The 139285-nt window shown below is 42.4% G+C and overlaps 2 protein-coding genes across 4 annotated transcripts; one reads left to right on the top strand and one right to left on the bottom strand.

Annotated features, from left to right (window-relative positions):
• Positions 1-8864: 8864 nt before the first annotated feature.
• Positions 8865-22726, top strand: CPO (carboxypeptidase O). The gene is given in 11 exon segments (XM_014880255.2): positions 8865-9024; positions 12200-12275; positions 12694-12818; positions 15314-15428; positions 16457-16558; positions 17419-17523; positions 18015-18125; positions 19258-19348; positions 19930-20132; positions 21076-21160; positions 22330-22726. Coding segments are annotated over 11 exon segments (1362 nt in total). The 5' UTR covers positions 8865-8944; the 3' UTR covers positions 22599-22726.
• A 30107-nt stretch (positions 22727-52833) lies between these two features.
• Positions 52834-118589, bottom strand: KLF7 (KLF transcription factor 7). 3 transcript variants are annotated; one of them, XM_088167866.1, is made up of 5 exons: positions 118566-118589; positions 118036-118289; positions 87724-88336; positions 67412-67535; positions 52834-61302 (listed from the first exon to the last, which is right to left on the bottom strand). In XM_088167866.1, exons 2-5 carry the CDS (start codon positions 118135-118137, stop codon positions 61251-61253), a joined length of 891 nt encoding a protein of 296 aa, XP_088023992.1. In that variant the 5' UTR covers positions 118138-118289; positions 118566-118589; the 3' UTR covers positions 52834-61250. The 3 variants fall into 3 exon arrangements, with proteins under 3 accessions (XP_088023992.1, XP_088023993.1, XP_088023994.1); XM_088167867.1 differs by lacking the exons at positions 52834-61302; positions 67412-67535; positions 118566-118589 and adding an exon at positions 77704-79931 and having other exon boundaries at positions 118036-118408; XM_088167868.1 differs by lacking the exons at positions 52834-61302; positions 67412-67535; positions 118566-118589 and adding an exon at positions 77704-79928 and having other exon boundaries at positions 118036-118408.
• Positions 118590-139285: the final 20696 nt, after the last annotated feature.

The following is a 139285-nucleotide window of genomic DNA, read 5'->3' as shown; positions in this document are numbered from 1 at the left end:
ATAATGCATGTACTGTTCATCCTGTGAAATCTCCACGTCATCAGAAGGTGATACATACAAAAGGGTGACAAGGTTAGATCATTGTCATATATCGCAGAATCAAAACATTGAGAGAAGCATTTACAAATATAAGTTATATAGCAAATTTCACAGGCCAGAGAAACCGTGTTAAGCATTGCAGGATGTGTGAACAGGTCTAAAATGAAAGCAAGAAACAGTCAGAAGATGTGGGCTGCAAAAATCAGGAAGGTTCTTGCATTAATAAAAAATAAACTGAGCAAAATGAAACAAATTCTGTGAAGTAGGGCAAAATGAGAACAGTGAGTCTTTGGAAAAACAAATTTTCTCCATAAACAGCTGGATTTGCAGACCCTGGTGATACATAGTTCTCTTCAGTTTGGATTCCTCATGTTTAAAACCACTTTTGAACCCTAACTCCAGCCTTCTCAGGGTATGAAGTATTCTGGCCACTTACTTCACAAGAAACATACAGGAACTCTTTAAAATTTCCATCTTGGTCTCAAAATGATAGTGATATTCGTAAGTGACTGGGAAAGACAGACTAAAAGTTCATTGCAAGAGTGTAATTTTTGTTAAGAAATCATAATCTAAATAAACTGGATCTTGATTTAAGGGCTGTTTCTCAGGTACTGTAACAGTTTCTGCATGGACAAGAGGTTGAGTGATGCTTTGTATGCAGAGACCTAGAGACGTGGCTCTGGTTAATTGGTAAAGTGAAGAAAATACTAAGACTTCCCTCTAACTGGCTTCACCCCCCCTCAGCCCCTCTGGTCATTGCAGTAAGTATTGTTGTATATTGCCATTTGTTATTATTGAGCTATTCTCTTGGCACACATATCAGTGCATGTAAACTTGCATGAACAAGGTTCCAGTTTCAATATCTCATTACTGACACTAGAACACTGGAATTAAAATAAAACTGCAGGTGTTTTGCAGAGCTCAAAAAAGGTGGAACATTCACTCCTAGGTGAAATATGCTGAATTTAATTATTTCAGAACAAAACCAGAGCCACAGTTATCTGATGGTTGTGATATGCATAATTTTAAAGGGACTGTGGTACTTAAGCATAGGTTTTACTGAACATGTAAATCTTGTGGTATGGGGGTTTTTTGCTATAGTAACCACAGTGGTTTTAATAGTTCTTCATCTCTTTTAACTGATGTGAATATAATGGAATTCTGAACTGTTTAAAAGCAGTCCTTCCAGTTGTAGCATGTTTCCCCCCTTTTTTCAGTATTTCTGGGCAACAACAGTATAAAGTGAAAATATATTAATGTGGTGGCAATTGTAAAGAGCCACCCAGAAATAATAAGAAAGAGAATTTGTATTTGCAGCAAAAGTACTTGTGTCTACAGATAACCAGTGAGCTTTTGGTTTCATCCTATTTCCTCTCTCCAAAAATGCTCCTATGAGTACTCTAGTAATATTGTTGCCATGGCACCTATTAAAACCTAGATAAACTCTTACTTTATGAAGCAAGATGAAGGTTTTTTATAAACAGGAGAATTTATTTTCCTTTTCATTGCTATAGGTAAGGGACTCTATTCATGCCTACACACAAGGTCATTTTTTACTGAACATTCCTGATCCTTGCCATAGTTTATTCTTACCAGTTCAATCCACAAAGGGCACTTCCGAAATCTCCTCTATTTCCCCATTTAATTTTCACGGTACAGATTCTGTTGCATATAAGATGTCACTTGTACTCGATCAGGGTTTAGAAAGGTGGGGAAGTATGTGGGGACTGGGGAAAGGGGGAGTGGCTCCTCAGCTGGTTTAGATTAAAGTCAGGGCACTACAGCAAATATACACCAGCTGAGGTAGTGGCTCTACAACTTCAAAGCAAAAAACTTCAAGTGTTAAGTGAGCAGAGTTTTCTCCTTCCTCAGTAGGGAGCAGCTGGTGAATTGGCCTCTGACTGCACAGAGGTTGGTGTAAATAGCAACAATTGTCACTGAAGTCTTGATTTGTGCTGACACAAATGAGATACGATTCAGGAAATATACAATGGCCTGTGGTGGAGGGGCCCACATTTGAAATGTCATTCATATAGTAAAAGACTATTTAATCTTTAAAAATATATATTGAAGACCAATACTGGATGGTCATTTGCCCTTTGTGATTGCTCAGCAGTTAGATACTTTAGCAGCTTTATCAGAACAGCAGTTCCTTGACACACAGAACTCTCCAGAAAAGACAAATGAAACCTACACCCCTTGCACATTGCATTGTATGGGGCAGAAAGAGGGCAAACATGATGCATTTGTATTTCTTGGTTTAGAATATGCTTCATTTTTCCAATTAATTATTTGTCCCAGGGACATGCTAACTTCTAAACGAATCTTCACTCTGGATCACTTCTGCATAAATGTAAGGAACATGATGGAGATCTGAAAAGTAAACCGGACAAAAAAAAAAAGGGTGTTTGGAGATTTGCTCTGTATCAGCCTGTGCTCAAGTAGCAGTATAAAATGGTGAATGCCTCACTGAAGTCAGCAAGAAGACCTTCTCAGAAGGCAGTTATCCCCCCAAAAGGTAGTACTGAGGAGGATGAAGGTGGGTTTGATTTCTGCTGATGCAGAATAAAAAAAGAACTTTCCAAAATTTCTGCTGAACCGAATAACTCAGTATTTGAAGGGGGAAAGGAGAACAATGAAGGTATCAAAACCACTCTCTCTGAACAGAGATAAAATGATTTGGCATTAGGTAGTAGTCAGAGACATGGGGAATCTGACTTCAGCTCCCTGCTTGCCGTTGCTGATCTGTCTTCTCACCGGCAAGGCACTGAGAAGGTCTTGGGGCACACCCAGATTCCTGCTGTTCTGCACCTATCTCGTTAGTGCATGACTCCAAGGAATGTCTTGTTTGGCAGCAGAGGCACAGTTCCAGCATAGCCAGGTGCCTGTGTTCTGTGTCTGTATATTGGAGATGACCCCACGTCGAGTTGCTTGGATTTATAAGCTCTCCCAGGCAGAGTTGGCTGGTGTTTCAGATCCACTCCTCATACAAAGACTAGGAACAGTTCAGACATGAGAGTGGAAAAAGCCTTGGCTGCCTCTGCTGAGGAACCCCAAAGCTTGTGACCAATGCCAACAGTCTTGCTGCAAACCTACCCAGCCATGTCACACAACATGCACTTCAAAGCTACACTACCCAGTCCCTTACTCAGATACTATTAGCAGCAATTATTTTTAACAAAATCACACACTAAAATGCAAGCTGTTTCTACTGCACGTCACACCCATACATACACATCACACTTCAAACTCGGCTTACAAATTCTTTAAGGCTCATTTGCAAAAATACACTGAAATTCTACTGATTGTAAGTTATGCAGAATGGACTTGTTTGACTCAGGCAAGATCCACTTTGAGATCTTCTGTCAGGTACTATTGACCTCATTAATGATCTCTGAGATTCTTCAAGGACATCATAAGCATTTTTAACAGTTCCTCATGGGGGCTGAGGGGGCTGGAGCATTACTCCCTTGCATGGCCACACATATGTAACTACATGCATGCAAACAATACATTTACACTCGGTGGTGCTGGCATTGCACAGAAAGCTGTGTCTGTCATTGTTGACAGAGTGAAGGACAAAGGTTAATATGAACATGTTTTATAGCTGCAAATGCTAATTACTTTCTACACAGTGTGTATTGTTTGTGTTTAAGAAATCATATGCAAGCATATTCACATCTAATCATAAAGTATTATAGCGCTTGTAACAGAACTCATTAAAAATAATCTTGGCTATTCTAGGATACAGTGCAGTAAGCTTGTTTTTTAACCATTAAGCAATAATGGAGACTTATGTGCTGTCCTTTACAGTTCTGCTAGGAGGAATAATATAATACTAATTTATTTACCAACAAAGGTAATTGTTTTATTTAAAAATACAAGCCAGATTTTTAATGTTACATGACATCTTCTGTAAAAAGGCCTAATTAAAACAAACAGTGCATTACTTTGACAGCTAAAGCTTTACAAGAAGTTTTGTTTCTTCACAAAATTGAGGATTTTTGCCTCATTCTTGCCCACTCAAAACAACAACACAGGATCAAACACTTCTGCAAATTCTTTCCCCCTAGAGCAATACCTTTGACATAATGAGTCTTAATTATGTAATCAGAAGGTATTCTTATAAAGGAAAGTTTTTAGGACTGGAGAAGGTGGGCTAAAAAAACCCAAACTTATATTTCTGATAGTTGATTTAAGCACATTAAAACCTTTGAGCAGATTGAATCTTTGATCAAACTGGAAGAACAATATTCTGCAGCCAGCCTCGTATGTGTTGACTTGGGGTTAAGCAATTTACCACTGCACCTGAAAAACACTGCTAGTACTTTTTAAAGTTTAATTGCACAATCCTTATGCAGAATAATTTCCCACAGGAATTGTTTACATAAGGAATGTAGGATTTTGTGCACAACTCCTTGTAAACATGATCACCCTTAACCCCTAGAACAGAACCAAAAGAGTTTGTTACCTTTGAGTAACACATGGTAAATACAATCTTGAATTCAGACTTTACATTAAAGCTCAACATCCTTAAGCAGTGATATTTTGCCGTCTAAAGGATGAAGTACAAATAACCATTCAGGCCACCTGTTGCTAAGGAAAGACAATTCAGTACTAACATTTCTCTTTCCTAGTTAAAGAAAATGGTGTCTGAGGAAGCTGGTCTGCCAGGCTAATTAGACCAATACAGGTTTTGTCAGCTTGATTTCATCCACTTCCATAAGGAGCTGCTTGCTGAATCATTACTTGAAGCTCCTCTCTGATAAGAAAGCTGTCTAAAAGCTGCATCACAGGATTTGTGGAGAAAAGGCAGGTGTTATTTCCCACACTGACACAACACACTGGTTTTTATGGTTGTGCTCAAATATGTGAGTATCTATGTACATAAATGCTGTAAAATCTATTGAGACATCCTTGAAAGTGTCTGTAAATGTGTATTTCTAGAAACTGCTAGATCATGTGCCAGTAGTCAAATTAGTTCCACTAAGATAAAGCTGATGCATCCTGCGGCGCTTGATGATCTGCAGGACATTTAAGGTTGGCTTAATGGAACCAATTTTTAGGTTTGCTAGTAATGTCATTCTAATCTAGTGTATGTTGGCTGGAATTCTTCCTGGTTTATGATTATTTTAAAGTCCCAAATGTAAGGTTAATGGAGTGTTTTCACTGTAATAGCAGAGATAGAGGGAGAGCAAGAAAACATCAGCAAGATTACTCTAGAACAAAGTTGTTGTAACTCAGTGTAGTTTCCAGTATATTCCCATTTATCCTAAGATTGTTGCTGGAACAATGAAGTTTGAGAATACTTAGCACTGTCAAATCACAATGGAAAGAGACTTTCAGTAAAACCTTTCTATAACAGAGTTGTGGAAGCTGAAGGCTTGGAATACTGAGGGGAACAATGATTCACACTGCAGACCACACAACATATTGCTGAATACACAAATGCTACAGAATTACAGAGATACAGATATAGATTTAATCTTGTAGAATGAATTGGAGTGTTTTGAACATTGCTCACATAAAACCAGAAATCTTTTGGTACTCACAGAAAAAAACAATACCTATAGAATGTTCTATCTCCGCTGACAAGACAAAGGGAAACAGAACTGTCAATTCATTGTGTGCTTCCTCCAAGTAAAATTACAGTGATAACCAGAGGACATTTTAGTAAAACAGCTGAATTATCTACCCCTCTCTTCAGTGGAGTGCAAGCCTAGGATTTAAGGCACATTAGTCTGCTACAGTTTTGACCCCACTGAGTGATGATTCTGTTTTGGACAGATATAGTGAGTTTTCTGCAGCTATGAGAGAGAGAAGAAAATGTAATGGTGGATGATTTTCTCTGAATCCAAATGATGATTTAAGAAATGTTGATTGTGTTGAATTCCATCTAGTTTAGTCAGGTTTTTAGTTTCAGTATGGGATTTAGCTGTGAAGTGGGAAACCTTAACATGATGAACTGATGTTTGTGGAGACACACAAGTGTGTACATTTTGTTGTCTTTTTACAAGCTCTTTGTCCTTGAAAGTAACATGCAGCTCAGAAGGGAATCTGGGTGCAGGCAGCTACCAAGATCAACCTCACTGCTATATGATAGTTGTTTAAAACATGTGGTATGCTTCAGTATGCAATCTTTAAACAAAACAGTTCTAGCTTGTGGCTGTTGCTACACAGACTGTATGCAGATAAGTCACAAATAGCTGAGCATATGTGTGGTGCAAGGTTAAAACAATAACAAGCAGGTTGAATCATTCAAACACTGGAAATCACTTTGACTCCGGGCCAAAAGCTTAGCTGGAGATGATATCAGTATAGGATAAAAAGAGGATAAACTAACAGGCTTAGCAGCCAGCTTGTTGGAGTCAGCATATAGTATCTATACTTCCAGCAGTAGACCAGATGGTCATATATTTAAGGAAGCATCAGACAGGGAGTCAGGAGATCTGAATTCTATTCCTGGCTCTGCAGCAATGTTCCTATGTCACCTTGGGGAGTCACTTTTTTCCTCTTTTTTCTTAATCTTGTAAAGTAGTGGAAATAATATTTGCTTGTTTAACAGGACAGTTGAGAGGCTAAACTGATGCTGAAAAAAAATGCTCTGAAGCTCTCAGAAGAATGTATGGAAGATGTGCAAAGTAAAGTTGTTTGGAAAAAAGGACACCACATGGCTTCACGTGGCATGTTTATGCCACATATTTACGACCGTTCCTCTCCCCGGGAAGTCCCATGCCTTTCTGCCCACTGTTTTCAAGGAGGGAATAAATGGATTAAGCTGCCCTCCACATTTGCTAGAAAGATAAGCAGCTGCCAGTAAGAACCTGACCAAAGAACAGATTTTATTACTGAGAAACACCTTATTTATGCCCAAGAGGGCAATAGGCTTGTTGAAGTTAACTGCTCATCCCAAGATATTTTTTTGCATTAGTGGCAGAATGATGTCTCCAATGGCTTTTATTCTGAATCCAGAAGTGTTGCTTGCAAGCTGAGTGCAAGTAGAAAATGAAGTATTGTCTTTCATGAACAAATTTTCTGATGAAATCCCCCAAATAAGTTCATTTCTTAAATCATAGAAATGTCCATAATTATTTGCACAGAACTTTCATCTAAAGCCCATTAAAATCAACTAGACTTGAAAAGAATCAGAATCAAAGCAACTGTCATTACTTCTGAATTCTATACTCATTAAGCAAAATTACTCTATCTATCTATCTGTCTGTCTGTCTGTCTATCTATCTTCATAACTATTTGGCATCATAAGAGTGATGTTTTCACCACGGAATAAACAGCTTCTGCTGTCAATACAAAGGTGAAAGCTTTGGGCTGGAGTTGAATTTTAGCACTTATCATTTGCTCCATTTCTCTTTATGCCTCTGTTTTCAAATTTTATTTATTTTTTTTTATTTTTATTTTTTTTTTTTGTTCCTAGATTCTGAGTCCTTGTCAAGGGACTGAACCACAATTCAAAGCCAAATCTGTTAAAAGGGCACAGACAACACTGCAGAAGTCTTAAAAACATTAATCTGCCTCATAGCAGTGGTAGAGACAAAGGAAACAAAAGCAAAGGTTATCTGAGCAGATGTCCTGAGTGTTAATATGAACTTCCGAAAGGAATTTGTTTTGCTGATTCCTCACAAATGAAGATGCATCTAATCCTGTAAACTTGACTTCTTTTAGCTCTTCTGGAAGTCACTGTGGGTTGGATATCTACACAGAGAGAAATACTCAGCATTTTAAGGCCCAGGCTGTTGAGAAGATTGTAATAAAACAGAAAGGTTCTGGTGTGATTTATGAAGAAGAGCACATTCTCTTGCCTGCAGCCTGGTTTCTTGAGAACACATTTTTGAGCTAAGCTGTTCCTCTTTTATGCTGGGACAGTTCTGCTGCCTGTTTCCTTCATAACAGCCTTCATAAAAATGTAAGAGGACCTTGCACTTCGATAAGAAGAACCTATAAATACCTCACAGTTGCAGCATGGTATCATGTCCATTACACATGTGCACAAACTGACATATTGGAGTTTCTGCACCCCAAATCCATGCAGTTTTCTTCTTCAAATCACCACAAAATAGCTTTAATCCAAGAGAGAGGATGAGAGAAACAATTTCTTTCTGAAGAACTGTGTCTAACTACAGTCTACAAATGTTTACTCTTGCTATGTGAACTAAACAAGAAATTAAATATCTCAGATAGTAACCAGCCCACTTTTAAAAAATATATAACAAAAACACTCTTTATGACAGTGTAGAGCTGTAAGTCTGTGGCCAGAGACTGATCTGGACCAACTGAGAGTGGTTTAGATGAGACTGTGATGTTCCAATATTTCCCTTTTACAGGAGCATTGGTTGTTCTTTCATGTCCTCTTTTAAGTTAGGTAAGTGACAGAATTGCACTTAAGAGGTCACCGAAGTGTTCCATAAAGACACAAACACAAAAAGAAAGACAGTAAGGATGGAGCTTGTTTTACAACTGTTTTTCTGGTCTTCCCTATCTCTATGATTTTTATAAGCTAACCATCATGATTTGCCATAGATCTTGCAGATAACACTTTGTCTAAATATACCAATTTTGTTACAAAACATTTTCAAAGGTAGAAAGGTGACAAGAAGAAAAATGTTCTTAGTTCTTAGAAAAAGCGTTTCACTATGAATGTTACTAATTGTGTTTGTGTTTTGGGATGTGGAAGAGACCCTTAAGAATTAAAAAAAAGTAGAACTATTTACAAACTATGTTAATGATTCATCTAAAATTATATTTTACAAGTCAAGTTAATGATTTGTCAAGGGCAGGTTGCCTTCCAGGATAGGTTGTATGTTATAATTGTATAAATCATGTGTTCAGTCCAGATCTATCCCCCTCCTCTTTAGTTCTGCACTGTCAGTGCTGGGTTCTTTGCACAAAGATGTGGCTTTCTCTTGGGATCATCTTTTCTCTGGGGATACTAATTCCTGGAAAATTCAGCTTGACAGTACAATATGACAGGTGAGTGTGAACAGGGTTTCATGAAGAATTGTGCATGCAGTGAAAGTCCCAGAAAATTTGTAAGAATAATAATAACTATTATGAGCTGAAAAACTGGACACAGGGTTACTAAGCTGTAAGCTTTGTAAGAATGGGAAAGAAAACAAGAAGATGGGAAATTAAGAATTAGATAATCAAATCCAAGCCAAAAAAGACATAGCTAGAGCTGTAGGAGCCACAGAATAGCCCTCAAATGCTTCTCAGGATGCTCTGTTTCCATTAGTTGAAATTCATTTGGCTTAGTCTCTTTCATAATGAACTTTGAAAGCAGATGCTGCAGGAGTAAAATGCCTTTTCTGAGTATAAAGCAAGGGGTATGACTGAGCAAAATTACATCTATTAATAAAAGACAGATTAGGTTATGTGAAAAAGATATCGAAGACCTGGTGGAAATCTGTAAGAATTACAAAAAAAAGCAAAGGGAATTATTCCAGAAAATCTTCACTCCAAGGTGTTCAGAGAATGAAGCTATCACATTTTTTTTATTACTGATTAATGTTTTGAAAAGTATGAAATCTCTAGTTATGCTTTATTTTCCATCCTCAGTTCCACTTCAGAAAATGAGTGATGTAAAATTATTCTGTTTCCCTATCTAAACTACTTTTATTTCATTCACCCTCGACTTTCAAGGTAGCTGCCATTTTGCAGGGTGGGAATGAGCATAGTGTGGAGGCCACCTATCTGTTGTAGTACACATATAAGTTTATGCATGGAATTTTCTAAACTAAATGGAGAAATTAGTCTGGTGCTGAATGCCTCTAGACGAATTATATCCCTAGAATATAGTCATAAAAAGAACAGAAAACCAAGCAATACCTACAGCAAGTAAGTTCCCTCATACCCTTTCAGCAGCTCTCCTGGAAAATCTCCTAGCAGAGCACAGAATCACTACTTCAAATGTGTTATTTCCTTGGATAGTATTTAGTCTTTAGATTTGTATCAGAGATGCAGTTAGAGCCTGATTTCAGTGAATAGAATTCAGAAGATCCCCGCTAATGTATTTTTCATTTTTGTTTCTAATTATTGTCCAGAACTGAACCTGTTGAGTACTTGCATGGAATTTAAAAACAGATATTGAATGGTCAATGTGATTTTGGGTGGGCAGCACCTGCACAAAGACCAAATTATTAGGAAAGTCCATTTCCATTGTCCTCTGCTCTGTTTAACAATGAAATGAAATATCCAATCTATGAGCATCCAAGAACACACAGTTTGTGCTGAGAACAGTCCTTTAATTTGTTAAGAAAGCTTAACTATAGAATTTGAAAAACTGTAGTTCTCATGGGGCACATGGGCTGACTTTGCACTTCTCCACTGAGTAACTTAGTCCATAATCATAAACAAATGTATGCTTTCTAATCTTAGTTTACTATTAAATATGGTTTGTCTCCACACTGGCTATTGTGAAAGGTTTATCAGCAAATAAGAGCTGGCCATCTGGCAGCAATCTGACTGTCTGGAATTTCTCTGATTTGTTGTAATTAAGACATAATGTCAATGAGGATAGAAAGATATTACAGGATATTGTTTCCCTTCCTGATAGTCAAAGAACAAAGCAAGCCTAGGCATTTAGAGAGAATAAACTCTAAACTGCAGCTGAGATGTTTATTCTGCCAGCAAAGATGTTTATCCTGCATCTACAAGGTTTATTACAAAGACATCATGACTGTTGTACCAATCTGTACAACATGACTGTTGCATCACTGCTGTGAGCAATACAAATGTAATCATTTTGCCCCACAGATATGGGGCTATCAGCATCTCATAAGTCAGTGGTAAACTGCCTGTTTTAACTATCAAGTTCTCACTCAAGCAAAGGTGATATTTTCAAGAGAGATGTAAAAAACCTGCAAATCCTCTTATTTCTCTGGGGATAAAGTGAATGAATAGTGAATTCTATTTGTATGTATATTAAGCTGATAATTGTACATTCCTGTATGGAAGCACAAAAGATGGCAGTTCAGATGATGAGAATATATTATGTTGATGACTATAATGACCATGGCTTGCTTTTGCAACAAGAATTTCTGTTACAAAAGCTTTAAAATGTAAAATGTTCATTTTTTATACTTGGCCAGTAAAGAGTCCATTGAAGTTACTAAAAGAGACTGTGAAGCAGTTTTTGGTTGCTAGAAAATAGGAAAGTTTCTAGCATTTCCCCATTCTATTCTGCTCTCTTCAGTAGTGGATAACTGATCTCCCACCTTTGAGTAATGCAATGTAGTCATCAACATCCACTCCTCACTCTGAAACCCTTTCACTAGAAACATCACATTTGCTGTCAATCCTGGAAAGCTGATCTGAATAAACACTGAAAAAAATACAAAAAAACCTACAAAGGGCCTTTTTAACTGAACATACTGATTTGCTTTTTCTGCATTTTCATCCATTTTAATTTGTTTTTTGTAAACATTAAATATTTTCATCAGATTAAGCATGTAGTAGATGAAAGCTTAGTGGGATCTCATTAAAGCATACTAAGACACAGGATTCTGTGTGTCTTTTCTAGAAATATAAAATGATAGATTCTGTACTAGTAATTTTTATTTCTTGTGAGTTGAGTAAGAATGTGCAGTTCTGGAGACCACAATATTTACTATTTTGGAATAAATCGGCTATTCTCATGACAAGAAGTTTGTGGACATCTCAAATTCTTAGCAATGTTCAATTATCATGACTATCAAAAGTTACTGCATGCTGAAATAGACCAGCTAAGCACAAACTTAACCTGGAATAAATCCCAAACGTGAGGAAAAAAAGTGACATTTAATCAAATAAACAGTTTATCATGTATTAGCAATGCCCTCATTTTGGCCCTGGTCCTGCAAAGGCAGAAACACACATCAGGGCTCATGCAAGCAGTTGGCTTCTGTGAAGCTGGTATGGTGAATAAAGCACTGCCACTGGCAAGTAAGCAGAGTGGCTAATGCTTTAACAACAGAAAAGTCACATCACTTAGTCCTATTTGCCGCCAAAACATTCCACAAATTCATAAATCTGAGGTGTTTTTGTTGGAACAGCACTGTTATGTGCTCTGTCTTCCTTCTACATAACGAAATACGTCCTTTTGACTTGTTAAATCATGGATACTTTAACAGATGTTAAAACTGATCTTGCTTCTCTACTGAATTTCCAGAGATCAGGTTTTGCATATTATGCCAGAAACACTTCAGCAAGTCCAGCATCTTCAGCTTCTTTGCAGTACTTTAATGGTGAGTAAAAATAACCACATGTGCCCAAAGAGAAGAGTGGGGTCTTGGGCTGTAAAACAGATATGCATGGAGCTTATGACAGGACTGAAGGGTAAAGAGTAAGCTAGAAAAATATTTATTTAACTTTTTCCTTTTTTGTCTTAGTGTAGTGTGGAATTGCTCTTCTACTACCTGAAGGAATTTATGTGACAATGTTAGTTTCTTTTTGTGGCTCTGTGAAAATGCTGCTCCTTATCAGTGGTGCCCGAGTCAATAAAAGCACTGAGCCTGTGCTGTGTGCTCTATGAACAGATGGCTGGAGAGTTACTGGGACAATTTGAAGGAAGACTTCTTTCATTTCTTGATATGCAACTACTCTAATATATTTCTCTTTCTGAAAACAGAGCTTCATTTGTGCATTTCTTTCTTCTCTGAACAGCTGGATTTGTGGAAGCCCCTGCTGCCTGAAGACATCAGGGCTGGGGAAGACCTCCACATAAGGGTCCCAGCCCCTCTGGTGCAGGAGGTGAAAGACAGCTTAGATAAGCTTATGATCTCTTATAGGTACGATCTCTAATACCTTGATGGGAAAGGCTGGCTCTAATAATCTTCCTTGCTGTCAGAACCAAGCCCTATCTGATAAATAGTTAGCTAGTACTGGCAATAGGATCCGACCTTTGTTCCAAATGCCTCCAATTTACCTTGACCAGCCATACCCAGAGATGCTGTATGAACCTTTAAAAGCCCATTCCCCTGTGCCCTATGTATTTACCTTCCACGTATCCTGGACTGTGATTTTGGTGATGGAACCTGAGACAGCCCAGTCTGTCTTGTTTCCTGCTCTGGCCTTCTCAGTGGCCACTGAGAGGATGGCACTTGGATATATGACTCAAGTGTTTAGTCTAAACTCAAGAGGCCAAACTTGGTGTAACCACTACTTACAGGAGCATGCTTTGCTCTTGGAAAGCATGGATATGTGAAAGGAGGGTCCTTCCAGTTCTGGAGGGGCCAATGGTTTAATTGGTGTCACAACAGGAAAGCAGACTTTAGCCCTCCTTTTCCCTTCCCTGTCTCTTGTTAGTCCTCTGGTTTGGAGAAGAGACCTTTCAAAGCAAATATTCAGCCACTTTCTTCAAAAGCTTCATTTTTCTACCCCTAACCCATTCACCAGGCTGGTGAGAATTTCTTGGTGCCATCCAGCCAAAGAGAGACATCCCAGCTTGGGACAAAAATCCCAGTGGCAGGTGGGCACTGTGCACACAACTGGGAGCCACGACCTGCAAATGTCCCACAATGTTTTATCACATCTACGCAGCCATGTCTCCTCTAATTTATAACCAAAAGATCTAATCCAGAGACAAAGAATGTTTATAAAGGCAAGTGGGATTAAATAAGATCTATTCCTCACACAGTCCTATTCCCATTTGGAATTGACTTTTTCAGGTAACCAGTAGCTAATTTAGTTTAGCTGTATTTAATATAAATAACCCTGTAGTCATTCAGGGCTGACGACAAATGGCCTATGGACATACACTGACATTTACCAAAGATGAGTTTAAGGAGGATTGGTGCCACTTCAAAGCTGTTTTGAGTTAAAACTGATCTTGACATCCTGCATCTTGCCTGACAAGTTCCTTTAGTAAGTGTCATGCCCTGACAACCTGAGATGAAGAGATACAAGGTTGGAGCCAGCACAAATTATCTAGCATGAGGTTTAGATATTCAGTACTTAGACAACATTCCAGAAGATATTTAACCTCCTTTTTATGTCAAGACTCTTCATTTTCTAATGGTTTCAACTGATTTTAGTGGAAATTTAAATACTAAACTGAAATTAGCAGCTTGACTTTGTTTTCCCTTGGCCTGAACTGGATCTACCTTACATAGGGTTCCAAAGAAAGAGAGGAGTAATTATTAGCCAAGACAAAAATTTGGGGTTTCTATTCCAAAGAGGCTGAGATGAGTACAACAATAATAGAGTCAAAGTTCCTATAATAGATTCAAAGCAGGAATAACCCTTTAGAAGGCAGCTGACATGCAGGGAAGGTAACATGACAGTTAGGTATATAATGATAGAGACATAAATGACAAATTATAATAAGGACATCAATATTCCAGCTGTGTCAGATGCTGTGGTTTCAATTCTCCAGAGCCCTGATAAGGTATTTTGTGTGTGTGGTTTCACTTCATGGGAATTTTCACTGCCTGAATTTTAGTTTGAAGTTTAGATGTGAATAAACATCAAAGCTCAGAGTGAAAGTCAGCTGTAACTACTATTAAAAGTTTCTTATGTGCAGTTTCCAGAAATGCTGATAAGTGCCACTGTCAGCAGAAAAGCCTGTTACCACCTCCAGCACTTGAGATCAACAGTGTTGGAGCTACCTTTGCAATTGTCTTATCACAAAAAGAAAAATAAAAAGAGAAAGAAAAACCTCTGATCCAAAGTCCACTGAAGCCAAGGAAAAGGTTTTATTGACTCCCTGGATCATGGAATCATGCTTGTGTTACACAAAATTTATAGTATAAATTTTGAGCTGTTTTTGTAGCTAAAAAGCAAAAAGAGCTATTTGAAGCAAATAAAGAGTTTTTTCTGATTTTTGGAAATTGCAATGAGTATTTCTGTGAATTTTCAATTTGAAAATTGAAAATGTCTTAATAAAATGCAATGAAACCCTAATATTAAATTTTTCACTTCCTTTTCCCAAAGGTGGTATTTTCAGAGTTTTGCTCAAAAATAGAAGTGGTGAAGAAAAGAAAATCTTGAACTTTTTTCTTATAGAAAATTGACAACTAAAATAATCTGGTAAAAATGATTGTTGTTAAAACCCTGTGAAAATCTCAGTACTTTGAACTTTGTTTTACATGGAAGTAACAGTAATGCTTATGGTGAAGATTTTGCCAGGCAAATCACAACAGAAGAGGTTAAATCCTTTCATTTACTGATGTAAGCAATGTGCCCACCACATGAATGGTGAGTTTCACCACATGAAAGAATGGCAGTTCTGCAGTAACTCTTTGGTAATGTTTGCTCTTCTATCTTCCCTTTCCCTATCCTTCAGAGTCCTAATACCTGATGTGCAGAAACTTGTGGATCAGAGCATGCCAAGAGAGAGGAGCAGCCACAGACAGGTGTCAGGAGGTTATGTCTACACTGAATACCATGAAATGGAAGAGGTAAAGAAGAACCTAAGTCTGCTTGTGTGCTTTGTTGTTTTCTGTTCTGTAAATGCCACAGCAGGCAACTCTGTGCTTACAGAAGGCTCAGCTGAAGTCAGCAGACCTCTTTCTGACTTTCTTCTTTAAAGAACCAGTCCTTACTCTTTGACTAGAATCCTAGCCTTGTTGAATTGAATATGGATTTGCCATTGATTTTGATTAAATCCTCAGTTCTTCACTGAACAAAATAGAAATGCTCCGTGCAAAGCAGCTGCATTGTTTTGCAGATAATAATCTCTGTTGCATTTGTTTGTTACCTTTCTACCCTTTCATTCTTTATCTATGGTATTTCTTAATTTAAGTCCCAGTTTGTTTGGTGCTGAGCCAAATGTGAAGTGCAATGACTATTGTGGTGTCTGGAATCCCAGTGGGGAAGAAGAGGTGAACAGTGGGAGATCTGTAGAAAGAAGTCTTTTAAGGGCAGGGTTTTGACACTTTAGGAGAAAACAGTGTCATAGGGGTGAGCAGTGATGGCTTCTTGGTGTCATGCACCAGTCAGCAAACCTGGACAAACGCAGTGTATGGTGGTAATTCTTTCTCCTAGCTGAATAATAAAAATGAGAGAACAAAGTCAACCCTCATGTAGGTTTTGCTTGAGCTACCCATTGAGGATGACTGCTGCTGACTCAGATGTGGAAGATCTGTGCTGATAGGGAAGAGACTGTGATAATGGTTTGAAGAGTTGATGGTGTGGCTTCGTGTCTGGTGAACTCAATTGGAAGATGGCCAATAAGATGGGCATGTTGAATAAGATCCAGAATGGAATATCTGTATTGCATTACAGAGATCTGTTTTAACACCAGTGAGATATTACCATGTCTTTGCACAGAGGCATGTGAAACACCTTCTATGCCTGTGCCATCACAGACTGAAATAAACTCTGAGGAAAATGTTGTCTAAACAAAAGAAAATGCTTTAATCTGGGAATGGAAGTGGGAAAGAGGAAACTCCCACTTTGGACCAAGAATTCTTTGCAACTATTTCAGATTTATCAATGGATGACTCAGATCCAGCAGAACAACAGTGAGCTGGTGACTCAGCACTTCCTGGGGAAGACATTTGAGAATCGAACAATGTATTATCTACAGGTAAGGGAGGAAATTTCCTTTAATAATAAAACATACCTTAACAAAAAAAGAAAAGTACTTAAGAGAAGACAGGATTCAGATGTTTCCTAAGATAGCATTCATCCCAATTCACTGAAACAACAGGAGATGGTTTTACTCCTCTACAGTACAGTAAAATCTGCCAGCTTTCACAGACACTATCATTATGAGCTTGCTATTGCTATTATGTACTGAAAACAACAAATTTAACTGAAACAATAAATACAAATCAAGCTGAAACTAGCTTGGCAACAGCTGTGTGTGAGAATAAAGACTTTTGGGTTGTTATTTTTATTACATTTTACACAGAGAGCCTGTCTGCTAGCAGTATTCCATGACTTTTTTTGTTGGACATACTAGCAAAAAGCCATAGTCTTAATATTTGGGTTAGTCATTGCCTAATCTGTTCCTATCACCGAGTAGTATTAGATACTCTGTCTTTTTGTTACTCCCCTTCTAAAAACAAAAAATTTAAATATTTTCAACTAAGAACAACCACTCCTGTGAATGATGAACACAAATGAAAAAGGGGAAAAAAAACCCTATTCTATTAACCTGTTCTATTAACTGTTCTATTGACACTTCTGCTCAACAGACACTTTAAAACTCATGCCTTGTAATAGTATAAAGATGGGGTTGTTAGGAAAAAGAGCTTGTCATAAAGATGTCCATAATAATAGTAATAATAATAACAATAATAATAGTAGTAGTAATAACAATAATCTCAGATGGCTCAATGGCACAACAGCATAACAAGGCACATCTTTTATTTTCTTGTACTACATTAAGCTATTTTATTGCAATGTAACAGTTTTTAAATTATCATATTTACATTCTCTCAGATTAGCCAACCATCTAATAAACCGAAAAAGATCATTTGGATGGACTGTGGAATTCATGCCAGAGAATGGATCTCTCCAGCCTTCTGTCAGTGGTTTGTAAAAGAAGTGAGTCCTTATTCTTCCATTTAGATAATAAGCAAACCGTATCACTTTGGACACTTTGGTTATCTTTTCTATTTTGGTACCAAATATTATGCTTTTCTGTTAAAATATGATTTGCAAAATTAGTGTATAGTACAGATATCTGTGGAGACCAAAGTCCAAATCACAGTTTGAGATATGGGACAATATTAGCTAGTGCACCAGTTCCTACACCTTTCCAAAGCCTTCCAAAACTCTCCCTTTTTCACAGTGGCTGTTGGATCAAGACTCTCTGTATCAAAAAGTCACAATCCTTCTGAAATAAAGAAACCTTAATCTATGATATAGCAATGTTCCATGTGTATAGAAGAAGTACCCGGCACATTGGGGACCAAGTAGATGTTACCATGGTGATATCCAGGAGTGAGTGATCACCTGATGATAGTTCTAAACTTGCTCTTTGCAGTGATTACCACCAAATTCTCTGCTCAGGGCTCTGTGTTTTTTCTTTTCAGATTCTTCAAAATTAAAAAACTGACCCAAACATAAGCAGATTTCTGCAGAACTTGGATTTCTATGTCTTGCCAGTCCTCAATATTGATGGCTACATCTATTCTTGGGAAAAAGTAAGTAGTGAAAATCCAGGAACTAGACTGAAAGTTAGATGTGCCTAGCATGTTTTGTTACTTTTAGACAGAGTCATAGCAATTATAATTAAACAGAAAACAGTGATACTCACATAAATCTTCTCATGGCAGAGAGATTTTTTTCTTCTGGCAATATCAGTGATCACTTGAGATTGCAGAGCTAAATATTCCTAGCAAATGTCATGAGACTTGGGAAGACAAAACCACAAGATCAATTGGTTTTGGGTTTCTGGTGATGGGCATATTTCTTTGATAACAGCTCAAGGCCTGGTTGATAGACTTCAGTATGTCTGGAAGAGTAATTCATTCTTCATAAAAGAGGTCAAGTAGCAGATGTGTCTTAGCACCTTTGCACGGGACAGGAGAATTGGTCAAATATCAAGATATTTGGTTATGAAATCAGTGTGCCTTCCCAAATCATCTTCCTTTTCTGATATGAACAACGATGCAAAATGTTGTTTTTCAGCCACTCTCACCATGCTTCTAGGCCCCTGTGCCCAGTTGAAGCATCACTGAATGCAGGACCTTTGGATGGCCCATGGCTACCACCATGTGGATCGAGCTGTCTCCCAGCTTGCTCCCTGGGAGGTGTGGGCCGTACCAAACACTGCACTTGGATGCACAGTTAATTCAGCTGGGAAGCTCATACAGGCAGCGCAGCGAGGTCTGCACAGAACCAAGTATAGCTGTGAGTATAGCAGGGAACCAAGGAGCAGTAGCAAAATTAGCTGACAAAAAAGAATTAACTTCCTGAATCTGAAACATATTATCATCTCTTACCCCTCAAAATGCCAAGTCTTGCTTAGGAGTGCCACACTGCACAGAAGCAGTTGAGTACTACAGAAAAAAGCACACTTAAAAAAAAAAAAAAAAAGGTCAGGAGGCTTATTTCAGGGTACATACAGGTTTGTGGCAGATGACAGCCTGGCTGTAGTAGATGAATTGTCTGTCACTGAGCTTTATCACCCTTGCACACAGAGTTGTACTCTTACAATACCAGGGTTAGTTAGAATGAAGAGGTCAAAAATAAAGGAGTATTCACACTATATAATCACTGGGCCATATAGATCATTGATTTTTTTATTATGTAACAGAAATTATTTTTCTTCAGGATCGTTTGTGGAGGAAAAGCCGTTCTCCATATGAGAATGGCACCTGCTATGGCACAGATCTGAACCGAAACTTCAATTCATCCTGGGGCAGTAAGTTTGATGTACTTCAGATTATGAACATAAATGTAAAGCAAGAGTAATAACTAGTTTCTGAAATAAAATGTAGTCCTATAAGAAAGGAATATTCATCTTGTTGTCATCAAGGCATATATAAAAATAGAATCCTGGTTTGTCAAAATATTATCTCTCTGACTTTCATCCAGCACTTATTCTTGTGAGCAGAAAATTGTTCTTATGTAACCATACCTCTAACTCACTGCAGGAGCAAGCATCATCTCTAGGTAGGAACGTTAGGAGTTAGTCACTTAACAGCTAGTATTTACATTTGCCATGAATTTCAAGGAGCCTCCAGAGCTTCCCTGGTGTGTGGTACACTGTGGTGGTGTCAGAGTGTTTTTGTTGCAGCCATCCTGTAAATGTGCAGTAAATATTTCAGTCTTGTTGCAAATTTTAGTTGCTACCTACTGAGTGTAATGCTAAAGCCCCACTGAGCTGCCTAGTGCCCTGCCCATGTAAACACATGCCTTAACACTCCAAGGTAAATTTCCCAGTTCCCTCAGAACTGGTGTTCTATATTTCTCCGTTGATTCAGTGTTTGTATTCCTCCCCAGGTGTTGGTGTATCTTTTGACTGCAACAGTGAGGTCTTTTGTGGACTTGGACCAGAATCAGAGCCTGAGACAAGAGCTGTGGCTCAGTTTATCAAAAGCAAGAAGAGTGACATTTTGTGCTATTTAACAATTCACTCCTATGGACAGCTCATCCTCACTCCATATGGTTCCACAAATAAACCTCCAAGTAACAATGAAGAACTGGTAGGGCAAAACCCTCATCTTCTACCTTTGTAGAGAGCAAGTACAGGCAGTAGCATGCGGTGCAACTTTATTTGCACTCTTTCCTTTCCTTCAGAGGAGCTGGGCTTGTTCAGGGACTTGGCTCCCAGAGTTACTGCTTCTCTGTTCAGCATCAGTAAGGTTTATTTGCCTCGGAAATTCCTAATTCTTCATCTTAAATTAGGAAAACTACTACAGATAGGGCTAATGCAAAGCAAGGTAAGTGGAGAAGAGCACCAACTTTTGCTGCATACAAGAATGAATTTGCACTTTAGGATGCCAGGACATTATACACATATGGCTATCATGACTGTGTCCAGACAGGGTATTCCAAATGTGCTCTCAGAAAAATGGGAGTGAAGTAAGTACCTCTTTCTTCGTAACTTCTTCCCCCATTTCTGAGTGTTCTGATTTAAGTTCACTTATGTGTGTATTTATGAAGATTCCAGTAGCTGAAGCACTAGTTAAGAGCATGAGGGATTTGGGTTTCGGACTTCACATGAGTCATTGGAGACATCATTTATTTTGTCTATGGATCAGTTTGTAAGGATGGTGGGATACAGAGTCTATGGCAATAAAACGAGTAAGAGGTCAATCACTGCTCTAGTCAGTACCAGCGTGCTATACAGCATAGACTCTAAATTCTCCAAAATTTAAGGCTCCAGCTTTACAGTAAAGAAAAGCATCTCTACCTAGTAGCAGAGTAACCTTTAAAATTTTAACACAATTTGCATTACAAAGAATCAAGAACAATTTGTCCAAATGTTTCTAATTAGTTCCTCTAGAGACCTGAAGTAATATAAAAAAATTAAAGCTGATCATATGTAAATGTAAAGCTGAAAAAGACAAAAATTTCCGTCCACTCAAAATAAGTGCCAAAGGTACTGCCACTGATGCCAATGCTGTTCCTATTTTGAATTTCCAGATGCAAGTTGCAAAAGAAGCAGCTGCTGCATTGGAAGGGAAGTATGGGACCAGCTACAGAGTAGGATCAACTGCTTCAATTTTATGTAAGTTGTTTTATGTTTCCCTTTTATTGCTTTGTGTTTCAAAGAACTGTTGTGTCACATGCATCAGCAAGTACTGTTTTGCTGAGTTTCTACTTTGAGTAATATTTAAAGGGCTGGTTTGGTGCAACACGTAAGCAGCAATCATTTGATAACAAGATAACTCTGTAAGTTAGAAAGCTGACTGCAGGAACAAACGAACCATTGATCAGAAGCTAGTTCCTACATGTGTTTCTCACAGATCCATCACAAAGGACAGAAGGAGATTGGTGATAGATCATCCTGATCCTGCTGAAGTCAGCAGCAAAATTCCTTTTTGTCTTCACTGGAATCAAGCAAAAATTAAAATCCCAATCAGGTCTACAGTTACTCCATCAGACATTATCACATGGCAGCTGCCTGCAATTCTGTGAAATATATTGCTTTCAGCCCTGTTCCTAACAGACTGGATGGCCACATCACGAACATATCATAGCTAATATGAGTTGACAGCCTTTACAAAGAGGATTGAGGGCCCTAGAGACTGCCTAGTAAACCCAATATTTTCCCAGTAAGAAATAAGTCACGCTAGTCAGTGAGAACAGTAAGTAGTTGGCTCCAGTAGCCATGTGGTTTGCATATTCCAGTGGCTGTCTCTGCCAGTCCCTGAGTGCCAGTCCCTGAGTCACAGACTGCATGAGCAATGCTGTGTAAGTGTAATGAAACTTGCCGTGCCTAGGGCTTGTACTTATACTGAATAGGTTAGAAAAACAATCCATGAGGAAGATGAATACAGATACAGGGAGAAGCCAGAAATTTTTCAGATTTGACCAAAATGATGCTTAAAAAAAAAAAATTCTAGTCAGTATCCATATAGGAAATGAAGTACAAGACAGATAAATGTCCAATCTATCTTGTACCCCCCACTAGTCACAGTAAAGTGCTAAAACCAGAATCCCTGAAACTCATTTCCTATTATTGTACAACATCATCTTATGAAGAACTGTCACTTAGGAAACTCCATGGAAGACTTTTAGTATAGCTAAGAATCAAAGCATCTAGAAACTGTTCTCTGTGTCACAGTGATACATGATTACTGCTTGGTTTGGGGATTCTGGTATACACTTGTATTAACTATAACAAGAAGTATTTTCAAAGAACCAAATATCTCCTCTCTGTTTTCAAATTCACAGACAGTAACTCAGGCTCCTCACGGGACTGGGCTCACACAATTGGCATTCCGCTCTCCTACACATTTGAACTGCGAGACACGGGTACTCATGGATTTGTTCTCCCTGCTGACCAAATCCAGCCCACGTGTGAGGAGACTATGTTGGCTGTGACAACTATCATAGACTACGTTGATAAGAAGTACTTCTTAAATGGAGCTGTGGTGCTGACCTCCAGCAGCTTGGGCCTGAGCCTTTGCCTGAGTATTGTACTTACATGGACTGTTTCTTAAAACTGCTTAGAGAACCCAGCAAGGGACTCACATGCAAAATATAATGTCCCCTCAAAAATAAAAAGATACCTCATCAAAGGAACTTAATGTAAAGTATTTCAATAAAGGCTTATCCCATAAAATAAAAGGACTTGTGGTTTGATAGCTATGTTTTTGGGAAGCAGGAAAAGATAAAGATCTGTGGCCGTTTCCCAAGCTTCATTTGCTGGCTCTTAAGCAATCTTAAAACATTAACTCATGGGGACAGATCACTATTACTCCCTGGATCTTTGGAGCATGTTTTCAGGGGCTCACCTGAGTCTGTGCAGCCCTTCTGTCAGCAGCAGTCCTGATCTGTCACAATCTTTCTTACTGCCTCAGCCACTGACTTCTTTGTGTTTCTGGCCTTAGCAGGATGTCTATGAGACTTAAAAGTCCTCAAATCTCACTACAGAAAATTGGATGGCTTCCTTATCCTCCACTTTTCTTCCCTAAACTGCCACATTGGGGTCTGCTAGAAAATACAGGGCCTCAAAAGACAGTAAAAGGTCATGATCAAGAAACCATCTACAACAGCCTGAAATAAGCTGAAGAGTTGAATTGGCACAAGCGTGTAGGGACAGAGAAGAGGTGTGGCCTTGTCACTTAGATGCAGTCAGATTACTGAAGATAGAAGGTGCCCAAATCCTCCAATATTTGAAAGGGAAATGGCAAAGAAAGATAAGGATGGGGTGCTCTTCCTACAGAGCAGACAAGAGAATTATTTTTTTGCATTTTCCACTTCCAAAATTGACTGGTGGTGACAATTTAATTTAAACTCCTAAGATTGTACATAAAGAAAGTCTATTTACAAAGAGGTTTCTTTCTTACCAATCACTTTAATCTTTTGAGGCTGACTGTACAGAAGGAGGTCCCATTGTCTGCTCTCTGTCATTTGGGAGAGCCTGCAACCTTCAGGGATTTGCCTGGGATCCTCATGCAAAACTGGAAACTCAGTGGAGTGCCAGAGGAAAGGAAACATTTCAGCCCATTGAGCAGGGACTCTCCAATTGAGCCACTCAAACGGGAATACCAAGGTAAGAGCTTCTGTGCTACTACAGCCAACAGCAGAGGGTGCAGGGCATTTACTGAAATAGGGAAGGCCTATTTTAACCTGTACTCTGCTTTTGAATCCAAGAGTCCAACATCCCAGAAATATGTCCACCAGGCTTGGCTACTACTGATAACAGATGGAGGGGTTTGTCGTGATAGAAAATGAAGAATCCAGAGAATAGGGAATAAAAAGTATTAAATGTCTGATTTTCTTAGCAAATGACAAGATTGTGCTTGAAAATTGAAAGTGTGAAAAATAGAGATTTTTCAACAGAATATTTCCAGCTTTGGGAAGAGCATGCTGTCTAATTCTCTTCCCATGTTGCCATGAGAAGGATGTGTATCACTTTACCATGGTACCCTTAAAGAAAAAAAAAAAGGTAAGATAAAATCTTGCAGTCATTTTCCTAGAGCACATCCTATTGTCATTTTGTCTGTATTATTAGTTGACAAATCTTAGCTCCTGTGTTCATTGTCCACAGATTATTACCAATTGGTGTAACTAAATCTGTCTAACTCCTGCAGGTTCCCCAGAGCATTGTCTTTCCAGACCAACCACTCGTTTACAGTCAGACCCGTCTGTTGCTGGGAGCTGGAGCAGGTGTCACTAATTAGCACCTCTCCCCACAGAAGCTGCATTCCCTAAACTTCTGTTTAGTTTAGGATGTGACTTGTAAGTGTTTATATTTGTATTTGTATATTCTGTCTTTGGAGCTGTAAGAAACCAGGCAAGTCCATCTGGCCCATGACTGTGAGCTGTCTTTAAGCAAGTGAGGTTTGACCACAAGTGTTCCATAGCCATGTGCTGAAGCTCCCCGGTGCCACCAGCAGCAGATGGCAGTGTCTTCTGGGAAACGATGCCCACATGCTGACCTCGTCAAAGCCAACCCAAGCCCGGGTTGCCACCAAACGCTTTCCAAACCTAACCCATGACTGGTCAAGAGTGCTGCCAGTCAGGGCTTCTTTTATGGATCAGAGACAATGCACAGCTTCTATGCCTAGAGCCAGAGAGGAAGTGAGCTGGTGTTGCTGATTGCAGGTATCTTTTGATATAAATGTTTATCACTAAAAGATACAACCAGGTGTGTGTTAAAGGTAATTAGCAGGCTTCTGTGGAATGGCTCAATCCCTCACTAGCTCTTCTTGTTGTAATAACATCCACCAGGCATGGGAAGATACCCCTGAACATGACACTGAGGCAAGAGGATATGAGGGGATTTTACCTCCAGCATTGCCAGCATTCAAGAATCATAGAAGAGGAGAGGAAGCCTTGCCAGAAAAAAAAAAGGCAATAATCATTACCTAAAACAATGTCTGCTGATTATACCTGGGTGTACAGCTCCTTGGATGTGTTAGCAATGGCTCACCCCCTTTGCACAGGGAAACCACAAACAAATGTGTGGAAGCAGCACCTTGCCCCCATTGCCACTGCAGAACAGATGTCCTGCAAGGAGTGCTTACAGCCCCTCTTGGGAACTATCATTGTACAAGCAAGGCACAACCACTGAAAGGTGCAGCAAATTGATGTTTAAAATTTTACATGGGCTGGATATTTCACAAATCCTCCCGGTTTGCTGACTTCTCTGTGTATCTGTTGAGCTTGTACAAGAGTGACACATATGGCTGACAAAAATCACTGCAGAGATGGTGTATTTTATCAACAGTGATTTGCAAAGGAAAATTTTAAAGAAAAATGTAGTGTGGATGTCTCTGCTGAAACTCCCCTTACTTCATGAATCCTGGCTTTCTCTCTCCTGCATTCCTTTGTTGCCTTTTCTGGCCCTTGACAATTTTGCTTTATGATGAAGTATGGAAAGAGCTGCATTCTGGTTTCTTGTATATTAGCAGAAGCACAGCATTACCCTACTGAGACTATACTGAGACTTTAGAGTCACTCATGTAAACACATGAAGCAAAAAGTTGTCATGAAAAACTAGAAAATTTTTCTATTCACTGTAATTTCTCCCTAGTGATTTTATCAAGATCCATACTCCTTCCCTTTCATTCTCTCAGTTAAACACCTGTCTTGTGCCTGCTTTATTATATAATCAGTATTGTGAAGGTTTAATTACTTTTGGTCCTTCAGGTTATTGAAAAAAACAAGGGCATCCCATTTATGAGTAATAGTGTTCTATATTATTCTTGTTAACATTTTGTCTGCAGAACAAAAATAAAGATTGACAAAAGGACCATCAGTGATCTCATTCCATTTCACACAAGGAGCTCCTCTCTCTGCTATTTTTTTCTCCATGCTATGTTAATTTGATACAGTCCTCAGGCTCTAACAAGTTAGCAACACTGCCCTCATTAAGGAAAGTGAACATATCACAAGGGAACTATATTATTAAATGAATGTGTGTAGCCTCATTTCTTAGAGCATCACATGATTGAAGAGCAAAAGCCTACAGTTTTGAGAGGACAGTAGAAAGCACCTCTGGCAGAACACCTTCTGGGGAAGCATTTGCAATTCAAGTTGTTACTTCCTGATTAGCTGTTTATGTTCCAAATACCATGCAGGTTCTATTCCAAGTGAAAAACTCTCAGACTTAAACATCTCACACTGCACATGAAAACTGGGAGGAGTCTTAACCAGAACAAACCTGCTCAGAAACACAGAATGTTCTCAGTGTGTTCCAGATAATTTCCCAAACATAGTCTGGAGGCCTACTTCAGACAGAAAGGAAAGGCTCTGATTGAAAATCAAAGTATCCTGAGCTGGTCTTGGGCTCCCTTTAGCCAACAAGCTGTAGGTACACCTGGTCGTGAGAAGCTTCATCTAGAGCTGGGTTTCCTTGACTGGGAATGTCTGGGATGACCAGTTGTATCATACCCAAAAATAACAGCAGAACCCATTGCTTTATTGAGGCATTCTGTTCTAACAATTTCCTTCCTCATAAATGGCTGGCCAAGGCTGCTTTGTTTTCATTACCGCTAAGTTGAGAGGGGACAAATAATAAGAAAAAAATTATCAGGGGTTATGATTGGGCATAAGGATTAGTAAACTTGGGTAATCTTAATGAAGATCTTGTCTAGAATGCATTTTATATTCCTTGTATGTGTCTTCCAACAAATCTGTATGATCCTTGTTGGTATAAAATAGAAAGGAATAATTTGATAACAACCTGTCATCACTTACTCCTGCCTGCCAAATCAAATGGGGTCTGTTTATGTGCATGATAGGCATTCATAAAACCCACTGCTTTTCTACAAGCTGAAAAACAACATGAATGCACTATTCAGAAGTGGCAAGTGGAAAGAGAAAGTGCAATGTCATCATCACACCTTTTCACTCACCTCAGTACTCTGACCCAAGGCACATCCCACCACAGCTGCACTCTGTTGTGTGGGAATGCCTCAAATAAAGGCAATGTAATTTAGGGAGAGGTAGTTAAGATTGCACAGTATCAACCGCAATGGAAAATCTCTAGAGGAGGGATAGCATTTGTGGAAATGTTGGATATTTATCGTGCTGACAAAAATGTAATTACCCTGTCTTTAGCAGTGGGAATGAGGAAAAGGATAGGTCACAGATGGACTAATCTTGCCATTTTCCTAGCTTTAGCTTCTTCTGCATGAGTGTCTAGAAAAGACAGTCCTTGTTTTTCAAATGCAAACTCTTCCAGCTCTCAAACATCCATACAGCTTTACCTGGGAGAGTTCTGAGGAGGAAAAGGATTACTGATGAATCTTACTTATCTCTGATTAGTGAGGCACAGGGCGGAAGAAAGATAAAATTAATGAGAGAGATACTGAGCACAAGCAATAACCAGATAGCAAGGAACACACAAGTGGGCAACACACTCTGTGATAATTAGGTGTAAAAGTCTATTTGCCAGAGACACATAACAGAAGTTCCCATCCTGAAACTGCAGTGCAGGCCTTTATGTCATTTACTGCTTGTGCCAGGGCAGGTCATTCAACTGACTGCTGCAAGTATTCCCCATCCACTGCCATCGCCTAACACACAAAAAATGTATGTTTGTGTTTTATATCTGTGTTCTTAGTTTCTAAACACAAAAGAGAAATGAATGAATCTATGAAAAGCCACTTTACTCCAAATTTTATCTTCTGACTTCAGTCACAGTTTTTGCAAAGTCTTTAGATTTGCCTCTTGGGAGTTTTCTTCCCAAACTACCCAGTCAAAAACAAATGAAAGACTTTTTTTTACTCAGGTTTTGTGGAGGCTTATGCTTTAGCTTCCACTTGGAAAATGAGTCTTCACTCGGATTAACAATGTCCCTTGTGGTTGACCACTTGTGCTACTGAAATTGTTTGTGAGTTTGTTGGTGTTTGTTTGACCAGTTTCCTGGGCCACTGGTCTGAACCAATCATGGTATGATTGTGGAAACACTTAAAGGGACCATTACCTACATGTAGAAATTTGAGAAAGCCAGCTCGGTGTCAAATAGGTGACTAGGAAATATTATAAAAGGGTCATACACAGGGATAACAAACCATCCTACACCAGAAGAATATAATTCTGTTTGAGACATGATTGTGGAAGTCTGCACAGCTAAAATGCATTACTTGGCATTTCTCCCATCTCAGAGACAGGTATTAAGCTACTTGTGCATGGACAAATATATCCTGATGTATTTCATCTGCTATCCAGAAAATCCCACTCCTTTCAGGAACTTGTTAGTGTCTTAAATTCTCAAAATATTATCCAAGGATATTCTTATCATCCAAGCAACTGGGAATCAATACCAGTCTTGAAGAGGAAGATGAAGAATGAAGTTTAATAGCAGTTATTCATGGAAAGTAATCGAAACCATTTTTTCATATAATTTGGAGTGCCGAATTTAAAGGGTTCTTGAATGCTAAGGCCATCTCCATCATGATGATCCTGTGTCTTATTGAGTAGCACCAGAGTATTACTCACTTTTTTGTGACTCTGAGTTTTCAAGGACATGCTGGGCAAACAGCCAAGGTAATACAAGCTCCATAACAATAATCCATACTTAAAGTTAACACGATGGCTACTATAGGATGGCTATGCCAGTTGGAGGAAGGCTAGACCTTAAAGCTCTGGTAACTGCTTGACTTAGTATTTTTTTTTTTTAGTGCATAAGAAATGTTATAAAGTAAAGCATATATCTTGCAAGTAGGAGAGAAGTCATGCAAGGCAATCAGCTAAGAAATGGGAAGAAGTAGCAGAATGATGAGGTGGAGAAACAGTGAATCTAAAAGTAGTTTGGACACAGTTTTTTAGGGAAAAAAGTCAGTAAAACCCTTATGGCTTCATCTGCACATAGGACTGTCATTATGTGTGCCAGCAGAACATATCAAGAGATTGATAGGAGTCCTGTTCTATTTAAAGGACATGGAAATGTGTGGAATCAAAGAAGTTAGAAATGAAAAATTGAAGACTATCTATCTCCTAGAATTGCTCTCTGGGGTGCATTCCTGAGCCTGGTTGTCTACTAGAGTCAGTAAAGTCTCAAGCTTTCCTCTTCTTGTGTTCTCCTTGAAACTGTGGAGTTGAACATTTGCCCTTCAGTTTTCAATGAGCATGACTTTTCCAATGTGTATTACTCTGTTCAGCAGATACAGATTTCATGTTTTTTTGAGTAAGGCTTACTTGTCTTAGTTACTTCTGTGGATCTCACAGACTTCCAAAGATCCAGGACAGCCACTGGCTTCACTTATTGATTATCTTGTCCCATGGATTAAAAAAGAGTAAGTTCCAGAAACTATCAATTTCATTAGACTGTAAGGATAAGATGGATCATGAAGGTTTTTTTTCAGTAGTAATATATAGGTTTTGTCCAGGCTACTAGCAATTTGATATGCATCTACTGTATGTTTTCTCTATAATATCAGCAGAAGATTGAGTTCTTCAACTATCTGCTAAAGAAAATCAGAAACACCATGTGAGTTCTCTAACTAAGCTAGCTGTTGAGACAATGCTTGTTCTAACCCTACTACTGGTGTAGGATCACTCAATTTGGGCAGTCTGGTCTGTCCCACTGATGTTACTGTTCAGTCCAGGTGACGGTCTTCTTAGAGGATCTATGTTGATGCAAAAGTGACCAGAAAAGAAGATATTTTCTGAATCAGCCAACAAGGCACTTTCCCATGCTGTAAACTCTTAGGGATAGACACTATTTATTTTACCTCCCTGTACATCAAATACAACCTCACCTATTGCAGAACTATTTTTTGGGTTCTATTTGAACAGCAAAAATATTTTTTGTGGGACTTCAGTACCTCCAGTGAGACCAACACAGTGAAGCCCACATGGCTACTGAAAGTGTTACTCTTAGTAGAGAGTGAGACTACCCAAAAAAGCACATATGAACTGAAGGGAAAGAGATCCCACTTACATAAGGTACCTGGCAAGATGGACCACAGAGCACAGGCCCTACTCACAGTTTGTATTCAAACTAAGACACACAGCTTTAAAATGAGAAAGGGTTTCAAAGGAAAAGAAATTGTTTCCAAGCTCAGGTCTACGCTGAAAACACAGAGCATCCTAGAGCTAATCAGTATTTTCTGCCTATCACATTTCTTCCACAAAGTATTTTTAGTAATGTAGTGCAAATATCTCATTCTGCTTTTCTAAAGAAAAGACATGAAAAGCATTTGATAGAATGTTTAACAGATATTCCAGTGAAATACACCCTACTTAAAGGTCACTCTTTTTTTGAGAGATCTTAGATTTCGACATAGAATGCAGCAGGTTTTGCTCAAAGGACTAAACCCAAATGTTGACATGGTTCCATAGTATTCTTTGAAATTACTGACACCACCACTTTTGCAGCTTAAAGCACAAAAATACTTGAGAGAAGCCGACCAGGAGCATTAGTATGATGCTATGTCAGGAGAAGGCTGCAGAGAGCTGGGTGAGTTCTGACCCCACAGAAAGCCAGAGTATCTCAGAGGACTCTTCGCTAAAGAACAACAGAATTTTCCATTCCAAGAGTGGAAACAGAAGCTGCTTAAGAAAAAATCATCCTCTTTGCTGAGTAGTTATTTTTTCTAGATCAAAAGGAAGAGAATTTGTGAAACCACAATGTACCTCCAAGGTATAAATATTGTAAATAAGTATTGTTTAATATGTTCAAGAAGAAAAGATAGCTGACTATAATTTAAAAAGCAATGTTAAACTTGCTATACCAACTATTCCAAACTTAAGCTTGAAATTAGTCCAGCACACCAACGGTGTCTAAGAAATATCTAAGGTTTCTGTCTCCATGGTAGCTAAGTGGCAATGGGCTTAATCCTGCACTCATTGAGTCCATAGTCAGATTTCTCCTGGCCTTAGCAATGCTGGCTCTGACCCTGTAAATCCTAACACACTTGAGTCCATAGCTTGATTTTTGAAACCTTTTTTACCCACTTTCCCACGGCAAATTGAGTAAGGAATTCTGTGGAAACCACTCACTTGAAAGAGGTCCGGGGGAAATTTCTTTCATTCAGCAGCAAATCCCTGACTGATTAAAAGAACTATGTTGACAGCCCTGCAGGAAGCCATGCCATCCACTCCTTGGGCAGCAGGCACTTTTGGCAACATGTGCCAATTTAGAGGACAGGGAACAGTAAGGGAGGGGAATCAGGAGTCAGACAAGGTTCCTGGAAATTTCCAAGCTCTTTCAAAAATAAGGGAATTGTTGCCTTGGTTAATGCAACTCCCAATCTCTCACAGCCAACTAGACAAATCAACCATTATACTAAAACATTTAGATTGTCCTTAGTGGATGATGATAAAATGTAATTATTGGATAATATGCAGGAGAACACATAATAACTCCTCAACAAAATCACCAGGTCTATGGTATAAAGATGCCTCTAAAAGCCCAAGGCCATAGACATAAACACTTAGGCTCTAATCACCTTCTGTTTTTATCCTCTTTTCCTCAAGAAATAAGACCTGAGAGATCATACTGTCTATCTCTCAGCCTCTCCTTAATAACTTGTGAACCAGCTGGCTGCCTTCAGCCAAACTGGCAATGTGAAAGAGGTCACAGAAGCAAGTTCTTGCAAGCTCCATAAGAAAAGGTGGCTGCATAGAGCACAACCCCCATGTCCGTGCTTTTAAGAGGGAAAGGGGTGCACGTTGAGGTCAGTAATTAGGACTTGTTTGAAAAGAGCTGGTGGGGGGCTCTTGAAGAAAAGAGCAGAGGAAATTGCGGGTGCTTTTTGGCACACGATGGAAATTGAAGAGAAGTGGGTTACAGACTGTGTGTGGGCAGGGACACAATTTCAGAGAAAACTAGACTTCATTAATTCTGCTGCTTGGTTGTATTATTGTTTTCTGTAAAAATGATGAGGATTATTAGACATAGCTGGTAATTGCATTACCAACATGAAAAGGCCTTAACAAAACCACAAGGGGATGATGAGAAAAGAAGCTCCAATACTGAGAAGCTCTGCAAAATGTCACACAGAAGGAGAGCCAAGATCAACATATAACTTATGCTGCATGTTGACTAAAGTAATGTAAAGTATGTGCTGAAAGCCCTCAAAAATAGGAAGGAGTCTGCAGGCCATTTAGAGTAAGGGTGGCACCTTCATAAATTGGTGTATGTTTTTGGACATACGTGAGTTCAGCCAAAGGTTGTCCTGAGAGTTCTTTGATCTCTTGGGAAGTTGGACAAACTGAAAGACCTTATGCATTGCACTGTGGCTTCCTGTGGAAGTGTTAACTCAGAGCTGACCATTGCATGCTCTAGAAACACACTTTAACAAGTTTTAGTTTTTTAGGATATGCTCAGAGCATCAGGATAAATGCTTAGATATAAAGGAAGCATCAGCCCTAAGAAACCACATCCTTCATGCATCTGAGATGAGGCCTGTGAGAAATAAGGAAGCTATAAGCTATGCAGGAGCTGCCCTTATGGAAGTGACTGAAGAGTCAAATTCTACTCCTATTTTTAGTTTGGAAAGAAAGAGCAAGGCTGTAGAAATGATGGGCTTTTTTCCAATTTCAAGGCAATCTGGGAATAAAATCCGGTTTCTCCAAATTTATCTCCTGCTGAAAAGACTGTCTCACTCTTCAATTGTTAAGCTACTGCTTTTTGAAAAGCAAACAGAAGGCAAGGCAAGGAGGGAGTTTTGCTCTACAATAAGGAAGATCTGTTAAACATATACCCCATATCTTCATCAGATGACAGGATGATAATTTGAACAACTTCTTCTGTTGTGTAAGTGTCACAAGACTCAAGGGACTACTAATTCCCTGTCCTACAATGACTCAGGCGAGGATTTCCCTTAGTTTTGTATTAGCCTAGTTGCTATTTTTCCTTCTACCCATTTTGTTGCTTAGGAGACTGCTAGTCATGAAAAAGCTCCACAAAGAAAACAAAATTAAAAAACAAAACAAAACACCAAACAAACAAAAAACCAAACCAACCAAATAAAAAGAAAAAAAACAAAACAAAACCAAAACAAACACAAAAGAACCAACAAAACCACAAAACAGCAAGGCCCAGTCCTGCCACTGCTATTCCAAATTACAGAATGCTGAATGCTCTTGCTTCCTGGGATCTGCTTGCACAGAAGGGACACGCTGTATTAATATAAATAGTTGCCAAGGAAGCAATTTTTCAGGCACAGACACAGTTTGCTCTCCAAGAGCCAGGTAGTATAGATTTACTTTTTATGTCTTTGGAGCAATAACAGAAGTTTCTCCAGCTGAATCATGCAACTGGGCAATGACTTCTGTGGCAGAGGGTTGATTGGAAGACAGAGTCATAAAACAGAACAGCTATTTTCCTGCCAGTACAGTAGGACTGTGCAATTCTATAATAATTATACTTACTTCCCTATGTAAATATAAGAATAAATTCTTTTCCCTGGGAGGTTGTTTAGTACACATTCTAATTCAATATGATTATGAAGCCACACAATAACTTTCCTGCCATGTTTTCATCAGGAGATCTCAACCTGCTTCCTAAGACTGGTCATCATGATTTCCCCTCTTCCCCTTATATTTTTTGTCATTCCTTTCCACCTCTCACTTTATAGAAGGTGAAATTGTAGCCAAGAGCTCTGGTCAACAAGAGATGCTGAAAATTCTTGGATTCAGGTCCACTCTTCCGATGCTTAGAGTCATGACTATCACTCTAAAGAGAAACCAGTGTAAAATGCTGTACAACACTTCAGGCATGGAAGAAAATGAATCCTGCATTACAAGCCCTGTCTTTTGTTATTTTCTCATTTTTTAAAAGGACCAAATACATAATATCTTGATAATGGGTTAAAGCTCTTTTGATTTCAAATCTCTTGAAAATTTCAGTTCTAATTTTAGGTTCAAGAAATTAACGTCAGGCTCCTGTTCATGACATGCTGAAAGTGTGGGTTTCTGGCACATGCATTTAAAAAAAGGATTGTGTTATAAATTGGCTTCCTAGGGCCTGAGGACTTTGGAAAAAGACTTATTAAAAGTTATGCAGCATTAGGAAGCAGAACACGTTCAAAAACTTCTGATGTACAAGATGACTCATAAGGTTATACCACTGATTTTGCTAGTAACACCAGAGGAAAATTATGTCCTAGATCAAAAACACTCAGATGTTGTGAACTTGTTCCTGGGGAAGGGAAATGACATATTTTACCGTGATTATTTCCTTAGCTGAATGAAGTGGCTGAGAAAGCAGATAATATCAGCATATCCAAAGCAAGCGGCAGGCAATGAGGGGATAAGTTCTTATGTCTTGATCTCACTCTTATTTGTAGATGTTGACACATCTCCCTTGGACTTCAGGAAAGTAGGGCTGACACCAATACAGCTGGTTCTTAATTTCCTGCTTTCTTTTCCAATGCATTCTTCCTATCTGTAGCTCCCTGTGACTTGTCTTTTCAGAGTCCCTCTCCAGGAAGCTTGTTCATGCCTTCCTATCTGTTTGCCTAAGCCAGTGTAGCTCTTCTCCTTTATATAACATTTGCTTAGGATCCAGTCATATCTTTGGAAGAGCTGGCACTTTCAATGATCAATCTGAAGCATGGACAAAATGATAAGATTCTTAATGCCCTTTCAAAATGACTGTCCTCCCATTGGCAGGGGCAAGGACATAGATGGGTTGTATGTGAACCAAAATATATGATCAAGAAAGAACAAAGAGACAAAAGCACTTTCCCAAAAGAAGAAAGCAGATGAGGTTACATTCAAAATATGTGTTCTATCATGGAGTGACATCCTCTGGTTGAAGACACAGGGTCATGACCAGCCCACCCTCCCTTTCCTGTTAAGTTGGGAAAATTTATGTATTAATTTCTATAGCTCTTAAGACCAATACCAAGAGGTCAGGGCCATGCTATAAAAGGTATAGTGACATTTAAAACAAAGACAGTTCCTCTTCCCCATAGATAGCACATACCTTGCAACCTAGACAGTATGCAGTACAAGGAGAGTGACACATTGCAAATGGGAGACATATGGGGGGCAAAGCAAGAGCCAAGCCAGGGACACCAGAGCAGGTTTGTTGCTCAGTCACAGGCAGAGGCAAACATCCTGATTGATGTCTGCTGCAGGCTAACTGGGTCATGTTAGCTGAGGGTGTGAAGCAGATTTTATTTTCATTGCCGTCCTGCTTTGCTACAGGCATCAGGAATAGCACAATGTGACTTCAGGAGCCCACAGATAACTGCCTAGAACTGACAGTACAATCCCCTTGTCCCCATCATAGGGAGGGAATATTTCTCAAGTATGGTTGTTTTAATTCCCCCCTCATTTTAACATAAGCAATAACAGCTGAGCCAGATTTGAAGGTCAGGTCTTCTGGCTCCAGCTCCTGGACTTTGAGCTCTCCTCTGTCACCTCCCTCAGCTGGGAACTGCTCAGCTCAGCTGAGAACACTTCACATCAATTCTCTTCACCGATTTCCTTTGTAAACCTGTTGTGCCTCACTTCTTTAGACAATAAGTTCTTCAGTATCCTCACTGTAGTCTGTATGTACAGTGCCAAGCATGACATGGCACCAGATCCCTTCTTGGAGTGTCCATAATTTACTAAAGTCCAAACACAGCTATAGGAAGGGCAGAGGAGAGAAAAACAACTCCAAGAGGTTATGGGGACCATAAAAAGGGGAAAAAATTATCAGTGTTCCATTACGTTTGCCACGAGGAAAGGGGCAACAGCTACCAGGAATGTCCTTAGTGAGAGGGAGGGAGGTGGTTGGTAGTTGTAGCTGGTGGTAAACAACAGGCACACGTGTATCTCACAACACCATTTCTTTTTAAATTCATCTTAGCATCTCTTTTGAGAGCTTCTACCTTGTTTTCCCTTTATTTTAATCAAATAGAAGCAGTTGGAAGTGGGGCTACTTCTGAGTGCTCAATGCTTTGTTTTGGGAAGCTGGGGAAATACAGTTCACTTCCACCTTCTTTGAAAGGATTAAAAAACACTTCAGACCTTACACAGGCTACTGCTTCCTTGTGAATTGTCATTGCAGGGTTAAGCCCTGTTTTAAAAATGGAGGAAAACTTGTATGAAAAGGTGCCTGGAGGCTTTTGAACTGGTTTAGAAAAATAGCAGCCTGAAGGGAAAAAAATAAGAGAAAAAGAAACGTGAAAAACAAACTCAACACCAAATATTTTCTAGTATCCAGCTATTGCAACTAGTGTGTTATTAATAGAACACACACCAGCAGGGAGTGGGAAAATAAACATATTTTCACTCACATAAAGGGACTGTCTAAATGACTCACATATGCAAAAATAAATAAATGGCTCCCCATGATAATCTGAAACAATATTTTATCCACATAAACAACTCAGCTTCTTAACTGTAACCTAACGTGTTAAATTGACTCGGTTTTATTTGAGAGCATGGACAGATTGAGTGATCAATCTCTATTACACTGAGCTTTTTTTTTATTATTCCTTCCTTCCAGTACCATTTTTCTTCCCACTAGACATTTTAGTTCATTTCCCTGAGTCTTCTTCAGCTTAATAGCTGCATTTCAGACATACAGGGAAAAAAGTTATCGAACTTCCAGAATGGAATGAGTGTAAGTGAATGTTGTGCATGAGAAGGGGAAATACAGCAAATAAAAACGGAGTAAAAGGGCAATTGTTAGCATTGCATGTGCTGCACTTAGAGGATAACAGTTATATATTCCAGCTTCATAATGGAGATATTCAGAGTCAAACAGGTGCTGGCTTCAGATGCTGTAAAATCAAGAGGCAGAGGGTTTTTTGTCTTGTAGAACTGGCAAACAGGTATTCCCCTAGAGAAATGGAATGAGGACACAGCAATTAACTCTCCCGTTCCTGCAATCGGAGTGCTAATCACATCCTTAGCAACTGCATGGTCACTATGGCACCGACATCTTTCGTACAAATCCTCTCTGACTCATTCTCTCCCGGTAACTCTGCGATGGTCAGAGCAGAGGTGACATGCACTTGCTGATACTGTGCTGAATGGTTCCATCAATCTCCATTCTGCAATACTGGACGCTGTTGCCAACGAGGATGAGCTCCAAGGATAGAAAGGAAGTCAGTCAATGTCCGGAGAATCCGTGCCGTTTGCTTTTCAGAAACATTGTGCAAATGACAAACACAATGCTTCACTACAGCCTCTCTGCTCTATTAGTCTTAAATGGGAGGCTAATGAACTTTAGCTTTCAACACCATTGAACCTCATTATACTGTAAATACCCTTTGCGTAACCAAAAACAATAATGAAGCTATCAGAAAAGAAGGAAAGGAAAGGGCTACAATCTTAAAAAAAAGAAAAGCCAGTCAGATTCCTCTTTCCACAGCAAGTACCTGTCCTGGGAGAAGCAGTGAAAAATTAAAAAGGTTGTAATGGAAAAATGCTGGATATTGAGACATTTATGGATGCTAATAGAATCAGAAAATGGCATACAGGAAATAGACTAACAATCTGTCCTTGATGGAATTGCTTAGAGTGGTTGCTGAGTCTCTCCTGTAAGAGGTTCTAAACGCCATGCACTGCAGACACAAAGAACTGGAACCAGCTTTCATTCATGAGGGGACACGAGGGGTTCATAGCCCTGATCTGTAACTGCTTTGAGTTCTCCAGTGACACAAAAGAGCTGGAAGCCCAGCCCTCGGTGTCTGAAGAGTCCTGCTCACTCCCTTGCCTCCCCAGCAGTATAAAGTGGGGAAGGAGAATTTACTCAGAGCTCCAGCCCTTTATTTTCGAATCTCAACATTTTGGTACACAGGACGACAAATCTTACTATCAGTTAAGCAGAGAGAAGGAAACAAGTATTCTCAGGAAGAAGATGGATGTAATGTAATTAAAGTATATGAAGTCTATATCAGGACACCATGCAATTAAAAGGAATAGGAGGAAACATTCCATGGCAGCATATTTTCAATATCTCCCCAGATGCAGGACTATGTCCTGTGATAAAGTTGTTACTGATAATTTTTGGAGGCAGAACCAGCAGATGCTTTGTGGACCTAGGGTGACAAACACCTATTTTCACATGTGGGAGATAACATTAAAGTGCAAAGTATGGATACTAGGAGATAGTCAACTGGAGTAGGGGTAGCACTGACTGAGAATAGGATAAATGCATAACTTAGGAAGTATTCACATAGTGGATATCTTTTATGTCAGGAGTATTTATTATATACTCCTAATTGGAGGACTCAGTTCTCCATTTTCCTGATAGATACCTGCAACAAAGATGTCCTGAATGATGTATATACCACTCACTGATTGCTGGGCAAGCATTATTGAAGTGTCAATATTTGCTTTTTTTTTCTAGAGCTATCATTCGAGAGGGTATAAGTCATTTTGGATAATACTTTACTAGACATGTGTTAACTAACTCACAGACGAAAATCATCTTGTGTGCCTACTCTGAGCTATTTTCATTGAATTCTACTTTGCAGTGAAAACAACTGCTAGTCATGCGATAAATCCAGAACCTGAGCAATAATTAGTGATAGTGGAGCTGGAGATAAACCCATAATTGCAAGTTTGGTCAGCTTACCCAAAGCCTTCACCACAAACTATGAAAAACACTGCTCACTATTTGCATGAACTTGCAGTATCCAGAGTATGGTAATTTGAAAAGGTTACAGAGCTGTAGAGCTGTGCAATAATACTTCAGTTCATCCCATTGGTCCTTCAATAGATAGGTAACTGTATTTCATATAACAGTCTCCCAATGTAGATGGAAGTTCACTATGACTTTTGGTAATAAAATGCCTGGGGAGTCTCCTGCTGTGCTTGGAAAGCAGATAGAAGAAAAGTGGATTGCAAAATCAAAATACTATGGTCTTGGCTCCCTGACATAGGTCAAGAATATGCTGTTTGGAAGCTGAACACATATCTCAGATCTAGAAATCCACAGCACCAGAAGTTTTGAAAGGACAGCTTTGTTACCCATGGGTGTTTTGCTCACTTCAATGTTTTTCCTCTACCCTGCTCTATAATCAGGATACAGTTTGACCTTGTATACAAAAAAGTGCCTTTCAGTAGGTGTTTAAATTAATGATTAATCTTATGAAAGTCAGTTGGGAAGGTGTTTAAATCCACGATATGTCTTTTTACACGTGAAGAAATTTGGTTTCATGAACCAGAACTTCAAGCATCTGAAGTAGAAAAAAATCTATAGTAAGGAACTGACGAAAAACTTTTGTGTGCTCTATGCTATATGAAACATTATCGATATCCTGCTAAACAGGAATTTGTCATTAAACTGTTTGGTAACTGCTGGTCACTGTAAGCCATGTTTTGATTTGTGCGTAGTCTGAAGAAAGCAAGAGCCTCTCACAGCTCCAGTTACACAGGATAGTTCAAATATTAAAGCCTGTGTGTTCAGTTCTCTGTACATTCTTGGGACATTTCCCAAAGGATAAGATATTTCAGTAACACCCCAAAGTTCCTTGCTTCCTCGTTTTTCACTTCTGATGAAACTTCCTCTATCAAAGACCAGAGCTAATGATCCAGATTTAATCAACAAAAGTATTTACATTTCAAAATAATGAGACCCACTCAGCTGGTAACTTGTTAATTAGTTCCCAAGCATTCTCCTTTTATCCTCTTGTGCTGCAGTGGTGCAGCTGACAGTCCTTCCAATATTAAGGGAAGTTATTTGAGAAGTTTTATCTCAGAGTCCTATCTTGCTCCAGGATCAATTTACACCAATGCATTGATTACAGGCGAGTTACTGATTTACCTATAGGTAAATCTCTTTATGTATCAGACTGTCTTACCCTTCCTAACAAGTTTTTGCCTTGTATTTTTCCATGCTTAATGTCTGTAAAGCAATTAGGCATCTGAATTTAAGCCTCTCTGCCCTGTTATCTTTTAACAATGCTATTCTTTCACTCTGGAGCTCCTAATACTTGAGGTCAGATTGACATTTACAGAAATGCTATTTATACCACTTTATAATTCAGTGCCATTTCCCCCCTTAATTCTACATAAAGGCTCTTCTACCCAGCTATACAAAGGTACCAGAATATAAACAAGAATCTATGCATAAATATTTTTTCCAGCACCCTGACATTTGCAAGTGTGGATGGACATAAAGAATGAGGATGTGTTCCCAATTTCTGTCTCAGTACTAGTATAGTCTGAAATACACATGCTGGGTTTCAGAATTCTCCAGCAGCTCCCTTAGCAACTGGAAAGCTCCATCAATTAGTCCTCAGTGCAGGATATGCTTCAGCTGACCTGCTGGTAATCAGTTGTTCCAGAGCCTAGATTGATTTTGCCCTGTGATTATCAATTCTCCCATCAGACAGAACAAAGGATCTCAAAAACAAGAAGACATTTCAAGAAATAAGATCAGGATGTTTTACTCAGCACACAATTTCCTCCTATAACCCAACTTTGCAAGGCATATAAGTGTGTGCTTATCTTCAAGCACAATTAATCACCTCTTTAGTAACAGGAAGTTTTTCTGGAACTGCAGATTACATCTTTTCTACAGTTCCATAGTTGCATGGCTGTGCATTCTTTTCCTTTGTCTTTTTCTTTTATTTTTTTTTAATTAACATTTCCTCTTTTCTTTGTCATATGTAACGCAACTGTGCAAAGTTCTTTTCTTTCCTAAACATGGTGGGTGAGCAAGGAGACAATTATTTAAATTATATGGTGGGGGAATAAGTTATAAAAATAGCAGCATATTCCTAACTTTTTTACAGGAATTTGTATTTCTGAAACATTAAAAATTCTCTGGAGGCCTGAGGACTAAGTACACATAAGACTGAACCCTGCTTTTTAATTAATTATCTTCTATAAATTAATTACATAACTTTCTGGAAACCACAAATCAACATCAAGAAGCTGCATAAATTGCAAGTAAAACAAAAGAAAAGAAGAAATAAAACTGCCATGCAAAACTTTATCCTTCCCAAGTCTCTGGGACCTCTTTTGAATACCCATCTAATTTTAAACGTTTGTGATCATGGCAAAAAATGCTGCCATATGTTGCAAATATGTAAAATACTGCTAATATTTTAAAAATATTTGAATAGAAAACTCTCATATTTTAATCAGGCATTTAGAGCCTGCATGTGTTGCCTGTAAAGGCAATGAAATTATTCTGATCTTCACAAAAATGTGATCCAGTCCTAGCATTGGCTGAAGTTCTGTTTTTTGGATCTGAGTTCCAAGGAACAAAATTCTAGAAATGTAATTCATGAACTGGAGGATTCAGTTTGAGTGTATTTCACTTGCAATACTTGAAAGGAATCTAGTCACTTCCTTAAAGATAATCTCATGTTTTCATAAGGGTTACTCATGAAGATCTATTTTATCACAAAGTTTCCAGTTTGTTTGTCCATAGGAGGAATAAATCTTAAAGACTATCAAGATCTGATAGCCAAATTTCTGACAAGCAATGAACTAAGTGCCTATGTATGCAAAAACCACTCATCTGATGAACACTCTCTGATTAAATAGATGGTTCACTAGAACAAAGAGAAGAAGTAAGAACTGGGGAAGGAGGGTTAATTAATCAAGTGGGTTTTTTGAGCTACTACTATTCTTTTCTTCCTTACTCCTTTCCCTGCACTTTCACAAAAACTTCATCATCCTGGAAGAGTCTATCAATAGCACAAGGACTCACAACAGAGTGGACTCTGATCCACTTTCACAGTTAAGTCAAATCTTCCATTGACACCAGTGAATTTGACCCTGAAATATACTTTTCTCATCAACTGGTCAGAGCTCAGCTTTGCTATCCACTTCGTGTGATGCACACCACGCACCTATTTATTTAGGATCCAGAATGAGAAGTGAGAGTTATAGAAAATCTGTTCTGAACTACTGTAGTTTAATTTGGATATTTGTGAGATTCAGTGGAGAGCCAGTAAGACTAACGTAGTTATGGAACAAGAATGTTATCAATTGTCCATCAGGCCCTGGTCACATAATTTTTCAAATACAAATAATCTCTGTTGTGACTATGAATAAACAGGGTGGGGGTTTGGATTACCTTTTTTTTCTTCTTCTTCTTCTTTTTTTTTTTTTTTTTTTTTTTTTTTTAACTTTTACATGGCATTTGGACATCTGTACCTACAGAGAACTGTTCCAATATTTGACCTTAAACTTTGTGGAGTAGCCTTCTACACCTCCCAAATTTAATTCCTTCATTTAAGCATGTGCAAGGTGTAAGATTAAGCAGCTCAAGGATGTTTTGAGTCATTCTGGTCAATCATCCACAGAGCGGTGTGGGAGTCTTCTGCAGATATCCACACCAGCAAGAAAAAAGCAGGATTATTGTCATAATAGTTTTGTGTGAGGAAGATAAAAAGAGGACTAGCAGAAAGAAGAATGCCTTAGAAAACATTTCAGTGTAAAGTTAGGGTATGTCATGGAAAGGTAGAGAAGCCATCATTAGATAGAGTTTAAAACCTACCGTATTTATATGTTATTTGTGACCACTCAGAAAAAAATTCCTTGTTCCGCCTAAGGCTCTGAATATTCTTATTTGCAGTACTATAGCTTGTTCACTAACTTCTCCATTTGATTTTGTACTTTTTATTAGAAAATTCTTCCTTTATGAGGTTGAATATTTGCAAGCTACTCTTTGGCATGCTTTTTACACAGAGGAGGTTGTTCAGTAATGCTGTGGTCCCTTTTATTTACGCCTAACTTCAGTTGCTTCTTGTCAGCCATTAATAGATAAATATTTTACTATCTGGTTTTCTCCATCTACTAAAATCTAATCTATATAGAAGGGTCTGGCAGCTGCAGACTCTTCTTCCTACCCTTCACTCCATGACCTAAGGTGTCCTCACTCCAGAGATTATAGTGTTACAATATTCCCTTGTATTTTAACACTCCCTCATTCTTCACGAACACCGATTACATCAAGTTCTCCTTCCATGGTCATTCACTCTGCCTTCACCTGTTATTATTTTTAAGCTTGTGGTATGCACACATTGATATTACTTATTTTTGGCCATCTATCTATTTTTAAACAACTCCTCTGCTTAGCTCCCTGCTTCAGAATATACCACTGTGATTTCAGTTTAGTTATCCTCAATGTCATCCACCTTCCCTGTTCCCACCTTTTAGAACTGGATACAGAGTTAAGATGCTAATGAAGGGAAGATATGTGGAAATGGAGGGGCTCTTTTACCCAAAGACATGATACCCACATCCTACCCAGTGCAGACAATTCCCTGCCTGATGCTGCATGCTGCAATGAGATCAGAGCTGTGTGGCCACAAACCCTTCTCCATAATCAGATAAGGCCTGCATTTTCCCTTGGAAATGTCCCTCTATCATCAAGACATTTCAAAGCTCAAAAACTCACTTCTTTTTATTTTTTTTAATTTAACAATGGGACAGCTGATTTTTCCTAGCAATTTTTTCCCTGTCAGAAAAATTATAATGAAAAACAATTTCTACTTTGAATTTTTTTCAGCTATTCCATTACTGAACCGTGCATTGGCTCACTGGAAACTATGAGAGAGGGTTTGATTCTTTTCTGTGGAAAGAACATGGAAAAAACCTTACAAGACTTTTTGTAGCAAAAGAACGTTTTTTTTTTAATCCAGGATTTTGCTTCAATTTTGTATAACATTTCTTTGAAAATACATATCCCAGTTTCCTTTTAAACTTCGTTATTCTGTTCTGCTACTGAACAGGCTGCAGATGGAAGGGGAGAAGCTGGAACTCCCCATGTCAATCAGCTCTATTCATTCAATGGCTGTATTTATTAGTTTCATTAAAAACATATTGAGCAGGCCTGGTTCCTCAGTTCTGCACGCCTACACAATCCTGAGTGCCTTGCCATCCCCCTGTCAGTAAGGGCTCTATCCTGAGGCCTCTCAGCTTGAGATTCCACATGAAACATGAATCCAAGAGGATATCACATGCTTTTAGGTCTTGTTGGAAAGACTTCACACAGCTTAACGGGTGTGGAGGAGGCTGGGGACAGTTAGATGAGGAAAAAATAAGTACTTGAGATGAACTGATAGGTTTTTTTTTAATAAATGGAAAGAAAAGTCTGTGTAAAGGTTGGAAAATGTCTCCATTGCTACTGCCATGCCAAAATGAATGTACATGTAACATCTGACCAGCACATTGCTCATAAACTATGGTTTTGTAGGAAATAAAGCACTTTAGGCTGCCATCACACAAGGGAGCAGTTCTTGGAGAAGGCTGTTAATTTGCTACATTTGTAATGCTGAGGCATGGACTGGTCTCCTTCAGAAAATGTTATGTTCTCTATATATCTCCTCCTGTTATTAAAATCAGAACCATGTGGAAGAGCAGAACCACAGCAGGAGACTGCTACTTACAGGGCAAAAAGAATTGGTGCCAACAGAAGTATTAAAACTATATTGGCTGTCTTTTAGCACTTTCGTTGGTTTTTTTTTTGTTGTTGTTTTTTTAAAATCTTTTTTTGTTGGCTGGCAAAATACAAAAAGTTTTGTATGAATCAAAATATATTCATACTCAGGACTCAGAATTGAGGTTGCAGTTTAAGTGCTATTTAAGTTGAAAACCTTCCTAGTAGCTTTAGTGGTCTTTAGCTCAAATACCAGGCTAGAGATGACTTTTTAGGAAAATAAATTTCTTTCTGCATTCAGCCCTGAAGAGTGATTCATAAAAATCTATTTGCTCAGCTACACTGGAACTTAACATCTTCCTCTCTTTGGAAATGATCTGACTTTCCATAAACATCAGATTGGATAACTGCTACCTAAATACCCTAAGGTCATCTTTCTTAAATACATATGGACCACAAACTTTAACACCTGAACGTTTATAATTATTCAACAAAGGAAGAGGCTGGAGTTTGAACTGATGCCCTTAAGCAATTCCAAAGATATATCACATATAATCTCTTCCATATGTACCCTCTTTTTTTTTTTCCTTAAGTGGGTCATAGTGTATTAACCCACAGTGTGTTACATAACCATGGTACTTTTTTGTCTTTTATGGAACTAGACATTCAAGGATACGGCAAAAAAAATCTGCTTTCTACCAAACAACAACAAAAAATTCTTAGTATTACTTACCCTGTTCTCAAAATGTTTGATCTGCACAGCCACCTTTGACAGAGAATTCTTAGCACTGCTTCCTTTCCAGATGATTGAGCAGAGGTGCACTGGTATCACAAAATACTTATCAGTATCACACCAGCATGGTCTCAGCCAAGACTGAATACATATGCACCCTGATATTGATGTGTCTTTGTGTGACAAGAAGTAAGCCCTACTGAGACAGAGAGCTCATCCAGTTCACAAGCACATGCTCAGTCCTTTACAGATTACACACAGCCCCTGAGTGATGCATCACACAATTGCAACAAAGAACACAGCAGAGAGGACACGGCAGGGAGGGGGAGAACCATGGCAAGCCATGCTTTCATCAACAGTATTGACAGTTCACCTACCTGGTGCTGCCACTGAAGCTATCACTTCAGCACTTTGGCAGCCAGCTAAGGAGAAGGTGGTGTTTAACAAGATGTAACTTGATTGAAGGCAATACAAACCAGGAATGACATGGTGTTGTAAACAGATTAGCAGGCAGGTGAGACCAGGGAAATCAGTCGGTAGCCTCTGTGCCTTTGGAATCTGATAATTTCTTTAATGCAGGTACCCTTGTCTGGTAGAATGCTATCATCCCTGGTTTAAGAAGTTAATGGGAGGCTAAAGACTCCAAATACCAATAAAGATATTTAGATATTGAATTCTACAGTGAATTTGGACCAAAGTGACAGGTTTACAAAGGCACAGGAGTATCTGGCTTGACACACAAGGTGTCTTAACACCATATTGTATAACACTCAGAAGAGCTTTGTTCCTCTCCTCTCTGACATTGCTTAACTGTAGGGGTGGGGTAGGAGAATGTTCTTAAGAATTGTGGTACCACCAGAAAGATAAGAAGAGAACATAAAAACTTCCATATTCCTAAGTACCTGTGTGTATACACACATATAAATACATATGCACGTATGTGGGCTCACACAGAAAGCAGTGATAGTGCTGATGGGGACTAGCTGCTCACTCTGACAGGTGCCAGCACACAAAATACATGTCACTCTGGTTCCTAAGAGGTGTGTGTGCCTTTGCACAGCTGGAGATACTTGGCATAGCTAAGAGCAGCCACAATCAATAAGCTTTAAATATAAGTGGTGCAGAAAGTGTTTAGTCCTCCACTTCAAATAGTTCTTCTGGGTCAGCTGTGGGGCATAAGGCATGTGAAGGAAGAATCATAAACATCTTTGACCTATCAAGTGTTTTTACCAGTCATAATTTTTCACCAAACAATGCAAAACAAAAAACTTCATAAGCATAAAGTGATTTTGGCATTAGACTCTCCTTGTTTTCAGTCCCATCACATTGTAAGATAATTGGCACCATAGTTAGATGAATAAAAATTATGGCACAGTCTGAGGATCACATCCTTTTACTGGAACCATAGATTCTTCTGAAACTATTTACAAATTCTTTTCAGAAAAATCAACACAAGGAAAGGATAAATTACTCAGTGCCTTACTGCAAAATTGCTGTACTTGTAACAAAGGGTATTGTACCAATGGCTAAAGTTACGTGGAATTGGTTTTGGTCAAGGAGAGATGCTGTTCCTAACTTGGTGTCAAGGTCAACTCTAGTCCCCTGCAGGCTAGGCTGTAAATTCCTAGAATTGGATTTAGCACAGAATTCAGTAATAAAAAATTATAGTTTAAACCATCCTCTGAGCTTGGCTACGGTCAGTAGAAACCCTTTCCCCACCGCTTATTGTTAATGTTTGAACTTCAGTTAAGTGTACCATCTCTATTCTCCCCATGGAAAGAGGAAACCAGTATTAGGCTTTTACATCAAAATCACCTAGGCAAAATGTCTACACAGATATCAACACCTTTTTGTGTGTCTGCTAGAGCCCTGGAGCAAGCGAATTCCATGGGCATTCTGTACTTATGCTATTTATATTTACCTACAATGTCTGCAGTGGTGTAGGTACAATCTGATTCTTCCAGATCCTCATACAACTCCCAACCATACAGCTCCTCATAACATCTTGCTCTATTCAAAATCAAACTTGAGGTTTTCTTTGAATGTTTTGTCTTCATTGTCCTCTTCCTCCCTTGCTCTTCTGTAAAAAGAAAAACAACAATAAGGCATTTAAATCTGAGTGTGCATCTCTCTATTAAATTGGCACAAACACACAAGCAGTTTTCTCAGAGTTGTTGACTACTTTTCATCTGCTTAAGCAGCTTCCAAGCAAGTCCTTCCCTAGGTGGAAATAGGACACTTCTGGAAAGTGAGGGATAATTGGCCAAAACCCTTTTGACACAGTGACTCACTGACAGTGATTTCTGATTAGGTGCATATTCTCCTCTTGATCTGTAAATAACATAACTCCACTAATGTCAAAGAGAAAGCTGCCTTCCTTAAATTTGTCAGGAAGCACCTACCCAGGGGCTGGTCTTTTGCTCAGGGGCTGAACAGAGTTGCTCAGCCTTTGGATGTTTTTTCACCTGCCCACTGCTGTTGGTCAGCTTCCTTCTGGAGCATGTGGCTGGCTCTTGCTGCCAGTAAGACCCAGTGCAGGCAGGGGAAGGGGAAGGGGAAGGGGAAGGGGAAGGGGAAGGGGAAGGGGAAGGGGAAGGGGAAGGGGAAGGGGAAGGGGAAGGGGAAGGGGAAGGGGAAGGGGAAGGGGAAGGGGAAGGGGAAGGGGGAAGCCTGCCCAGACTGGTGGCCATCCTGGCTGCTGCTGGCCCAGCTGACACCTGGAAGGGCCATGTTGGACATCTGAGGTGCCAAGCTGAGGGGGCTGAGCCGTCAGGGGCTGCATTCAGAAAGCAGGGCAGCTACTTCTCACACTGTAGATCAGTTAATTTTGGTCAATACCTGGTCACAGTGACATAGCTCCTGTGATCTCCTGGCGCTCCCCTCAAGAGAGCTGTGGTCATCGGGAGAGCCGGAGAGCAGCTGCTGGAGGGAATGGTGCCCTGTGGCAAAGTTGGCAGTGCTCATGTGGACACGGAAATGCACCTGGAGCCTCCTGCTCAGCACAGCTTACAACTCACACCACTGAAATCTCCTATCTTTCTCCACACAATCTCCCAAAACAGCACCCGTATCTCTGCCTTTGAGCACCCGCTGGCCCTAGGTCCCACCCAGGCAGGGCTGTGGGAGGTGTCTGACACGTCCATACCAACAATTTAACAGTAGGGCCAACCAGACTATGGCTCTGTGTTGAGTTTACTAATGAAAATGTGAATTGTGGATGCCAAGATGGCTGAGTTCAATCCATACCATGGCTCAGGAGTGCAGGGACCCAGCATTAGGAATGCTGATAGAAAAGCAGGCAAGGAAGAGATAGCAATGCCCACCACGAAGAACATGGCGGCATTTTATAATTCTTTGATTACATTTTGTAATTCCTTGGTGAAAATAAACCCCCTCCTGCTCTACAGAAAGCCTGGATGGCTTTGCAATGGGGGACCCCAAAAGAGTGAGGTAGTGGGTGGCAGAAGAGGGGTGACAGAATCACTGTAGTGGGAGAGGGCAGCATGGCTTCCATGTACAGGAAAGGACCCACCTGATGGGAGCACATGGCATCCTGTTCTTCCCTTCAACCTCCATGCTCCTGCTGCTTATGGCACCACTTCAATGGCTGAGGCCCTGAGCAGGGCTGGCTCCCACAGTAGATGCCAAAAGGTGCCTGAGGGGACAGGCCGGCTGTGCCGGGACGCCTGAGGGGAGGAAGGCACCATTGTGAGGGCCCAGGGCTCCCTCAGGGCCTCGGCCGTGGGGCGCCCCCAGGGCCGCACCGTGGGCCCTGCTCTCCACACGGCTGGGAAGGGAAACTGTGTCTGCCAGAGTAAAAATAAGGAAAAGGAGATAAATGAGGAAAGGGTGAGATGATTTGTGGAAATGCTTTCAAGATAAGCATCAGGAAATAAAAGCAGAATGGAAACAGTTAAGGTTTATTAATTACCATTACTTGGGATCGCAGTGTTTGAGGTGATGCCTTGATGCTCCTTATGCGACTTTCCATGGAGACAAAGACCTGCAGCTGAGTCCTTCTGTGCCACAGCTCATGAGCCATATTTAGGTTACACGCTGGCAGTTCTCACTGTTTCCCTGAGCATCAGGTGTTGTTCTTTGATCATGAGGGCTGTGCCCTCCTTCCTATTCCAAATTATCTTCTTCCGAGCAGCTCCTTCTGCACCATAAGCAGCCACACTATTTCAGGGTCACAGGAAAGAGGTGGAAAGTAACATTTATTTTTGGAACCAAAATATCCACCTGAGAAGGCCAAGGTTCTCATCGCTGAATTTTAGGTACTTGTACTTATTTGCAAGGGTAAGGAGCTTTTGTTGAAGGACAGAAAAGTTTCCATTTCTCAAAGATCCTTCCTGAATATTCCAAAACACTTTTAAAGTTGTAGCATCACTCAACTACACTTATCTTTACTTGTGGGTTTAGTACTAATCCTAAATTTCATGACACTAGCTAGACTGACTCCTGAGAGGAGAAGGGCCTCCTGATTACCTCAGGAAATTAGAAATACTAGGCAATATCTTCAAACCAGAAGGCAAACATTTGCTTGGAGTGGGACCTTGCTTTCCAGTTACTTGGGGATCTCCAGTTGAATTCTTGTTATACCTGTTTGAGTTACTTTTGTTCAGTCTACACCTCCAAAAACCCCAGCAGAATTTCAGCAGATAAAGGTAAATTTGACTGAGTTTGGAAGAATGTTCAAAGCCCTGAAGAATTTTAACTTCAAGACTAATTAGCTGCAGCATCTTTGTCTTGTTCAGTTTTATTGTCCCTCATCAGTGAACATTGAGAGAACAGAAGCAGACAATGAATCTGAAACCATGCATAGGGGTACATGAGGAAGGCTCTCTAAAAATAGGATGTGGCTGTTATGATTTCAGACAAGAGACTTCCAAAAAAGTGAAGTCCATGGACAAGCCATGGACACAGAAGGCCCCTGGAAGTAATTGCTCCAATAACCTTCGTTAGCTCTCAGTACCACAGAGGCACATGATGAGGCACTTGAGCTCTCAGTCAGCAGATATGGCTTGGGACTAGGCCTTTGGAAATATTTCCAGCCAGGTGGTCAGAAACTGTTAATCAAAAACTGTTTATTTCATATCAAAATAGACATCTTAAAAAGCAATTAAACCCGTAAGTATTCCAAATATTTGTAAAAAGCAGTAAAATAACATGATTCTGGTGACAAACCTTTGCTTTGATTCACATTTGATGCTGCTCTCCTTGTTTACTCTCACTAGAAAAAGGTGAGTAAAGCCAAAAATAAAAATAATTTTTAAAAAAGAAAATTCTTCAAAAAAGGAGGGGGAGAAAAACCTGAGAGAGCTGGGGTTATTCAGCATGGAAAACAGAAGGCTTTGGGGGACAACTCACTGCAGCCTTTTAGTACCTTAACAGGGCTCATAAAAAGCATGGTGGGACTTTTCATACAAGCAGATAGTGACAGGACAAGCGTAATGGTTTTAAACTAAAATTGAGCAGGCTTAGATTAGGTATTAGGAAGAAATTCTTTACTCAGAGAATGCAGTGAGAACAGGTTTCCCTGTGAGGTCTGGGTGCATCGTCCCTGGCAGTGCTCAAGACCAGGCTGGACAGGGCTCTGAGTAACCTGACACAATGGGTGACATCCCTTCCCATGGCAGGGGGATTGGAACTAGATGATCTTTAAGGTCCCTTTCAACCCAACCTATTCTATGACTCTGTGTCTGAAAAGTCGTGATAAAATTGCACATGGTGAATTTGCATCAGATGAGCTCAACAGAAGGCTCATATACAATTTAATCCCAGAAGTAAATTAATTTTTCTTTCCTCAGAAAACCCTGTACCCTGTACAGCAGGAGTTGCCCAAAGTGTGTGACTGTGTGCTACTGAAAAATTTCAAAGAGGAGGAGTTAATTCACTTTATGTCCTTTCCCTGGCCTCCAGCCCAGGGAAGTGTCTGACAGCTATTCCTGCAGACTAACAACCTACTTGCTTCTAAGAGGACGTGTTTGATAGCAAAGCACTGTATTTTCTGAAGCTTCCTGGAAAACAACCAGGTTATATGCTTACCTTTAATTGATAATCATCCCTCCAGCTGGGTTTCAGGCTGTGCTGCCCTTCAAAAGGTTCTTCCAGAAGTCTTTGGAAGTCTCTCTCACAGGTGGAGAGCAAAGGACTAAATTACACCAGAAGTATCTTTGTCTAGATGTACAGACATATAATATGCAACTGTCAGACAGATCAAGGTAGGTGAGATGCTAAAAGCTTCCAGAAGTTTTCAAGGAAAAGAGAAAGTAAAGGAACCTAGACCTTGTCTTTACAAGGAAGAAAGCTATAATGTGAAAATTCTATTTGCAGAAATAATTCTGTCAAACATATCTCCGTTCATATCTACATCATATTAATTGATCCACAACAAGGAGACCATTTTTTTTCAGCTATGCCAACTGTCTCAATCACTCAAACTGTGACACCAGGATACCACTGTCACACTGAAGCAGACAGAACATGGTCCAGTTTTGACCATTTGGAACACAAGCCTAAAATTTGGACCTGTGCTGAGCCCTTTTTCAGTGCTCATGAGCTGTTTGTTAACATATACCCAAACACTACAAATTATGTCCATCATTAAACATCTGCTACGACCTGAGTGACCAAAGCAGCCCTGGGCATCACTTCTTCATGGTCTTTCAACTTGACCATATGGTTTTTCAGAAATGCTTAACAACACCCCAGTTCCTTTTGCCTTCAACTCATCCCCTGGAGTGAGTTACCTCTGGAAATGTCTCTCTTGATTAGCTACACAGGGAGTATAAATGGGCAGGCTAGAGTGATCATCTGACTTCTAGATGCAGATGTCAGGAGGGAAATCCTACCCTCTGTCTGACATAAACAATCCTAGCAGGTTCCCCAACAAGGCAAGTGAGGCATGTTGTCCCAGAAATGAAACCCAGCCAGCTGGCATCAGATGGGCCCTATAGAAAGTCCTGCTGTGCAACACCCACTGAGGTCGCTGCAGTGTGTGAGCACAAGGCAGCAAAAACCTAAAGAGATATTGGCCTGTCTCGAAAAAGTAATTTCATTTTATGTCATGACACTGCAAAGCAATTGTGCTCAAAATAACTGCTTTTACTGCCTGAATACGTTTTTAGTACTTGAGCATCCAGGTGGATTCAATTGTGCTTGCAATTTTGCAGACATTAACGAGGGAGACTAAATGACTGAGGCAGGGAAAGAGAGCAGCACTGCACTCCTGTGAGACAGCCTGACACATGGACTAGAGCACAGCACAAGCTCTCAGGAGCCTCAAAGTCTAGTCCTGTTTTGACCACTGACTGACAAATGTTGTGAAGCTAAGCATGGAAAATGAAACACAACTGTTCTCTGTGTCTTTTGCAAAAATAATACTGGCTGAAATCTTCAACAAGTGTAAACTATCAAATAACAGAAATCGCTGACTCCAAAAGAAGCAGGATTACAAGCCAAATTTGGTCAGCTTTTAAGAATAAGAACTTCCTTCCTGAGCATCTTTTCCAAAAGCAACATGTGACACAGCATGAATATAAGCAAGACTTGAACTGTTACAAGACACATTAAAAACAAATTACTTAAATCCAGAAATATGATTCTGATGGGCTAAAAGACACTTAGAAGTTGTATTTTTATGTCAGTAACTGCTTATAGAACCATAGCCTTAACTGATACTCCAAAAGCCATTTCACTCTTCACTGAAGTTTTCATAAAGAAATAATGTACAAGGCACACTAAACACTGTCGGGCCAAACACATTCTACTGTTTATTACACATATTACATTCTTAAATAAAAATGCGTCACATAACATTTTTGCATAGATATCTTACAATATACCAATTTAAAAAAGAATTATGAAACAGACCAGTAACAAAAATAAATTTTTTCTTCATTAATAATTTTGTAACATTAACATACCACCATCATATAATACAAATAATATTTTTAAATCTTAAGACTTTTTGTACAGCAAAAAAACTGACAAAGTAATATATTTATATATATATATATATATAAAAAGCTTAAAAAAAATAAAATGTCAAAAAAAGGCAGAACTGAGGGCTACAAGATTGGGTACTTCTGTGATATATTAGAAATACCAGAGTAGGCCTGAGAGAACGTGACCGAGGGCATCTCCGAAATGCACTTGTCAGACACATCTGGTAAAAGAAAAATTATAGTGCAAAATGAAAGTCCTTCAAGCAATGTTGTTTGTTTTTTGTTTTTGTGGGTTTTTTTTGTTTTTTTTTGTTTTTTTTTTTTAATAGGGAGCATTCATACATTTTGTTGTTGTTGTTGTTAAGAAAAATTCCACAAACAAAAATCTAATGTGCAGTAGAGAGCAAGAAAAGTTTCAAAAAACAAGAGGGAACACAGGTCACTTTGAAAGAAAAAAAATATCTCAGCCTGCATTATTATTTTTTCAATTAGATGAGCAGACATGCCAAAGTAAGGCCTTGTTTCTAAGAGAAAAGCTGTTATGGTTTATATGCAGTGATTTCAAAACCAGGTACTTAAATTGGTGCAAGAACCTTCCTGTAGAGGTATCTTAATTAGTTGAAGCATTTCTTACACTTCAGCTTAACTGCATAGGATGCCAATGCAAACTTGATCCAGGCAATCACGTAACAGGTGCAGCTACAAAGTGATTTAACTAGACTGATTTTAATGCAGGGCAGCTTCCCTGGTAGAGACATGGCCTTGATAACAAAGTAGTGTTTAAACCAGTGTTTTGATCTACTTCCAGAATCTGACAGGTCTGGGGATTTAAATACAGAGTGATGGGTAAAACATACATTGCAAAACATAAAGATCAGCCCTTCAGCCATCAGGCCTTCCAGGGACTGCATGTTAGCTTTTCATTTCCCCGAGAGCCCAACAACAAAGGCTAAAATTGCCATGTTTCTGTCCATTCTAGTTCCCTTTAGTGTGTACATGCGAAGCCCTCATCCCCCTCCCTTCCCACCTCCCCTCCCAACCCCCAAATTTGCAGCCTACTCATTCACAGTACACAGCAACATGTATTTCCCAGGACTGTTGAAAACTTTCCTGCAGAAGCTGACATGATTCCTAAAATGCAGTGGCAACAGCAAGTGCCCTCTCTAAATGAAAGCAATAGGCACGGTTGGCTACTACAAACTGTAAGTCAGTAGCTCAGTTTGCTCTTCTGTGTAGGTATATACAGTATACTGTTGTACATCCACACCCACACAGAGACAGGGTGGAGAACCTGTGTTCTGGCAGTATATAGAAGTTAGGACCAAAGCACTTAAAAAAAAAAAAGCTTTCATTTTGAAAATCGTAGAGTTCCAACTTCAATTATTACACCAAAAATGCCATCAACAAGCATTAAGGAAAACTATAAAACCCTGTTTCTAAAATGACGCCTGCATTTGAAAGTTTTCAGGTAAGGAAACTCATTCTTGAGGTGATAAAGGCAGTCTACTCCCCATCTCAACATTTTAATGTATATAATTTATATATACAACTATATCATTATATATATAACTTATATAGCACAAGTATTCTCAAGACTTCTTCCTCCAAGAGAGGAGGAAATTCTCAGCTTTACAACATAGATCTTAGTACCTGGTAGGCCAGATCCTACAGTCCTTATAATGCTAAATCTTGCCACTGAGGCCTGTGCAGAGCTGTGGAGAAGAAAGACTGCAGTAGTCATCCCTAAACTATTAATAAAAAGATACACAAGTGTGACAAAAGGAAGAAAAATATCCAAGTTTGATCTGGAAAAGATCATTCATGAAGGTGTAGTTTAAATGCTAATGAAAGACGGGCAAGACTTCTCAGTGAGTAGTTGTAATATCTCGGGAGAAAAATATTTCAATTTTTTCAATAAAGAGTTAGTTTTTGTCAAGCAATGTTTTTTTTTCTTGGTATGTAGATATCTTTACAAGTGCAATTCTATCTGAAATCAGCAAAAGGTTCTGGGTTAGAGCATCGCCCAGGATATGAAAGCTCAAAAACAGTCTTACTAGATGGAATGACAGAATGTGCCAAGTCCTGAATGAAATCAAGAGTAAAAGCCCTTGATCCACTGAGTGCTGGCCTTGTAACATTAAATTATTTACAAACTTTTCCTCTTTTTAATTTTTTTTTTAATTTAAAGATTTTGACATACATTAAGAGAAGAGGAAGGAAAACACTTAAGGAAGTTGGACTTCATCAGCTTTGTCAAAAGTATCAATTACCACCTCTTTTGTATACGGCAAATAAAGTATAAATAGGAGGAGCAATCTTTATATTAGATCCAAACCCCAAATTGTCAGATAAAAAGGAGGGAGAAAGCCTGATTCTGTAGATATCAGAAAGGTCACAGCTAAGATATACTCAATCACTGCAACAATTGTATTGATCAACTCCATTTTAGCTAAACACCATAGCAATTAATTAATTTTTTATACCTGAAGTTAAAACAATTTCGAAAGCAAGGACTGAGGGATCCTCTTGTATTCAGGCTCTTCCCCATCTGGTCAGTGCTTCCCATACATTAAGTGAAAATGTACCCCAAGAAAAACAGCAATTCCAAAAAGTCTGAGGAAAATAAGAATGAATTAAAAACAAAAAAAAGTTCACCTTTGTAGAAATATGTTGGCTTAGATTTCAGGTCCTGGAAAGCATTTCTGAGAATGACATGGGTCTTTCAGGCTAGCAAACTTGTTTCCATAATATCTGGCTGGTCCCTACAGCTGTGAGACATATTAAGGTATGATATTGCTTCAAATTGGTATGCTAAGGGTTTAGGTTTTTTTAAGATTTATTCCTCTCTAGGTCTCCCTCATTAGGAAACCTTATAAAGTTTAACAAGGATGAAACTGTCAAAATTCGAGAAAAACCTACAGATCTGCCCTACAGTCTGTTTCATCAGCACAAGACTGTGAAGAAACAGAACCAGTACACATTTAATCAGTGAGAGCTGTGAAATTAATCATAGAAACACAGAAAATTAATATTGGAAGGTACTTCTGGAGGTCACCGAAACCAACATTAAACCCTTTGTTTAAAGAAAGATTAGTGAGATCAGACTGCTCAGGGGCTTGTCCGAGACATTGAAAGAATCCAGAATTTCACTTCAGTTGCCAGTTTAGCCAGGTAATGCAATTTTATAGAATGAGTACTAGCTACTGAAAAATAACAACTCAAAAATAATGAAAAATACTCTGGATTCTGCCATCCACTTTTAGACCAATCTCTATAAAATATATCTGATATTTTATGTTGCTCTTTATCTCCTAAGGGGAAAACCAAATAGAACAAAAAAGCACTGAAGTGTTGTTTTAGTGTAAGAAGTGACTAAAATACAGCATCATGTGTCTTCATATCTGATACAGTACAAATGAAACAATACATTTTTTAGTTCAAAGTGAACCATCAATGGTCATGTTGAGAAAAACAGAATTTTGATAGCCAGGCCTCAAGCTGGCAGTACAGAAGTGTATTTCTATAAACATATTTTTATGCACAGATTCAGAAAATTTGATTAGAAAACTATTTATAACAGTGCTTCCTAAATTATTTTTTATTAGTCAGTTTTCAAAATTGAATCTTGACTTTAAGTTGTCTCAGATAATGGAAAAATCCAGAATAAATAAATTTTATCAACACTGTCACATACGAAGAACATCTTTACCTAGAATATTCTGCCTTGGTCTCCCCATTGCAAGAAAATGATTGACATATGGGAGAAAGTCTAGCAGAGAGTCACCACAAAGGCAGTGGAACACATGATGGATGAGGAGAGACTGAGAGATATGATTCAGCCTTAGGAAGAGAAGGGTAAGTGTAGATCTTATTGCTATCTCCAAAATACCTAACTAAGACTGTAGAGAAGAAGCCAGACTCTTCTTGGAGATGCACAGTGGAAGAGGCACTGAAAAAGATTTGAACACGGAAAATTCCTACTTGACACACAGATTTTTGAATATATTTTTTTTACCATGAAAGTGTTTAAATATTGGAACAGCTTGCACAGAGAGGTTGCAGAATTTCCATTCTGGAAATTCAGGATATTTAAAACTCAGCTGGATATGGCCGTGAGCAACCAGCTCTAGTTGGAGGTTGGCTAAGATAGCCTCTGGAGGCCCCTTTCCACATGCATGATTCCATGTTTGACAGCTCTGATCCCAAATATTATTTAGCTAATCACAAAAACTCACATTTGTTTTAGTTGCTTCCTTGGTGTACACTATTTTGTGAGACTTTTAGTTCAATTTGTTTTCATCCTATAGCTCCATGGCCTTGGAAACCACGATCTGACTTTCTTATAATGGCTTCTCTTTTGCAAATAGGCATAAATCTTGCATTGAAGGAAACAAGGTAAAGCTTCTCCTTTCTAAAGCTGGATAATTCAGTCCTCAACTGTCACCAAATTTACGGGTTTGCTTTCAAGAAGTCTTACACGGATCCTTTCCTCTTTAGTCTGATTCTACTCATAATTTACAGAGAGAGGACAACTGTACAACTTTAGCAAGGAGACACAGGCCCAAAAAGGAATTAGTTTTAACAGACTACACAAGTTTGAAGTGTACAGCTTAAAATATTGGCAAAGAAACAAAACTTGTCACTGTAAAAAAAAAACAGTCCTGGAATGTGTCACTAATCATGCCTTTCCAAAATGGAGACTCCTTCTATAAAATACCAAAGTTATGGTTCAAAATTTTAGTAATGACTAAGACACTTGCATATGAGCACCCAAAAACTGAAGTCAAGATTGCCTGGGTACACCATATATACAGCTGAAAAATATCTCCCTTTTCGAACATAAGAGGTGGTTCCAAAGCTCAAATTTTGGCTTCAGAGTTCAAGATCTGCGACAAAGCCTGAGAAACTTGAAATCTGCCTTTTACCCCCCTTTTTTTCTATGTTTTTTAGGCTATTTGGATCCAGGATTTAGATGTAGGCCTGCCTTTTGGACAAAGTAAAGAGATATTTCAGCCTTTTTTTCTCCTGGGGCCCTCGTTCTGGCATATTTAAATAAGATGCCAACAAGACCATAAATGACAACTGGAACTAAAAACAGTCTTGCGTGACTTTTACCAATTTAAATAGAGACTGGTGTTTACACCATCACTTAATAATTAAGGTTTGTATACCTTGATAGCACATCTAAAGGCAGGTGTGTTCAGATGGCAAAGGAGGATATTTATGCAGGTTCACAGCCAATGAATTAGTGGAGAATTTGAGAGCATAAATTTTAGGACACTACAGTAAGGAAATTCTAGGATTCTCTTATACTTTTTTTAATCTAATGCACTCACTGGATGCTCTACAGTTTCACACAGCTGAGGTTTCAGTTCCCATTAGACACCTTCCTGAGGGGCAGCAGAGGGGCAGCAACAATCTCTGCTCTCTGGTGACCAGTGACAGGATCTAAGGGAATGGGATGGAGCTGTGTCAGGGGAGGTTCAGGCTGGACATTGGGAAAAAGTTCTTCACCCAGAAGGTGGCTGGGCACTGGAAAGGCCTCCCCAGGGAAGTGGTCACAGCCCCAAGCCTGCCAGAGCTCAAGGAGCATTTGGACAACACTCTCAGGCACATGGTGGGATTCTTGGGGTGTCCTGCACAGGGCCAGAAGTTGGACTTGATGATCCTTGTGGGTCCCTTACAACTCAGGATACTCTGTGATTCTGTTATCTGGCAGGATGCTCTACATATTCCAACACATATTGGATTCTAGGGCCCTCAGTCCCAGTGAAACAGCTGGGTGGAATGGCCATAAAAAGTATGCAAATACAGAAGTAGAGAAATACGAGATTGTCAGCAAGCAGTGCTCTGCAGTTTTTAAATGTATACATATATATATATAAGCATATATATATACACATATAGAGTATAGTTAGTTTTAAATCTTTGGAATAAATTCAATTTTTCTTCTCTCTCTCTTTCTTTCTGACTTTCTTTCACTCTCTCTCATGCTCTTATCACGGATATTACATCATTGCCCTAAAAGATGGTTAGATTTTGGTCCATATTTCATGCCATATGGGCCAGACATCGTATTTCCCCCCTGTCCCCAAAGTGTTCAGTTGACAGTCACAGTGTTTTGTGAAAACTGTGAGGAAAACCAGCATCTTTTAATAAATTCAATCTCTCACTGGAACCAAAGGTTGCAAAATGCTGAGAATTCAAGTGCCAAGGATCCCGGTGACAGCTCTTAAAAACATCTATTGAGTTTCTTGTTTGCTCTTTTTTCCCCTTAAAGTACAATTTTACCTCCCAAAACATAAATTAAGGGAAATATTTAACAGTCAATGAGTCAAAACAGTCAAAGAAGGGCAATTGGCTAATACATTATAAAAGAGCAGCAACCATTTGTGGACCACACGCTATTTTGTTTCATTTCTAGACACATCTTGTAGGGATGGTCCGCAATATACAAAATATACAACCTAATGACCACCTGCCTGCTTGCATAGGCCATTTTTATGGTCCTAAATGCAGTCTTTGGAGTCAGGGCCAGTGTCAAATAGGTTCAAATACAAGTTATGGCAATACATTTTTTAGGGTTTTTTTTTTCCTTTTGTAATGAAGACTTTAATCCACTTTGAGCCAAAGAAATCAAATTATCAATATGACGGAAGGGTGAGCATGAGACCTCCACTTCTCCATGATGATTCACACCGTAGGCCGAAATGGACCTCTAGGTTAGTAACACTTTAGACCAACCATTTGGAAATGTCTCACTGCTGTATGTAAAATCCCTTCCTTCACCTCTCACATGGTTACATTTTTTCATATAGGAGTGGGCTACAGCATCAACTTGATGAACAGAAAAGCAGGACTTTGATAATTTCTTTAACGGGCTAATGCTGAATGAAGCCATTGTACTTGGAAGAGGTTCTTGATTTCCTACTCGGAGATTGGAGTAGGATTTTTGGCTTGGGGGGGTTTGTGTGTACGATGCTCAATAAACAGGTTTAAATTAAAACGTCTGCAGGTGCTCTTTACAGAAACAAAAGGGTAATGTTTTAAATTGGTTAATAGAAGAACTGCAAGAAAAAGCAACATAATTCACCACTAAATCACCGTGGGTTGTGGCTAATATGCTCACATGATGTGGAAGGAATCCTGTAGTCATGCCTGTGTGGCCAGTCCCAGACTGATATCCAGGTGAAGACAAGGAGTTCTGAAGATCACTTGTTTGTGGAGAAAAGAGAAAAAAGGTTTAAGCTTCCAAACAAGCTTTTGAAGTTTTTTTGTTCAAAAATAAAGAAGTCCTAGCTATGGCAATAAGGTGAGGCTTACAGAGATATTAGGTGCTGTATCTCAGGGGTTTATCCCTTGGCTACTTAGCCATCGTGGCAGCAGCTTACAGAGTCCCTAGTGCATATGTTGTGCAATAGCCAAAAAAAAAAAAAAAAAAAAAAAAAAAAGGTTAAAATAAAAACAACCAACAAAAATATAATCCTCCGTGAAGTCTACATAAACTCAGGCCAAAAAGAGGATGTTTGTGTCACAAGTGTCACTCCACAGTCTACTGCCATTAAGGCCACTGGTATTGACTTAAAAGGATCTCAATAGTTCAGTTCTAGGAAGAAGAACCAAAACCAAGACAGGTCAAAGTGTCTGTGAGAAGTCTGATGCACTGAACATTAGGAATTCTCAGAGAAAGAACAAAAAAACCAAGAGGTTAATTTTGGCTACCAAACTGGGATTTGGTTTTCTAGGTCATTGTTTTTCCCCCATCTATTTAAAAAGAAAGTTAGTGCTACAAATATGCAACTTCAAGACGACATATTCTTCTACTGAGTTGCACTGAGAAGCAAGTTAGATAAGCCCCTCCTACTGCCGTCCACTGCAGGGAAGCCTCCTCTGTTTTCTTTGATTTCCATTGGCAAAAACAGGAAACAAATCCAAGAGGGATGAAGTACTGCAAGTAATTGTTCTTTTCCACTGACTTCACCTCTATAGCATCTCCTCGCCTGCATCTTCTCCCATCCAGCTGGGGCAAGGCATAAAAGAACTGATGTAGGTATTGAAGTGTAACTGGGTGCATGACACTGTGAGCATGTGGTCCCTGTACAGAGGATTATACGGGATCAAGTTCTCTTCTCCTGTAAGGTAGCACGTTGTAACTTGAGTTCCACTTTCATCTCACAACACTTAGCCCAGATGACATCCACGCCAAGCTGACTGATATTTAGATGTGTCTCTTCATGTGGAGGGCAAGGTGATCCGACCTGGAAAAACACCTGCAACATAAAGCAAGCAAGAAATGAAATAAGTATAGGATTTTGGAAAACAGGATTTCTGCTCCTTCCTTGTTATGTACAGGAGAAAATACATATCCCAGTTTAGAGACATTCCTTGGGTCATCCATGGATCACCACCAAAGCATGTGTGACTGACCTCTGTGACCACAGACAGGCAACTACCCTGGCTCTTCAGCATTTAAAGAGACAACTTTTATCCTTTTCCTGTTCCTTTCCCTGTCACTTCTTTCACTGAGTCAGACATCAGGGAAGAGTGCTCATTTATGCACCTGTACTATAAAACCAAATATTTAGTATGCGTATGTTTGCATATTAAAAAAATAAAGAAATCAGTTTATTCAAGTACTCAGCAACACCATTTTTGAAAATACCAGCTTTCTCAAGCGCCCACTCCTTGCAAAAAGCACCAAAGAATGATGCTAGTTTTGAAAGCTGAATTCTCATTTCTAACTCCAAACTGGAAGGAAAACTGGTTCAGAGTTTGGAGGCTGACAATCCATCAAGCTTCATATCTCTCCCTTCCTCTCAGCTGGGAATCTGGGTGGTAGGTAATATGTGGATTCTGATTAATGTTATCTTCCTGAAGGATGTTGACAGAAGATATTAAGCCTATTTTGTAAGAGTGACAATTGAAAGACAGAGAAGGCAAAGAAGTTGTAAATCACACAGGTGTGGTAAAACTAAGGGGAAAAAAAGAAAGCCAGGACTTGAGCTTTCAACTTCTGTTCTTTATCCACAAAGACTTTTCCATCCCATAAGAAAACAATGCTTTGTCATTCTGAACATGTAGCTGGATCCTGATGAGACAGACTCCATACCCATTAGATATGGGATTGAAAGCACCAATGCACTACACCCACATCACAGTGTCATTTAAGATACGTATGGCACCAGAAAGCAAACCACAGGAGAAGCAGGCAGTGGTTCTGGCTGCCTACCCCACAGCCCTAAGATGGAGCCTGTCACAGTGGCAGGAATCAGACATTTCTGCTAGAAACTTCAGTTGAGCATTTAAAAACAGGAGGTTTTCAAGTTCCCTGCAAATTCTGGCTTACCTTCTTTCCACCTTAAGCCACAAGATACTGGCTTATTTATTTTAAAAACATTTACTACAAATACCACACAAACCCCCACATACCTGTGGCTTTTGAGTAAACTGGTTCTGTAGGCTCCAAGAACACTAGGAAAAGCTACTTACAGAACTGATTTGGCTGGCATGTCTTTTCAGTGCTCCACAGAACTAGAGTATAAAGCAGCCACCAATAATGGTCTGAAGAATATCCAAATGGCTTATTGTGAGAATCAAGATAGCTCATATATGGGTGCCGAGTGTATTCTTAAAATAGCAGTAGTTGAGTGTTTTGTAGTTTTCAGAAAGAAGAAGCAGAAGAACAAACTGCACACCACCCCCCCCGAAAAAGCCAATAGTGATAGATAAAAAAAGAACAGTCAATCTAAATGCCCAAAGGATAAACACTCCAAGCAGAGAAAGGCTGAGAAAGAGAAGAACTATAACAATGAAGCTGTTTTAAATAGTTAGGGGACCTTTTCTGTCCTGCTGAAGTATTCCACTGCACATGTAATCAATCTGCATCTACACATGGAGATGAGTGATCAAGAGGTACATTTTTAAGACAAAGAAACCTTAAAATAAGACAACTTCCACAAGGAAAGTAATTTACTCATCTTCTGTGAATAAGCAATGAGCATAGCTCTGCTGAAGTTATCTCTTCTCTACTGGCAGGGCTTACAGGGGAGTTAATACTTTAAGAATGGCAAAAAAGAAAGACTTCAAAATAAGATGGAGAAGGCATTTCTCCAAGGTCCTACACGAGGCACAGCAAGACACACATGAGTCTGACAATGGACACCAGACCTTCAACACAGAAAGCTCTGCACAGCTAGAATTTTCTAGCCCTAGAGTGACAAAATACACCCTTGGACTAACATCTCTCTCATCAATCTTAAACTGAGAAAGCAGCATGCTCTGGCTACAAGGGCTGCCAAAACAAAACAACAGCTTGAGTGGCTGCCAAAAAGACAAGCACCAGCTGGCACTTCAGTCTAGGACTAGTCATAAGACCCCCACCCAAGCACAGCTTTCTCCAATTGTCTCCTATAGATGCAACCCAGGAAAGTGTATGCTGAGTCACACCACAGCCAGATTTATTAAAATTACAGATTCAGTACACTGTTTCACATCTATAACTACCATATTAGCATCTATAATATTTTTACAGGTAATAAATGGTGCCATATTTACTAGTTTATAGCTAATAAAATGTTACAATACTAATTCTTCACATTCTCCTGCTGACTAATTCAGTTAGTTCTATCTCTTGGTAAGGCTGGTGGATGTGGATATGTATTTTCAACTGTAAAATAGTCCATACAAAATTTTTGCAGCTAAATCACACTGTCAATATTGATTGCTGGACACACCTTTGTTTTTCTTTCTGGGACTAGAGGCAGCAGTGGAAGAGGCTCCACAGGATAAGCTGTCAAAGGAAACTACTCTCTTCAAAAATCAAGGAACAGGGGCTTGATGGTCTCTAGTCCTGCCCATGAACGAGACTTGACTCTGTACCTCTGGCTCAATACCTCTTTCAGTTCCAGACCAGCTCTGCACATCACACGTGGGCCCATCACAGCCTTCTCCATCATCCCTCCCCTAGTCTAGCTCTTCCTAGAAAGAACAGTTTATGCTAGAATAAGACACTCTAATTATAAAAGTCATACAGGGATGTGTGATACACGAATTCCTTGCTTCCAAATATGATTCCTTCCTTTCTCTTTTTGCTCTATCTCCTTAGCAACATAGTACTGCTTGGCACTGAAGCCTCTGAAGGAGAAAAAGGGAAGGTAAATACAATGAGAGAATATATTGCTCAGCCATCTTTCCTACCAGCTGCGGATTTTCCACTGTGGGATGTGTTCATTCCAGCTAAGTGCACTCTTAGGCTGGTATCAAGGCGACCATGCACACATGTGCACATACACACAGAGGAATATGCATCCCAACAGTCTGGCACTAAGCTGCTGTCTCCTAAACACCTATTGATGTAGAATCAGCAAGTGCCACTACCTTGTCAAACTCTTCCCCTAGAAGCGCTGAGGGCTTGCACTGTGTGAGGAACAATCCTAGCCTGTGTTTCTGAAGAGCCAAATTCCTGGGGAATGCTAATAACCAGCATAACCCTGGCATCTGGAACGCAACAAGGACTTTCCTGGGGTGCTTTCCACACCACTTCAGCCGATTCTCCTTTCTCTCCTGCTGCCACAAAGCCACACACCATTTGCAGTACATATGATGTTACTCAAAGCAGTGGTAGTTTGCCAGCTATGACTAACAACGTGATCTGTGGGCTGCATGGTGTTGGGATAGGGCTGGGACAGCAGGAGAAGAGAATCTTATCTTCTTACCTCTTTTGTTATAAAATTGACACAGAGGACATTAACACTCCTTTGGCATTGGTTGGAAGGTGAGAGACCCAAGCACATCTCAAAACACTCTTGGAAGGGAACTGCAGCCAGACTGTGTGAACAACACCCCCCTCTGCTATCTGAATCACCTCTTCCATGCTCTGTTTGCCAAGATGCAGCCTTCAGCTCTGAACAACAGGCATAGGATTTGTGCTATATCAGTGTTGTTAAAACAGCTCCAATCAGCTCCTTAAAACCTAACAAGCCAACATGTCTGAGAGTGGCCACAGCTTCTGTCAACAATGGTGAGTGCAATAAAGGGTAGGAGTTCAAAGAGAAAAACTTCTCCAGCTGGAATCCTGGCCTAGGAAGGCACATCTTTAAAAGTCTGCCTAAACGGCAAAAAGGCAGTTTTAGGCTAGTGTTTTAGTGCTTGCTTGAGGTGACCTCTGCAATAGGTGGTAGCAAAGTGCAAAGAAAAGAATGAAAAACAGTAGTATGGCAGAGTGGGGCAAAAGAACACGCACTGTCACTCTAAAAGCTTGCAACGTTTAACTGGGGGAATAAGGACAAATCTGCCTTCTATCACCACACACAGATAGCACGGGTATAGAATTTAACACTGCACAATCCTCAGCACTCTGAATTTTATTGATAATGTTTTTCCTTCATCTACAGATTCAGCAGAAGAGCAGAAAATGCATTTGATAATTACAGGGATATATCTCCTGACTGCAGTTACTGAGTTTGCTGCCAAAGAGAAAAGCTAGGTTGAAAGGGACAATATGTAGAGGGAGAATAATGAACACCTAGCAAAGGGCCGAAAGAGACCAAGGAGTTGAAAATTCTGGCTGTATTTCTTTAGATCTCTGCTAAAATATTGTTTGTCCTGACAAAGAAACCCTGGGGCTGTGTGTATGTGTGTGTGTTTGTGGGGCCACTCGGAGGAAAGAAAAGAAAAAGGCAATGCCTTGTATTTAAAACAGAGAACATAATTGTTCTCATTCACAGAAGTGCTTAAACAAAAGCAGAACTGCAGAGGTCCCTACTTGGCTTATCCTGTCCCTCATTCTGAGCAAACAAAAGATGATCCAGGGAAAAAACAAAAGATAATCCAAGAGGAAGCCCTCCGTGGGGGAAGGGGGACGGGAAGAGGGGAGACAAGGGCAGAAGAGCACTTAAGGAGATGAAGCTCTTGGAAAGGCAGGATGTGAAAATGATCAAATTTCCTTCCCATAAAAGGATGGGGTCCCTTGTTTATGTCCCACACATCCTCTCTCCACGCATATTCTCTGTTGGTCTGGTGTACCCAGAGGCTTCCTAGTGGCTTTATTGTATTACAAAACGTTTCCTTATCACAGTCGAGAACCTTAGTGCTGCATTAAAAAGATGGGTAATTTTCTTAAGCCTCTTTTAAAAATATATATAAATAGGATTAGCTGGATAACATGTTCAGATGCAAGCACATTATTTGATTACTCAATAGTGGATCCAGGTTTCACCCAGGGCACTGCCAATCTTCAGCTGGGGGGGTGAGTGGGGGAGAAGTGCTCATTGTTCGATCCTGTCAGTGCTGTCAAGAGTCATTACAGGGGTAATTGCTTTTGCTCCACCCTGATTTCTTATCAATTGGGATTGGGGATGTGGAGAAGGGTGTTCGTTTGGTTTTGTTTCTAAATGGAAAGAAGTCAGCATCAAGCTGGATCAAAACCACTCAGCACCAAGCAAGAACGACCAGATTTTTCAGAGAAGGTCAGTATTTACTAAGGCAGCGAGGACTGTACAAATGGATGGCGGCGAGCACCGTAAGGGCGGCTCTCCCGGGGAGCTGCTGGATGCTCAGCCCGCACCTCATTTCTGATGCACTAATTAGCAGGAATGTGCAGAGATCATTGATCTTACACAAAACAACCCCATGAACTTGAATGGTAAAATATGTCTAAATCACTCCTGGGCTTTTGAAAATGGTGCCTTTTCTTGTCTTTTCTTTAGGAGCCCTGGACTCAGTGCTAAAAGACAACGATCATACAGAAATTTCATGTTTTTTCCCTAGAAGTTTCTTATAGATTTGGGCCACTTGTGGCACAACAGCCACACACTCCCCACTCCTCCTGGCATACACCAGTGTTTCTGGTGTGAGGCCCACCCTGCCAAAATGCAGGTAGCCAGCAGCGGTGCTTGGGGTAGTCCTTGAAGCCGAACAAGTAGAGGGAGCTCTGCCTCTGTGAGCACAGCAGGCTTACAGAAAGCTGGGGAGATGTTTTGTGGACAGGTCCATCACTGAAATGATCTAAGGCCCTTTGGATGTCTTCTCTGCTATAAGAGTATTAATAAGAGCTGCCCTATCAACCGAATCCTGTGCACACAACAGACACCAGCAGGGTTCAGTCAGAGCTACACCTGGTCCCACATTTTGTTCTATGCTGTGGGATGGAAACAGCTTAGACTGCTTAGGAAGAACTCCCCATCTGCCAGCCGGCCTGGCCACTGAGGCAGAGAGGACAGGGGCCAAGCAGAGGGTTCCTCCATGGTACAGGGATCAGGCAGTGGGACAGAAGGGGTCTCTCTGCTGGGAGCCAGATCTCTTGTCTCTGGGAGCTGGCAGCTCCATGCCAGTCACAAGAGTCCACAGGTTTCTTGAACATCACATTAGGAGCTGCATTACCTGTCACAATGGTTGCATTTAAAGGGCTTTGCACCCGTGTGCTTTCTGTAATGCCTCGTGAGCTCGTCGCTCCGTGCAAAACGCCACTCGCACCCTTCCCACGAGCACTTGTAAGGCTTCTCACCTGCAGAGGGGAGGAGAGAACAGTCAGCGTGGCAGCAGCATCACTGAGCACTCAACTTGAAAGCCCCGTGTCCTCCCACCCTGCCTCTAACCCATTCGAGTAGGTTAGCTCATCACACAATTCATGGTCAGCCTGAGATGCAAATAACTTAGGGATTGTGATGTATTGTACTGAGGATAGCTCCAGTCTAGATTTTACCACAGCTGAAATTCTCACACAACCTTATAACTTGTTTCTAACAAAACCAGCCAACTGGTCTTTGAAGAAGCCCTAAGAATGTCCACAAATGCCTAAGCAGCTGTGTGGCTGAAGCTTGATTTTCAGCTCACTCTAAGCTTGCCAGATATATTACTGTGGTACCTGAGTGACTGTACTAACACCTGACCCTGTACAGGTGTGCACCACTCCTGAGTCACCATCACTACTGCATCACACGCTTTTCCCTGATTCTGTTTACCCTTTGCCAGCCTCACATCTGTTCCCCTCAAGCGTTCATGCCTGCTGCCTCCAAGGCCTGCACCTTTTTTTACTTGCTTCTGACAACAAAATCTACTCCTAGAAGCAAGAAATTATGTGTCAGGTCATGGAGTGCGAGAGGATACATTTTTACTTCTTTGAATCCACTTGTCCTTCAGGCTTCTTGCACTACACCTTCATCGGCTATTATTCTGCCCCAAAATATTAACAATACCACTGAAGGCAGTGAAATGGTGTAGTGGTAAGACAGGAGAGATTCTAGTCTGCTGGTAGCAGTTGGACTCAATGATTCTTGTGGGTCCCTTCCAACTCAGGATATTCTATGATTCTGTGTTCACATCTAACTATCTTCTGATGCACATCAGTCTCTGCAGATCAAAGTCTGCCATGGTGTAACATCTGTGGAGTCACTAACACCTTCTGATGAAGAACCTCAAGTCATGACTCCCTTTTCCTTATTCAGTGCACATGCATCAGTGTGCATTCAAATATAACATCTCCCTGCACAACAAATGCTCCAGGACATCTCCTCTATATAAGCTCCATGTCACTCTTCCCCATAACAGTCAGTTGAGATAAAATTCAGACAAGAAATCACTTTCACTACCAAGTTTCTAAGTGGATTATTACTCATTTATTTTTTCTTAAAATTGCTAAGAAGATAATCTTAAAAGACCCACCACGGGCTACACTGAGGCTGCAATCTGTAAGACCCCTCTAGGCAGTCACACAAAACAATCACTTGACCACAGCAGACAATGCACAGACACAGGTTGCTATCACTGTGTCTACTCAGCAAGCAGAAGAATGAGATCTGGTTATGGGAGACCTATGTATATCATGATGATGAACTGGAGAGGCAAAAATAGCAATAAAAGTGAAAAGGGAAAGAAATCTGCAGCAAAATACATGGCAAAAAAAAAGCTGTTCTCTGTTTTGTGAGTTTCTGCAGACTTCTTGTTGCCCAGGCAGCTCTGCTGCACAGTGGGTCTGCCCCAGACAGAACAGCAGAATGGGCTGAGACCTTTACTGAAGCTGAGCCGTTTTACTGGCCTCTGAGAAGTTTCTTAGGCTCAGTAGTTCAATTAAAGGATTCCTTGGGATGAAGTTGTGAAGAGGCAGCTGGCAAGACTACACCAAAGTATCCGTTTATGCCACAGTCCCTGAATGAAGAAAGGCCAGCCTGGATGTCCCTGTTGTGAGTCACAGTCCCCCACGGGAAAATGCCCAACAGGACAATGGACTAAGCCAACAATAACACAACCCTGCTTAGAATGTGCCTGCTTGGTCATCTCTGCAAACTCACCTCCTGTTCCTTTATTCTGTGAACAGCATTTCTTTAGGAAAATAAACAGTTAGAATCTTCTTAGTGAGCAAGGTGCTGGTGTCTCGTTTCTGGGCTGGTTTCTCAACTGTACCTCAAACACTGTCACCAGTGCTGGCCCCATGCACAGGAGCTGCAGCTGCAGCAGTCTCCTGCCAGCCCTTTACACCCTACCTGGCAAACAGCATTTGCTCTCGTCAGAAAAAAGAGATTTCCCAGTCCTGGTCCTGTGCCTATGATGAAGCACTGGTTTTATCTGAACAGTTCATGCAGTATTTTAAAAAGTTGTCTGTAAACAAGCCTCAATGCTAATGCAGTTCCTTGGTTCTCTGACGCTCTCTAGTGCCTACCTTAGAGTGGAGACAGCCAGGCAGAGAAATTGCCTTGCAGCACATTTGCCACACATGCTGCAAAGCAAATGCAGAAGACGACTGCTCAGCCCAATCTGGCAGGTACAGCCAGTCTGAAGGATACAGTCATCTACAGGGCAGAAGGGTGAAGGAAAAGCATCTCGGGCTTTCTGTAAAATTATACAGGCCACTAAGATTGAAGTGGAGTTTGGCTTGTTAAAATTTGTCAAGAGCTTTGAAAATATACAGTGCTATATATAGGTTACAAGAGACAGAAAAGCCAAGCATGATTACTGGTAAACCCACATAATGACACGTATCTCTGTTACTTGCTGCAGGGGCTCCTCTCCCAAGTGTTCCAGCTCTGGCCTTGCACAGCCCTGAGCTGAGTTTTGTTTTTCCTTTGTAACCCAAGCCCTGTTCAGCAAAATGTCAGATAATACCTCTCAGTGCTCCAGCCTGCACGCTGCCATACCGTGCTCCCAGTGCACAAGGTAAATGCAAAGGAGCACGGTGACCTTTAAAGCCATGTCAGACGGCTCCTTGACCCAGAGACCTCAAAGAGGTTCGATTTCCTGCCCTCCTGCAGCTACTCAAAAACACAGGAGGGAAGGAGGAGAGAGACCTGGCTGTCTCTGCATGTCAAGACTAAGAACAAACTGCTCCTTTAATGGCTGCTTTCACCTTACACAAAGATGAAATGGAAGTGTATCTTGCCAAGGTGCACATACATAGAAAGCATGGGAATGAACCTCACTACTACCTCACTACTGGCAATAGCAGGGAGAAAAAATGGAAAGGATCCCTTCCATGTGTTAGGTTACTTTTCTCTTGTTCAGAGGATTAGTGAGACTAAAAAGATAGATGATGAAATCTTCCTCTGCTGAAGCCACAGCAAAACTCCTACTCACTTCTACAGGGCCAGGATCTCCCTCTTTTTAAGAAATTAATTATGAGCTGCAAAATCCAATTAAAAATAGGAACATCACAGAGTTGTGCCACACTGACTTTTTTCCTACTTACTCAAATTAAAAACCACATTTAAAACTTGTGCCTGCAAGCCACTCCCAGGAAGGAGGCTCTACTCCTTAAGTCACCTTTATTCAACACCAGTCCCTAAATAAATCCATAAATCCACATTTAGACAAACGCACTCCATGGAGGAGCCAGTCCTCATCTAAAAAGAAGCCAATACCTAGAAACATGTTAAATACTCAGTTCTTTCAGTTCAGAATTTACTCCACATCATGGGGCTGGTTCAGATTCCACACATCCATAAATGCACCTGGAAAGCAGTGCAGATATATTCAAGCAGTGAATTATGCTATTTTCCTAGATGAGCACTTGTGTTAAAAAAATGTATCATTTGCTTATGGAAAATCTGTAAGCAATGCAGAATACTAGCTCTCAGCTCTTTATACTTTTCCCCCTGGGAGTCAGAGATACTAACTAGTTACTGATTTGTAGTTTCTGTGGGTAGCATGTGCATCAGAGAGCAGTGCAGCACAGGGAAGCAGCATTGCAGTGAGACAGTGGGTGCACAGGACCCAACATCCACACTGTGTGCATTGGAAGGGTGTTATTTATTTCTGCCTGGCCACAGCCTCATCCTGTGGCCTGAGCTGGCCCGTAGGTCAGCAGCTCCTGGGAAAGGAAAACAACACATCTACACTCTGGCCAGGCTGAACCAAAGCACATGAATGGGGGTAACCAAAGCCTCATCTCAAAGAGGTCACTTGATCACCAGGAAACACTCAGGTCAGACACATCCTGAGCTGCCTGGTGAGGATCTGGAGAAGCAGCCAGCACACACCTGCTGGTGCACAGAGCCCTGTGCTGAAACCTACTGGTCTGAAAGGGCTGTTTCACCATAACAGTCCTACAGAAATGCTATTTGCCCTTCAGATACACTTTGGGGTTCCATCACAACTGCACACTTCTGTGAAGCAGCCTCTCTTCACTGTGGATGTGTCCTGTGTCCATACCTCATTTTAACCTTTTCATGTTCCTGAAGCACATTTTATACACTCGAGACTGGGATGCTTGGGGAGTAGGTTCCCTGTTTCACTTCTGTTTATGATACCTCACTCAACTGAGCTCTTCTTTTAAAAGTACCCTCAAAGCACATTATAGTACAGTCTGGCCCTCCATCCTCTATTTCATCCAGCCTGGTCCAATCTGTTAACTGGATGACAAAGATCTTTGAAAATTTATGGGAAACATGTAATTGTGAAACTAAAATTATAGGTCATAACAAAAAATCCATCAGACTTTGGCAGCCCTGAAATCGGGTCACTATTCCTTTTGTGGCAAAGATGAATGCAAGACTAAATATTAGGCATCTAATACAAAAATAAACAAATGATTGCTACAGCTTTCTCTTGAAAGCCAAAAATTTATCATTTGAAAGTATAGAAAAGCCAAGCACTCAATCCCATTTACACTCCTGTGGCAAACACTCAGTAGGGTTCCAGCAAAACATGATGGATAGAACTGGGCTGGTTCTGTAATGACCACCACACTCGTCTTTGGAACTTCTCCCTCCATTTTCCAGCCTCAGGCATTCTTGGTGAGTTTCATCTCATGCAGCTTTAGATACTGAAAGCCATCATCTGACACTGCCACCTATGGCATTATTTTTCAAGTTAATGGGGAGGCAAAGGCATGGGTAGATGGTGGCACATCATACCCAGGCAGACTGGAATTGGAGGTGAATCTCTCTATTTTGATGGTGCAGGGGGCCAGGCAAGCAGGTCAAGTGCCTGCACCTGTATCTTTGCTCTCCAGGCACAAACCAGAGAACATCAGGCTTCTGCCCCAACACACATTTAAATTGTAAACTCTGTACAAACCTTCACAACAAATATTTCCTCACAAAGCACAGCAATGGGGATGCTGCCTCTTCTCAAGATCCAGAGACCCCCTGTCCTTGCCACCTACATCCTGCAGGCACCCTTTAGGTCCCAGACATATTTCTCTTGTCCAAGAAGTAAGGCAGTGTTTGCTAAGACATCTCAGAGAAGCTATTTCAGCAGAGTGATTAGAAACATTAGGTCACAGGACACAGAGGTACCTACTCAGGATCAGCTGAGGACATGATCACAAAATTACAACACACAATGGACACATTGTACTTCTTACAGCTGCATTGTTTACTGTCAATCCCAAGGGTTAAAAAGTGAGTGCACTCTTCTACAGAAATAATGAGATTTTAAAGAAGAAAACAATAATATTCAGACATAATTTGCCTTCTGCTTTGTAGATAACCTAGGGGCATGGTTTTAAACCTCTCTTTGCAGCCCTGTAGGCTAGGAACATTTATTTTGAAATACAGAGAAAGAAATTTGCTCTCTCTTCCCTGAATTTCAACAGCAGAAACTTTAAGAAGAAAACCCTCCAGATTCTGAGGTGTGCACAACAAGATCACTGAGTTCCAATGTGATGGGGTGAAACCATTCAAGTCATTGGAAAAATGTTCATTAGGCTGAAGTTTCACCCTGTATCTTTATGGAACTGAAAGCAATATTATGATTATCCATCCATCCATCCATCCATCCATCCATCCATCCATCCATCCATCCATCCATCCATCCATCCATCCATGTCTATTTCCTTATTCCCCCCAGCACTCTGCTGCAGGACACTTAGTAAAACCACCAAGTAGTTCAAGCTCCCAGTCCTGCAGTGAGCTTCAGAGGAGAATCACAGTCAAAATCCTTGCTGATACTTCTCTGTGCTAAAATGTGGTAGTGTCATGGGAGTCCTTTAGTCTCTTGACACTCCTTTTTGATTTAGCCAAAAATGTTTGAAGAAACTGAGGGGAAACCCCCAATTTCTGCCTATATGAACATTCTGAAGGCCATTCAAAGCAGACATTTGTTGCATTATGTTTGAAGAGCTCCTTAATATTGCACAGCTACACAAAGCTAGCATGTGAAAGTGTGTTTAAGAAAACAACAGAAAAAAACCAGCATGTGTTCTAATCCACTGAGAATTTTGTATATATAGTTTCAAAATCCAAGAAAAAGTTGTCTGAAAGAAACATGAGTATTTCCTTCCTTTTTTGTAATTTAAAAACCATTTTAAAAGAAACTAGTTCTAAAAGTCTCAATGTCTAAAAATACGTATCGAAAGACAGTTTCAGCTATACTTGTTTCAAGACTGATGTTTCTACACAAACTGTAAAACTAAAACTGAAAAAAGGAATTAAATGCAAGATTTCTTGCTTGTATTTTTCCTATAAGGAAGCTCTGAGAGTCTGAACTGTGTGAAGAAAAGTGTGAAAAATCAAGTAGTGCTTTTAAGAGTGTTCTAGTAACTTTCCTTGCTACCCTAAGAGTGTTTTAATGATTTTCCTTGCTACCCTTCCTGAGAAATCCTTTTGGGACCCACTGTTCCTGGGCTGGTGAGTGGGACCATGCCGTGCAGGAGCAGCAGTGTCACTGCAGGACGAACCCAGGCATCCTTCAGAGGCCAGTGACTGTGGGGATGCTGCTGTTGCAGACACGAGTCGCTCAGAAGTGCCAGAAGCTGGTGTGGTTTTGGGCAGAAGCAGCCCCCCAGAGCACCTTGCAGAGAAATGCCAGGCAGGCATTCCTAGCTGCTCTGCAGTTTATGATGAAAGTCTGCCTCAGCACAATGAGACGCCTAATGTGGAACTTCACATTACCAATATTTTATATTTATGTAGCACTCTTCATCTCCAAGGGTCCCTGAGAGCTTTACAAGCTACATACATGGCATACCAATGAAGCCAAGCCATAATTCTTTTAATTAGCTGAACATCAGCACACAGCACATGGCACAACGGAAAATGTTACTGGTCACTCCTCTCTTCCTATATAAGTGCTATATAAGATTTAATAGAAACATGTCTCAGCAGGACATTTGGGTTTAAGGCCCCCTGAAAACTGAAATCTAACCACTCCTTAACAGCAGTGCCTGTCTTTCCTCATTACATAAGCAGACTTTGTCAAATATGAGACACACAAGAGGAGCTGCCCCAGACCCTCTCCCCACTTTCACACCAAATTCAGCATGTTACCATCACATGGCTCAGGCAGCCGCTCTGCTGATGAGGTTACAAAAAAGCTGGTGAGCAGCTGCAGTCCAGGGCACAACAACATCAGCCTCTTTTTAAGATTAATAAGTTCATTTCTTAAGCAAAAAGGAAGAGCAGGCTATTTAATACACACGTTCTCTGGAGATCAATGTTAATATCTGAGTGTATGTGCAACCCATCAACCAGTAAAACTAATTACAAAAATCAATTTCAGATACTTTTCTGAGCCTTTCATTCCTCAATATACTCCTAATTGATTTTTGTTGGAGACTAGAAAGACTAATGAATATTTTTATTATTTAAAAGGAATGCAAAGGAGGGGTCAATGGTCGGTGCTTAAGTGGCCCACCAATGTTTTCTACACAAAAAAAAAAAAAAAAAAAGAGGAAAAAAATTTAAATTGGCATTTTATTCAGTTTTGCCACCTGCTGAAAAAATGGAAAAGCCTTTGAAAGGGTGACAAAGCACAAGAGAAAAGCTGGCAGAAGACAGTATGGGGCAGAAGAGGAATGTGACAGGATTGTGAAATACACAATGTGAGAAGGTTGTACCTATTTTTAGAAGGGCAGGGATGATCAAGTGTAAAACCAGTACATTTCCATGAATGATGTACAGCTCCTTTCATCCAAAAAGGTCAGCGGTGCCCTTATAGAGAGGTGACTCTGATCATATCTATATTAGAGATGGGGGAAAAGAGGTTAAGAAGCAGACCCAACGTCCAATCAGTCTTTCTACAAACTTCAAAGCTCCGGATTAGTTCCTAAGGGCCTTGCCAAGGCTTGTCTACCACGCCAGCAGCAGTCTTCAGCATGTAGCCATTCAGGACACAAAAAGAAACCAATTTTTGCAGCATTATGTCTTACATACACACAAGCACCTAACACACATCCACAAAGCCCACTTGCCTAGCTGAAGAGAAAAGCAAAGCATGTAGCAACATTGAAAGAAATGGAAATGCTCCATTTTCTACTCAAGGGGCTGCAGTTTAACAAGCGCACATTGCCCTCCATACTGAGCCCTGAAGGAGGAGAGGAACGCCTGGCTTGATCTCATTGGGTCTGTGCAAGACTCCCATTGAGAGTGATAAAGCCTTTGCAATGTGCTCCCGTTCAAACCCCGTTCCTCTTGGAACGAAGCTCCTGCACGGTGGGTGGGGAGCAGGGCTGGGGGACAGATGCTGGTGCCAACCTGAGCACACAGACCCAGCTTCTGCCCCATTAATTGCCGGCACATCCTCCCCTGGGCTGGGCCCTGGGGACAGCAGCAGAGAGGTGGGGACAGGAGACAACCCGGCAGCAACACCAGCAGCAAAACTACCCAATTAAACCTCCAGAATATGTGAGTGTGGAGGGGGGAGGAAAATGAAATAAAAAAGAAGAGAGGAAAAAGGAGAGGACAGGAAAAAGGAGAGGGGAAAGGAAAGGAAAGGAAAGGAAAGGAAAGGAAAGGAAAGGAAAGGAAAGGAAAGGAAAGGAAAGGAAAGGAAAGGAAAGGAAAGGAAAGGAAAGGAAAGGAAAGGAAAGGAAAGGAAAGGAAAGGAAAGGAAAGGAAAGGAAAGGAAAGGAAAGGAAAGGAAAGGGAGTTGCTTGGCAACGGGCGGGCAGAAGCAGCTGTGCAGCAGGTCGGGCTGGTACCCAGGCGGCGGGGCCGGCCCATTAGCGCTCCGCATCTCATGCATTTCGTGCCGGGGTCTCCTAGTAACAGCCTGTGCACGCCGGGCTGTTGCGCTTCCCCTCCTCTCCTCCTGTTTCTCCCGATCACACGAGGCATCGCTGTTTGCCCTAATTACACATTCTCTGCTGCTTCAATCTGCCATTACTTCGGTCCCCAGAGGAGTAGCAAGAAATTTTAAAAAATGTCCTCTAATAAGGGCTTCTAGTTTCAGATTCTGTGGAGCTCTGCAAGCTCAAAGATGCAAAGCAAGGTAGCAGCGGCAGAACGAACAGATGAAAAAGAAAAAAATTCAGCAGCTCACTGGTTCAGATTTTTCCAGCACTCTGTTCTCTTCCCTTTGGTTTTTGTAAGGTATCTTAGAGGGTGGACAATGAGATAGCCTTTAAAGGACATGGTGCATATTTATATAATCTAGAGCAGTGCATCAAAGAAGTGTTCCTTGGAAACCTACAGTTTAAGTCAAGAGTTTCTGAGAAATTCCAGACTATATATAAAGGCAAATAGGCCAGGAAAAATATGGGATGCATGTATCACGGACTGTGTTCAGAAATGACAATAAAAATTAAAAGTAACAGAATCCCCCTTTCCAGACGATAACATTTTAAATGGTTTTGCTCCATATTTTTGCTAATGCATGTGAGGTTTGCTTATTCCAACTATTGCAGTGCTGATGTCTTTCAGCATTTGCCATCTTCTCCCTTCAGTCACTAGAAAATCAGAGAAAAGATGACCAAAAAATGATGCAGACTGGCAGAGACAGCACAGGAATAAAACATGAGGGGAAAGGAACATACATTCCTTCTGATTTCCCATTTTTGTCAACAACAAAAATGGAAAAAGGCCCAGGATCTCAATCATTCAGATACTGAATCTGCTTTGGGGATAGATGCAAAAGGGAAATCATGTGCTTGAGCTTAAAGAGTGCACTGGCAAGTTCTCTCACTAAAGGCTGCCCTGATGCCAAGGCAGAGCTGCCCACATGCTGGCAGGCACGTTTGAAGGAGATCTCCCCCTTCCCGGTGCTTTCTCTGTCCTGGGGCACAGCTGGCAGGCTGCACCCAGCAGCACACGAGCTCCTTGCTGCTCCACACTGAGCAGAGCTCAGTAAAAAAGCCTTGGCAATGCTGCTGGGCAAACCCTGGTGAACCAGGCAGACTAATCTCCAGAGCACAAGGCAGTGAGTAAAGATAATTAACTTTACCAGCTAGGAAGCTTCCCCATTTGGATTTCAGAAAAGGCACAAAGGATTACCTGTCCTTAGCTCTAAGGGGGTTACACGCAAGCAGCTGGAAACCACCCAGATCATTCATGCTGCCAGGTGAGTGTAAGTAACCAAAGGGAACACAAATGTATTCCAACATTCCATTGCTGGGTGACACTGTGTCTACAGGGAGAAAAATCAAAAAACAAGGAGGTTTTCTGTATGAAACATGTTTACTAACACACATTCAAAGCCAAACAAAGCCCAAGAAAAAAATCACCTTTGGGATTCTACAGGTCTCACAAAGAATTAATGATAAAATATCACTCATATGGAAGTCAGTTTACAATGGATCACAGCTTAATCCATTCAAGTTAATTTTTATCCAGATATTCACAGATAGAAGTCTTCTGTTATTTTCAACTACATGGGCCAAGTTTCTAGCTAGACTTGTTACACTGTGCACAGTTCTTTTCTCCCTGCCTCTCCCCAGCACACATGCTCCAATTTCTAAAATAACAAACAACAACCATACTGGAAAAAATCCAAATGTGGAAAATTTCACTCTGAAGAAGGAAAGGCTTTGCAAACTTTACAGGTGACCAACAAGATGTACAAATGGAAGTTTATATTAAGTAAGCTATTAAGACCTCTCTGTGTGTGGTGAGAGTCCAGATGTACAGGAGGAAGGAATAAATCCCCACTAAGCCTCTGAATGTGCACGGCCATACAATTGAGTACACCTTTCTTTCAGAACTCAGCTGGGCATCAGCTTTTATCTTGAGACTCATGTTTGTCATAATTAGCTTAGCTAGCATGCCTGCAAATGTTTTTTCAGCATTTAGTTTTTGCAGCCACAATTTTCAGTTCTGAGTTTTGAAAGTCAGACATCTTCAGGAACAAATCTACCTAACACAACATTTGTGTGCTTATCTGCAAATGGGGACTTCTGGGATTGCAAACTGGCCTGCAGTGTTTTAAAGACTTTGATTCTTATTAAGCCTTCTTATCATGTCTAAAGCTGACCAGTGGAAAGATTTTGGTTCTGCAGTCACTGTCCTGAAACAGGTGGCTTCATCCACTGTGAAAGAAGTTGATCCACACAGAGTTGAGGTATTTATTTACAATTCTGTACAGAAAGGGGTGCTGGGTGGCAAATCCACAAAGGTGAGTGTAGATTTGTTACCTATTGCTTTAGTGAGAATCTGAATCACCACACGTGTAATGAACAATTGACATTGTTGTGGTAAAAGGTGATTAAACACATGTAACAGGCAATGGTATGTTGAGAATTATGTTATTCCTCTTACAGGCCAGTTTGTCCAAGACCCTGCTCAACAGGGGTTAAGATTTTTTGTCAAAATGCATGAATTTTTTGTTTTCCTTTTAACATAGGTTGCCACTTTGCTGTCAAGAGGATTTTGTGTGGAAATGTATCATGGCTGCCCATGTGCTGGAGCACAGCACTGAATGCAGCTTGGATGGAGTCTGGGCACAGCTCACAGTGCAAATCCTGTGGAACACAGCGTCACTCCACTGTTGGGCTCATTGCCTGCCAGCAGGCATAGCAGTGGGACAAGCTTAAAAATCCACCTACCCAGGTCTTTCCCAGCTCCATTTTGGCCTTTACTGCCAGCCAGCCAGGCAGAAAACAAGTTGTGACATCACAGAGCCCCGTGCGACAGCAGCCCATGATGTCACATTGCCAACACATGCAAGCACAGAGAGACTGGGCAGCCCGGAATGTCACAGCCTGACTCTGACCAACATGGCAGGCCGAGGCAGCTCACGTGCCAAGATGTCACCCTTGCAAAAGACCAGGATGAGGCTCATCCTGGTGGTCTTCCTGACCATGGTGCTCCACAGGTTGTCTCTGGCATTTGTTGCCGCCATGTGTACGGCCGAAGAATGGACCAGCAGCCTTGACCCTTGCAATCCCCAAGACTGGGTGAGGTTCAGGATGGACATCATTCCCGAGGGTCCAAAGAAACTGCCTGTTGTCGCCAAGAGCATGACTGCCGAGAAGACCAGGACCACCGGCCTTTGCAATTCCCAGGAATGGGTCAGGGAGAGGCTGGACATTGCTCCTGAGTGACTGAGCGATCACCCATTATCCCAGAGAGTGCAGCCTCTAGCCTGCCCTATCCTTTGGGCCAGTTTTGGAACCACCTTGCCCCTTGACATGACCTGGTTGCTCTGTGGGGCTGCTCAGCATGGCTTGTATTGCCTTTTGCATCTGGAGAAATGTGAAGAAACCTCAGGGACAGGGAAGGTGATGGATGTCCTCATCTTCAGTAGAGACAGACTGCTGGGAAAAGAGCACCTTGAGGAGGTCCAAACTGCTCTACAGGGTGGAGGCAAAAACCAGCCTGCCACAGAGGGCCATGAGGCTTTTCTACCACCTCCACATGAAAAGCTCTTCTAAACCAAGGAATCAAAGACAATTGACAAAACAGCCAAGATAAAACCAGATTATAAGGAAAAAGCAATGCCAACTCTTCAAACCAGGGAAAGAGTAATTTTGGCAGAGGGAGATGATTACCATTGATTCACGGCGTACAGATTCAAGAACTCAAAAGAAGAAGAAGACTGAGCAAAAGGAACAAATAATTTAACCAAAAGATGATTGAATAATAATTAATTAATTAATAATACTAACTATTACTTGTAACCAAGGAATATTAATGTCTTTGTTCCTGTCAAATGTTCTGTGGGACTGGCTAGACCAATTGGCAGTACAGAGGTAAACCCATGTAGGCTGCTGAATTATGGCAAGACATTGCCACAGATTGAGAAGCTGGCTATAAAAGTACACCATGTAGATGCCCACATACCTAAGAGTCGGGCTACTGAAGAACACTGCAACAACAAACAGGTGGATCGAGCTGCCAAGATGAAAGTATCTTAGATGGATCCGGACTGGCAACATAAAGGTGAATTATTTTTGGCTTGGTGGGTCCATGATGGCTCAGGTCATCAGGGAAGAGATGCAACATGATGGGTTTGTGATCAAGGGGTGCACAGATGGTATCTTTCAGGTCATCTCTAACTGTGAAACATGTGCTGAAATCAAGCAGGCCAAGTGTAAAGCCCGTGTGATAAGGGGACAGTGGTTGAAATACAACTATGGGGAGGCCTGGCAGATCAATTACATCACACCCCCACAAACCCACCAAGCCAGGCACTACATGCTGACAATGGTGGACACAACTGGATGGCTGGAGATGTACCCATGCTTCATGCCACTGCTCAGAATACCATCCTGGGCACTGAAAAGTAAGTCCTGTGGTGACATGGAACATAAGTCAGACAATGGAACTTATTTCAAAAATAGCCTCACAGATACCTGGGCCAGAGAGCATGAGACTGAATGAGTGTCTCATATTCCCTATCCCTATCAGGCTGGTCTCCCTACCTGCACTTCCTCTTTGCTATAAGGGGGGCACTCCTTATGCCATTGTGCCCATGGTTTTATTTGGGACCCCACCACCCTTGGCAAAAGCATGGACACCTCTGCTATATTTAGGTCAGCTTCCACGAAGCCTTGTAGTTCATCTGCTCCTGCTTTCAAGTTGCTGATGCTGGTATGTAGGTATGTGGGACTGTGTTCACATGGGGTGTGAAAGGCTCTGGATTAGGAGAGGTCCATCCAGGCTGCTGGCTACTACCTGCCCAGATATGACCCAGACTCAAACACCCACACTGTGCTTAGGAAAAGCCTCTAACCCAGTATCTGCTTCTAAGATGAGAGACAGCTCTCTTGGCTTTTCCTGCCCCAGAGTACTTCAGGTCTCCCAGTCATGCCCACCTCAGCCTAAAACAGCATGTCTGAAAACACATCTCCAATTCAAACCTGGCTTGACCTCAAATACTTTAGAAATGACAGTTTTGGACAAATGGACAAGAAAATCATAGCCTCTTGTTGTTAACTTGCCAATTCTATCCAGTGTGGGACAGAAGCAACACAAAGGGAAATTAGCAGAAGACAAATTGGTGGGTTTTTCTTCGAGTCTCTTTTTGTGATCTCTACCATTTGCCCACTGGCTGGGTGCTTCACAGGGGCTCAGGAGCAGATGGATGGGTATAAAGAAAACACTAAATTACAAACTCAAGGAGGCTCCTCTGTGCCTTACCAAGGCAAACTGCCGTAACACTTGGAGGCACCTGCACTTGCCCTCTTGCAGCTGCTGAACAGACAGAAAACATCAATTTCTAGGTCTACCTTGTGCTAGAAATCTTTTCACACAGCAAACAAACAAACAACCAATACCTATTTACATTTTCAAACCCAAACAATAAGATAGTCCCATGCTATTGATTTGGCAAATGATGGAGCAGAAACACGGGACTGAGAATTCAAGTATTGACCACTAAGCTATGGATGAACACCACTTGTGTTTTAAATGGCAAGGGCAGCTTTTGGCAGGGGTCATCCTCCTGATGCCTGGGTGGTTCTCAAAGATCATTTTCTAAGTCTAGGCTCTTGCTGTAATAATGAAGTGAGGCTCTGACTCTCCACAATGAAATCACAACACTCTCCTCCAAACTGGCCAAATGGCTAAAAGGCTTCAAGACCAGAAAGTTATAAGGAGCTCAGGATCAAGCTGGGTTTATTTTAATCAGCTTTGATATAGACTTGCTATGTTTTTACCCAAAAAACTTTTAAAAAGTCCAACATCACAACAAAAACACATCTTTCCAAACTGGCTAAGCAACCGTACTCCCCAAAAAATGCAGCCCTGAATGAAGGTCTTTCACATACCCTTCCTCCTTCAATTCCCTGCTCTCATTTCCAGCAGTGTATTAATTTGTATTAATCTCCAATGCTGCCACTGGAGCTTCAGGATCCTCCGTGCCCCTCTATGTCCCCTTGGCAGGTTTCAGTCCTGCACACAGAGCTGCAGACTCGCCACAAAGCTTTGGGTCTCTCTACAACAAAACATCTTGGGCTTTGGCTTTTATTTCTCCTATGCCACCAATACTGTTCTTCCAAATGCTTTTCCCTAAGTCATTATTCAGTCTTGCTTCCTGCAGAATTGGTGCTGTGCTTGGCTACTTGCTTTTTCCTTTTCTTCATTTGCTTTCTGTTCAATAACAATACAGCAATGCAGCTTCCCATTCATGTGCTATCACTGACACAGTGTCTTTATTTTCTCTGTTATTCCTTTACTTTGAATCAATCTTCTTTACCTATCATCCAGCCTACTCTCCTCAACTTTAACCCCTCCAATAATTTCCAGATTCCAGATATTTTCTCTTTCATCTCCAACACTTGGGGAAAGTTCTCTATTATTTTATATACCATCTAAAAAACCTTCTGTTGGTTAATGCTCTTTCTAATCTCTCGTGAGTCTCATATTTTTCTTGCAAATGTAGTACTTTGTTTTCCTGCAGGCTGGATTTGTTTGTTTTAGTTACTCTCACCCAGCATTTTGGATCAAAGAACTATATAATTTAAAATAAGATGTCCTGACAATGTGAAACAAACCCTACTTGAAGAAGTGCTATCTTAAGATCACATGTAGACTAGTAACATCTATTTGCATGGGTATTTCCCACTTGTTTAGCCCTTAGAAACCTAAATGTAGATGTGAGGTGCCCAACTTGTTTTTCAAACTTGAGCTTCAGTTGTATCAAATCCTGGTTTTGGATGGAGAAGGAAGGAAAAGGAAAAGGAAAAGGAAAAGGAAAAGGAAAAGGAAAAGGAAAAGGAAAAGGAAAAGGAAAAGGAAAAGGAAAAGGAAAAGGAAAAGGAAAAGGAAAAGGAAAAGGAAAAGGAAAAGGAAAAGGAAAAGGAAAAGGAGGAAACCTTCTGATATTCATAAAATGCAAATCCTAGCAGAACCCCATAAGAGTAATTTTTTTAATCAATGTCCCAATCTTAAGGAATTCCTGGCCAGTTTTTATGTGATGCATCATCCCTGGTCAGAATGTATCCACACCATTTTATACCTTCCCCTACACATTACTGCAAAGAAGGCTGATAGGAATGGTTTTGTCAGGAGATAGAAATCACCAGCAGTCTTTGATCTGGGAGATACAGTCACATCCTATGACTAATATTTCCATAGGTCACAGGCCAGCTCACCCTTAGACTTATTTGCATTCAGACACTCTCCAGCAATATCCTGTTTTCTAATTTAGGAAGTACTGATGATTATACATGGGGTTTGGCTCATTGGAATTCCTTCTCTCTCCACTCTCCATTACATTGACAATTCATCTCCATGCATGTGTGAAGGCAGGATGAAAACTTTCCTATCTCAAAAGAGAGAAAATGCCATTGTTTGCACTGATATCTGCTCCACGAATAACTGTGAGAGAATGTGCTGGGGTTGAATTACCATGCCAGTCCTGGTTGCTCCTTCTTTAGAAGTTTTTACCTCACCTTCACACTGGCAGTGTGGTTTTTCCAAACCTACAGCTTGCCTTTTCCTCCTGTTTACAGGCCCAGCTGCTATTTCTTCCCTGAGGGCTTCTTTGCTGCACTCTGACAGTCCCACCACTGCTCTTAGCTCCTTTACACACCCTTAACTTTAGATGTCCCAGCTTGCTTTGAGTTCAGTCAAATATTTTCATTTCCCTTTCCATACAGACAGTGTTTTTCCCTTTCCCTTCCAGATTAAATTCTCTCCCACACAGATGATTGTTTTTCCCTCTCCAAAGGTCATCCAGAAGGTGGTTTCATAACCAGTTCGACCACTGATGGGCCTTATAGTGCTGTCCTGATTCTCCTGCAGATGAGATGTGGGACAGTAATGTGGAAGATGCACCAAGTGTAATGTGGGGTCTGATGGTCCCTGGGCTTCCCAGCAAAGTCAAACCCCATGAGAAGATTGCTCCCAATCTAGCAAGCTGCTATCAGCCTGCACTGCCTGCAGCCCAGCCTGGCTCATCCCACAGCAGGGAGGAACAGCAGCCAGCGTCTGTCTGGTCAGCCTTACATACGAACGAAAGGAATGCAGCCTCCTTCCGCTGCCTCCCACCCCCCAGCCGCTCCCCAGCCCATGGTTTCTTGTTTTCATGCACTGCAGTAAATCCCTTTGATCCGGCAAGTGGACTTTGCACGTGCAAGCTGAGTGACCAGCCCACATCTGCCTCTGCCTGTGAGCCCCACACTGCGAGCTCTTTGTCTGTCGGGGCACTCACACCCGTTTACAGAGCCCACACTGGCAGACTGCTCTCGCATGACACACTAACAAACCACCAGCCAAAGGAAAATATCTTGCAATCATTTCAGACCCTCTGGTTCAACCACTGACTTAGCCAAGTGGCTACTAGCCATTGGCACTGCTGGGTGCATTTGCAACCCACAGCATACTCAGTTCAGGCATGAAAAAAACAAAGCACCCATGGAGAAAAGGGTTCCTTGTCCCATGCCCTGAAGGCTGCATGAGAAAGGAAACAGCCCTGACATTTATAATTCAGTCCCAAATATCCATAGCTACTCCTCTCTGTCCCATTTTTTTATCAGAGGCAGGAGCTCCCCGTGGGGAACCGGACTGAAGAGGTCAATGTGAACACATTAAATGTCTTGATTGTACCAGCTCTCATTTAAGGCATCCAACAGTCAGTGTATTTTTAGGGAACAGATCATGTAAGCAATATGAAGGGTTCTGAATGACTTTGTGCTCCAGACTCAAATAAGCCGTTAAGGTAAGCCTATCACACTCCTTCCCTCAATTTACTCAGGTTGCTCCCAGGATGTAAATGTTCACAGGTATTTAGACAACCTGCTTTCCACAGACAAAAATGAGAGACAGCTTCCTGCTCCCAGGTTCTGCATCAAAGATGTGTTTTAACAAAAGGCAGCATTAGTTCTCATCACAAAGGGAAACCATGCTTTCTACAAAGCTGTGCACAGCTAGGACATGGGCAAGGACAGGGTGGTTTCACAGCTGTTAGGACAGGAGAGATCATCATTCCAGGTTTGTACTCCCTCTTGTTTTTGCCTTCCTGCTTTCCTAACAACCTATGCTATCTGCTCAGGACATGGTGAATGGAAACAGAAATACTCCCATAATTTGGGGCTGTTTAAAACACTGATGGTTTAACTGACAAAATCAGAGGAGTAGCTGATCCCACCGGTGAGGTGCTGGGATTGGGAGGTCTGGGCTCTGCACCCAGGCAGCTGCAGTCTCATCATCTGATAAAGGTTTTCCCTATCTGCCAGCAAAGGCAGACGTGCCTTTCTCACCACATCAAGCACTGTTGTGGATGGGCAGGCTCAGCACATCATGGCACCACATACAACCCAAGGCTATTCAACAGAAAGATCACAAGGCCAGTGAGAAACCTTTCTTATCACAGATTAATTGTAAAATGTAAGATTTCACATCACAATGTTAGAGGGGAAAGGTTTTGGCCTCAGAAAATTCAACCACGCCTAAGACTGGGTTAAAAAGCATGCAAACTCTTACAAGATTTTGACACCAAAGGGTAAAGGTGCTGAGATCAGCAGTATTTGCAAGCCCTTGTCCATATGCCCATTTGTGTGACAACTCCAGGAAAACCTCACCAGTTCACCCTTTCCAGGCTATTGTGTCATATCCCTGACTAACTTCAGGAAAAGCTATGTAAGACCCATCACTTCCAGCCTGAGGATGAATATGGGGGTCATATCTGAACAGACAAGATCACTGGGTCAACAGCTCTCACACTCTTCATTTGTGCTTTCATGGAGCTCCATCGTCTGCTGGAAGGCCTTGGCTGGGATGTCCCACTGGCCAGCCCCAGCAGGGACAAGCCCTCACAGCAGCATTGGCGCTACAAAGAACCAACATTCTGACCATGTTAATGCTGATTTCAAAATTACTGTACTACTTTCACTGGCTTTCAAATCACTGAATCACAGGTGAGGTCACTCCTGGCAAGGTGGCTATCCCCAGTAAAAGCACTAGAAAGCCCATATAAAAAGATCAATGCCTTTTATGTCTTACTATGATTTATACTTCAGACCATGTAACTTTTACAGTGCTGCCTAGTATGTGATGGATGCAACTCTCTTAACAACCCACATATTTATCTGATTTACTGCGTTGGTCCAATGTGTTATTTTCTGCCTTGTAAGAACAACCTTGCTTCTAGGAATCTGCCTGCATGATAAGATCGTGAACTAAATGCACAGTTATTGTAAGAGACCACACATTTTACAGTAAAATTGAGAAAACTGATTATAGCAATCCCTCTGGAAACAAGAATAATCACATGATAAGACAGTGCTAATGGGAATTTATCATCTCTCATCACGTGTGAAGCTTAGAACAAAGCAGCAATGTGTGTGAACTGCATAGCTATTAATGCCAATGAATACCAGCTGAAAAGCTGCTGGGGACTATGAAGAAATGAGAGGAGGGAACCTGAACAGCCAGCCTAAGCCAATTCGTATGCTTAAACCAGCTTACACAGAGATACATAACATTTGCAAATGATACCCAAAATAACAGCCTCACATCTATCCATACATCCTATTCCCTCTCTACCTACACTACTTCATTCAAACTCTGTGTCACTCTTCTATTTCTTCTCACTATAATTTAGCACTGGAGAAGTCCAAGATCATGAGTATCTGAAGGGTATCTGTCTCTGCATGCCTACACATCTGCATCTACACACGCTGCCTCATGCACAGATTATTCCTAAACCACGTATCTAAGATCTGAAACACATTTCTCTTTCTCCCATACAAAAGGCACTAAAAACTTACCCACGCTATTTTCTATTTGAAGAAAATAACACTTGACTAAACTTTGTATTTTTAAAGTTGTCTTGGGGAAGTGAGCGCCAAAACCCAAAGTGACATGTACATAGTTTTAACATGAATGATACATCAACATCCCTTAGGTATCCTAAAATTACTCTGCATCAAGCCCCATAAGACATATGAAACCTCAACAGGTTAATGGAAGATGGTGAACTCCTCTGTTCTATTGAATAATGAGTACATTTGCTGGCCTACCATATTATCCACTGCCCTGTTTCATAGACAGAAGCTTGGACTTTCAGAAGAGATTTTTTTCCTTTTCTAAATGAGAATAAAAGGAGATGGTTACGGGTAGGTGGCAGGACGACAAGATGAGAGAAGCATCCTACATAAGTACCTGTATGAGTCCTCTGGTGAGCCTTTAAGTGGGAGCTCTTTGTGTAAACTTTCCGGCACCCATTAAATTGACAGCGATGAACCCTCTTCTTGTTTTCTGGGGATGCTTCTGTCCCTGTACCTCCTTGCTCACTGTCACTTTGCCCACTTTTTATTGTCCCCGCAGTCGCTGTTGCTACACCCACTTTCACAGAGCTGAGTGAAGTTTTCTTGGCTACCAGTTTCAACGTCACTGTGCCATCCACTGCTGAGAGAGTCTGTGGGGTTTTTACGAGGTGGCGGCTGAGCTCTGGAGAGGAAGGGGGGGTTAATGAGGTTACTGCATTGAGCTGGGCCTGGTTGACGGCCGTGTAGCCTTCTGTGGAAGAGCTGGTGGACTGTGAGCTGAGGCACGTCTCAGACAGCAGTTTGTCACGGGAGAGGATGATGTCCATGCTGGCGCTTTTGTCACATGTACTTGTCTCCACTGGTAAAAGGAGGGGGTCCAGCCGTCGTATATTGTCCTCTGCATCTGGGGCTGAGGAGGCATGAAGGAAGCAGTCCAAATCCTCACCAAAGGTCTCAGAGATCTTCCGTGGTTCAGTCTGAAGATATCGCTCCAACTCCAGGCATGTCTGCAGAAGGGAAAGGGAGAGGGGAGGGAGAGAAACTGCTGTCAGAGAGAGATTACAGCACAGCTGTCACCGAGGGCAGGAGAACATGGTCCAGAGGCATTCCAGGACAGCACTCATCAACACCAACATCTTCTTGTGAGATGCTCACACACTGGGAGACATGAAGATTTGGCACTTGTTTGAGGCTGCTCAGAGACAGTCTGGGAATACCCACATAAGGTATGCAAAGGTATTATACTAGAAGTGAAGATACAACAACCAGAAAGCATCCACTACATTTTCATTAAAATCTGTACATTGTTCCATAGCTACCAAGGCCTTCCCAATTTTAGGTATAATCTGCCCGACAGTCACTTCCTATGAAACTATCCTAATAAACTCATCATTTGGCCACATACAAACAAAAAGTCACCTCTCCAAATAACTGCTTCCTTTTCCTTCACAAACATTAACTTTCTCTCCAAATTTAACTCAGTGTAGTTGGCTGGGGCCCAATCTTCCTTAAACAGCACAATTCTGAAGCGTGGCATTTTAAGATAGGAGGTAGAAAAGCTTCCAGTGAGACCACAGCTTGTTAAAAGGGCCTGAGAAAAGGAAAGGTGACAGATAAAAAAAGGATCTACTGTCAGTTTTAGAGGGAGTTTTGGCACATCTGGCCAAATGGAGTTTCCTGTGTACAGGACACCAGACTTGCACAAAAACACGAACACCTCCCTTTATTAAAATGTAGGTGAAGTTGCAGTCAAAGAGGCTGCCACATAAAAATGCTCTCCTGCACCTCCACAGCAATGATCATCAGCACAAGAATGGGATGAGCCTCCTACATGAATGTGCCTTATTATGAAGCGCCCTGAGCTTGCCCCAATAAAGCCTTCAGCCACCAAAGCACTGCCCCAGTGTCCTCCACAGCCAACATTATAAACTTTTATTGTTTACAGAAAACCGTTTGCTGTAGTTTCAGGAGCTTTTAATGGAGTTTATTAGCACTGTTTTTCATTTCTTGCAGCTTGAAAGGATAGCTGGTTTAATACCACCATTGTGACTTCACAGGGCTTGGAGAAAGAGACATTCTAACTAATATATGTTAGAAACCTCTAAAAACTACTCCTCAGAGAACACTTCTACTAATATTAAGAAAGGGGTTGTAGTCAAAAATTTTTAATCTATGGGAGCTGATGACTCAACTACATCTCAATCTGGAGAGTCCAGCATCTGATCAAGAAATGAAAGCTTCCTATGACTAAAGGAGAGACAGAGACTTGCTGCCTTCTGAGTACAAAGCTCCTATCAACAGGAATGTAAGGAGGCCTCACAGCTCTCTAGGAACTGCCAGGTAATTTGAGATTATTACTTTCAAAGCTCCCAGGAAGCCACACTGTTGGTTGCAGATACAATGTGGTGGGATGACTTTCAAGTTCACAACAAAATCTACCATACTGTTGCTTCTTTTTAAAATAATAGTTGATTATAGATCTGAGCTGTAGAGATAGATAAAAAGCAACAGAACAGCATATATGCAGGTGAGACATGCTATACTTCAGCATGTATGTTATATTCAGAGGTATGAGGCTGTCTGTACACAGGCTGGGGGGGTGGGACACTTATCAACTGTACTTGCCTTAAGCAACCTTTCAATTTTCTTTATAAAGTGCATTTCTGGGACGGAGAAACAGCTTATCTGGGAATCTGGTCTCTCCCCAGATAAATCCTAATGGGTTTTGGGAGAAGCTTTCCAACATGCCACATAGTCTTTCAGTAATAACCCCCACCACCAGGAGAGACAATGCTTTTGAGTTCTCCATATCATGTAATTTGGGCTTTCTGGTCTTCATCCAATGGGACACTTAGCCTTCATCCAATGGGGCAGAAACAGGTTTAGGGGCCCAGTAAATAAAAGGCTTCCAAAGGAAAGAGCAAGCATAATGACAAATTAAGGGTGGAAAGGGGGAGGGCAGCAGCAGGGAGGAGTGACAGGACTCAAGGCCATTAAATCTGATGACAATGACATGAAATTTCTATTGCTGTGGGATCAGAAAGCTGCATGCCAGCTCCAGGCTGCCCATGGAGGGGAGGCAAGCAGGAGGTGCTGCTCCTTTAAGGCATCACTACCCCATGACAGCAATAGTGGGCCTGACAGTTTTTCCAGCTTCACCATTAATTTTCCATAAAGAGCAGTTTCTCGATGAGCCCTTTTCAGGCAAAGCCTGATGCTTCACAAACCTGTAATTATTCCTGGCTCCCCCCTCCCGCAGCCACTGCACCTGTGCCATTTCAAGACACCAGCTGGTCATGTCTTGCCTTCTGCCTCTGAAATCCAAAACCAGTGGATCAAGCCCATCTCCCCATAGAAGGGGGGAGAAAAACAACTCAAAGAAACAATGTAATGCAGTCCCTCCCACCCACCCCCCTCAGCCTCTCCACCAAGTCAATAGCAGGGAAGAGCCTAGCAACGCTGAGCCAGAAAAGGCCTGCACCTAATCTGCATGGCAGACAAAGCCTGGCGAGGGGCTACGGCCACAGCCCTTTCCTTACCTCCTGCCAGGGCCCTACCTGCTGCTGCACTTTTTTTTGGTGGCAGAAACAAAGCATCTTTCCCCATATGCACTTCCTGGCTTATGCCAAGTACCTTATGCGACCTTCTCTCCTTGTGGTCCAAATCTCCCAGGGAGTGGTGAGGAAGGGTTTAGAAACCAGCCTGCTTTCTTCACTCCTTGCCCTGGCATGACAATTTTTAGGCCAAATAAGCCCACCACCTTGTCTTGAGCTCTGACCTGGAGAAACCAGTCAGGCTGAGACCACCAAGGTCCCCGCTTCTCCTCACCACTTGTGCAAGAGACAGAGCCTTGTGTAACAGATGGAGAACATCACACCTGACATGAAGTCCCACTACCCTTTAGTTTCTACATTGCAGGCAACATGTGGGTATTAAACTTTCTTATCCAGTGCCTGTATGATACACGGCAATAAAGACTTTAAAAAACTGCAAAGGGAAGAAGATGGTTCCCTTCAGGAACAAAAGAAGATCCACAGGACTGCTGTTGGCTGTCAAGCCAGCTCCAGTGGCTAAAGATAAAAAAGTGTGACCCATTATTTCAACCCATCTATCCTGATTAATGAGGGTCATTCTCCTTGTACCTTGCTCCTCAGTTTAACCAGTTAAAAGAAATGATGATTCACAGCTGAAAAATAATAGGATGTGATTTTTTGAGAACCCACCCATACTTGAAGTAAGCCAGATAGAAAAGGACAACAGTCTGGCATGTGGACAATCTTGTCAAGGCCTCAGTCTGATTTGTCAGACTAACTGTAAAACGCAATTGCAAAAAGTCTCACTTGCCCAGCAGAGGAACATTCCCATCACCTGCAAGAAATACTGTGTGTTCCCTCCCAGTAACTCAAAACATCTCTCTGTTCCCCATATTACACGGTCATCTAAGTCCTCCGAGGCACATGTAGTGGCAGAATACATCTAAACTGCACACCATGACACTTCCATGTGCAGTACCAGATCCTTCAGACAGTACAAGACTGTACAAGCCACTGTAGAGCTGTCCTATGCCTGGTAAGGACCTACTTCTTTCTTTCACAGTTTGCAGTGGCACTGGTCCAGGAAAATTCAGTTTTCAGTAAGTCTGTCAATTGAGAAAGGTATGACCTCTAATCTAGTTGGATTCTTGCCTCTAAAGCTCATTTACTAAAAGTAAAGATTATTTATGAAACACATTGAGTATGCTCACCACTATGAAACAAAACACAAGAGAAATCCAGCGTGTGCCTCTGACAGCAGAGATGTGACACGTGTGTACTATTTTCAGCGAGCTTAGTACTAACCTAACTCTACAGCCAGCAGAAATCAACATAGTTTAGCCACTAACTGCAACAAGACAAACCCCAGACTCTGCAATCCCTCTCAGACTTGCAGATACTTGATTTGGTTCAGAGTCTATATTTTAAGGCGTCCATCAGCTACCCAGGTTAAAGTTGATCCAGAACATTCAAAGTCCAGACATGAAGGAGCTGGACTCAGCACTCATTTGATATCTCTCTCTCCCAGAGAACAACCAGGAGGAAGGTTCTAGCTGGGACCACCACCGATGTGCCAAACCTCAAGGCACTGTATCTCCCCTTTAGAGAATGACAGGCGAAAGACATGCCCAAAAGCCAGGAGCCTTTGCAGGGACACAAGTTTGGCATCTAGGTTTGGGTCCACACAGCTCTGGAAAACCTAATTCTACCTGATGAACCAAAATATAATCCTAGTTCTCAGGGTATAAATCTAAACTTGCTTCAATGAAATACAAAGAACTAGTCTTTGTTGACAGCCATGTTATGTACTGGAATTTCACCCATACATACAGACTTTTGAAAAATAACAGGTTGCTTGAGAAGCACCTGCCCATGTTGTGAAGTCCTTAAAGCACTTAAACTTCTGGGCATTTTGCACAGGTAAAGACAGGACAATATGGCAACAGAAAAGTTCTGCCAAGGGTAAAAACAAAAAGCCCAAACACTTATAATAATCTGAGGACAGAACATCAGGGAAGGCACTTCATCAATATGTTCATTGGCTTCCTATGTTTTATTGATGCTGAAGTATTTTATAGTATCTTGATTCTGAATTTTTCTAGCAGATCATCAGAAGTTCTTATCTGGAAGTGCTAGTTACTTCTAAGTGCCATTTTACTGCAGATATAATTGGACATCAAGCACTGAACTTGGAAGTTATCCAAAACCTAATTAGGAAGTTGGATACTTAGATCAGGCTGTGACAGAAAATGAAAATGTCGAATGTGGCTGACAAGCAGGTCTGATCTACTAGGTCTGTTTACAATACTTGAAAGGATTCTTTTTGTAATTTACACAAGCAAAGCAGAATTGCACATGCAATGGAGAAGGTCAAATTTCAACTTCCATCATGACCCCACCGCTTTCCACTGGCATGTAAAAAAGGGGCCTCATCTCTAAAAAACTGTGAAAATCTCAAGACTGCATTGGAGGAGAAACTGTCTTCTACAGAAGACAACCCAAAACAGTAACAGTAAGGTCGGTGCCATTGCTGTTCACTCACACTCAAGCACCAGGTCCAGTGCTCAGTATCAGTGTTTCATTGTGCAGCAAAACAGCAAAAGCTCTGAGTGACACTGACGCTTGCATTACCAATACCACAGGCAGAAATCGAACTGGATGTTGTGGGGCAGCCCTGAAGTTAAGAGAAATCAGAGATTCAAAACTTACCTGCCTCCCCTGAAATCCCCCATGATATTTTTTACCTTTAACCCTAAAACAAGATTTGAATGATGGATCTTCTTCCTACTGCCAAAAGCCTTCATTACTTCCTGAACAACAACAACAAAGCCCAATACTCTTGCCCATCTATTCCAAGATTGTCATCTGTTCCCACCCAGCTGCCAAAACCTCCAGCTTTTCCTCTTGGCAACTTTTACTGGGCAGTTGCTAGTCGTGAAAAAGCTGCAGCACATCAGAAGCTTAACATTTGGGACAGAATAAAATAAACAGAGTTTTACTATTAAAATAAGTAGTTTTGCAAAATATACTTGGGAAAAACGGAAAACTGCAGCCTGAAATGAACACACGTAAGAAAAAGTTTCAGGCGATAGCAAATATAAATTCTATTGCAAAGGTTTTAAGACAAAACTAGTCATGAGCCAACACATCTTGTGTTATATAGTTAGTTGAAAAAAAAGAGAGCTAAAACCACTTTTCAGGTACAACAATAAGATACTTATTGACAGCTAACTTGCTGTAAATATTTGTATGCATGTTCCTAATCCCTTGTATATACGAAGGAAATCACGTTAGCTGGATGCTCAACAAACAGGCTTTAGCCAAGAGCAAAAAGCAGGCACGGGCATAGCCAGCAAAGAAGGATCATATGATATGTAAAGACTTGTTTTCCTGTGGTAACTTCACCTTATGCCTGAAGCATCAGGCCAATCCTCCCTAACACCATCAGAATGGGTCATGCTGGCCACCAGTCTGAAATGGACAAGTCTATTAAATCTTGACTCCTCTACACAGGACTAAAGTCTCTGTTTGCTAATTCTTCAATACAATAATGGCCTGTGCCCATTCTCCCTCTTGGTCTCAGCCCAAAGAATGAACCATTAGGAAGTGTATTTAGCCAAACCAGCCCATTCACTGTTATTCATGCACAATAGCACTCTCAATAAACTCTCCTACCATGACCCAGATGGCTTTCTCCCTGGATCTTCTCCTCTTCTTCCGAGTGTTAGAAATGCTGAAATCAGAAGCCTCAACTACATTCAGCAAAGATAATTTTAAAGTAAAAATGTGGATATAAAGGACAGAATCACTACTTTCATATAGTCATGATTAATTTTCCTGTTCCTCTGGGGTATGATGTAACCAGGGTTATCAGAGATTTTAATCAGAGTCTAAAGATCAAAAGATCAAAATCAACTTTTCCATAAATTACCAGTTTTCACCAGCAGAAATGGGTGGTAACAAATGTCTCAAATAGAAAAAAAGTCTGAACCCGTAACTCTAACTAAGGAGTCAAAATCAGGCTTTGTTCCCTAACTTGGTGATAATGAAATACATCTTTATCTAACAAATATTTTTTGAACACACAAGCCAAATTTTTTCACTAAAAATCTGTGGTATTTGGGCCTTAAGCATAGAGAATGTCAGTGCACTGGTTATGAGATACTGAACAAAGGACTGCAGCTAAGCGTGGCTGAATTTGATAGGCATCTAGATAGAAAAAAAAAAAAGGATGATGAAAGAAATCTGCAAACACTGAACCAGGGCTTTGGAGGGCTTTGTTGGTTTTTTTTTTGATCATTTAATAAAGACAGAAAAAATATCTGCGACCAGTCACAACAACAAAAAATAGCATCAATGTCAGCAAAGGATTAAGGATAGCCAAATCAGGAATTCAAAAGTGCAAGCAGTCCATTGTGCTAGTATCAAAATATGATAAAAGCCATGTGTGCCTGTACACCACCACATACCCTGCATGCTGCCATACAGTCAAGACAGCAAGTAGCCATACAATGACCATTTGAAAAATTATATATAAAGTAAAAGTGTTTCAAAATATTTCTGAAGAGAGCATTTATTTATATAACAACCTTGGATGGCTTTGAGTGAGCTGGCTAGTGGCCCTCACTGCAAACTTTTCTCCAAACTTCATCAACCCTGTATTTAACCTGTTGTTGTCCGGTTTGGAAGCAGCTTTGGTTTGGCATTATAAACAGCAAAAAAGCACAATTAGCTCCTTGAATTGTCAGTCCTAGCTCCCACTGAAATCAAAGGATCGGGTTCAAAGCATGCCCCAGAGTGTGGTAAACTTCTCACAGGAAATGGATACGCAGGAGCAAATGCTGACGACTGTGGAATGTACAAAGCAGAGCAATATTTTAGGTCTCAATCCTCAATTAAGATTCATCCTTAGAAAGTACTGCAGAGGGGTTACACAGCAGAATTGGATTCCTTGTAATTACTCTGGTTAGGTTCATGAATGAAAAAACATATTCTTTAGAGACATTTTATTAACATCCAGAGATATCTTACCATTTCTTACTCAACAGCTGACACAAACATATCCAGCAGTTGAGTTCGGGCGCTCTCAGAAAACAGCATATTCATAAGCACAGTCTGTCACAATTAGCTTACTAAACCAAACCTAGAGAAGAGATGTGATCAATGCACTCAATATACAGAACGTTTCCTAAGAGTCCTGGGTTGTGAGTCATCTCGTCTGCTCTGACCTAAAAATATATTGAATGAGAGGATGCATAACGCTGAATTCCTAACCCAAAACATGCAATTCCTCATACTGACTTTGCACGATCAACATTTTTGTGCTGGGACTACTGTGTCTACCCTGTACATGACGCCCATTCATTATCACATCTCAGAGCTCAAAAAATCTTTTGTATGTTCCCTTTTGTATTATTTTTGGCCGTGAGGAGGAAGAGGTGGGGACCTGTCTGGGAAACAGGAAGCAGGAGGGGAATGTGTTGTAGAATAAGGGCAGAACAAAAAAGAATAAAAGAGCATTTATACCATTTCTAAGTGATAATAAACATATAGGACCAAAGCCTGCCTCCAGCCATGTGGGGAGCAGTGGGCTGTTTGGCTGAAGTTTAGACTTTATTGGGACCACAGCAACTGTCCGAGTGCATTTACGAAAAACCATTTGCAGCTTTTTCTTTGATTTCTTTTTATTCATGTGGGCAATTTTTTATCTTAGAAGAGCAAGAAGATGTGTGTACTACTGTGATAAATACGCCAATCTGGGCAAGGAAAAGAAGACAACAGGCTTGAGTTTTGCTGTTGCACCAAGAAAAAAAAAATCAGACTAGAAACAAAGTGATGGGAAGCACAACCGGATTCTCAGTTGGGGTAAATCAGCACAGAGCAGCCCTGATTTCATGGTTCCTGTTTACATCAGCTGGGGACCTTGCCAATATTCAAAATCCATGAAATGCTGCTCTTGATTAGCACCACTTAACTCTGTGGCTTACATTAAACAGAATTCGACATGTTTTTTGATGACTGGAGATGGTTATTTTCTATTACAAATCTTGTCTACTTTATCAGAGACAGTGTGACCCAAATGGAAAAATAGGAAGAATTTCAAAACAACTATCAGACATCCTGATACTTGGATTTGTTTCTTTTCTCTATCTCTCTTTTTTTAAAGTTTAGTCCATCTATATGAGGTATTCACAAACTGGTTTCTGCCACTGCTAGGCCAGAGTTTTCATCATCTGTGCACAGAAACAACAGCCTCCATGCTTGAATGTTCCATTGCAGGTAAATGTGCATCTCACTTTAAAGCCAGGTGCCTTCCAAAGGATGCTATATTACAGTCAAAGGTGTTTTCCCTGTGCTTTTCATTTCTACACTGTTCTGCCAAGGCTCTTGTTCCAAAACCCTTAGTCACCAGGGATTTTGATCAGCCTGAAAATCACATAGGCAGTGGACTCAGGCTGTTATGCACCCTAGTAAGAGCAGCATGGTCCTCTTTAACAGCAATCTGTGAGAGCACATTGGTTAAGAGGCTGCCAGTATTGGCTCAAATGCTCAGCAGCAACCCAGGCAGCCACTCATAGGCATCTGAGATCTGTATCCCCAAAATGCATTAGATCAAAAAAAGAGAGGGGATCTGGCACAGCCGTTTGTGGATGTCATTAGCAGCACAAGGTGCGCTGTCAGAACTGGATGAGGCACTGCTCACTCCCCGTGAAAGGATCACAGATCAGCCTCATGGCAGCTCCCAGCAGGCTGCATAGTGCTGCCTGGGATATGGCACATGGGATGGGAAGGCAGCAGATCCCATTAAGAGCCCTGCCATTTGTTGACTTGAGAAAGCTCAGCAGGTCAGACCCTAGCTGCTCGGAGTCAGCACACCTCTGTGAGCCAATTGACACAACCACAGCTTGCACACTGGCTCACTTTCTTCAGTCTGTTGACTGTGGACACCCACCCAGTTGTTATGATTTGAATATGCTGCAATATGAAAGTGCTATTTCAGGACAAAGTTATTAATAGCAAAGCAGCCAGAAAATAGTCTAGAAGGAATGCAATGTTTTGGCATTCCTGGAAGATAGGATGACTTCCCAGCATCCAAGAAACCACCAGGGTTAATTCAAGATGTTTCTATGCACAAGCCTGTCTTTTGTCACTATATGATAAGTCACCATGACATACTTTCATAGGACCTGCACACTACAGCAGTCCACAGAGACTACAATGCAGAAAGGCCCAAAAGGTGGTACTCTGTTAGTCTAAGTAAGCTGTAGAAAAACAGAGGCTGGGTGACGTAACAAAGCATCAGCAGGAACAGGTTAGGAGAAGCTCTACTCTTCCTAAAGGACAAGGATGGGACAGAACCTGTTTAAGGCCTTCTCAGAAACCTATCTGCCCCAGGACCTCAGAGAAGCTCTAATTTTCAACCTCTCTTCCCCCATCAGCACTCCCTCCTTCCCTTGTTTATTCATACTGCATTTCCTCAGCAACACTCTTTACTTGGGCAAGAGCTTCAAAGTCAAGGCAAGTCACTTCTCAGGTTCTCTTTTAAACTTTCTGTTCCTCTCAGCAAAATATCCTTGGAAATGTATTGGAGAATACTGTGGAAAACACCATACCCTTGACTTGTGTTGGTACCTTTCCCCCCACCATTAACTGGGAGGGTTCCCAAATGAACAGGTGCATCACTGAACACAATACTCAGCACCACCTTGCAGAGATGCTGAGATGTCTACCACAGGAAGGCACCTCTCCACTGGCAAGGCTCTTGGCATCCCTTCTGCCTGCACCCACACTGCTGAGAGGCTCTTTGTGAGGCTTTCAGCTTTCCAGCCCCATCCTTAAGTATCCTCCTTGAGCAAGCTGAATGAAACTCAACACTGCATCTTTCCCTAAGAGGAAAAGGCCCAAACGATGATGCCAGGAACTGGAAGATTTCATGTTCACAGCACTACAGCATTGCCCACTAAACCATCATAGTGAGCTCCAGCTCACTACTGAAAATGCATTGCAGGGAACTGCAGTCCCCCACCACGCTCCAAAAAGGAAACAAACAAAACCCACTTAACAACAAGGAAAAGAGGAAACATATTGTAGTCATTATAAGCCCAGCAGTGGACATGTTATCTGGAATATTTCCAACTCAGACATTTAAAAAGTGTAGCTAGTTTACCTTAAGTGTCCTATTTTCCCCAGTTTCCCTTTTCCAGTCTACTTAAGTCCATACAGCATCTCCCAAGATAAGCCTGCCTTTGCGGGTTGGCTTTATATCACTCCTTCCCTCTATTGTCTTTCTGAGATGTGATGGAAGTCTCCAATGTCACAGCTTGGAAGACTACAGCCAGGTTCCTTGGCACGGTTTGCAGGAAGGGGATGGGCGGGAACTGAGGAAGGACAGCCTCTCCAGCTGCAGGAGAGGGGTCCTCTCATGGTACAGCCAATTCTTCCTGGCATTTTGTTTATCATTAGAACTGTTTAACTAAAGCTGTTTTTTAGTAGTCCTCAAAGGTGGTGTCTGCAGCCAGCTCTTGTCATCCCAAACACTGCAGACCTCTGTCACCATGCTTTGGTACAATCTCTGCAATTGCAAACATAAACATTATGTTCCTCCAAGTACAAATTACAGCTTTCAGGAACTGCAATTTTATTTTGGTTATAAACATACAAAGGTAGACTTTATGGTGGGAGAGGAGCCACATACTAGACCACAGGCTGAGTCTTTGCTTCGCAGGAACATTCCTGGGAGTACTCTGCTACTTCACCTCCAGCCAGCTCTGCTTCCCAAGCAGCTCTATGGTATCAGAGCTCAAGGGAAAGCCCAAATGCCTTGCAGTGGCCTAGGCTGATGGAGGGATTTGCAGTCTAGGAACTGGGACTCAGAGAGAGACAGAAACATATTCAAACTGTGCTTCTTTAGCTATAGCCAGCACTACTGGCAGCCTATGCATTCAGGATAATGTTCCAGGCAACAACCTGTGACCTGGTTGTCACGCTGAGCCCCCGCAGCAATTCTGAACACGTGGGCTCTGCTCAGAGCACCTTGAGCTGCTCTGACCGTCACCACAGCAAGCTTCAAGAGACTTCCTCCATTTCAAGTATCTCTAACCCTTCCCTGCTCTGCAGATATCCCATCACTACCCAGCACTGTAGGAATCGCTGCCCCAAGCTCCCGACACCTGTCAAAGAAGTGTGATATCAAATTGCTCCTCCAAGCCCCTGAGTACCCCTAGGCATTTCAGTCCTCCTGTCAAGCTTGCTAATGTGTCCCTTCTCTGCCACGAGTAATGATGCATTCCTGGAATCAAAAACTGCATTAAAAGTCCTCTTTACATGTGAGCTAAGAGCTTTCTTTGCCTCATACCATTTTTACTCATAAATATAATATCAAGGTGATCGTGTTCTCAGACTACTCAAAGTGTTCTGTAAGTAAAACCTGCAATTGGCAATTTATCAGATGGAAAAACAAAAGCCACATTTGGTTTCTCCCTACACTTAAAAATGACCACGTGCAGTCTCTGAAGCAGTCTAATCTTTTTAACAAGGTCATGAATATCAGCTGAGGGCACAGGAGAAGAAATAAAACCATCCTGTACATGTTTTCCTTTCTATGTTGCTTTCTTACTGAGGTTTTGCTCACTTTCTAAGCAGAGGAAGCCTCTCCTGTTCCCATCACCCCGTGTTTATCCACATTCCAGGAACCAGTGGCTGCTCCTCAGGCGCTCTCCAAGGGCAAACAACTGGATCTTACCACAGTGCAATTTTGAACTTGAGCCACATCCAGCTGTGAGTGGGAGTGAGGTGGGAGCTCTGTGAGAAACAGTGATAGAGGCAGTGGATGATGGGACACCATGAAATCTTTTGAAAATGTGGCTCCTGCAGGCTTAGACAAAAAGCCTGGCACACCCTTTGCCTAGTGAAAGGCCTGGAAAATGCACTTTAGAAGGATAGCCTTAGGAGTCAGAATAAATCCTCCCAGATGTCCCTGGTGACAAAGCAGCCCAATTTGATCAATACAGCAGCATTATTAACACTGCGCTGCCTTACATGAGGATAGTCATATGTTCTTGCCTCTGCTGAGAGTGGGGGAAGGGGTGCAAACTCCTACAACAATTCACAGGGGAAACGTCTCTCTCAAAATCATTAAGCCTGCACAAAGAATCTCTTACCCATTTTCATGGAAGCTGCTTTTTTGGGAACTGCTTTTTTTTGCTTTTCTGCTTCACTAATATTGATCAAGCTTGTGTGGAATCCTAGAAATAGTATGTGCTTTATGGTTTTCTCAAAAAGAAGTTTTGTTTTTAACAACTTAGAATCTCTATCTTCAGGCTTTTGTTTCTGCAGCCATGAATACCCTCCTTTGTGGGGGCTGGGTATAGACACATAAATGTAGGTGGTTAACAACAGAAGGTAGGACTTAATGGTTAGCAATTTTTTAAAATTATTATGAGAATTAGCAATTAAGTGCATTTGGATTCAAGCAGAAATATTAGTAGCAAAAAGGCATATCTCTGTATACATAGATATCTTGCTGCTGCTCCTAAGCCCCAGCCAGAGCCATGGCCTTTCTGTGTTTGGCTCTTCACAAACACATTTACAGACAGTCTTGGTAATTCGGGAATGGCAAGAGAATGGGAAGGTAAAGAAAAACAGTCCTAGCCTATCACCTGCTTAACCATAGCCAACAAATCTTAGAATTTTGCAAAAACTAGGTCCTGGGTATGCCTGGTGACAAGTTTGCAGAAAGCTAGAAAGGTACCGCCCCAATATGCCAGGTGACTCGGACTGCGAGAAAAGGTATCAGAGAAGCTAAAGGCTAAGTGGTAGTAATGGCATGGGAGGAATAATAATAATAACAACAACAATAATGGCCAGCAAATAGTCTTTAAAACGATGAAAAAGCCCTTACCCACAAAGAGAGGTGTCACCCACTGCTGGAAAAAAACCTACCACAGAAATGGTGCCTCTGCACCAGCCACCTTTCTGCAGCACTCATCTGGGAAAACACATTGTCAAAACCAGAAAACTACAGGCTTCCTCCCTCTTCACCGGGAAGAAATCCTGCTGTTCTTTCCCTCTGACACCTCTCCATCAAAAAACACTGAGACCATCAAATCCAAACCCTATACCAAGAAGGTTAAAAATGCTGAGTTTGAGCACACCAGGCCACCTCCACATTGTATCTGGTAAGCGTTTCTCACCAGAGAAGTGTGGTGCTGCTGCAGAGCTGCTGGCACAAAGTTCTTCCAGAAAGGGGTGCTGCAGAAGTGTCTAGACAGACTAAAATTAAAAAGAACAAATTATATGACACTGCCCACTGTCTGCACAGCAGGGCCAGATTCTCAGAGGGAGGAGTAAATAGCTGGTGTCATAATCGTAGCTAGTGGAGTCATCTTAATTTACACCGAGCAAGGATCTGGCCCAGAAAAATATTCCTGTAAACTTTGCAGCCAAAAATTCCTCTGCTAGACCACATTCCACCAGTCAAACTGCCAGCGAAGACAATTGCAGAAATAATTTAATTAAAATGGAGATCAGGGAGCTGGTATCCTTTTCAAGCTCTGCTCTTGACTTCCTCTCTCCAACAACTGAGAGCTTGGGTGTCCCAGTTTCCCAGCCTGTAAAATCAGCATGCTACAGCTTCTCTGCTTTCTGAGGACAATGGCTGTGGAGCATCCTATCTGTTCAAAGCCCAACCATCAAATCAAACAGATATCTGAATTCTCTAAACCACCAGGTCTTGGATGAAAGGGCAAATATTTTTCGCTGCTGAAACAGCTCTGTCGTTGTTCTTGGAAAATTTGGTCTTCAAAAAGGCAACTTGAGAGTTTTGCTTCCAAGACTGTAGGTGTCAGGTTCTCCGATTTATTGGGGTACTGCTAAGGATTTTTGCTGCTACAGACTGCTCAGACTTGCCAGCACAGTTCTGGTACTGAAGTAAGAGTTAGGCAGAGAGTACTGCTTTCCCACAATTTTCTCATTCATATTTTATTTCTGAACTTCAGCTTTTGTTCTGATTAGTGTTTGGGAGGACAGTGAATTTTCTGCATATTCAACTCTTTCAGGAAGTCATTAGATGAAAAAATGCACCCAGGATGCAGACCAGGGCAATCACATGATCAAGTCATAAGGATGGTGCCACATGATGTCTCATTGTAGCAGGTCCTTTGTTTTCACTCCTCAATTTCTGTTAAAACATTTGGCTTTTTACATGCTGGTCTGCACAATCATTAGCAATGGCACATGGTTTAGGACCTGTTTTTTTACAGTCCTCGTGTTTCACACAAAAATGCCTCACAGATACCCATGACTTAAGGGCTTTTTGAATAAAGGAGAAGTAGTTTACAGTTTCTGAGAGAAATTTTCAGAGAGGCAGAACCAAGCAAGAACCCAGAGAGCCCCACTGCCTGCAGCCAGCTGTGTGCCTCCTTGCTATTTGATGAGGTCCCACTGTTTTGTTATAACCCCAGCAGACCCTGCATGGAGCCAGCAGCTTCCCTCCACACAAGAAGGAAAGGGAATCGCCCATCTTGTGAAACGCCAGGAGAATATTTCTTTGTCATGCAAGCAGCCCAAACTGACTCAAAGGAGCAGAGATGGTTAAGCAGCACAGTGGACAAACACAGCAGGAAGGCACAGAGTCCAGGGTGTCCTGACAAGCAAATGGAGAGCACTTCACAGTCTAGAGCAGCTTAGGTTCACGTGTCCCCCTTCTATCCCTCCCCTGGCTCAGGCAGGCTCCTCTGCCTTTTGTGAGGGGCTTTGGCAAATCCTCTCGTAGGTGCATGGTGCCACACTGCTCAAGGCCACTACAGTGGCTAGTGGCAGAGTGGGGGGACCTCTAGAGGGATGACAGCAGGACCCCATTACTGACCACACAGCATTTCAGGCAGGCTGCTCCCTGCCCACATTGGAGCAACTCCCTTTCTGAAGAGCCGTGCAGCCCTTGGAAGGAGCTCTGCAGGCTGGAGGGGTGGGCAGCAAAGAACAATCAGAATTTCAACAAAGGCAAATTAGGGTCCTGCACCTGGGGAGAAACAACCCCATGCACCAGCAGAGACTGGAACTGACCTGCTGGAGCAGCTCTGTGGAAAAGGACCAGGGGGTCCTAGTAGACAATAAGCTGTTTCTGAGGCATCAGTGTGCCTCTGTGGCCAAGAAGGCCAATGGGATCCTGGAGTGCATCAGGAAGAGCACTGCCAGCAGGTCAGGGAGCTGATCCTGCCCCTCTGCTCAGCCCTGGTGAGGCACATCTGGAATGCTGAGTCCAGTTCTGGGCTCCTCAGCACAGGAGAGACACGGAGCTGCTGGAGTGAGTCCAGAGGATGGCAACGAAGATGATTAAGGAACTCGAGCATCTCTGGTATGAGGAAAGGCTCAGGGAGCTCAAGGTTGTGGAGTCTCCCTCACTGGAGATGTTCAAGAACCACCTGGACACAATCCTGTGCTATGTGCTCCAGGATGACCCTGGATTAAACCAGATGACAGAATGAAGTCCCTTCCAACCTTACCCACTCTGTGATTCCGCGAAGAGAAGGGTGGAGGTGTGCTGGGTGGGCACCCAAATTCAAGGGGCCTTTACTCTTTAAATATGGTCCAGGTTAAACACTGTTTCACATCCATCAACCACGAAGCCAATGGTGTTTAAACTAACTAACCAACATACAGATACTTTTTCCCAAACGAAGGTCAACAATGCACAGCAGCCCTAACAGCTTTTCCCAACACTAATACCAACCCACTGTTATATTTGAGCTTTTAGGCTCTTTGAAATGCTGAAATCTTTCATGACTGTCAAAAGCCAGCACTTAGAATCAGCTATCATCAAGTCAAGTCATCAACACCCATTTGACTTCATCCCATTTAAAGTCTGTTTCATTAAACAAACAAACACAAATTTGGCATCATTTTTTTGTTTCCCTTTACTCTGATGGATCACAGCCCTTGTTATAAAAACATGCTTAATAAAAACAAATTGGAAAACTAAGGAAACTCATAAAAAGCCCTGATTGTGAAGAAAAGCATGGAAAAGGGCTTAAAGAGGAAATGCTACATTTTTCTGTGATGCCAGCAGAAAGGGGCAGTTTATAAAGAAAACCACATAGTGGCAGGAAATAAATCCTTGAGACTGAATTTGGAAAAACACAAATTAATGCATTTATAGAAGAAACAGCAGCACAACATGCACACCTAACACAAAGCAGAGACAGTAAGGCTGACAAGAGTCCTAGAACAGATAAGACACAGAGAAAACCTACATAGCTTCGAGGACACATTCTAAGCATCTGATACACAGGAAAACTGGAGGGAACAGAGAGATGGAAAGTATGACAAAACTCAAAGGGACATGCACCTTTATTGCTATTTATCACATCTGTTCTGCAGTCAGAGTTGTAATCTCCAGTCAATGAGCTGGGGTCTTATTTCATATTTAGATTAAAAAATCCATGAAATAGGTAATATGGATGGAGATGGGGAAAAGCATCACAGCTTTGTGCAACTATGAACATGGTGAATCCAAACAAAGCAACGGACTTGCTCGTGGAGAACAGAGAGAATATGGAAGGGAGAAGACTTGGGCACCAAAAGACAACAGTCTGTTAGATACTCCTCCCCTAAACTAGGTTTTAGTACAGGCTTCCAAGGAATACAAGGCTTCACACCAGGTGGATTTCAAAGGACACTGGAAAGCATCACTGAGGCATACATTAAGAAATGGCACCTGGGCAGAATTTCATGACCGAATAGTGCCAGTTTCCAGAATTTGCTTGTTTGGTTTTGGGCCAGATCTGCTTATTTGCAGTTTATTGCTGCTGAATGAAGACAGAGACCAAAAATGCTTTTTTTCACGTGCACCCTGCTCTTGAATCTCATTTGCCTTCAAAATTAGCCCGTAAAACCCACTTGCTGAACATAAGGTCTTCTCTGACCCTTCTCTAACCTTAGAGACCAAGCTGCAGTGCAAATGTATCCTTTTCCCCCATGACATAACATGGCACAACATGACACAGATTCACATTGGATTCCAGCCAGAGGAGGAGGAAGACCCCACTTCCATGAACATGGTCTCTCCTCTGAGATGTGTTTCCAACCTGACACACAGTGCACATGTGACAGATTCTCAAAATGAAACGTGTCTGGTCATCCATATGTGCACACAGAGGGACACTTCTTGACTCATGTTTATACTACAGCGTTTCAACATCATTAAAACACAGCAAAAAGGCCTCAAAGAGGACTTGTGTACTGAAGTAGATTTTAATGTCAAAAAAGGCCACTCTGATAATTTAGTCTCACCTCTGAACGATATAATTCACTGAGGTGTTCAAAGAGCTCCCTTGGACACTCATTTATAGTGGTTTTCACATTGGATTCCACTGTCACATATGGAAGTCTGAGATTCAGTCAGAATGGGAACCTTCCTTCTATCCATGCATTGAGACTTTCAAGAGACTTCTCCCACCTGTCATCATTACACAGATGGGTATGACTGTCCTGGAGGAAGCTGAGCCTACACCAGACATTATCCTACCTTGCACTGTTGGGGAGGCCACATTTAGCTCTTAGAAACATCCTCTAGTTCCTTCCCACACCCACATTTTCTTCATTTATAAAACCAGTGAAAACAAATCATGTTTCACCCTCAGTTTCATAGAGGGCAGCTCAGAACCTCTCATTCCTTCACAGAAAGAAAATTTCTTTCTGTACAGTTTCCATTATTTATTAGCTGAAGGTCGGGGGAGAGATGGTATTTATAGGATGCCTAAGGCCATGCTCACTCTAAAACAGAATAAGTCAATATAGCTACAGCACAACTTAGTGGCCTGTTGTGCAACATTTTAAAAAAATGTGCTCTCTCATTACAGCACTTGAGAATATCTCCTCCCCAACACCACTGAAAATACATTTATGAGAGCTATAGAGCAGCAAGATTGTTTTAATCAAATCATTAACATGGGTGTGCTGTTTTCTGCCCACATCCTGACAAGATCTGGGATTTGTACAGACTATTCTCCTGAAAGGTGTCAAGTGACTTCGTGGACACTGGGCCAGTGTAAATTCACTGTAACTTTGGCAGATCTGCACTCACTGACTGATATGAAATCTCCAATGTGATGTGGATACTATTCTTTCCATTTACAAAGAGAAAAACCATTCAGAACTGAATGCCAAAGGTCTCCTTGACCTTTTCTACTTAAAGAAATGGAAATGAGACAGAAATCCCCATCTTACACCATATTGGAACATCACCTGACCAGAGATGCAGCTTGCTCAAACAAAACTGACTGAATGGTATGTGGAATAGCTCTCACTGCATGAAATAATTCACACGAGACAGTCTCAGTGAGGAGAAGCCTTCTACCATCAGTTGGGTGCAGCTAGAGCACTCAGAATCACATACACTAGAAGTATTTGGGAGTAAGAAACTACCCATGCTTTTCTTCCCTTGCTCTCCCTCAAATGTATTCTTGTAAGAAATGCACTTCTCATGTGCACTTCTCTGTGCACCTACCGGCATTCTTCTCAGCACTCAGAAACAATGCTGGAAGTCACCCAGTCACCTGTCTACAAAGTCTCTCACACCAGAAAGTAACTCACTGGAATTCTGTTCTCCCTCTAACTACTGGGGTTTATTCACGTTTTAAACAGAACCCCAGAACTCAGAAAGCCCAAGACAAGTTAGGCACACTCAGTAAACAGTATTTAAACTGGGCACCCTGAAACTTCTTTGTCAGCATCCAAGAAAGATTACTAAAGGAATCACTCCCAGAAAACTGTCTTGAGTGAACAGAAAATCAAGGCTGCCTGAAGAGAAAGCATGAGCTTTGCAGCCAAGTCAGAAGTACAGTGTGGTGCCAAGGCCCTCATACTACCTCTTAGAGCCTCAAATCACCCCAGATTCTGAGGGGGTTTTATTCAAGGACACAGCTTCATCCAGGAGGCACTGGAGACAGGTATTTTAGCCTGCATCTGGAAGGTTTCAACCTCTAATCAATGTAACAAGCACCAAAGCTCCCACTGAACTTAACTGACTCCTTCCCGCTAAAAAAGCTCCTCAGGTAAAACTAGCTTCTTCTGTTTTCAAACACTGCCTACAATAATCTTTCTTTGCACTTTAAAAACACAGGAGAGGTAAGAGAAGTACCAGTAAGAGAAGTCTACACTGTTTCCCTGCACTAGAAAGTAGGAACTACTGCAGGTAGCATCCACTTCCCCTGAAAGAAAAGCAGCTTACAAGCTCTTTCACTGTGAGATTTTTCATCACTTAAAGCAGTCTGCCCTGTCCTCCAAGATACTGGAGACTTCCAAAACTCTAAATGCTTTCCTCCTCTGGTCTGACCAGACAGAAACATGCATTACTGTCCCTATTCAACTTAAACCAGAACCTTAACTCTCAGAGACTTCTGCTTACACCAGAATCACCTTTCTCAGCACCAAAGCCAAGCTCCCAGTTTCCTTAATTGTGCAGGAAAGCCTATTGACATAATTCAACACTACCCTGAGAGATCAAAACCCAAAAACAAATAGAAGAAACACATACCTTGGTAAGAATCTGATGTACAGCAACCTTCAGATGATCACAACCACTCTGAGGTGCTGGCATAGCTTAAGAACAATTGGGGGAGGACTGTGACACCACCAGAATGAACTGGGACAGCAGCACCAGGTGGAGCCAGAAAAGAGCTTATTTTACCCAAACTGACTATTCTCAAATCAGTCCAGTGTTCTTTGCTTCTCTCTTATTACCTTAAAATGCAGACAAATTCAAAAATAAAAACAGGAGATACTGAAGTTCATCCCCATCTGATCTAGACACTAATGAGGGAGGCTTTTTCCACTGGCACCGATTTTCCATTGTGTAGCAAATGCAGCCTCTCCACTGTCCACGTGTCAGAAACAAAGCCACTCCTGGCCTGATGCTTTCCATATGAAACACTAGATCCCATCTTTCTTCTTCCCTCTGCCTTCCTCCTTTCCATAGTTCATTACTCACACAGCAGCTGTAGTAGGTTGCAGATGAGCAGAATGTTTTCTTCAGAGCAGCAAAAATTTTCCAGGCTGACAGGAAAGACCAGAAGAAAAAGAAAAAAGAAAAACCCCAAGAAGAACTATTTAGTACTTTTCACCAGCTTGAAGCGGGCAGCAAGCTCTGCAGGGCTGGCACACTTCAAACCACTGCTCAGCCATAGGAAAAGAACAAAGTCCCTGAGCCACTCAGCCCACCCTGTGCCCAGGAACGTGGGGCACCCCAGATCCAGAATCCAGCAGTAAGCCAGAGGTGCCAAGGCAGGGCGAATGCACCGATTCCAAACCGGCACAGCACCTCACCGGCAGCAGCTGAGCAAAGGAGAGAGGAGAGAGCAGCAGCTGCAAGGAGACAAGGAACACGTGTGACTGCACTGCTTTTGTGCATCTTGTGTACCAACAGGCCTTGCAAGGCCCTTCCCTGAGGAAGGGAGAGCAGGCACCCAGGTAAGAGACCAGAAGTATCCAGACACTGCTCGCGCCATCACACAGTGTTGTGGATGCAGTTCTCTAAAGATGCAACAGTCACAGGATGCAGAGTCTGCATACCTTTGACTAGCCAAATTGCTAATAGCTGGGGAAAATTAATCAACTTTAAGTGGTGCAATACCTGAAATGAAAAGCTAAAATTGACAACAAAGTTGAAGATGTCAGCCAAACAAAGTCTCTCACACTGAAAAGTGCCAGGCCCTCAGGAAATTCTAGGAAGTACAACTTGTTGAAAGATTTCTACCAAATGTTCTCAGAAAACAAATACACTTTTGCCCAATCTTTTATTGGAATATATATTCACTTTGGAGTCAACGTGTTATCCACTGACATGTCACACATCCAAGATGTAACCTGTAAGGGCAGACTTGAACCAAGCAATGCAGTAACTCAAAGTTGGTCTCACACCTAAGTGCTGTGATGTGCATTTTGGGTGTAAAAAGCAAGCAGACATGAGCACCTCTCACCGCCCCCTTCTACTCTGCCACCCAATGAACAATTTTCACCACGGCCTTTGATCACTGGAACCTTTGTTTTCCCTCCAGCCCCGGTGGAAAACAAAGGCAGGCATCAGCACAGAGCAATTCAGCACAATGCTGATTCCCCTCCTGGGCTGGAGTGAAGGCAAATCAGCAGAAATTGCAAATGTTCAAAACCCAAGAACTTTCCTTATGTTTGGAAGTGGACTTTGCCTACTCAAGAGTCAGGATTAAAACCAAATGCCTAACACCATTGTAGCCTATTTGTAGTGAAAGCGTTTTTTTTTAAAATCTAATTTACTTGTCCTGACACATTCCTTTTTGCTCACTGCACAGTCTAAATAAACACTTATTTTCACTGTGATTCCCAGTCACTTCACTTGTACCAGAAGAATGCTGCAGTGACAGAGCTGCAAAGGCAGAAGGTGGGCCAGATGATCCCGTCCAAAAAACACAAACCCTGTTTCCAGGGCTTTTTGGATTATCTAGGTGGAGATACTTCCATTGGTTGCGGTTTCTGACAGAGTATGCTACCTTACAAAGGTCTTTTATAGTCAAACATCAACCCTATGTCAGCATCCCTTTAAAACTGACCTTCTGAGGCTACAGGTTTAAGGGCAGGATTTGTAAATCACGACTCTAATTGGAATGTCTCAGAAGAGCCTCTCACAAGCCAGTGTCTTTCTCCTTCACATCCTTTCCCATAAATCACACCGTCTCCCAAGCTTGCCTGTGTCACAGTCTACTTCTCTATCCCTTGCAGAGTAGAAGCTGTTGACCTCAGGTATGATTTAAACTCCAGCTTTGCACTCAGGTCCACAATGCTGGGAAATAACAAGAGGATTAGGACATGTGACACATTGCCAGTAAGCATCATGTTCAAAACCAGTATGACACTTCAGTAAGTACGGTTAGTGGGCCTTGAGCAAGCATAAATGGCATAAATGCCTCTGTGCAAACGACTCAGGCTCTTTAGTGTGTGTTGTACAGTACACTACACACTCCTAACAGTTCTCCGAAAAGTAACACATGTAATGAATACACAGTTGCACTGAGTGGAAATGCTTTGGATTGGAAAGGATTCTTCACATGGAAGAACAGGGAGTGAATGGGTACCTGCTTCAAAAGGATTAACATCAGAGCAGCTTAATAAATCAGAGTTGATATATTAAACCTTTAAAAGAAAAAGAATTAAATGCCTTCTGCCCAACCTTCCTGAATTCAACTCCAACCCCTATTAAAAACTTGAGAAGGGTCAAATCAGTGCCATGCATACGCTGTCACCAGGACAACCCAGACGCCTGGGAAGAGGCATTTAAGCTTACCTTTCAGAATCTTCCTTTGATTTTTTCATAGAGGCAAAGCCACACCCCGCCAAGGGCTTCTCTGCACAGGAGCTGTCCTGGCGGCTGGTGTGGCAGGATCTGGGCCTGCAGCTCCAGAGGGGCTGGCTGCCCATGTCCCCGTGGCCCTCCCTGCACCACCCTCCCCTGCTCCAGCCACTGTGCCCAAGCACCAGAAACCCGGAACAGGAATCCCCACAGCAGCAGATCAGAACACAAGAGCTGTCAACGCATCTTGTAACTGAAGAACCGAGAAGCAAAGGTTTGGTGTCCTGATTAAATCTAAGATGTCTAACTATCTTTCAGCATAAACATGAACTCACAGGCAGCTTACTCTCACAGGCAGCCTAACAACCTGAGCAGCCAAGTAGTTTTCCTCACCAGCTGCTGCCAGAGCAGGAATGGCAAAAACAGTCTGGTGACCAAATCAATACATGAGCTCTTTCTGATGTACACACCTATAAATGCCACAGTACTTTCATATTCTTAATGCTGCTGGAATCAAGTAAGAGTTAGAAACCCTAGGTTGTTTGGGATGTTTTGATAATAAAAGACAACAAAATACATCTTCACTGGCTGAAATGCAAACAAAGTATAAAGAATATCGAATTTAAAAATAAAATGTCCATGACTTTAACGACAATCTCAGTGTCTTGGGAACCAGGCACAGTTTTTTAACTCACAGTGGCAACGTTGGAAGGAGGCTCATTTTCTGGCAGCTTTGTTTTGTTTGCTTGCTACAGAATCCATTGAACTCTGTAGTTCAAGGGAATCCACACTAATTTTGACCAAGGCAGAAGCACCCATAGTACAAAAAGGACACGTGAGGAGAAGAAATTCAGTAATTGAGGTGAGCGATTCTTGCAACCTCAGTCTAAAAGACACCACAAAAAAGGCACTCCCAGCTCCTAAGCACTGCCAGGAGTTTGGAAGTCTGGGAACTTTATAGATGTAGGGAATGGACAGGAGGCACTTGAGAGTCCAGGGAAGCAGAAAGAGGAACTCAGCACTACTCTTGAAAACACCTTTATTAACCCTCCAAGATTTCAGGTTTAGCATCAAAATAGAAAACCACCATCAATTACAATGCCTGGGCATAACTTTTAGTGAGGTTTTGAGCATGATGATCAGAAGCCTACAATTTTTCTTCCCTCTGCAGAATGTGATAAACTTGATGGGAGATGAGGTGTACTACTAACCCACTGTTTAATGTACTAAACAGCAGTATTGCTCAGTCAGTGAGCAAAATCCCTTTGTTTCATTAAGACAACTGCAATCAAGGTCGTTCACATGCAGCTACAAAGAGAAGCAGCTTCCTTCTTGTTTCCCTATAATGTTTCCTAACTCAGAATGGAGAAACAACACACTGGATGTTTCTCAGTGGAGAATCATTTGACAAAGCCCCAAAAAATCCCCCAACAATATCCAGAAGATACCGTTTGCCTCAGCCCTGGAGAGTTTAAGTATGAAATTACTATCTGGAACTGTAAACCTTCTGCCATTTCTACATGGAAGTATCAGACTGCAGACTAGCTATGTATCGTGATTTTCATTAGCCTATTCTAATCTATGCACTGTCTATTCAGTAGAACATACAGAAATGTATGGCTTGGGGGAGGGTAGATTTAAGCATCCCAAACAAGTAAGAGAAAGTATTTTCTAGCTGAGTACCCACATTATGATAGTGCATTGCTTAAAGGTATTTACCCCATTTCAAAATCACTTGATACAAGTCATTCACATAATCTGGTATTTTTAAGACCTGTAATGTGGATTGCAGGACTCTATGTTTTCAGAATGCCAAGAAATAATCACTTTTAACAACATATTCCGTAATTAAGAAATCATGCAACAATAGAGACAGCAGTTTCAAGTTTGTCTTTGCTCTCTTTGTCCATCTCTTTCTGTAAGGTGACAGAAGCACGCATTCAGCACATGGAGCAAGCAGAGGGACTGCAGGTATAAATGGAGCAGCATTCAGAGTCTGAAATACACTGCATTACACATGTGGCTGTTCTTGGAAGTCAACCATTTCTGAAAGTTATTCTCAAGAGGCATGATGTACTATAAGCACTTAAGAAATGTGTTACACTGTGACTGGAACCAAGATGAAATAGCAATATTAAAAGAGATGGTTTAGTTTATGTAGTGGCCAACTATGCCATTAAACTAGAACAATGGAGACGATGGGGAGGCAGGAATGTTCTTCAGTGTGATTTATTCCTTTCCAGTAGGAGTGGAAATTTTTCCTATAGGCCTGAAAATGACCCTGTCTGCCAAGCAGAAGCCAGCATTAAGATATAAGAATTCTGCTAGATTAGTCACCTTGGGATACTCTGCTCTCACACAGCACAGGGATCTAAATGCCCTCTTCCAGGATGAATCAAAACTCAGCCTTCTGAGCTCCACAAAAAACATTAGGCCTTAGCAGTCACTTCAGAAACAGGGAAACTGAGGCTTGAAGAATTTATTAAAAACAGGCAAAGAAGGCTATATGAAAGGATCAACAGAAAAACAAAGGCTTCCTCAATCCTATGCTTTACAGGAAATGTGCATCTTTCTTGAAAGGATCATTGTTTGCTGCAGCTGAGAGCAGCTGGGTCAGCCAAGGCAAAAGGAAATGTTATCAGGCAATGGTTATCAGCAAACAATATAATGCCATTTCCACTTCTGCCAGCCAATTAGACCTGTGCAGCCTGCTGACAGATGTGGGAAAGGCTATCTCCTCCAGAATAAACCAGGGTTTGGCACCTAAGCCCTGCTGTTTTTATACAGCTGCATCAGCTAACACGTGATGACTCTGTGCATCCACCTGTCTTTGTGCTCCCATGTTCTGACATTATGGGAACTGCCATGCTAGAGATTGCCCTGTGCTCCCCATGAATTTGAAGACAGCCCCAAAATGTCTCCTGAGCAGACCCATTTCACAATAGGATGGTGAGTTCTGAGTCCACCAAGGGGCCTAAGGAGAAGAACAATAGAGATGTTTTAAAATGTCACCCCTAGGAAGAGGCATATCTGATTACAAAGGATGCCTTCTGCACCCAGATCTTTCAGTGACGCCCTAAATGACATTGTGAAGGCCCAGCAGGAAGAATAGAGTGAAGCCCCACGTCCACCCCACAAAATTCTCAGTCCCACTCTCCCCCCCTCTGCAGCCTGGCACACAAAGTGGGACCATGTGCAGCTGCACAGGCTATGCTCCTCAGAGTTATCTCCCTCAAAAACAGCCTCCTACCCACTTCCTTCCTCTGCAGAGTAATGAGCGCTCTTCAGCCTCGTGCTGCCTCTCCCAGCAGTCTGCTTCCAATCTCGGGGATGCCACATGAGACAGCCACCCCAGAGCAATGGCATATGTGGCCAGAGGTCCTCCCGCAGGAGCACAGCAGCCACGCAGGTGCTGAAATCTTCCCCCGCCCTGGTCCTGAACTGCAGAGTCAGCTCACAGGGACAGAGAGAACTAGGACGGTTCTATCAGTCAGGATGAAGCACCAGGGAGAAACACGAGGTACCAGCCAACTGATTTAGAGCAAACGACTCATTTCCCAATGCACACAGCCCACCTCTTCCTTTAATCCCTCCTCAGTGCCACGGAGGCTCAACACTGCTGGAAAAGCTAGACAAAGTTCTCTCTCCTGATGAAATTGTGCTATTGATTACTCGTTAAATTCTGACGTCCTCACTCCGAGAAAAATCCTCCTGACCTAAAAAGTGTTTTACCTGAAGGAGTACACCCAAAGCTCAGAGAGGAGCTCAGTTTTCGTTACCTAAAAATCAAGCTCTCCCTTCCCAACAAGTTTAAAAAAAAATATCAAAACACATCATAGGTTCATTTCCAGCTTTTACTTCAGGCATTTCCACTTCCACAATGCAAACTATGCCCAGGGTGGAATAAGGGTTTCTTTGTTTGTATTTTTGCCTTCTAAAACAGAAACCTACACAAAAGGAGACTATTTGTTCCTACACAAAATCTGTTTGTTTTGTACATATTGCTGGGTTGCACTCATTCATCTCCAACACTAATTGTCAAAAGCACAGATACCAAACTTGCTCACGTTCCTCTTGCAGTGGGAAGGAAAAATGGGAGATCAGCTGACTGTGTGCAACCATTTAGCAACCTGCCTATGCTGTCAGTGCCCTCTGTGAGTAATGGGTGTTTCACAATCCGAAATACGAGCAACCGGCCCAGCTGTATATTCCTCAGCCAGCAGCTATCAGACTGTCTTCCAGGCTTAGGAGAAAAGGAAGACAGGACTGTGACAATGCTTTCACCCCAAGGCATGCTCTGATGTTCAGTGGGCCAGGTGCATCTTTCACAGTATCACAGTAAACACCGTTTCTCAGAGCAGGACCTGGCACTGACTAACCTCTGCACATCACGCACTAGTAGCTGCTAATCACAAAACTGAAGCTCACGACGTGATAAAGAAGCTTGCTCTTAACCCACACATCTATTTTCCCCCTCAACTCCTGCCTTTTCAAAGAGACTGAAGAAATCTCCTGGGGCACTGCTTTGCTGCTGGGAGAAGCACTGCCCTGGAACCTCTGTGGCACAAATGGAGCAGAGGCAAGACTTGTTCAAGTGTTTTTACTCAAAATTAAAGCTGCTGTTTCCCATGTATGACACATCCCATAGGGATCAATCACTACCCTGTCAGCTCTCCTCCCCGAGTCTCAACTATAGCCTTTAGTTGTAAAGGGTACTTTAGAAACACACACTTTCTTTGTCTCAAAGTTGCCACAGTTTGCCTAAAATAAGTAAATCCCCAAGACTTGATTCACTGCAAGTGATTTAGAAGAATTAAATTGGGGTCTCTGTGTCAGTGGGTCTGCCAAGCTTGTGAACAGCGTGGTCTCTGCACAGCCAGCTTCAGCTGCTCCCACCACTGACACATCAGTTTTGCTGCCTGTTGTTTGCAAGGAGAGTCCAGACAGCAACAGGGGAACAAACCGTAAATACAGGATGCATTATGAAACATTATGCACTGGTTGCAAGATCTGAGAGGAAATAAGGGAAAATTATTTTCAGCTTCTCTTTTTAAGCATACGTGGAGAACCAATGGGGTTCAACCAGGAGCATGACTTTAAATTCTGCAATGGTTACAGTGGGATTAGGTAGGTACATGCTACTGTATAAGACAAACTGCTGCTCTTCCACACATAAAAGAAGGCAGGAGACAGAGTATCACTCACAGTACTGCCTGAAGCATGCTGGCTATGTCAACACACTATGTCGCTTTGGACTGTTTGGACTGTTAGTAATATGCAACTGATCCAACAACGATGCTATGAAATATTTTTAAACATTAAAATTATATTAACCTCTGCAGTTTAATTAGCATGTTAAAAATATAAAAGGAAAGCAGATGTGACCATCATGGATGTGTGTGCTGAATATTAATAACAAAAAGCATCCTCTCCCCTTTGGAGGATAAAGCAAAGTTGGTTCGGTCATTTTGCAAAATAAACCCTGAATGTGTTCATCCCGTAGCTGACAATAAATCTCTTCTTTGTGTGCACACAAAGCTGAAGCCAGAACTATTTTACTATGGTAAACCTTTGAAGATCCAGCCCTGGTCCAGCTGGCTGACAATGCTACAGCCCGAGTACTCCCCAGAAGCTCTGCCATCCACATTTCCACCCATACACACTTCTAAGGAAAAATTTAATGAATATCCCAAAACTGTCACTTCCTGGAGACCTAACACAGGCTACCCTTACACTAGCCAAGGCTCAGGTGAAGGCTGGCAAGATGAAATCCAGTGGCTCGTTATTCTTGCACTGATAGTGCCACGGGTCCATGCGCTGCAATAGCACCACATGTCATCCCAGCCACACTCCACTATTTCTACCCACCAGCAGATGTTTTTTTTTCCTTTTAAAGAGACACCAGTTTCCAGAATTTCACCTGGTGTACCATCTCTGCCAGAAAATCACATCAAAAACAGAGCTACCTCACAGCATTTGGTTGCAAATAGAAATGCTGTCTTTCTTTTTCCCTCGGTACCCCAGCTGATAACTATTTATAGTTAACAACTGGGTTCATACTGTATTTTATACAGCTCTTCTCTGTAACCTACTCTTCCCCTTGGTCTTCTGTTCATGGTAGCAGTCATCATTTTAATGCATTTATAATATTTGATTTTCATCTTTATCCTTATTCTGTCTGCATATTAACCCTACAGTGCCTCAAAAAACACACTGGTTTACTGGAACCAGCCTAAGGCATCATTGTTTCAAGACAGCAAGAAGTGTGCGTTTCTACTCATCTTCCAAGAAAAAAATGGAAAAAAAAAAGGAAAATAAGTCACATTCCTAGTTACTGAACTTAGCCTTAAAGCTTTTGCTAGTGCTTCCACACACCTGCCAACCCTCCACCTCCGACTTAAGCTACGATTTTTATTGACATATACTAATTACCTGAAAATAAGAATGATCTATTCCATTTCCACCAGCTGCCAGTTGTCAGCACTGGCTAGAAGTGAGCAGACTTGTTTAAAGGAACAAAACAAACAAAAAAAAAATCTAAGCTCAAAAATAAAATAAATAGCAGTCATTACAAAAACAAAACCCTAAAGAATGCCATCGGATCTCAGGTACTGTCGGGCGTGCTCAGAAAGACTAAGGCAGACAGATTTGAATGGACTGCTCAGTTTGTCACGGTAAAAAATACAGAGATTTAAAGGTCTACCCACGCGGAGGAGAAAAAAAAAAAAAAAAAAGAACCACCAAAAAAACCCAACCCTGAATTAAAGAACAAAAATAAAATAAAGTCAGAAATGCAGCCTCAATGCATCGAATGTCTGCGCTTAAAAGATTTACAGGAGTAATTTAAATGATTCACCTGCTGCCAGTTTTCCTCCAAGGATGGCAAAGCTGAGAAGTAGCCGGTGTCGTGGACAAGCTGGAGTTCCTGGAATATACTATAACTAGCCAAGACATCCATGCTGCTGCTGAGCAAGACCCTTTCTTTCTGCTTTTGTGTGTGTTTGTTTGCTCGGGTGGGGGGTTGTTTTTGGTCATAAAAAAAAAAAGGAGGAGGAAAATCAACCAATGATAGATCCAGCGTCCCTTTGGCTTTGTTTTGTTTCAGTCACACTTTAAAAAAAGAGAGAGAGAGAAAGAGGATCAGCGCGGACGGATGGCGAGGTTCGGGGGCCGGGCCGAGGAGGACGAGCGGCGCCGGCGCGCACCGAGCACCCCGCGGCCGCCGCACCGGGGCACGTCCCCGCCGCGCTCCGCGCAGCCCCGCGCCGCGGCCATGCGCGCTCGCGACCGCCTGCCCCGCCGCCCCCTCCCCTCTTTATTTTCGGGACACCACATCCCACATCCCGCCCCCCCCTCACGCCGCTTCCCTCCCCGCTTCCCTCTCACCCTCCCTCAGCAAGCCCGGCCCGGCCCCCCCCCGCGCGCGCAGCCGCGCGGCCCCACTCAGGCAGCGCGTGGCCATGTAGGGTAAACGGCGGGGCGGGAGGGGCGGGCCCGCGGCGCGCCTGAAGACGCTGTGGACCAATGGTAGCGCCGCTCGGGGAGCGGGGGGCGTGGCCGGAGCTCCAGCACCGGCGGCGATTGGCCGGCAGCGCTGCTCCCGCCCCTTCCCCGAGGCTCGCGAGGCGGCGCGCGGCGAGCTATTTTTAGGGCGCTATATAAGAGGGCGGCGAGGCGCGCGGCGGTGGCAGAGCGTGGCGCGCTGAGGGGCTGCGTGGGGCGCTCGGAGCCGCGCTCGGGCTGTGGGCGCCGGGTGATCCGCAGCCCGGCCTGGGGCTGCCCCGCAGGCGGTGCCTGCCGGACCCCCATGTCTTTCCCACACTGTGTACACCCGTCTGCCTCTCCCCAGCCTCTAGCGCTCGAGTCCCCGGGGCGCTCAGGATGGCCAGACCAGTCGGAAATGCCCCGCGAAATTTGTGCGGTTTATGAGGGTGTTGAGAGGAGTAGAGTGGGAATACACCCCGAGCAGGAGCCGCCGGCATCAGGAGGACGTGCACTGTGCATGTGTGGTCAGACCACGGGAGCCCGGCTTCTGAGTGCTGATCTAGCCAGGCTGTCCGCAGAAATGCACATGTGCTTACTAAGGCATCTATCACGGCATTTAATCAGGCTGAGATGTGAGCTGAGCCCTCTCTGAGTGCTAGTTTGGGTTGGCTAATGAGCTGTTTGACCTTAAATGGTTAGAGTGGTGCAGAGCTTCCCCAAAATCACTCTGGCACCGGGCACAGTTTCATTTCTGCTTTTGGAAGGATTGCAGAACTGAGTCTGCTCATTTGAAGATGATGGGGGTGGGGAGGGGCTTCCAGTAATAGAAGAAATATGTTCTCTTTGTTGCTCTCAAATTCAGAGGACCCTGCGGTCCAATCAGTTGCGTTGCCAGGGCTGTATCTGGCCACGAGGCTGTGGGATGAACATCCCTCTGGAGCCCCTTGATGGTGGGTTGTCAGCACTGTAAGTTGGACTGGGTACCAGGGCAAGCAGATGCTGCCAGGGATTGCTAAACTATCTCCTTGTAGAGCAGTTGCATCACACTTTGCTTGCCATGACTAAGATCTCTTTTCTCATTGTTCTCTTCCCTTTGCACCTGGATGAGCCTGCCAGGGCCAGGCCTCAGGTGGTATTAACTGCAATGCCACTAGCACATCTCTTCCCAGATGTCCCAGTCAGACTGATGTGAAAGTATGAGGCCACAGAATTCATCAGTGCTGATTAGTTCATGGTATGTTTTCTTTCTTGGCAATGAAGGCAAATTGTCTTTTTCCAAAGCTGGGTCTGTGTTAACAATTTTGAAAACCGTATATGAAGAAGGTTTGTCAGAATAAACCTCTATAGACAGTCCAGATAATGGCTGCACCAGCCCCAAATTATTGTAGGTGCTGTAAAGAAGAATGAGGTAGAGTAAGCACCTCTCTAGTCTGAGGAGTTAAAATGTGGAGGGAAGAGGGGAAATGAAGCTGCTGGTGAAGAACTGCAGTAATCAGGAAAGAACTGGACGTAGGCAATTTTCTCAAATAAACTATCTCACCACTACAAAAACACTTTGGTTACATTGAAGAGCATGATGACTTGGGAGCTGCTGCTCAGGTGCTGACCTGAAGCTGCAGGTCTGGACAGTCCAGAGGCAGCTCCCTTGAAGTTGAATGTCTCCTGTGAGCTGCTTGTGAAAACGATGCCATCCTCAGCCTTCACCTGGGGAGCCATAGGTTGTCTTAAACAGAACCATTTCTGACATCTTTAGCTTAGCAGAGAAGCTGTATGTGAGGCTGGACATGAATAATAAACTACTCTTTCTCATAAATATACCCATAAATGTGTAAATGTATGTGTTAGTGGGAAGATGAGAGGGAAGGTTAGTGCAGCAAGCACTGCTGGAGATGTCTTGCAGGCCATCGTTACCCATTCCGAGCATGCCTCAGTCTGGCAAAGCAGCACCTTTCCTGGGCACCTTGGGAAGGGAAAACTTTTAAAGAGTGTAGAGGAGAGAACTTGACAAACGTGGTTGGCTATGGAAGGAAGCAGCACTTGGGTATCATAATACACTCCTGTACTGAGAGGGTTGCACAAGAATTACCTGTTTCAGAAAAAAACTGTCTATAAGCATTTATCCTTAACAGCTTGTCAGAACAAGGCCAAATGCATATGCAGAGGCTTTTCTAACCTAGGCAGAGAAATAAAGGGCAAAAGCAGTGAAGGTTTATGCTCTCAGCTACTTAAATATCTAAATGTCTTAATCTTTTTGTCTTTGAATTCTGTAATTCCCATAGCTGAAAAACATTTTGGTGCTTTATTCCTGACCTTGTTTAGCATAACTACCATTTTAATATATAGAAATGTTAGTGGTCTCATGTCCAAGCTCCCCTCTAGCCTGGCCTGTGCAAGTTATGGGTTGCTTATTCTTTGGTTTACTGCAAAGCTTGATGTACAGGCAGCCCAGCAGTCCTCTCTGCTTGATAGTCACCTCTGCTTGCCATTGAGTGGCTCTCATTTGAATCAATTAAAATCTTTCTAGTTGTCTATCTCATACTGAACTTTCTGCTGAAAGCATGTCCTGTAGGAACTGTCAGCTTTCCACCCTCATAGTGGAAGTTGCTCTCAGTTGTGGAGCTCAGCTGCTCTACACCAGCAAAGAGCCCAGACTGTGCCGAGGCTCCACTGTAACTGGTGGCCAGATCTGATGAGCAGATGCTGCTCTGCTTCTCTGGCTGGCTTCAGGAGGAATAGTGTCTGAGGGCAGGATTTTGGCTGTGAGCCTTGAGGTGAAGAGCTGGGCTACAGATCTGGCTGCTTGCCTGGGTGGTTTCCAGGCAGACATTGCATTTTTATTGTCTCAGATACTCTGCTTTGGAGGTCAGTCGAGAAAGCAGAATGGGGTTGTCACTTGGCAGAAGTAGAAAAGCCTAGACAAAAAAAGAATGTGGTGGTATGCTGGGTATAAAACTGTTAGTCCAGCACCGGAGGTGGCATCTACCTGTGCTAACCCAGAGGTAACAGAGGGCCATTTCTGCCAAGCTCTTGTTTCCCAGGCTGTACTGACCTTTCTCCTGGCAGATGGCCACTTTCCCTGCTCTGGCCCAACCACACCACCCATCACGGAGAGCAACGCAATCAGATGTGGAGGAGGAGCAATATCTCCCCACTGCTGCACAGCTGGGCTCAAGGGCATAGAGGACTACACAAAAATTCAGGCAAAGGGAGCAGGCTGGACCTGCAGGGAGTGAGGATGGGCATTTCAGCCAGAGCACAGATTTGTCTCATAACAGGTAAAGAAAATAGCTTGCACGAGGAGACTTCATCATTTCTGTGACTTGCTGAAATGTCAGGAAGATGCAGGGAAGTGGTATGGCTGGTTGTGCTATAGTGCCAGTGCTCTTTGGCACCTGGAAAGGGGAAATGGTTATATTTTTGACATTAAGGGGCAATGAAAACAGTTAATCCTAGTGAAAAAAAAGAAAGGAGCATTTCTCTGCTCCTTCTGCACCTCAAGAGAAGGAGGAAAGGTGTCTTCACTGTTTTCTCTTAAAAGCTTGAATTTATCACAGTCTGCCATAGCTCCTCTGGCAACAACCTTTTCTACCCTCTCCAAGTAGGGAGTGCAGAATCACTCCCAGCACTTTGCTGGGTCCCAGGAAGGCAGTGGTGTGCACAGAAGCAAAGTTTTGGTTGCTCTGATTGCTTTCCTTTGTGATGTTTGTGTCCCCACTGCCCTAGAAGCAATGGCAAGGGATGTTTAGTGGGGACCCACCAGAGAAGGCTGATTTGCAGGGGACTTTTGGATGTTGATTTTGTGTTTCTTTGTTTTGGCTTGGGCAGAGACGATGCCATAAAGCAATCAGGGAGTATATCAATTCATTCTATAAGCATTTCACTGAAAACACCTCCTTTGGTACCAATGATGTTTCAACAGCTACACTGAATTACCTTGTACATGGCTCATGATGCAGTTGTAAACTCTATGGCCTTCTGCATAGTCAACAGAAGTGCTAAAGCACTTTCTCCTACAGGGACAGATTGGTCCAGGTGTCCAGGCTACCAGTTTCTTCTACCATCACATTTGCATCTAGGCTGCCAGCTGCATGTCTTCCTCTCCTCCATCTCAGACTGAGCTAATACAGCTTTGCTGTCCTTAGAGCCTGTGACAGGGTCGTTCAGAGGTGTTGATTCTTCAGGCTGTGTCCCTCCTGGAGGGGAAGAGGTTGTGACTGCAGGTTGGTAGGGTTGAGGTTGCGATTGGTTGTAAAGCCTTGCAAAGATCAAAGACGGGAGAAAGTACTGATAAATGCACTGGAGCATGCTTGGATTTGCAGTTCGGCCTCTCCAGAAGTGGATGCAGAAAGCTGCTACTGGGGAAGTGGAGGGTTCGTGGTGGTGGTTTATGGCCAGGGCAGAGGCACAGCAGAAGAGCTCAAAGGTGACCCTGCTGTTCAGCGTTGCCACTTCCCAATACTCTAATGTGTCTGTGCATCTGTGTCCATGTCCACATCTGATGAGAAACAAAATCCTGGCAAGCATGAAGCAGCAAAATGGGAGACAATTTCCTTTCCTGCAGTGAAGCACTTCTCTGGAGGCCCCAGAAATCTCCCATTCCTCCTGCAGCTGGATACCTCACTCCTTCCCAACCTCTCATCTCCCTCAGACCTCATGTTCCTGGAGAAAGGTCAATACTCTTGGCCCCATGCCTGCACAGCAACATTTCAGCAAGGTGGAGGGCTTTCACTATTTCATACTTCCTTCTGGCAGATGCAGCCCAAGTCACAGGGAACAGAGGTTGCTTCCCTTCCCATCTCCATGCTGGAAAGCGCATGGCTGTAGCTTGCAGCCATCAGTGGCACTTGGCTCTGCCTGGACAGGACACACTGAAGCAGGGTAGTGGCATCTCTGTGCTGCTGGGCATGAGCGGGTGGAGGTGCCTCCTGGCCTTCAGTGAGTCACAAGCTGTTCCCCAGATCTTCAGCAACAAAAGGGAACACGAGAGTATGGCACAGCAGGTTCCTGTGCCTCCCCTCCTTCCAAAACATGCACCTTCTCTTTCAAATCAGTGCCCTGTGGACATCACAATGGGCTTAATTGCAGGGCAGCTAATGAGCACTCTCTAGGATTAGAGATGGAATGAGTCTAACCCAAATCATAGCTTAGGGCACCCAGAAGTCTCCGTGGACTTTGCAAGTTGATTGCTGGCCAGATACAGAAGATGCTTGATGGGAAAACACGACAGGCCATCCTGAACTAGAAACATTATCCAGCTGAGCTGTTTAGCTGAGGGATAAAAAAAGCAGACAATTTACAAAGCCTGACGCTTCAAGGGAAATTTAGAAATCATAGTTGAATGGGTCTGATCCAGCTCTGTCATGGATTTTTTTGACTCCCTGTCCTGAAAAGGCAGCGAGCATGCTCAGCATGCAGCAGGACTGAATTTCCACTGCGGAGAAGGAGTCTTCATCTGCTGTGGTTTGTTCACGTGCTCTAGGGTTTTTGTATTTCTTGTAATAATTTTTATCTTATGGCCATGGCTGGTTGAATTAGGATCAGTCTCTGTTTCCCAGTTTTCAAAGCCAGGATACATGCTGAAGAAGGGCACTGTGATTGTGTATGCATGATGGTGGAGCAAAGCTTCCAGAGGCAGAGAGGTGCAACCCCAGGGGAACCAGTGGGAAATGCGATTTCCTTTGGGTCCCACCAAGAGCTCAGAACTCATCTGGATCTAACAACTCTGTCTGCTGTCTTTCAAGTCCTCCCTTCTGCCCAAAGTGATCTGTATGTTTCTGAACCTCTTGGCAAGGGCAGTTATCATTGCTATTCTGTTGGTGTTCAGCATCTGACATAAACAGTCTCTGATCATATTAGTAAGCTCTCAGGTGCTTCTACAGTACAAATAATAAATAATAATGAGCTGCAAGGAAGCCCTCTGAGTCCCAAGTTCAGACTGGACTCCTACAGCTTCCACATGAGATGTCCACACTGTAGACCCTCTGGGCTGCTGTGCAGTGTAGTGGTGCTGCTGGAAAGTGGCTTGGGCTGGGAGTCCCAGCTGCCTTGGGAGATGCTGTGCAGGTGCCAGCAGACACACTTGTATGCTGCATCACTGAGTTGGTGCCCTTTTAATGAATGGGTCACATCACACTTTGGTAGTTTATAGGAAGTCTTATAATAAAATATGAGAACATTGGCATGGTTCAGTAGATGGTAACTGGGGACTGGCTTTTGTTATTAGACACATTACTCTGGACAAATGTTGGTTTGACTTGGCTTTAGCCAGAAAGAGCCCTGTTAAGGAGAGCTGAAATTGCAGCAGAGGTAGAGAGGGGGCCTGCTGTGCACAGCTCTTCCGTGGCACTGCAGAAAACCTCCACAGCATGCAGGGCCTGTGGGAAGAAGAAGCTTCTCTGAAAACAAGCTTAGAGCAGCATCACTGGGGGTTTCTCCCTAGACTTTTTGCAGAGGAAGGAGATGCAATGCATTAAGAGCAAAGCCTGTCTTTGGCTGGAAGCTGCAAAACTCATGGTTCTGTTTTCACATCCTCTTGGGGTTTCCCTTTAGTCCTGTTCCTTATGAGAAGCTGCTGAAGGTGTGGCTCTCACAGTCAAGTGCAGATATGTGAATTAATAAGGAAATGCTGGAATGCAGGGAGCCAAGCCCATGCTGCTCCCCTGGTGGCCAGCTTGTCATGTTCCCCAATAGAGTTGCATGAAAAGTAAAGTACTGGGTTTGGCATAGCAGTGGCCAGGATTCATACAAAGATACTCTAGTTAAATTCTGCTCTGGTTTATGAGTTGGCTCTGCTGGCATGACACACGGGCATCACCTGAGTACCACAGAATTTCCCCCTCTGAAGAGCATCTCACTGGGGACTCCTGTTATGAAAAAAGATGGAAACATCTTTACCCTTGGGCAGCCTCTTCCCATCCCAGCAGCAGATGCAACTTCAGGGCTTCTACCTCTCTGCACTCCCATCTTGCTTGAAGAGGGACCCTTGAACAAGGCCTTGCAACATATAACTTGTAAAAAAAAAAGTTCCTCACAAATGAACTCTCCTGGGGGCTCAGTCCTTGTCTGCTGGGTAACTGTGAACTGCTGAAAGGAAAGCAGATATTGTTCAATAGGAAGAGTCAGTCTTTGGGTTGCTCTCCCACTACAATATTTGTTTCCTGGCTTTGATTTCCCTAGAGGGTCTACATGTCTCTGTTTATAGCATGAGCAGCACTTGGCAGATCATCTCATACATTCAGCCTGTGGAATACTGAATCACTGGGTGAGACAGATACCTATGTGCTGGAAAAAAGGCAGTAACTCCAAGAGCACTCCACTATTCCTGGGGCATTGGTTGCAGAACACAAGAGTTCATGGGTTAAACATGAGAGAGACAAAGCTTAGTCCAAAGTAACAAGTAGCCAGAACCCAGAAAGAAACCCATATTCTCTCAAAATGCAGATTAATGCACACTGACTATCATACCTGATTCCCTCTGAGCTCTCTCTGGCTGGAGAAGATTCCTGGCTGCCCAAGCTGATTTGGTAGCTGAGGAAGCTCTGTTGGCTTGTCTTTTCTTCTGGGACAGTACTCAGTAGGGGGCCAGCAGTTTGTCATCCCTGCCCTTTGTACCCATAGCAATTCCTGCTGACAATGTGTAACTGTTATTACTGGTAAAGCCACAGGGAATGTTATGAGATTATTTTTTAAGGAGTGAGGGAAATTTATAAAGTGGAAGTTGCCTGCAGAAGCTGAGCAGTTGTTCTGAGGAAAGAAATTTAGAGGTTATACAGATGATAAAGTGGTAGCCAAGAAGATCTGAGTCTTGTTCTGCAACACTCTGCCTTGAGAGCTGGTTTGTGGTGGCCAAGTGTAGAGATGATGGGTCTCATCATTCCTGCCAGAGCTTTGCCAAGCAGAAGACTTGTGCCTTTCATGACAGATGGATCCCTGCTGATTTCCAAAACCAGGAGTTGAAAGGCAAAGATACAGAGATTTGGAGGAGCAAAGGATGAAGGAGACGTGTCTCTCCAGAAACTCTTACAGATTCCTGGAAGCAGGGGAGCCAGCTCAGTGGCTGCCTCAGTCTCTGACATCACTTTTTCTCAGTGGTAGCACACAAAGACATCTCTGAGTTTTTGGCAGAGATGTCTCAAGGGCATTGGTGGCCTGGATGGGTGACATACAATGCTGCCATGCCCTTGCTGTCAGTACCACTCTGTTGGCAAATGACCCTTTCCTGTTCGGATAAGAAGGAAAAGCATTGGCCACAAGCTTTCCACCCTTTGGCTCCTCTGCCCTCCAGTTCACCAGGGGCCACCCAAGGAGACCAACTTTGGGGGCTGAACCTCTGCCCTCTTGCATTTTTCAAGTATGTAGTTCTACTGCAGAGAGCGTCCTGAGAAACCATGACAAATCCCTTTCTGGGCAGAGTCAGTACAGCATGCATATATACATTTCTTAATAATTTTTATGAACATGTTTGCTGAACTCTGCACAAATTCAGGACTGGTTTTCATTAAGTTGCCATGATGAAGGTTAGCAGAGTATTCCTGGAGAAACTTTCAACCAGCACCTGTGGTGTTAAGTGTGATTTGTATAAGCCAGCAGGATTGCTCATGCCTTGCCAAAACTGGGGATGCTCAGCCCTTCTCCTTAAGAAGGGCAACTGCTGCAGGAGCTTGCTCTGGGTCCTTTTGAAGTCAATGGCAAATTTCCCATTGGCTTAAGTAGGAACATGTGTTTGAAGAAATGAATAAATGTGAAACTTGAAAAGGAAGGGGTGGCGTGATCAGGACATGGACTGGTTTGACCTGGAGACTCGTGTTTTACTGCTACGTCTGCCTCCATCTCTCAGCTGTACATTAAGCGCTACAAGTTTGATTCGTGTCAAAGAGAGCTACCTGCTATTATTAGTAACCTATATTATTAGCACTAATGGGGTTAGGACTGATAAACTATGGAGGTTTCTTTGTTTTCCACTGGTAATTTCCACTTTAAACTGGACTGGGACAGAGTGTGTGTCAGGACTTATGGCTTCTGTATTCGCCATGCAAGTTTTGTTCCTGCTTTTGACAAGCTGGTAGAAGAGTCTAGGAGCACAAATGAAAGAGGTCTTTGGAAAGAAATCCCTTAATAGAAGGGGAAGCAGCGGGTATTTTCTTCTTCAGAGAAGAGTAAACAGTTAATAAAATTACATTGCTGTTGCTACGATGAGTTGATCCTTAGGGCTGACATGGTGCTTATCCCCAGATGCAGCTCCTGCTGGCTACAGGAAAGTGGGTGAAGATTCCCCAAGTCCCCAGAGAAGCTGGCATTATGGGAGGGTTTCAGTACAACTGTGATCCCCAGCTAGCCCATATGGTCACCCCGTGTGTCTTTGCAGGACCTGGGCAGACCTTGGCTGCTGCAGCACCAGGAGGCAGTGCTGGGAGCTCTAGCCAGGCTTAAATTGTTTTAGTAAAAGCCACTGGTCATAGCATCAGGGATTTATAGAACAGCACAGTCTAGAGGCTGTGGCTGTGCAGGGTGTGGGGCAGCTCAGCAGTGCTTTGCAGAGCAAGGTGGTGAAGGGCTGTGCATGCAGGACTGCAGAAGGGACGTGCCCAGTCTCAGAAGGACACTGGCCACCATGGGTCCAGCTGCACGGGAGGCCCTGCAAGGTGAGACCCCACCTGGGCAGCAGGCACCAGCACAGTCCCTGCCTGCCAGAGCATCCTAAGGAGGCCTGGGGGGCTCCTGTTCCCTCAGGACCTGCTGCCCAGGGGCCGTGTTCTCCCCGCTAGACCAGCAGGGAGGCTGGACAGGCATTGCCATGTGTCTTGCCATTCACTGCAGGACAAATGCTTATTGAAATAATTGCCTCTAACAGCCTGGGAGAGGCCATTAGGGTCTGCCCGGGCAGTGATCTACAGATAATGACTCCCTTCGAGATTTTCTCACTCCTGCAATCCTCATACCAGGTGCATTAAAGCTGACCTACAAAGAAAAATGTTTTTTTCTTTGTCTCTAGCCTTTATCTTTTTTTATTATTTTTAAAAATTCCTTGTAGAGTTTTATGAAATACTGCTATTATTGATGCATTGCTCATTGCTTCTCAGGGTTGCACCGAAGAGTGAGCCTTGCATTTTACAGAGTGGGAGACAAACTTGCTGTTATTTTACATTAGAAACAGGACGATTGTTGAAGTGAGCCTACACTGAGCAGAGGGACTGTATGGGTCTCAGGCAGGGGATGCAAACCCTTAATTGGAGGGACAAAAGTGCCAAGTATGATGAAAGATACCTGTTCTCTCGAGCCCTTCACAGGCAGTGGCTGCAAAGGTCCCCAGCAGAAGGGAATTTTCATCTGAAAACATGCAGGGGGGTTTTTTCATTGAAGCATTTTGTGAGAATGTGCCAATCTGGACATAATTTTCCACAGGAAAGTCAAAATGAATTATTTGGGTTTCTTGCTTGTTTTGATAATGGTGGAATGTCTTGTTTTGATTTCCATGATGAAAAAATTTTTACTCCTGCCTTCTCATTTTACGACATTTTTTTGCCAACTATAAACACACTGCTCAAAACAGTTAGTAATTTATCGTTATCTTTTTCTAGATATAATTTAATATCATATATTCTTTTATATATGCTGTGGTGTTTTGACATCTAAGCCAAGTGTCTTTTTATTTTAATAAAATGAAACAAAATTAAGTTTAAATGCCAAGGCAAAACAATTCAATGTTTATTGAAATTAAATATTTTCTTAGGTTTTGGGGGGAGTTGGGTTTTTTTTCTTATTTGTTGTTGTTGGAGTTTTTGGGGGAGGCTGTTTGGTTGGTTTTTTGTTTTTGTTTTTTTGTTCATTTGTTTTTTGATTTTAGTTTGGGAATTTTTTTTTAGTTTTCCCCCTTCTGATGGGAAACTATACTCTAGGTATGAGGCTGTGGAAATCACCTGTTTTCAGTCAGTGTGCTCTTGGGCACTCAAATCAGAGCTAGCAATTAAAAGCAAGCAGGTTAAAAAGAGGATGAGAAAAAATCATTTCCCTTTTCAGTTAACGAGGCTTCATGTGGAAGAAGAAAGAGAGGATGAAAGGCTTTGGTGTGACCTGTTGTGTAGCAGTAGCAGTGCTTAGGAAATGACAGTGGTATGTCCATGCTTGCAGTCACCTTCTGATCAGCTCCCTGGCTGGAGTTTCTGAAGTTGTGCCCAGAAGCAATGGAGAGGGTGGGCACTGCCTGTGCCTGGCACAGACATCTGGCTTTGGGTGCTGGGGTTTCTGTTATCAGTGTTGCTAACTTGTTGTGTGATGCTTTCACACTGGGCTGTGGTAATGGCATGTATACATCACACTTCAGAGATGCTTTTTATTGACTTAATGTGAATATTATTGTCATCGTTTATTATGGGGAAGTATCTCATAGTAATTGAAATACAATATGGTGCCATTAATCACTCTGAGTATGAAATGCTAACTTTAAACTGTTGATAGTATATTAAATGCTCCTCTAACCATAAAACAATTTGACTTGCAGTCGGATAGTTTACAAATGGCCAATGTATAGGATTCACCGTGATTGACACTTATGTGGCAGTGTTCATGTGCTCAAGTTCCTGAACAAAGTACTTTCTTTGGGATTTCTGGAAAGGTATTGGGACTTGCTGCTTTCCAGTGCAGAGATGCAAAGGGATGCAAACTGCAGACATGACCATTGTGTTTCACAGCATGTCCGCTGCAAACTTGAGAGATGTGTGACAGTCTGGGCTGCCCAGTGGGGCAGTGGGCTGTAAACATCACTGGCCTTCTTTCCTTGAGACTCCTGGTGAAGGAAAGCAGTAAAGAAGGGACAGAAAGTCAAATAGTGAGGTTTTAGGCAGGGGGTGCTGAAATGAAGCTCATTTGCTTTCATGGGATGCTTTTTTAAATTCTTTCTCGTGTATTATGTAGCAAGGAAATAAATGTTTTTTAAAATAATTTTAAATTAAAACTTAATCTACTTACCAAAGAGGAAAAAATAATTTTAGCTAATAGCATTGTAAAACAATAACAGTGCCATCCACAGTGCCTTGGTGAGATGTGATAATTCACTGCCACGGCTGTTCAGATTCTGACGTCTCCTCACCACTGGCATCCTGAGAGGTGGGAGAGGCCCTTGGGAGCAGCTCCAGCCTGGCTCCTGTCTGCCAGGGATAGCAGTGCTCAGTGCCCCAGGATTTCAGCAAGGAGCACCAGGCCTTGGAGCCAGGCCATGTCCATCCCTGCTGCCTGTGGCACAGAGCACCACGGGGAGGGATCAGGGGCTGTGCTGTGCAGGTGTGTGCACCAACAGGCACAGCTTGGTCAGGAGCAGGGCAGGCTGGACAAAATACAGTATTTTAGAGAGCTCAGATATTTGCTGCCACTGTGGCTGTGAGAAGCACTGCTATTAAACCACTTACAGGAGCCTCACTTTTTACTGCCTGATTTAAAAGAGGTACTTTAATGGCATTCACAGGAGGGGAGAAGATGTGTAAGGTCATTTCACAGGGCACATGTTTAAAGATTTTCCAAGAAGAGCAGTGCAAGGTCTTTTTTCTGGGGAGGGAGGGGCTTTTTTTTAGCCAGAGCTTTTATTGTCAATATGTATTTTTAATAGAAGGGAAGTGATAGAAGCAGGTGACAGAGCCCACTGCTGTTCAGCTGCTGACATTTATAAAACAATGCCAACATCTCTTCCAAACAGACGCTTGCTTTCCACTACTGTATTGATGTACACATTTATTTTATCGCCAACAGCAGCAAGATGAAAATGATAATGCATGAAGAAATCCCAGAGGCACAGCCCAGTGGTTTTGCAAGGCAGCCTCTTTGCCTTTGGCATCATCTGGATACTAACGGTCCTGGATGAGTCAGTATGAAGCAGCACGGGCTGCTCTCATATGCACTGAATGCTCGCCCTTTTTCCTGTTTCTGGTGACACCACCTGTGTGTATCTTAATCATCCTGGCACATTTACATTTATTTCTCAATTATGTACAAACAAACCTGGGCAGTTCAATGGCAGGTGTTGGCTGGAGAGCGCTGATCAACTGTGAGGTTGTGTGACATGGTAGGCACCAGAGAGGTGAAAAATAAGTGTACTATAGGCTATAAAAGAGGAGGGGGAACCTTCCAAGGGGCGTACTGGAGCAGAATAAATTTAGTGTGCAGCATCAGTATAGACTGGGGGACACGTGAATGTGGTGCCAGTCTGCACCTGTTTGCTGGGGCAGCGCTGAGGTGCCGTGGGACTCACTCTGAAAGCCCCACTGGAGTCTAAGGGCTTCCCATATCTGGCACTGAGGTGCCTCCTGCACTGAGGAGGAGGAGGAGGAAGGCTGGTCACACTAGGTTAGAGCCCAGCCTTGTTATCAGCTCTTGATCAAGCATTTTTGGTCATGTAAAGTGTAGTCCTCATGGCAGCAGGCTGACCTTCAATTCAAGAGGAAAGCTTATCACGTCTCGTAGGATGATCCCTACCGCAAGGAAATCAATACAGCAATAAGCTTTTATTTCTGGATGAAAAATTAAAATAAAGAATGCACCATATCTATTGATTCTTTGAATTTACATATTTGGATATATTTATGTTTGATGTCTGCCTTCTGTGTGCAGCTGTTTGCCAAATGTGACAGGATTTGTTTTTTAAACCTGGGGGTGAGTTCTGCCTTGTGCATTTAAAATAAGATTTCTCTAAATTATTGAATATGTCAATAAATAAAGCAGAGGAAGCAGGCAAGGAAAAACCCAGAGGTCCTTGGTGAAAGGAAGTTGTAGATGCTGGTAATAGGCTCTTACAGCAGTAAAAGAGAAATAAAAAGGGCAAGTAAAAAAAATGGAAGGGACAAAGAGTGGAACTAGATTTCTCTGTTCTGATTTTCTCTGGGTTTGACGGTGTTTATTGACATGGCCATGGACTGCATTTTTTGCTTTTCTGTGAATTTAATTCTGCTTTGTAGTGGAAGGTGAAGGATAAGAGAAACAATTTTTAAAATGCTTCAGCAAAGGAAGGAGAGAAGTCTGAGATGTGTGGGTGTCCGCAGATGTCCGCAGGATGGGGGAGATGGGCACCAGGATGAGGGAGCCCCAAAGGAGCTGCCAGTGCCCAGGCACAAGGAAGGACAGTGCTGGGGAAACCCAAGGGACTGGCAAGGAGGAAGGGGGCACCAGTGTGGGCAGTGGCAGGGCTGGGGACTGCCTGTGAGTGCCTCAGCCCTGACCCCACTGCCCCACCAACTCTTGGGGGAGCTGATGAATAAAACATCACATTTTACAGAACATGTGTCATCCCAGCCCCAACATTATAAAGTCCCTTACTCTCCTCTCAAGAGATATTGCAAGAGCAACCATTTAAATGAGCGTTACATTATTTACAAGTTTCACTATTATTAAATTAATGTTACATTCATCAGGGCTTTTGTTTTGTTTTGTTTTCAAGGCGGAGCTGTAATTTGAGCAACATATTCATCAAGTCTGAAATGGTGGCTCCAATTATTTTAACATTCATTTGCCCATTCAGCTTCCTTTGCATCTGCTGGTTTCCTCCCCGTGACAGAATGTCGAAGCTGGGACACATTTGTGCTGCTCAGCTGCGAAGCTGCCACGAGGGATGAGATGGAACACGTTCGATCCCAGCACGGCCAAGGCCAGCGAGGTTCCTCTGCAGGGGCAGCAAGATGCTGGTTGCAAAGACAGCACGTGTCCAGGTGTGGATCTCCTTTCTCCTCTGGCAAACCCCTGCTGGTGTCAGACACATAAAGATGGAGCTATCAACTTCCTAAGGGTAACAAAAAAAGGCTCCATTGATTTGCTGGCACAGGAGCCTCAGTACAGCAGTCGTGTGCCTCTGTTGTAGCAGTGCTTGTCAAAGTGAGTGTGGGCTAATTGGTCCAAATCTGAAAGGATGCTCTTGAGTGCTGGGTAAGCAACCATAAGAAAGCATCAGCCATTCAGCAAGTGCTGAAAATAAGCCAGAATAGCTAAAAAAAAAAAAAGTTTCATTATTTATTTTAATGCTGGAAGTGTAAGCTTTCCTGTCATGATCGTAAAATCTGATCATTTATTAATGCTCCTCACTTTGAGGCTACATCATGTACCAGCCCCAGCCTTCTGCCATTTCTGGCATCCTCAGCCTGGTCCCACAGCTGTGCCCTGCCATCTACCCACGCTGCTGCCCATCCCACAGCAAGTGGCAGGATCCCCCCTCTTCCCAGCCACAGGCTCTCGTAAGGCAGTGATGAGGAAAGAGTGGACTTTTAGAAACAAAAATCAATAACCACGGTCTGTTTTCCCTTTGTCTGCTTTCTCAGCCTGGGAGATTCACTTGAGCTTTTCTCTGCAACCACAAGAGCTAATGACATGCTTTAGGTTTTGTATTTTATCTTTTTTTCTTTCCCAGCTGAGACAGGAGGATCTCATCTGATTATTTACCCACAAAAGCTAGGGCCTCTGGGGTGGGCACAACCCAAACATCATGGGGCTCCCCATAGCACTGTGCAAAGAGGTGGCCCTGATGTGCAAGCACCTTTGTAGAGCCACACTGATGTCTGTGGGATGAGCCCTGGCAGATGTCCCAGACCCTGATTTTGTGCCTCCCCTGGCACACCCCCTGGGATCTCTCCAGTGCTGTGGTGGCGCAGGAGTTGTGGGGCCACATCTCTCAGGGACCAGCTGGAGCACCAGTAGGATGCATGGCTGGGGGGATGGTGTGGGAAACAGGATAGCAGCATTCAGAAAAATAATGAAATGTGGCCCCAGAAAGACCCTCAGCGACAGCTCCTCGGATGTGCCTGCGCTCTGTTCATTAATCTGTGATAATTAGACTTATTTGCAGAGGTTAACAGCAGTGGCACATGGTAATTAACCACTCGTTCCCTGCCGAACAACTCATAAAGATTCTCAGATGCCACAGGTCCGGCTCCAGGTAGTTTTGGTGCTGATGAGACCCAGTGTGGGAAGTCAGGGACACCCTCCCAGGGGGACATGTCCCCGAGACCTCTCGTTTGTCCCAGACCTGCTTCAGGGACAAGCTGCAGGAAGGGTAGGAGGAAAACAAATTGGTATCCCTCTGTTCTTTGCTCCTCTCTCTTTCTACCCTGCCTTGATGGTCAGCTGGGGGCTGTAATTTCCCCAGAGCAGAAGCAATATTGCCCCAGCACCTGCAGGGCTGCTGCGGGCAGGTATTTTGGCAGGGTGAGTAGAAAGGAGCCAATGTATCCCCCCCAGTTTTGCAGGGCACTGAATAAATGGCATTAGAGCTAACGAGCACTGCAGTGGGTCCTGATGGACAGCATTAACAGTGCTGTGCTCAGCCTGACCAGTGTAGGGGTTAGAGAAGATGGAGCAGAAGGGTGGATTTTTGATTTTTCCCCTCCTCTTTCATCTCTTCTCCCCCTCTCTACCCCCACACCCCCCCAGCGAAACCAAGCTAATTAGTCAAATAGATGAGGATAGGCCAGGCAGGGAGAAGCCCCGTTGCGTGTCCTATATTAGTAACTCACGTGGGAGTAGCCAGATTGGAAAGAGATTGAAAGGGAAAATTGTAGGTGTACATGGGAAGATAAGTGGGCTAAGCCTTTCCCCCGGCCCCGCGTGCCTGGCTCCCAACCCAAAATGATGTCATCCCTCTGGGTGATGGCCATCACAGCGGCCAGCCACCCCGCATCAGCCGCCCGCCGTGTGACGGCCAGCGGGAGCTGCTCGGGGCTCCAGCCTCTCAATAAATGATGAGCCGCGGCTCTGACCCGCATTAAAGCGATTAGCCAGCAGCGAGGAGGGAGCCATGCTGGTTTTAGCCCCCAAAAAGTTGCATAGGCAGCTGCAGGGAGGGGGGCAGCCGGTGCCAGGGGTTTCTGTAGGCACTGACCGTGTCCATCTTTCTTGAGCTGGCTGCTGCTGCCACCCTTACCTCGGGCAGGAGGGCCCTGCTTACCAAAATACGAGCATTGTGTCTGCACTGAGTTGCTTTGGGGATCACGAGGCCTGAATCTTCTCTGCCTTGTGTGGGGTTTATCACAGGTAACTTCTGTTCTCAGGAAGTTGCTGTGGACTAACACCATCCCATCTATCTCAGTGATAAGAAATCCTCTGTGCTGCCCTGACCCACACAGCCCAGTGCCATCCCAGAGCCCAGTGTACTGGGGTCCCCAAATGTTCAGAGGACCTTTGGAGTGGGCATCATGTGGTGACTGCAGCACATCCATCAGAAAGTGTGTTAAACAAAGGAGCACATCTTCTAAAGCAGCAGGCAGAAGAGTGGTGGGTGAATTTCTGACCCACTAATGGGGTAAATTTCAGTATTGGGGGTCCCATGCAGTGACTTCTGTTCTCCTGTCAGTGACCAGCAGCAGACCCTTCCCTTGAGGAGTGACACAGCAGCCTGCAGAGTGCTGTCCTGCCACTCGGAGGGAAGCAGTAGGTATTTGCAATTAGCACTTCCTCCCTGGGCTCAGGAGTTTGCTTCAATTATCAGTCAGGCAAGTGCAGCACAGAGATGTTCAGCCTTTGCTGGAGGCAGGTCAGCAGTGGGCTGCATGCAGTGCCGTGCTTTGGGAGGGCAGGGGCTCCCTGCTCTGCCCGGCATCCCGGATTCTGCCTGTTCTGTTCGCTGGCTGGCACTGGCAGTTCTCAATTCCCACGCCAATGGCAACTGAGGTGACAAGTCCAGTCCTTGGCTCTGTCAAACCTACTTTCCTGACCTACTTTTCTTCACTCCGCAGTGGTGGAGCAATGCCCAGTGTGTGCCTTGTGCTGGTGGCACTGTTGTGTGCAGGATGGCTCTGCTCCTGCCGACAGGGAGGGCATAGCAGCAAAAGTTTCCAGGGAAGAAAAAAAAAAATAAACACGGAAATGCAAAAAAGCAATGGGAACAAAGAACATCTCCTGCTGACACCCTGCAGCCAGCAGTGCCCATCTCACCCTCTGAGATCTCCCAGCCCTGCTGAGGGGACCAAAGGATGGCAGCCCAGGAAGGGCTGTCCTGTTGTTCCTATCACTGCATTCACTGCCACTGCTTTCACCTGCAGAGTAATGGCCAGGTAAAGATGCTGCCACCATTACCAAGAGGTTTTTTCCTTCCAGGATTTTTTTTCCTTCTAGGGTTTTTGTCCTTCCAGGGTTTTTTTCCTTCTGGGCCAAAACCACCTTTAGCTGGGTGGTTCAGTGAACCATGGCTTCACTGAAGTCAGTCATTTTATGTATGCCTGCCTTTCCTTGGTGATGGTGGGGAACAAAAAAGGCAGTGCCTGGCAAGCTCTGGGCCTTGGAAAGGGAAAACAATGTGAGAGGAAGCACTTCTGCTGCCAACCTCTACCTCCACAAAAAAATATTTCTTTGTGCCTGGGAAAAATCACATGGGAAAAAATGCCCTGGGTTCACAACTCCAGGGCTGCTTTTACTGGTGTGTGGTCCTGCACCTCTGCCTCTCTTCTCTCCTGACTCCTTTGCCAGCTTGCTCTCGCACTTCCTCACAGCCATTCCTCACAGCTTTCCTGTCTGCCTGCTTTTCTTGCCCCAGGACATCTTCATAGTCACAGCCAAGCACCTTGGTTGCACCAGCTCCCACTGATTCTCTCAGGCAGCACAGGTTTTCATCGTGTGTCTGTGCGTATTTTGCTTATTGTTTCAGCTGTTAGGGGTATCAGATGAGTTCACCAACTTCTTTATCCCAAGTGACAGGACACAGGAACCTCCACAGATCAAACATACAGTTTTTCTTGTACCCAAGATCTGCAGTTCACAGGATGTGCCACTGTATCCAGAAATTAAAAGCAAAAATTCTTTCTGAATTAGACAGAAACTTAAAAACTAGCTAGACTTCCCCCAGCTGGAAGAATGTCGTAAGTGAGTTTGGGAAGCTCTCAAATCCTGGCTTTGGGCAGACACACCAGGAGTGCAAGCATGTCTTTGTGAATTTTTTTTTTTTTTTTTTTTGGTTCAGTGACAGTTCATTGAGCAGGAGATGGAACATTTCAGGCTGGCATTTGTCAGTGCATTTCTAACTAGCTACAAAAATGAGTGTTTGCATCTGAAGGAAAAAGATAGGCACATGTGCAGTAATGGGAATAAGCATTTGGTCAGGAGCACGGTTCTCTCCCAGCTTGCTGGCAATGCTCGTGGTTTCTGTGCTCCAGGATCTCCTCTTACCACCTGTCTCAGCAAAAAAACGATGCAGATCCCGGCACATGCAGCCCAAATGCAAGACCAAAATGCTGTGCTAGTGCTGGCTGGCCAGGAAAGGTCATGTGCTGACATTTTGTCTGCAGCCCCCCAGCTTGGGGTCTCCACTGGAATGCTAGCCCCCTATGGCAGGGCTGTGGACTCTCAGGGGCTGTGCTGGTGCTGCAGCTCTGCTGCTGCAAAGCTCTGCCACTGCTGTGTTTTAATGGTCATTTGCATGGCACTGTGAGATAACCTAACACTTTATAGCAGCCAGCAGCTTTGCAAAAGGACTCTGGAAATTATGACAAATTATGACAACACAGTTTGAGGGTTAACTGGAGACCTTCCTTTAAGCCACACTTCACCCCCTTCCTGGAGCCTATCAGTGCATCTATCTGGGTGTGCTCAGCAGGCACAGAGGTCAATCTTGCTTTTGGAAATGCTACTGGTGGCCTCAGTTTTCTGAAGTCGGAACACCTAACAGAATATTAGTATTTTGTTCTTCTACCTCTTGTTCCCTTTCTGTTTTTTTTCAGAGCTGAGTGGACCATGAGACCAATAATAACTACACCAGCACAGCAAAGGAAATGTCTAGTGGTGTGCGTACTGACAACACGAACCCATCTTCTGAGCCACATTTCTAAAGAGTGATTTTCTGTGAAAAGATAAAAATAATGCTAAAAAACTGCTGCTCCTTGATGAGACCCACAGAATGAAAATTAGCCTGGTGATGCAATTTTTATTTCATTAAAAAGGTTTCCCCATTTTCTAACCGGCTATTGCAAAAGGATTTGCCATTAGTAACAGAAGAAGCTTCACATCTGGTCGGGGTTTCACCGTCAGACAAAGGAGAGGACTTTAGTGAGGCATTAAATGTAGATAATGGATTATCAACAGGGGGAACAGACCTTGGGAGGGTGGGTGTGGGGAGGGACAAGGGGATGAGGCATCAAGGGGCACAAAGGCAGCAAAGCCAGACATCTGAGAGGGCTGCAAATAGCCCTAGGGGGGCTGCTGCTCCCTCCTTGGGCGGCTGTGCTGATCCCCTGATGCCACCCAGACACAGCAGTCAGGAGGGGAAATCAAATATTAACTGGTTCCTGCTCCCAACCTGCATGAGCAAAAAGATGAGTGAAGCAGGAGGGAGACTGGTGGAGCCAGAAGAACAGTAGGAAGCCATGCAGAAGCCAAACACTAAATTATTAGTGAGCGTGAGTAGCAAAGCTTTCAAAGGCAGCTTTGACAGAGACACTAACAAAATCCCCAGGGTAAACAAGAGCCTTTGTTAAAATTAGTGTAAGACCTATGTAGCAGCTTTGGTGGATTCAAAGAGCAGCCCTGGGATGGAAGAAGGTGAGCAGAAAGAAGCCAGGAGAAAATGAAGTGCCTGGAAACAGTAGCAGGGAGACCTAGCGGAGCTGAGCAAATCCGGGGAGGAGGAAGATTTGCAGTTAATTATGCTCCATCCTGCCCAGCAAACC

The sequence above is a fragment of the Sturnus vulgaris genome, chromosome 7 (assembly GCF_052056855.1).
Source record: "Sturnus vulgaris isolate bStuVul1 chromosome 7, bStuVul1.hap1, whole genome shotgun sequence".
Classification (NCBI taxonomy): domain Eukaryota; kingdom Metazoa; phylum Chordata; class Aves; order Passeriformes; family Sturnidae; genus Sturnus; species Sturnus vulgaris.
Note: the sequence above shows the minus strand (reverse complement) of the source record. Positions and strands in the feature narration are given on the sequence as shown.

Bases quoted from the DNA above. Each gene is read 5' to 3' on its own strand.
- KLF7 (XM_088167866.1), bottom strand. From the start codon at position 118,137: ATGGATGTCTTGGCTAGTTATAGTATATTCCAGGAACTCCAGCTTGTC. The intron at 88,337-118,035 runs GTGAATCATTTA...TCCCTTCTGCAG, and splicing joins TGGAGGAAAACTGGCAGCAG to ACATGCCTGGAGTTGGAGCG. The intron at 67,536-87,723 runs GTACTTATGTAG...TCCCCTCTGCAG, and splicing joins TCACCAGAGGACTCATACAG to GTGAGAAGCCTTACAAGTGC.